This window comes from Symphalangus syndactylus, chromosome 9, assembly GCF_028878055.3.
Source record: "Symphalangus syndactylus isolate Jambi chromosome 9, NHGRI_mSymSyn1-v2.1_pri, whole genome shotgun sequence".
NCBI classification, from domain to species: Eukaryota; Metazoa; Chordata; class Mammalia; order Primates; family Hylobatidae; genus Symphalangus; species Symphalangus syndactylus.
The window spans coordinates 55473548-55590225 of record NC_072431.2 but is presented as its reverse complement, the minus strand read 5'-3'; the positions used below and the strand labels follow the sequence as shown (position 1 = coordinate 55590225).

The window sequence follows — 116678 nt, the reverse complement described above, 5'->3', positions numbered from 1 at the left end:
CAGGGTTTTGCCATGTTGGCCAGGCTGGTCTCAAACTCCTGGCCTCAGGTGATTCACCCGCCTCAGCCTCCGAAAGTGCTGGGATTACAGGCATAAGCCAGACCCTGTCTTAAAAAAAAAATTAGCCAAGCATGGTGGTACACACCTGTAGTCCTAGCTACTCAGGAGGCTGAGGTGGGAGGATTGCCTGAACCCAGGAGTTTGAGGCTGCAGTGAGCTATGATCACATCACTGCACTGCAGCCTGGATGACAGAGCAAGACCGTACCTCTAAAAAGAAATAAAAATTGGCCAGGCACAGTGGCTTACACCTGTAATCCAGCACTTTGGGAGGCTGAGGTGGGTGGATTGCTTGAGCTCAGGAGTTGGTGATCAGCCTGGGGCCACATAGCAAGACCCCAAGTCTTCCAAAGAAACACAAAAATTTAGCTAGGCTTGTGGCACGTGCCTGTAGTTTCAGCTACTTGGGAGGCTGAGATGTGAGGATCAGTTGAGCCCAGGGGGGTGGAGGCTGCAGTGAGCCATGATGGTGCCACCACACTCCAGCCTGGGCAGTAGAGCGAGACCCTGTCTCAAAAATAAACAAACAAATGAATAAGTAAATAAATAAATAAATTTAAAAAAATATAAGGCTGTTTAGAGTTCAGTTCCAATCACTTGCAACTAGTGGGATACTCAGTGCTAGAAACCTCTAAGTAAAGAGGAAACAAGAAGAGGTCTCATATGAAAGTTGCATCTCGGCCGGGCGCGGTGGCTCACGCCTGTAATCCCAGCACTTTGGGAGGCCGAGGCGGGTGGATCATGAGGTCAGGAGATCGAGACCATCCTGGCTAACACGGTGAAACCCCGTCTCTACTAAAAATACAAAAAAAAATTAGCCGGGCGTGTTGGCGGGCGCCTGTAGTCCCAGCTACTCGGGAGGCTGAGGCAGGAGAATAGCGTGAACCCGGGAGGCGGGGCTTGCAGTGAGCCGAGATTGCGCCACTGCACTCCAGCCTGGGGGACAGAGAAAGACTCCGTCTCAAAAAAAAAAAAAAAAAAAGAAAAAATTAGCCAGACATGGTAGCGGGCGCCTGTAATCCCAGCTACTTGGGAGGCTGGGGCAGGAGAATCTCTTGAAGCTGTGAGTTGGAGGTTGCAGTGAGCCAAGATCATACCACTGCACTCCAGCCTGGGCGACAGAGTGAGACTCTGTCTCAAAAAAACAAAAAACAAAAATAAAAACTTTTTTCTTTTTTTTTTTGAGACGGTCTCACTCTGTCACCCTAGACTGGCTCACCGCAACCTCCGCCTCCCAGACTCAAGTGATTCTCCTGCCTCAGCCTCCTGAGTGGCTGGGATTACAGGTGTGCGCCACCACCGCCCAGCTAATTTTTGTATTTGTAGTAGAAACGGGGTTTCACCATGTTGGTCAGGCTGGTCTTGAACTCCTGACCTCAAATGATCCACCTGCCTCGGCCTCCCAAAGTGCTGGGATTACAGGTGTGAGCCACTGCACCCGGCCCATTTAAAATAGAGACCGGGTCTCGCTATGTTTCCCAGACTAGTCTTGAACTCCTGGCCTCAAGTGATCCTCCTGCCTCAGCCTGGTGTGTGTTTCTATTTATAGCAGGGGTTTTTGTAGGAGCCCATGGCGGCCTCTGAAACCATAGGCAGTATGTGGTGTGGTCAGTATCGTTCTGGTCAGTGTGTGAAGGCTTCCTGAGCTGGCTTGGAAGACCCTCTGAGGGCTGGTTTTGCAAGGCCCCGGGGCTTGGATGCCGCTCAGCCCCCTGCAGCTGTGTGGAGATCTGCCCATGGCCGTCTTCTTTGCAGAACCAGCCTCTCCCAGGAGGCCTGGGGCACATTGCCAGGAAGCTGCAGATTTGGGGACTGGGGACGAGGAAGAGACCTATGATGGACTAGAAGGAACTTTCCTTGAGTGACACCCAGTGAGAGCTGGTGTAACCTGGCCACCAGAGGGCCCAGTGAGAGAACTCCTCGCACTAGGTGGGAAAGAGGCTGTCATACCCTGAGGCTGGCGGGATCAGATCCAAATACACCCCGGGAGTCCTCATCCTCAGCTGCCAGGCTGTAGTGCTGGCCCCACATGGAGCCTGAGGGACATGGAGCCTCAGGCATGGAGCCTCAGGGACACTTCCTCTGTCGCTTGGTGGCAAAGCACTGGGCTCCCATGGTCTCCTGTGTCCAGGTGGGGTTTGGGTATCATGTTGTCCTGGACGGGCCTGAAGTCAACCATGAGAGGAGACTCCGCTCCCCATCATCAAGGAAGGGCTGGCCGGGCACGGTGGCTCACGCCTGTAATCCCAGCACTTTCAGAGGCCAAGGTGGGCGGATCACCTGAGGTCAGGCATTCGAGACCAGCCTAGCCAACACGGTGAAACCCTGTCCCTACTGAAAAAACAAAAATTAGCCAGGCGTGGCGGTGCACACCTGTAATCCCAGCTACTCGGAAGGTTGAGGCAGGAGAATTGCTTGAACCCGGGAGGCGGAGGTTGCAGTGAGCAGAGATTGTGACACTGCACTCCAGCCTGGGTGAGAGAGCAAGACTCTGTCTCAAAAAAAAAAAAAAAAAAAAAAGGAAGGGCTGGTTGGAAACCGAATTGGGGGCTGAGACACAATTCCCACCTCCCCATGCACATCTGTTCTGGACCCCACACCTGTGATGGGTGAAAGGGCTGCACATCAAAGGCTGAAGCAGGGAACTTCTAACATCTCCATACCCAATCTGGTTGGGTCAGCCCACAGTACTGACTCCCCAGGGCTCCTGAACCTTGGCAAGCCCCCAATGTATCCCCAGCCCTGCAGGCTGACCCAAGCCCTCTCTTCCGCCCATCAGAGCCCCCAGCCTGACCCACTGTCTTTTCCTTCACCTTCCCTGGAAGCAAAAGTGCATGCTCTTAATGGGGATCACTGGGCTAGCTTAGAGCACAAGAAAGAGGCATCTCTGGGCCCCTGATCTCAGATAAGTGGGTGCTGTGCCCCTAGCCCAGGGCCGCTCACCTTTCTTGCTGATGACTGCAATGACCACGGAGTTCAGAACACAGTGCTCCCGGGACGCCCAAGGACACTCGCTTGTGGCCGGCCCTCTGCTGCTCAGGGCCTTGGCATCAGTTACTGACGCACCCGTAGTGACAGCTGGAGTTTCTAAGGCAAAGTGATCCTCTGGGTAACCTGAGAAGGCCCCAGTTACCAGGTGGACCAGCAGGATGGCTGGATGGCTTGGCCAGGGCCCAAGCCTGCCGGCCCCTTCTGCTTACTCCTGGTGGGGGGTGAGCCACAGCTGGGGCCCGGCCCATCCACGAGGTCCCAGAGCATGGCAGGTAGGTCGAGAGGATTCAGGGGTGTTGCTTTGGGGTGGGGTGTATCACTTGGTTCAGAGGGAACAGTGATGCTGAAGGGGACTGTGAGACCCAAAAGGGTGTGGGAATCCAGTTCCACAGAGAACGCCGCAGTAGGAGCCCGACAGGCTGAGAATATTGGCAGAAGGGGAGACCCAGGATAGCAAAAATGCTTTGGGGGCCAGACGCAGTGGCTCACACCTGTAATCCCAGCGCTTTGGGAGGCTGAGGTGGGAGAATCATTTGAACCCAGGGGTTCAAGACCAGCCTGGGCAACATAGCGAGACCTCATCTCTACAAAAAATAAAAATAAAAATTATCCAAGCGTGGTGCACACTGTAGTCCCAGCACTTTGGGAGGCCAAGGCAGGTGGATCACTTGAGGCCAGGAGTTTGGAAACAGCCTTGGCAACACAGGGAGACTCCTTAACTACAAAAAATATATGTAAAAGTTACAGCTGGGCACGGTGGCTGACGATTGTAATCCCAACACTTTGGGAGGCCGAGGTGGGTGGATTGCTTGAGGCGAGGCATTTTAGACCAGCCTGGCCAACATGGTGAAACCCGGTCGCTACTAAAAATACAAAATTAGCCGGGCATAGTGGCGCATGCCTGTAATCCCAGCTACTAGGGAGTCTGAGGCAGGAGAATCGCTTGAACCCAGGAGGTGGATGTTGTGGTGAGCCAAGATCACACCATTGCACTCCAGCCTGGGCAACAACAATGAAACTCTGTCTCAAAACAAAACAAAACAAACAAAGAAAAGCGAACAAACAAAAAATCAAAGAGCTTTAGGGAAAAACTAAGGAACTCTGAATTTGAAATGAAAAACTAAGAAATTCCAGCAAAATCCCTAGGATTTGCTGATGTTTGAACCTGGGGTGTAAAATGAAGCGAGAAGTCAATGACGCCAGCCCCTCTCATCAGCACCCACACAAGAGTCTCCAGGAACTTTTCCATATCTGCTGACACCCCCAGGAAACCCTGCTGGCCTGGGGCTGGCCTTGAACTCCTGACCTTGTGATCCACCTGCCTCGGCCTCCCAAAGTGCTGGGATTACAAGCATGAGCCACCGCACTCAGCCTTTTTCTTTCTTTTTTTTTTTTCTTTCTGAGACAGGGTCTCACTCTGTCACCCAGTCTGGAGTGCAGTGGCACCATCTCACCTCACTGCAACCTCCACCTCCCAAGTTCAAGCAATTCTAGCGTCTCAGCCTCCCGAGTAGCTGGGATTACAGGTGTGTGCCACCACACCCAGCTGATTTTGTATTTTTAGTAGGGACAGAGTTTCACCATGTTGGCCAGGCTGGTCTCGAACTCCTGGCCTCAAGTGATCTGCCTGCCTCAACCTCCCAAAGTGCTTGGATTACAGGTGTAATCTACTAAAAATACAAAATTAGCCGGGTGTGGTGGTGCATGCCTGTAATCCCAGCTACTTCTCTTGAGGCTGAGGCAGGAGAATCGCTTGAACCCAGGAGGTGGAGGTTGCGGTGAGCCGAGATCACGCCATTGCACTCAAGCCCGGGCAACGAGAGTGAAATTCTGTCTCAAAAAAAAAAAAAAAAAAAAAAAAGAAGAAGAAGAGACATCAGGCCTGGTGCAGTGGCTCATGCCTGTAATCCCAGCACTTTGGGAGGAAGATCGCTTGAGCTCAGGAGTTCAATACCAGTCTGGGCAACATGGCAAAATCTCGTCTCTATGAAAAACACAAAAATTAACTGGGCATGGTGGCATGTGCCTGTAGTCCCAGCTACTTGGGAGACTCAGGTGGGAGGCTCAGGTGGGAGGATCACTTGAGCCCAGGAGGACGAGGCTGCAGTGAGCTGTGATTAGCCACTGCACTCCAGCCTGGGCAACACAGCCAGATCCTGTATCAAAAAAAAAAAAAAGAAGAAGAAGAAGAAGAAGAGAAACAAAAGAGCTCACTTACTGTGTCTTAGGGTGTGCCAAGAAGAGATCATTGAGGACACAGTAAGAAGGCAGCAGTCTACAAACCAGAAAAAGAGCCCTCACCGGGAGCCCAATTGGCCAGCACCTTGCTCATGGCTGTCCTGTCTCCAGAACTGTCAGTGAATAAATTTCTGCTGTTTAAGCCACTCAGTCTGTGGTATTTCGTTATGGCAGTCTGAACTAAAACAAGTGGAGCGGGTAGTGCTATGGTCTGAATGTTTACATCCCCCAAAACTCATAGGTTGAAACATAATCCCCAGGCTGATAATATTCAAAGGTGAGACCTTTGGGAGATATAAATTAGAAGGATTAGTTCCCTTATAAAAGAGGCTTCAGGGAGGCTATTTGTCCTTTCATTATGTGAGGATACCATAGAAGATACCACTTATGAGGAACTGGTCCTCACCAGACACCAAATCTGCCTGCACCTTGATCCTAAACTTCCCAGCCTCCAGGATTGTGAGCCATAAATTTTGATTATTTTTATTTTATTTTATTTTTCTCCGAGACAGAGTCTTGCTCTGTCTCCCAGGCTGGAGTGCAATGGCGCGATCTTGGCTCACTGCAACCTCCGCCTCCCGGGTTCAAGCAATTCTCCTGCCTCAGCCTCCCGAGCAGCTGGGATTACAGGCATGTGCCACTATGCCCAGCTAATTTTTATATTTTTAGTAGAGATGGGGTTTCACCATGTTGGCCAGGCTGATCTTGAACTCCTGACCTCAGGTGATCTGCCTACCTCGGCTTCCCAAAGTGCTGGGATTATAGGCGTGAGCCACTGCACCCAGCCAAATTTTGATTATTTATAAATTACCCAGTTTATGGTATTTTTGTTACAGCAGCCCGAATGGGCTAAGACAAGTGGGTTGTATACTTAACTTGAAGAAGCTGCCAAATCATTTTCCATAATGGTTGTACCATCTTATATTCCCATCAGCAGTATCAGGTAACTCAATTTTTTAGCATCCTGGAGAGACATCAGTGTGTGAATGCAAGAAGATAAAAAGTATGCCAAGTCACCCACGTGACCGCCACTGTTTATGTCAATTACCATCCAGCACAAATTAAGCAGCCTGTTAAGCATGTGGAACTGTGATCTCACATGTATTCTGTTACAACATCAGACTTTTTTTTTTTTTCAGTGAGGATATACTGTGAACTCCCCAGCAGACAGCTTATAATGTAAATGAGATAAGAAAGCACGGCCAGGCACGGTGCCTCACACCTGTAACCTCAGCACTTTGGGAGGCCAAGGTGGGTGGATCACGAGGTCGAGAGATTGAGACCATCCTGCCCAACATGGTGAAACCCCGTCTCTACTAAAAATAGAAAAATTATCTGGGTGTGGTGGTCGGCGCCTGTAATCCCAGCTACTTGGGAGGCTGAGGCAGGAGAATCGCTTGAACCTGGGAGGCGGAGGTTGCAGTGAGCCAAGATCGCGCCATTGCACTCAAGCCTGGCGACAGAGTGAGATTCCATCTCAAACAAAAAAACAAAAAAAAAAATAGAGAAATCTATTACACACACACACACACGCACACACACACACACTAACCTGGAGAGCCTCTTTGGGTAAAGCATTTCTGGAAAACATCCCAGCTGGAGCTCAATTATGGTGACCTGGGCAACATAATGAGACCCATCTCTACAGAAAAACAAAACAAAACAAAAAACAGCAGGGTGTGGTGGTGGCTGTAGCCTCAGCTACTAAGGAGGCTGAGGCGGGAGGATCACTTGAGCCCAGGAGGTTAAGATTGCAGTGAGCTGAGATCACGCCACTGCACTCCAGCCTGGGTGATGGAGTGAGACCCTGTCTCAAAAAAAAAAAAAAAAAAGAGAGAGAGAGAAAAGAGTAGCTCCTCGTGGCCTACTAGAGCGTTGCCTTTTCTCTAAAATAAAATAAAAAGTAAAAAAATAAAGTTAGAACCAGAACTCACCCTCTTCTCTCCACTTTCCAGACCATCACCCTGGTCCAAGCTGCCATCATCCATCTCTTGGAATGCTTCCACCACTTACTCCTTGATCTTCCCTTGCCTCCTGCAGTCTATTGTCAACACAGCACCCAGAAGGAGCTATTAGGAAAGTCAGGCTAGGCGCGGTGGCTCATGCCTGTTATCCCAGTACTTTGGGAGGTGGAGGAGGAGGATCGTTTGTGCGCAGGGTTTGAGATGTGTCTGCAGGCCCCCACCCCCCCAAAAAAAGGAAAATCAGATCCTGTAGTTCCTCTGCTCAAACTTGTTGTTGGTTTTTTGTTTTTATTTCTGTTTTGTTTTGAGGCAGTCTTGCTCTGTCACCCAGGTTGGGGTGCAGTCTTGGTTCACTGCAACCTCCACCTTCTGGGTTCAAGCGATTCTCCTGCCTCAGCCTCTGGAGTAGCTGGGACTACAGGTACCCACCACAATCCCTATTAATTTTTGTATTTTTAGTAGAGACAGGTTTTCACCATGTTGGCCAGGCTGGTCTTGAAGTCCAGACCTCAAGTGATCTGCCCGCCTCGGCCTCCCAAAATGCTGGGATTACAGGCTTGAGCCACTGTGCCCAGCCTCAAACTTGTTTGTGTTTGTTTATTTGTTTGTTGTTGTTTATTTGCTCATTTGTTTTTGTGGAGGAAAAGATCTTGCTCTGCTGCCCAGGCTGGTTTTGAACTCCTGGACTCAAGCAGTCTTCCCACCTCTGCCTCCTTAAGTGTTAGGATTACAGAAGTGAGCTACTGCACCCAGCTCGTATGCTCAAATTGCTCCCCCTCACTTAAGTCCTCACATGGCCTGCAGGACCCCACCCAATCAGGTCCTTGCACCTCTCTGACTTTTCCCCTGCTACAGGACCCCTTGTCCAGTCACTCCTCGCCCAAGCCAAGCATTGAGCTCCCACTCAGGACCTTTGCACAAGCTTTTTCCTCTGCCTGGACCTTTTCTCCCACGTGTCCGCATGCCTCCACTTACCCCCTCCCAGTTTCTGTACAGATGTCTCCTGTTCCATAAGCCTCCCAGTCCTCCTCTGCTCCCCTCCCCTAATTTCAGAGAGGAGAGTGGAGGAGGTGCATCACCATCTGACATGACCCCAGGGGTCCTATGGATTCATCCTGTTTATTGTACTCTCCACCCATGAGAATGCAAACACTAGGAGGGCAGATATTTCTCTTTGTTTTGTTTATTGCTGTATCTGTGGGACCCAGAATAATGTTTGTCGAGTCACAGATGCTCAATAAATGTTTGAGAAATGAATGAAGACATTAATAAAATCTACACTGCAGCCCCATTCCTCTAACAGAAGTACATTCCCCTCCCCAGGCTGCCCTAAGTAATTTTTTTTTTTTTTGTAAAGCGGGGTGTCCCTATGTTGCCTAGGCTGGTCTTGAACTCCTGGGCTGAAGCGATCCTCCTGCCTCAGCTTCCTGAAGTGCTGGGATTATAGGCGTGAGCCATGAAGCCTGACGTTTTTTGTTTTCTCGTTTTTTTTTTTTAAGAGACAGGATCTCTGGTCAGGCGTGGTGGTTCACGCCTGTGATCCCAGCACTTTGGGAGGTTGAGGAGGGTGGACCACCTGAGGTCAGGAGCTCGAGACCAGCCTGGCAAACATGGTGAAATGCCATCTCTACTAAAACACAAAAAATTAGCCAGGCATGGTGGTGGGTGCCAGTAATCCCAGCTACTTGAGAGGCTGAGGCAGGGGAATTGCTTGAACCTGGGAGGTGGTGGTTGCAGTGAGCCGAGATCGTGCCATGGCATTCTAGCCTGGGAGAAAGAGCAAGACTCCGCTAAAAAAAGGGCCAGGCACGGTGGCTCACGCCTGTAATCCCACCACTTTGGGAGGTTGAGGTGGGTGGATCACGAGGTCAAGAGATTGAGACCATCCTGGCCAACACAGTGGAACCCTGTCTCTGCTAAAAAAAAAAATACAAAAATTAGCTGGGCATCGTGGCGCGCACCCGTAGTCCCAACTACTTGGAGGCTGAGGCAGGAGAATCGCTTGAACCGGGGAGGTGGAGGTTGCAGTGAGCTGAAATGGCGCCACTTCATACCAGCCTGGAGACAGAGCAAGATGCCGTCTCAAAAAAAAAAGAGAGACAGTGTCTAGCCGTGTCTCCCAAGCTGGGGTACAGTGGCATAGTCATAGCTCACTGCAGCCTCCAATTCCAAGGCTAAAGGGATCCTCCCACCCCAGCCTCCTGAGCAGCTAGGACTACAGGTGAGCATCATCATGCCGGGTTAATTTATTATTGTTGTTGTTGTTATTATTTTTATAGAGATGAGGAATTGCTGTGTTGCTCAGGTTGGTCTCGAACTCCTGGGCTCAAGTGATCCTCCCACCTCAGCCTCCCAAAGGGCTGGAACTACAGGCATGAGCCACTCCAACCAATCCAGGAATCTTTTTTTTTTTTTTTTTTTTGAGACAGAGTCTCACTCTTTCGCCCAGGCTCAGCTCACTGCAACCTTCGCCTCCCAGGATCAAGCCTCAGCCTCCCCAGTAGCTGGAATTGCAGGTGCCTACCACCACGCCCGGCTAATTTTTGTATTTTTAGTAGAGAGAGGGTTTCACCATATTGGTCAGGCTAGTCTCGAACTCCTGACCTCGTGATCAGCCTGTCTCGGCCTCTCAAAGTGCTGAGATTACAGGTGTGAGCCACCATGCCCGGCCAACCCAGGAGTCTTAAAGAAATCTCCGGCTGGTTGCGGTGGCTCACGCCTTGTAATCCCAGCACTTTGGGAGGCCGAGGCGGGTGGATCACCTGAGGTCGGGAGTTCGAGACCAGCCTGACCAACATGGAGAAACCCTGTCTCTACTAAAAAATACAAAATTAGCCGGGCATGTTGGCACATGCCTGTAATCCCAGCTACTCAGGAGGCTGAGGCAAGAGAATCGCTTGAACCCGGGAGGCGGAGGTTGCAGTGAGCCGAGATTGCAGATTGCACCATTACACTCCAGCCTGGGCAACAAGAGGGAAACTCTATCTCAAACCAAAAAAAAAAAAGAAAAGAAATCTCCAAGACAGGCCCCCATGTGGCACAAGGTAAGCATTATTTTGTGATTATTATTATAATCACTAGTATTATGCTCTTCTGACAACTCAATGATGTTTCCCAATGTTGCAGTTTTTCAAAATAAGCTTTTTGTGCTATAGTCGTTTTAGGGGTACATTCACTTACTGAGGAACATCTTCGTTGCTTCCAGCTTTTAGCAATGAGGAATGACTCTGCTATAAACATTTACATACAGACTTTTGCTTAGACATAAGTTTTCAAATCAGTTGGGTAAACACCTAGGATGATGACTGCCAGATCATATGGTAAGTCTATGTTTAGCTCTGTAAGGGACTGACAAACTGTCTGCAAAGGGGTTGGATCATTTTGCATCCCCACAAGCCACTCCACATCTATAGGCAATGGATATTGTTAGGCTTTCGGGGGGTTGGGCGGGAGGGATTTTAGTCATTCTAATAGGTATGTTGTGGTGTATCTCCTTCATGCTGATTGATTTTTGTTTTTACTTTTTCTCTTTTCCTCTCTTTTTTTTTGAGATGAGGTCTCACTGCATTGTCCAGGCTGGAGTGCAGTGGCTGTATCTTGGGCTCACCGCAACCTCCACCTCCCGGGGTCAAGCAATTCTCCAGCCTCAGCCTCCTGAGTAGCTGGGACTACAGGCACATGCCACCACACCCAGCTAATGTTTGTAGTTTTAGTAGAGATGGGGTTTCGCCATGTTGGCCAGGCTGGTCTCAAATTCCTGACCTCAGGTGATCCACCCCACTAAGCCTCCCACAGTGCTGGGATTACAGGTGTGAGCCACCATGCCTAGCCGTTTTTTCCTCTCTTTATAGAGACAGGGTCTCTCTATGTTGCCCAGGCTGGTTTTGAACTCTTGAGTTCAAGTAATCCTCCTGCCTTGGCCTCCCAAAGTGCTGGGATAGGCCAGGTGTGGTGGCTCACGCCTGTAATCCCAGCACTTTGGGAGGCCAAGGTGGGTGGATCACGAGGTCAGGAGATCAAGACCATCCTGGCTAACATGGTGAAACCTCGTCTGTAGTAAAAATACAAAAAAAATTAGCCGGGCTTGGTGGCGGGCGCCTGTAGTCCCAGCTACTGGGGAGGCTGAGGCAGGAGAATGGCGTGAACCTGGGAGGCAGAGCTTGCAGTGAGCCGAGATCACGCCACTGCACTCCAGCCTGGGCAACAGAGCGAGACTCCATCTCAAAAAAAAAAAAAGTGCTGGGATTACAAGTAGGATGTTTTAATTTGCCTTTTCCTAATGTCAAATGATGTTGAGCATCTTTTGATATCCTTATTTGCTACCTGTATTTCTTCTTTGATGATGTACCTATTCACATATTTTGTCCTTTAGAAAAAATTGTTTTGGCCAGGCACAGTGGCTCACACTTGTAATCCCAGCATTTTGGGAGGCTGAGGCTAGCAGATTGCTTGAGCCCAGGAATTCGAGACCTGTCTGGGCAGCACGGCGAAACCCCATCTCTACAATAAATTAGCGGGGTATGGTGGTGCACACCTGTAATCCCTGCTACTCAGGAGGCTGAGATGGGAGGATCACTTGAGCCCAGGAGGCTGAGACTGCAGTGCGCCATGATCTTGCCACTATATTCCAGCCTGGGTGAAGAGTAAAACCCTGTCTCAGAGAAAAAATAAATAAATAAATAAATAAATATTGTTTTAATTGTTGAGTTTAAAGAGTTTCTGTGTGTGCATTTTGGAAACAAGTTCAAATTCTTTTCTGTTTGTTTTTAGATACAGAGCCTCACTCTGCTGCCCAGGCTGGAGTGCGCCCGGCCTAGAAATAGGACTTTTAAACAGGTAATTAAGTTAAAATGGGGTCATTAGGGTGGATCCGAATCCAATCTGACTGATGTCCTTATAAGAAGAGGAAATTTTGGGGGAGGCCAAGGCAGGAGGGTCGCTTGAGACCAGCCTGGTCAACATAGCGAGACCCTGTCTCTACAAAAAATTTAAAAATTAGCCGGACATGTTGGTGCGTGCCTGTAGTCCCAGCTACTCAGGAAGCTGAGGTGGGAGAATTGCTTGAACCCAGGAAGTGGAGGCTGCAGTGAGCCATGATCATGCCACTGCACTCCAGCCTGGGTGACAGAGAGAGGCTCTGTCTCTAAAAAAACATAAATATATAAAAATAGGAAGAGGAAATTTGGACATGAACATGCACAGAAGGCAGACCATGTGAAGACACAGCATGAAGGCGGCCATCCACAACCAAGGAGTGAGGCCTCAGGAGGAACCATCCCTGCCAAGACCTTGATCTCAGACTTCCGGCCTCCAGAACCACAAGAAAATAAATGTCTGTTGTTGAAGCCATCCAGTCTGTATTTTGTTAAGGTAGCCCCAGCAAATGAATGCACGGCCACAGTGAAATTTTATCAGAATATGGCTAAAGGGCTCTTCATTCTGGATGTGTTGAGAGCCTGGGTAGGGTTTGGCCGAGGACAGCAAAGGAGGGCAGACAGGGAATGAGTGGGAAAACCCAGACATCCGTTTAAAATTGGCTGGCGTCTCGCTCTCTTCCTGCCAAGTCTACCCTGACACATTCAGCCTTTCTGGACTGAGGAGACAGGGTCCAAACAGATGATTTTTTTTTTTTTTTTTTTTGAGTCACAGTCTTGCTCTGTCACTCAGGCTGGAGTGCAGTGGTGTGATGATCATGGCTCACTTCAGCCTCGACCTCCTGGGCTCAAGCCATCCTCCTGCCTCAGCCTCCAGAGCAGCTAGGACCACAGGCACGTACCACCATGCCTGACTGACTTTTTATTACTTCTATAGAAGGGGTCTTGGTATGTTGCTCAGGTTGGTCTCAAACTCCTGGGCTCAAACGATCTTCCCGCCTCCGCCTCCCACAGTGCTGGGATTATAGGAGTGAGCCACCTCACCTGGCCCAAGCAGATTTGTATCTTGCAGTCACACACTCCTATCCAAAGCCTCCGTGTTTCTGCACTATGTCCTCAAAATCTCAGGTGACAAAAGAAAAAGGTCGGGTGACAGCTTGCAAGATTGGGGGTTGGTCCAGATGATTGTCCACCACAGTGACAGAGCTAAAGTTGACCAGTGATGTAACGGCATTTTATTTTTTTCTTTTTTAGACAGAATCTCACTCTCTTGCCCAGGCTGGAGTGCAGTGGCGTGATCTCGGCTCACTGCAACATCTGCCTCCCAGGTTCAAGCGATTCTCCTGCCTCAGCCTCCTGAGTAGCTGGGATTATAGGCGCCCACCACCACACCTAGCTAATTTTTATTTTTAGTAGTGATGGGGTTTCACCATGATTGCCAGGCTGGTCTTGAACTCCTGACCTCAGGTGATCCACCTGCCTCAGCCTTTCAAAGTGCTGGGATTACAGACGTGAGCCACCGCACCTGGCCCCGACTGATTTTTTTTTATTACTTGTAGAGAAGGTTTTGCTATGTTGCTCAGGCTGGTCTCAAACTCCTGGGATCAAGCAATCCTCCCACCTCAGCCTCCCAAAGTGCTGGGATTACAGGTGCCCGCCAACACGCTCAGCTAATTTTTGTATTTTTAGTAGAGATGAGGTTTTGCCACATTGGCCAGGCTGGTCTCAAACTCCTGACCTCAGGTGATCCACCCGCCTCGGCCTCCCAAAGTGCTGGGATTACAGGCGTGAGCCACTGCACCCAGCCAATGTAACAGCATTTTGAAGGCAGGCTTGATGGTTAGCTCTGAGCTATGCCATGGCTTTCACCAACAACCAGCATAGTGTATTAGCACCGTTAATACCACCTACTGTAACAACCTCCAATCTCAGTGGCTTTACATAATGAAGTTGTATCAATGACCACATCAAAGTCCAGTGTGCTGGTCTGTGAGCCCTGGTGTCTGTGGGAGCCTCTCTGAGCCCTGTCACTTCCACCTCACAGTAAGAACAGGCCATGGGTATACCTGGCTTCACCTTGTCTTATGTTTACATCCTCTTCTTCTTGTTTCCCCTTCTAATCTCTTTTTTTTCAGAGTCTTGCTCTGTCGCCCAGGCTGCAGTGCAGTGGGCGATCCCAGGTCATGGCAACCTCTGCCTCCTGGGTTCAAGCAATTCTCCTGCCTCAGCCTCCCAAGTAGCTGAGATTATAGGCATGTGCCACCACGCCCAGCTAATTTTTGTATTTTTAGTAGAGATGGGGTTTCACCATGTTGGTCAGCCTGATCTCGAACTCCCGACCTCAAGTGATCCACCCGTCTAGGCCTCTCAAGGTACTGGGATTACAGGCGTGAGCCACTGTGCCTGGCCACCATTCTAATCTCTTTAAAGTTACGTATGTATGTATTTATTTGAGGCAGGGCTTCGCTCTGTTGCCCAGGCTGGAGTGAAGTGACATGATCATGGTTCACTGCAGCTTCAAATTCCTGGGCTCAAGCGATCTTCCCACCTTAGTCTCCTGAGTGGCTGGGACTCAGGAGTGCACCGTCAAGACTGGCTAGTTTTCATATTTTCTTGTTACCCAGGCTGGACTCAAACTTCTGGCCTTGAGTGATCCTCACACCTTGACCTCCCAAAGTGCTGGGATTACAGGCATGAGCCACTGTGCTCAGCCTCTTTAAAGTTATTTTACCTTGTTTTTGTGAGACTATGTAAGCCATCTCCAGTCCTGCCTAGAATAAGTCAGGCTGATAGAAATCAATGCAGTGAGGCTGGGCGCGGTGGCTCAAGCCTGCAATCCCAGCACTTTGGGAGGCCGAGGCAGGAGGATCACACGGTCAGGAGATCAAGACCATCCTGGCTAACACGGTGAAACCCCGTCTCTACTAAAAATACAAAAAATTAGCCAGGCGTGGTGGCAGGCGCCTGTAGTCCCAGCTACTCGGGAGGCTGAGGCAGGAGAATGGCGTGAACCTGGGAGGTGGAGCTTGCAGTGAGCCGAGATCGCACCACTGCACTCTAGCCTGGGCGACAGAGCAAGACTCCATCTCAAAAAAAAAAAAAAAAGAAATCAATGTAGTGGGCTAGGCACAGTGGCACCTGTAATCCCAGCATTTCGGGATGCTGAGGCGGGAGGATCACTTGAGGCCATAAGTTGGAGACCTGTCTGGGCAACAGAGCAAGATCCTGTCTCTAAAATTTAAAATTAAAATTAAAATGTAAAATTCAAATTTAAACGGATAAATTGGCCAGGCATAGCCAGGCATGGTGGCTCATGCTTGTAATCCCAGCACTTTGGGAAGCTGAGGCTGGTGGATCACTTGAGGTCAGGAGTTTGAGACCAGCCTGGCCAGTGTGGTGAGACCCTGTCTCTAGTAAAAACAAAAAAATTAGCTGGGCATGGTGGTGTGTGCCTGTAATCTCAGCTACTTGGGAGGCTGAGGCATGAGAATTGCTTGAACCCAGGAAGCAGAGATTGCGCCATTGCACTCCAGTCTGGGCGACAGAGCGAGACTCTGTCTCAAAAAAAAAGGAGGGTAGGAGAGACAGGTTTGCTGTCCCATTGGAACGTGGGTCACAGCAGCCACACTAAGTTCAGTTATGGAGATGTAACCACCCAAGGAGTTCACCTTGCCCGCTGCCTAGACAGGGCCGACTTATCAAGACAGGGGAATTGCAATGGAGAAAGAGTAATTTATGCAGAGCCAGCTGTGCGGGAGACTAGAGTTTTATTATTACTCAAATCAGTCTCCCCGAACATTCAGGGATCAGAGTTGGTTTTTTCTTTTTTTTGAGATGGAATCTTGCTCTGTTGCTCAGGCTGGAGTGCAATGGCGCGATCTCGGCTACTGCAACCTCCGCCTCCTGGGTTCAAGCGATTCCCTGCCTCAGCCTCCCGAGTAGCTGGGATTACAGGCACGCGCCACTACACCCAGCTAATTTTTGTATTTTTAGTAGAGACAGGGCTTCACCATGTTGGTCAGGCTGGTCTCAAACTCCTGACCTCATGATCCGCCTGCCTCGGCCTCCCGAAGTGCTGGGATTACAGAGTTTTATTTTATTTTATTTATTTATTTGTTTGTTTGCTTATTTATTTGTCTGAGACAGAGTCTCACTCTGTCGCCCAGGCTGGAGAGCAATGGTGCAATCTCGGCTCACTGCAAGCTCCGCCTCCCGGGCTCATGGCATTCTCCCACCTCAGCCTCCTGAGTAGCTGGGACTACAGGTGCCTGCCACCACGCCCAGCTAATTTTTTGTATTTTTAGTAGAGACGGGGTTTCACCGTGTTAGCCAGGATGGTCTCGATCTCCTGACCTCGTGATCCGCCCCCCTCAGCCTCCCAAAGTGCTGGGATTACAGGCGTGAGCCACAGAGTTTTTACAGATAATTTGGTGGGTAGGGGCTTGTGGGCAGTGCTGACTGGTCAGGTTGGAGATGGAATCATAGGGGGTCAAAGTGAGGTTTTCTTGCTGTCTTCTGTTCCTGGGTGGGATGGCAGAACCTGTGGAGCCAGATTTCTCGTCTGGATGGTGTCAGCTGATCCATCCAGTGCAGGGCCTGCAAAATATCTCAAGCACTGATCTTAGGTTTTATAAAAGTGATGTTACCCCCAGGAGCAATCTGGGGAAGTTCAGACTCTTGGAGCCAGAGGCTGCACAGCCCCTAAACTGTCATTTCTAATCTTGTAGGTAATCTGTTCGTCCTGCAAAGTCAGACTGGTCCCCAGGAAAGAAGAGGGTCTTTTCGGGAAAGGGCTGTTATCAGCTTTGTTTCAGAGTCAAACCATGGACTGAATTCCTTCCCAAAGTTAGTTCAGCCTATGCCCAGGATGAACAAGGACAGCTTAAAATTGGTTAAGTCTGATTTCTTTCACTGTCATAATTTTCTCAGTTATAATTTTGCAGTGATGGTTTCAGAGACACAAAGGAGGATGCATTTGACAACATGACTTTGGGGTCAGCTGTATATGCTCCCCCTTGATGGTATAATCGCCTGACTGGCTCTTCTTTCAGTTACACAGATACAGCCAATTTACTGAGACAATGGTATTGCAGTAGAGAAAGCTTAATTAATGCAAGGCTAGCCACGTGGAAGGACTAGAGTTTATCACTCAAATCAGTCTCCTGGAAAATTCAGAGACTAGGGTTTTGTAAGAATAATTTGGTGGGGAATCCTCATTGTTTGCACTGGGGATGAAATCCTAGGGGGCTGGAGCTATCTTCTTTTTTTTTTTTTTTTTTTGAGACGGAGTCTTGCTGTGTTGCCCAGGCTGGAGTGCAGTGGTGTGATCTCAGCTCACTGCAAGCTCTGCCTCCCGGGTTCATGCCATTCTCCTGCCTCAGCCTCCTGAGTAGCTCGGACTACAGGTGCCCGCCACTACGCCTGGCTAATTTTTTGTATTTTTAGTAGAGACTGGGTTTCACTGTGTTAGCCAGGATGGTCTCCATCTCCTGACCTCATGATCCACCCGCCTTGGCCTCCCAAAGTGCTGGGATTACAGGCGTGAGCCACCGCGCCCGGCCCGGAGCTATCTTCTTGTGCTGGGTTGGTCGCTCGGTAGGATCATGTGACCAGCTGAGCCCTTTTACCAGTTACAGTGGCACCAGTTGGTCCATTACAATACAGGATCTGAAAGATACCTTGAACACCAGTCTTAGGTTTTCCAGTAGTGATGTTATCTATAGGAGCAACTGGGGAGGTTATGAATCTTGTGACCTCTGGAACAATGGCTGGTTATCATTGAAGTTGGCCTCCATTTTAGCAGAGTTCATATTCCTCACATAAGCCTAATCTTTGGTTGTGTATTAGTTTTACAAAGGTGGTTTAATCCATGAACAAGGAAGGGCTAGTTGTTGGGAAGGGGCTTTTATCATTTTTCTAAAGTTAAACTCAGGGCCAGGTGAAGTGGCTCACACCTGTAATCCCAGCACTTTGGGAGGCCAAGGTGGGCAGATCACAAGGTCAGGAGTTCAAGACCAGCCTGGCCAATATGGTGAAACCCCATCTTTACTAAAAATACAAAAAAAAAATTAGCCGGGTGTGGTGGCGCACACCTGTAGTCCCAGCTACTTGGGAGGCTGAGGCAGGAGAATCGCTTGAACCCGGGAGGCAAAGGTTGCAGTGAGCTGAGATCGCCCCACTGACTCCAGCCTGGGCGACGGAGTGAGACTTCGTCTCAAAAAAAAAAATGTTAAACTAATGCTGGGTGCAGTGGCTCACACCTATAATCCCATCACTTTGAGAGGCTGAGGCAGGAGGTTCGCTAGAGCCCAGGAGTTCGAGACCAGCCTGAGCAGCATAGAGGTATCCCATCTCTATAAAAATTTAAAAATATCCATGCATGATGGCACTTCCCTGTAGTCCCAGCTACTCAGGAGGCTGAGGCTGGAGGACTGCTTGAGGCCAAGAGTTGGAGGCTGCAGTAAGCCATGATCTGGCCACTGCAATCCAACTTGGGTAACAAAGTGAGACCCAGTCTTAAAAAAAAAAAAAATTAAAAAAAAAAAAGTTAAACGAAATTCCTCCCATAGTTAACCTGGCCAATATCCAGGAATGAACAAGGGCAGCCTGGAGGTTAAAAGTAGGATGGAGTCAGGTCAGATTTCGCTCACTGTCATATTTGCAAAGGCAGTTTCAGTCTCCACCCACTCTTGGGAGTATCATCAGAGAGTGACACTCAGGGTGAGATATGCCAGCTACTGCAATGAGCAAGCTCACTGTGTCTGTGTGTGCAACAACCACCCAACACTATGTATACCAGATGCCTCTCCCTCTGGTCCTCTTGCTTCCAGCTCGTGTTCAGAAACCCTTCTGACACTGCAGTCTCAGGCAGCATGGCTTCCAAGGCAGCACAGCTTCCAAGGCCTTCCTGCCTCATTCTGGAGGCCTCCATCCAATGACATAGCATCTCTAGCCAGCTCTGCAGAGGAGCTGCCCTGGTGGCTTGCTGGGCCAGAGGAGTTATCAGAACCTGGGGGGCTACAGTGATCACTAGAGCCATTCCCTGGGGACATTTCACAGTCTGTGGGAGGCTCATTCCAGGTTCCTTCCATTGGCCTCACCCTTAGAGCCTCCCTGAGGGACTGCAGTGCACGTCCTCTTTGGCTTCCATGATACCCCCTCTTCCCTGGCTCTCCTCCCACTTCTTTTGCTTTGTTTTGTTTATTTAAAAACATTTTTTTTTTGGCCGGGCGCGGTGGCTCGTGCCTGTAATCCCAGCACTTTGGGAGGCCGAGGCAAGGGGATCACGAGGTCAGGAGATCGAGACCATCCTGGCTAACACGGTGAAACCCCGTCTCTACTAAAAATACAAAAAAATTAGCCAGGCGTGGTGGCGGGCGCCTGTAGTCCCAGCTACTCGGGAGGCTGAGGCAGGAGAATGGCATGAACTTGGGAGGCGGAGTTTGCAGTGAGCCGAGATGGCGCCACTGCACTCCAGCCTGGGCAACAGAGTGAGACTCCGTGTCAAAAAACAAAAACAAAAACAAAAACTTTTTTTTAAAGATGCGAAGTCTTGTCCTATTGCCCAGGCTACAGTGCAGTGGTGCAATAATAGCTCACCACAGACTTGACCTCCTGGGCTCAAGCGATCCTCCCACCTCAGTCTCCTGAGTAGCTGAGACTACAGCTGTGCACCACCACGCCTGGCTAATTTTTAAATTTTTTGTTGAGATGGGGTCTTGCTATATTGTTCAGGCTGGTCTCAAACTTCTGGCCCCAAGCGATCCTCCAGCCTCAGCCTCCTAAAGTGCTGGGATTACAGGCATGACCCAAAGCACCCAGCCTCCTCCTACTCCTGTGGACATCCTGCCTTGGCTTTCTTTGCCAGCTCCTCTTCTTCTGCTGGTCCCAGGAAGTTGGAGAGCCTCAGCCTCTTCTCTCCTTATACGCTCTTGCCCTTCCTAAGGAATTGCATCCATTCTGAGTGACCTTGCACAACTGTAACTGCAGCTTTGTGGCTAAAATTTCCTTCTCCTTCCTTTGCATACACATTCCCTTGAATCTACACCCGGACATGGCTGCCAGGAAGGAATTTTATTAATAGATTTGCCTTTGAGCGTGGTAAATGAAGGACATGCATCAAAAGTTCCTACCATGCCCCAAGCATCTCATGTTCTCACTCTTGCACCTTCATTCATCCTGGGTTGAACTTTTTTTTTTTTTTTTTTTTGAGACGGAGTCTCATTCTGTCACCCAGGCTGGAGTGCAGTGGCTTGATCTCTGCTCACTGCAACCTCTGCCTTCCGGGTTCAAGCGGTGCTCCTGCCTCAGCCTCCTGAGTAGCTGGGATTACAAGCACCCACCACCACACCTGGCTAATGTTTTGTGTTTTTAGTAGAGATGGGGTTTCTCCATGTTGGCCAGGGTGGTCTTGAACTCCAGACCTCAGGTGATACACCCGCCTAGGTCTCCAAAAGTGCTGGGATTACAGGCATGAGCCACTGCACCCGGCACCCGGCCCTGGGTTGAATTTTTTTTTTTTTTTTTTTTTTTGAGACGAAGTCTTGCTCTGTCGCCCAGGCTGGAGTGCAGTGGCACGATCTCGGCTCACTGTAAGCTCCACCTCCCAGGTTCACGCCATTCTCCTGCCTCAGCCTCTTGAGTAGCTGGAACTACAGGCGCCCGCCACCTCGCCCGGCTAATTTTTTTAATGTTTTTAGTAGAGATGGGGTTTCACCGTGTTAGCCAGGATGGTCTCGATCTCCTGACCTTGTGATCCGCCCGCCTTGGCCTCCCAAAGTGTTAGGATTACAGGCATGAGCCACCGCGCCCGGCCCTGGGTTGAATCTTAATTTGAAGAGGCATTTTTGACACATTCCTTGCATCATTCCAGATATCACTTATTAGATGTCCACTGACTGATTGCCTGCCTGGCCAGCATCCATGTACCTTCCCAGTAGGGCCCACACATCCTTCCAGAATCCAGCCCCTCCCCTGAGCAACTCATGTGATTTGGGGGAAACTGATCCTCTGCAGCTTCAGCAGGAGGCCTTGTTTTACCCAAGACAAAGGCCACATTCCATTTTCCTGGTGGCATCATGGTTCAGGGGTGAGTCTATGACCCAAGCCAGCTTAATCACACTGAATGTCAGTACTCCTACTTGGACCTGGAGGGAGACCTCCTCACTCTCCCTTCATTGGATGTGGGTGTGGAAGCATGAAGCCCCAGCTATGGCTGGTGGCCATCCCATCATCAGGAGGAAAGCTGGTCTTCAGATGAAGCCAATCTTCCAGTCAGAGTGAGGGATAAAAATAACACTGGTTCTCCATCATGCCATTGGGCTGCGGGTTCAAGTCATTCCTGAAGCCAGCATCATTTCTGGACATTCCAATGGCAGACACCAAAGATGTCTCTTTTGTTGTGTAATCTAGTTTGAGGGCTGGGCGTGGTGGCTCACACCTGTAATCCCAGCACTTTGGGAGGCTGAGGCAGGTGGATCACCTGAGGTCAGGGGTTCAAGGCTAGTCTGGCCAACACGCTGAAACCCTGTCTTTACTAAAATTACAAAAATTGGCTGAATGTGGTGGCACATGCCTGCAGTCTCAGATACTCAGCAGGCTGAGGCAGGAGAATCACTTGAACCCAGGAGGCAGAGCTTGCAGTGAGCCAAGATCCCACCACTGCACTCAAGACTGGGCAACAGAGCAAGACTGTCTCAAAAAAAAGAAGAAAAAAAAAAGGCACAGGGCAACAATTACAGTAGCAAAGGCAAAGTGGAAATTTCAGTGTAAACTGGGCACCCATATATTATGCTCCAAGCCAGCTAATAGTGACAACTGTGGCCCCACCTACTGGCCACAGGAATTTTTTTTGGGTGATAGCAAGGATGTAGATTTGCTTCTGATATAAGTTATCATTTTCTTTCATTCATTCAGTTGATACATTTTTATTGGGCATCTACTATGAGCTAGGTGCTAAAATAGTTGCTACTGATATAGCAGTAAGCCAACAAAGATCCAGTCCTTTTTTTTTCTTTTCTTTCTTTCTTTTTTTTTTTTTGAGACAGGGTCTTGCTCTATTGCCCAGGCTGAAATGCAGTGGCACAATCATGGTTCACTGCAGTCTCAAATTCCTGGGCTCAAGCAATACTCCTGCCTCAGCCTCCCCAAGTAGCTGAGACTACAGGTGTACACCACCACACCTAACTAATTTAAAACTTTTTTGTAGCAGTGAGGTCTCACTAGGTTGCTCAGCCTTGTCTTAAACTCCTGGCCTCAAGGGATCCGCCCTCCTCAGCCTCCCAAAGTGTTGGGATTACCAGTATAAGCCACCATGCACGGTTCAAAAATACTTTTATGTTCCTTTCCTTCTTCTTAATTTCTCCATGGCAAAATTCCTCATGGCCAATAAATCACTGATTGTAAACAAGCATCATGTGTGATGTGCCTTTTGCAAGCGTAGCTACGAAGCCCTGTATCCCATTTCCAAAGTATAGCATCCATCATTCCCTTGGGGACAAGAGATCGTGGTGTAAAGCTGGTTGATCCTGTCAACTGATCTCACAGCAGGTAAAAAACTGATACTGCAGGTCCAGTTTCAGGAGCTGACAGGAGCGTTTAGCAACACTCCAAAGAGGAATTCTTTGCTCCATACATCACAAGCAATGCAATCCTTTTGATCACACTTGAATTAAATTTTTGGTTTTAAGTTTAGTCTGTTTTCTCCTATGCTATTTATAAAATGCAGGTGTCAAGGTTTGCGCTTGGAGGTTTTAAAGAAGAGGCAAAAAATCAAACATGCCTAGGTTTCAGGAACTGACCAAGTGCTGAGAGATTAACCTTTTTTTTTTTTTTTTTTTTCTGAAACAGGGTCTTGTTTTGTGGTCCAGGCTGGAGTGCAGTGGTGTGATCCTAACTCACTGCAGCCTTGACATCCTGGGCTCAAACAATCCTCCCACCTCAGCCTCCTAAGTAGCTGGGACCACATGTGCATGCCAGCACACCCGGCTAATTTTTAAATTTTTTGTAGAGACAAGGTCTCCATATGTTGCCCAGACTGTTTCCAAACTCCTGGGCTCAAGCCATCCTCCCACCTCGGCCTCCTAAAGTGCTGGAATTATAGGTATGAGCCTTGGTTTTTCAATTCTGGGTCCATAAATTTATGAAGACCTTGGATACAATGTACACAGGAGAAGGCATCCTATTGGTAAGGAGTTTCATAAAAGGAAAAGAAAAAGCATCAAGAAGCTGACATAGGTAAAAAAGAGACAGGAAAAGAGAAGAGCTTTAAGGCCAGTGTTTGGAGATCAGACATTTCCCCTCAAAGGAGGACAGGCCTGGCTCAGGTCTTCAGAGGCATCAGGAATAGACCCTGGCCTCAGCTGATTCAGAGACAGTCAGAGCAAAGGACACCCCACAGGGCCTTCTCAGGGCTATGTTTGGAAGCAGCTCTTGTTACCCCAAGCCTGCCTAGCATCAAACAGCCTTCCCTTTTATCCTCAAGGTTTGTGGTCAAGTATTTGTCACTGCCCCAGGGGGAGGACATTTAGGGCTGTACAGAGCAAGATGTCCTTGTCATCAGGAGCAAGGACATACATGGAGCAGAATCTGACTGATGGGTACACATTGTGCTTTCTGCCCACTTCTGCAGCGGAGGATGCTGGAACTGTTCAGCTAGATCCCAACAGTGTGGGTGGCTGAAAGCAAACTCTGTCCACCACGCAGACATAATCTGAGAGCCCCCTAAGTGTGACTGCCCTGGGCCACCCGGATCCCCCTGCTGGGCTCTGAGCAGGGACATGACTGGGCTCTGTGCAGGCCACAGGGCAGCTTAGTCCCTGTCACAGCCCCAGCGTTATCGCCCCCACCAGGCCCAGGTCGGTCCTCCTGTAAGTCTCCTGGCAATACTGCTCTAAAATTCCACTTCCAGCCCAGTGCAGGGACTCACGCCTGTAATCTCAACACTTTGGGAGGCCGAAGTGGGAGGATCACTTGAGCCCAGGAGTTCGAGATCAGCTTGGGCAACATAGTGAGACACCGTCTCTACAAAAAAAAAAAAATTAGGCGGGTGTGGTGGCATGCACCTGTGGTCCCAGCTACTTGGGAGGCTGGGGCAGGAGGCATTGCTTGAGCCCAGGAGTTGGAGGTTGTAGTGAGCTATGATAGCGCCATTGCACTCCAGCTTGGGCGACAGAGCGAGGCTGTTTCTGAATGAATGAATAAATACATAAGTAAATAAGAAAATAGGTAATACATAAAATAAAATAAAATAAAATAAAATAAAATAAAATCGCACTTCCCAGCGGTTACACCCGGCCACGGAGGTCCCCAGGCTGGCTGCGAGGGCGCCGGGGAGGTCACGGTTACTCCAGCCCCGCAACCCGTGGCGGCCCTCGCACACTTCCGCCGGAAGTCAGCCCCTCCTGGGCGCCGCGCTGATGTCACCAGCCGGCAGGAAGTCTCGTATCGCGCCCGGGAGGCGCCGGAGCCCAGCGGCTGGCGGTAAGGCCGCCTCCGCGGGGCTGTGGGAAGCTTGGGCTGTCCCCGGACCGTCAGTCTCCTCCTCTGACCCTCCCTTCCCCCTTGTGTGTGGGGCTGCCGTCCCACCCCCACCTCGCCCGAGTCCGCAGCGGCCCCGGTGTCCCCTCCGATCCTGCTGCACTCCACGTCCCCCTATCAGGGCTCCAGCCCCCAGGGAAATCTCCGGCCAGGCCCGCCCAGGAGGTGCCTTGGATGGGGGTGGCTTCGGGAGGCCCTAATGGGGAGTGGCGGGGAGAGACCCAAGGCTACCGACTTGGCTTATTTCTTCCCAACTAGCTGTTTCTCACAAAGTCATTATTATTGTATTTTGAGACGGGGTTTCGCTCCTGTTTCCCAGACTGGAGTGCAATGGCGCGATCTCGGCTCACTGCAACCTCCGCCTCCCGGATTCAAGCAATTCTGCCTCAGCCTTCCGGAGTAGCTGGGATTACAGGCATGCGCCATCGTGCCCGCCTAATTTTTTGTATTTAATAGAGACGGATTTCACCATGTTGGTCAGGCTGGTCTCGAACTCCTGACCTCAGGTGTTCCACCCGCTTTGGCCTCCCAAAGTGCTGGGATTACAGGCGTGAGCCACCGCGCCCGACATATTGTTTTTAGAGATGGGGTCCAGCTCTGTGGCCCAGGCTGGAGGGCAGATCACAGCTCACTGCAGCCTCGACCTCCTGAGCTCAAGCCATCCTTCCACCTCAGCCTCCCAAGTAGCTGGGACCACAGGCGCGGGCCACCACACCCCACTGATTTTTAAATTTTTATGTAGAGACGGTGATCTCACTATGTTGCCCAGGCTGGTCTCGAACTCTTAGCCCCAAGCTATCCTCCTGCCTGGGCCTCCCAAAGATTTGGGAGCAGGCCTGAGCAACTTAGTCTGGCCATTTCTCCCAAAGTCTTACCAATTCATGCTGGGGGTGCTGAAAATCCCCTACTTCCAAATCCTTTTCCACAACATATTCTGCCTTTGACTGCTACTCTTGTCTTATTATGTGGGTGTTGAATTGATCTGTCCCTGCAGCCAGATCCAGGCTCCTGGAAGAACCATGTCCGGCAGCTACTGGTCGTGCCAGGCACACACTGCTGCTCAAGAGGAGCTGCTGTTTGAATTATCTGTGAATGTTGGGAAGAAGAATTGCAGAGCTGTCGGCTGAAAATTATCCAACCAAGAGAAATGTAGGCTGGGCATCCTGAGTCACCCTGCGAGAATTGCTGCTGTTTGTTTACTCTCACCTATCATGTCATAAATAGTTTCTTGTTTGGTTATCTCACTTGGCATTCCAGCCCAGAATGTTATCTGCTAAGGTCAAAAGTAACCAGTTCCGGTATCTTTTTTTGTTTGTTTTTGAGACAGGGTCTCATGCTGTCACCCAGGCTTGAACTACTGTGCTCAAGCAATCCTCCCGCCTCAGCCTCCACAGGCACGTGCAACCACACCTTGCTAATTTTTGTATTTTTTGTGGAGATGGGGGGGTCTCGCTTTGTTGCCCAGGCTGGTCTTGAACTCCTGAGTTCAAGTGATCCTCCCACCTCAGCCTTCCAAAGTGCTGGGATTACAGGCATGAGCCACTGCGCCTGGCCCAGAATTTTTATCTTGATGGAGGGAGCTCAGGACCATTTTGGAGGCCCCACTGAGAGGCAGCAGGCCTCTGTTGTGTGTGCCTAAGAATTGGTGAATTCTGTTTTGTTTGTTTTTCTGCTTTTTGCTTTGAGACGTCATTGAAGTCTAGATGAATTCTGTTTTGGTAGCCATTTGAGAGTTGATGTCTGAGAATGTGTGCCATGGAAGAAACCTTTCAGTAGCAGATAGTCACACTCTTTCTGTTCCTTTGTAGCTGCAGGATGGACTTTCTGGTCCTCTTCTTGTTCTACCTGGCTTCGGTGCTGATGGGTCTTGTTCTTATCTGCGTCTGCTCGAAAAGCCATAGCTTGAAAGGCCTGGCCAGGGGAGGAGCACAGGTAAGGATGATCCTTGGATAGCACTAGAATTTGAATACTGTGCTAGTCTAAGAGACTCACCGGTTTTGCTACAGGACAAAAAAGAGATGCCAGGCCAGGTGCAGTGGCTCACACCTGTAATCCCGCTACTCAGGAGGCTGAGGCAGGAGGATCCCTTAAGCCAGGAGTTTGAAGTTGCCGTGAGCTATGATCATGCCACTGCACTCCAGCCTGGCCTACAGAGTGAGACCCTGTCTCAACAACAACAAAAAAGATGCCACTTAACGTCATTGATGGATTTATTTCGTTGATGGCAGTTGTGGGATATTCCACAGCCTCTGTCTGTGTGTGTTTTGTGTTCCTGCTGAAAGTCCTCTTGCAGTGGTGCTTTGAGAGAAGAGGTTGCTGTTTTCCTCTGGATTAGATGCCTGTGATTGGGCATGGATGTGAGCAGCGTCCGCCTGGGGGGCTTGATGGGTGATTCTGGGGGATATATGAGCAGAAAGCTCAGCATCGGCTGGCTCCCCTCCTTCAGGGATCAAAGTGAGCAAAACGGGGCAAGCAGCCTATGGGAAGGCATTGACTTGGGAGGGACCTGGGCCAATGCCCAGTGATCTGGGTATGGATGCTGCAACCTGGGATTGAACCCAGGCTGGGGAAGGAGTGGCCTTCACATTGACATTCCCCGACGCATCACCAATGCTCACCTCTCTTTCCCTGAAGACACTGATAGGTGCCTTCATCAGAATCAGACTAGAAATGGAGTTGGCATGAAAGGAAGACTAGTAGAAAGATTTCCGCTCTTTATTCTCTGCTAAATCACTTCTTTTTTTTTTTTTTTTGAGACGGAGTCTTGCTCTGTCCCCCAGGCTAGAGTGCAGTGGTGCGATCTCGGCTCACTGCAAGCTCCGCCTCCCGGGTTCACGCCATTCTCCTGCCTCAGCCTCCCGAGTAGCTGGGACTACAGGCGCCCGCCAACACGCCCGGCTAATTTTTTTGTATTTTTAGTAGAGACGGGGTTTCACCGTGTTAGCCAGGATGGACTCGATCTCCTGACCTCGTGATCCGCCCGCCTCGGCCTCCCAAAGTGCTGGGATTACAGGCTTGAGCCACCGCGCCCGGCCTCTAAATCACTTCTTTACCCATATAGGGAAACAAAACTTACTATCGCCCAGATTGCCAGCTGTATGTGGAGTATCTGATTTGTTTGGGAATGGAGGAAGTGAGAAATGAAATTGAGTCTTTCTCTTTCCTTTTGTTTCAGATATTTTCCTGTATAATTCCAGAACGTCTTCAGAGAGCCGTGCATGGATTGCTTCATTACCTTTTCCATACGAGGTATTTCTGTTTCAGAGTTTCAATATTCTCCTCTTTTCTGCTGTGATGATTAATTGTTGAGATCCTCTAGCTTCAGGAAGCTCCTTGTGGTCTCCAGCATGGTGAGGGAAAGAAGGCCGGAAAGAATCACGAGTCCTGAGTTGGGAGCCTCTACTCATAGTTAATCTGCCTTTTGAGATGGAGGTTTTAACTTGTCTACTTTTAAAAAGTGATATTTAAAGATTGGGAAAATACCATATTTCTGTTAAATACATGCAGAATGTTTCACATAGTTTTCTATGTAATTCTTACTATTATCTCAAGCCCAAAGGAAGTGGTTGGCAGTTGGTTACTTTCTTTAGTATCATACAATTTCTTCAAGAAGAAACCCCCATGAACAAGCCATGTGCCTGTTTTCTTCCAGAAACCACACCTTCATTGTCCTGCACCTGGTCTTGCAAGGGATGGTTTATACTGAGTACACCTGGGAAGTATTTGGCTACTGTCAGGAGCTGGAGTTCTCCTTGTATTACCTTCTTCTGCCCTATCTGCTGCTAGTTGTAAACCTGTTTTCTTTCACCCTGACTTGTGTAACCAATCCTGGTAAGTTGAGGCTCTTAGCATACAGCATGATGACAGCTCCACTGTCTTACTAATAGTGCTGCAAACAAGGAGAGGCCCCCCCGAGGACTCTGTAAAAGATTTGATGTGTAGCATTTTCATTATCTTGCAGTTTTGAGTGTTTTATAATTTTTTTCTTCTTCTTCGACCCATGGGTTATTTAAAACCGCTTAAAATTTTTAGTTTATCTTTTTAATACTTTCACTTCATTTTGTCATATATAGAGCATGTAATTGGTATGGTACTGCTCCTTTTTTTGTTTTTTAAGATGGAGTCACGCTTTATCGCCCAGGCTGGAGGGCAGTGATGTGATCTCGGCTCGCTGCAACCTCCGCCTCCCGGGTTCAAGTGATTCTCCTGCCTCAGACACCCGAGTAGCTAGGACTACAGGTGTGCGCCACCACACCCAGCCGATTTTTGTATTTTTAGTAGAGATGGGGTTTCACCATGTTGTCCAGGCTGGTCTCGAACTCCTGACCTCGTGATCCGCCCGCCTCAGCCTCCCAAAGTGCTGAGATTACAGGCGTGAGCCACCGCACTGGCAGAATTGTACACTTTAAATGGGTGAATTAGGTGTGTGTGTTATATCTCAATAAAGCTGTTATTAAAAATGAATTGCATGGCTGGGCGTGGTGGGTCACAGCTGTAATCCCAGCCTCTTTGGGAGGCCTAGGTGGGAGGATCACCTGAGGTCCGGAGTTCCAGACCAGCCTGGCCAAAATGGTGAAACCCCATCTGTATTAACAAAAAAAATACAAAAATTAGCCAGGCGTGCGTTAGCACACCTGTAATCCCAGCTACTACTCAGGAGGCTTACGTGGGAGAATCACCTGAACCCGAGAGGCAGAGGTTGCAGTGAGCCAAGATCATGCCACTGCATTCCAGCCTGGATGACAAAGTAAGACTCTGTCTCAAAAATAAAAGAATTACTTAAAATATTAAAGATAGCAGTTTCAGTTGTGCTTTATCAGGACGGATTTTGTGACCATCCAGTCCACTGTATTGCACGAAATTGACATATGTCCTTACTTTTCCCAGGCATTATAACAAAAGCAAATGAATTATTATTTCTTCATGTTTATGAATTTGATGAAGTGATGTTTCCAAAGAACGTGAGGTGCTCTACTTGTGATTTAAGGAAACCAGCTCGATCCAAGCACTGCAGTGAGTTTGGCTCTCGTGACTCGAGCGGCACCTCCAACAGCACATGTGTGGGCTTTGTCTGTGAGGGAATGTTTCCTGAATCCAAAAGCAGAGCCAGTTCACCCCCAGACATGGTGTGGCCACTATTTGTAGAGTTGAGATAATGGTTTCTTTCAGATGAGTGAGGGTCAGGTCTTGTGTTCCTGTGTAGTAGACAGTCCTTATCTCTGGGTATTTACAGCCCTTCCCTCGCCACAAATTGTGGGACATGCTCCCCACAAATTGTTTCTGCGGATGTTGTGTTTGCAGATTTCAGTCCTACAAAGCCTAGTCTTCTGGGGAGGGCCCAAGATTCTAGACCAGTGCTGTCTAACAAAAATAGAATGTGGCTGGGCGCAGCGGCTTATGCCAGGAATTCCAGTACTTTGGGAGGCAGGCAGATCTCTTGAGCCTAGGAGTTCAAGACCAGCCTGGGCACCATGGGGAAACCCCACCTCTACAAAAAATACAAAAGTTGTAGTCCTGGCTACTCAGGAGGCTGAGGCAGGAGGATCACTTGAGCCCAGGAGATTGAGGCTGCAGTAAGCTATGATTAAACCATTGCACTCCAGCCTCAGCAACAGAGCGAGACCCTGTCTCAGAAAAAAAAAAAAGGCCATGAATAGAAAGTTTTTAAAAATGTTTTTCAAAATGTGGCTGTGCTTAGAGACAGTTTTAATCAGGATGTTATTTAACCTAACATATGTAAAATATCATTTTAACATGTAATCAATGTAAAAAATTCTTCATGAGATAGTTTATATTCTTTTTCATACTAAGCCTTTGAAATCTGGTGTGTATTTTACATTTACAGCACATCTTGATTTGGACACTAAATTTTCATGTGGAAATACTTGTGTATTTAGATTTAATAAAATGTACAGTTGAAAAAGTAGGCTCACATGTGCAAGCTATATCCAGATATTCTTAAAAGTTTTCCAATATCTGAATTCGGTACCAAAAAAATAATTTTCCTTTACCATCCATACTGACATAATGATTCATCTTAATCAGAAGAATTGACTTGACTTTAAAGTAGGAACACCAGTTTTAAAACTATGTCTATCCAAGTCAAGTAAATTAACTAACTCTTGTGTTGCCTCCATATTCACACTGAATTCAAAGGAGTATTGTAGTAAAAAAGCAACTGTAAATGTGTCAATATTGACAAAATGTCCTTTCCGTTTTTTGGTTTGTTTTTTGAGATAGGGTCTCACTCCACTACCCAGGCTGGAGTGCTGTGGCATGATCATAGCTCACTGCAGCCTTGACTTCCTGTGCTCAAGTGATCCTCCCGCCTAGCCGCTGAGTAGCTGGGACCACGGGTGCATGCCGCCACCACCTCAGATTTGTCTTGTAGTCAGATTGCAAGTGCTCAATACCCACATTTGGCTAGTGGCTCCTGTACTGGACACCACAGTTCCAAAAGCTTAGTTTGGAACTAAGCAGCTACCATTTTCCTCTGATGACACATCCAGTGGACAGCTTGTGAAAATCTTAGCAGGTATGCGGTGTCCTTGTCTCATCAAGCACCATCCCAGCACATGCCCCCTCGTTTCTGTGCAGGTGTGTGTAACTGGTGCGTGCACCGTTTCGACCATCACTGTGTTTGGGTGAACAACTGCATTGGGGCCTGGAACATCAGGTACTTCCTCATCTACCTCTTGACCTTGACGGCGTCAGCTGCCACCGTCGCCATTGTGAGCACCGCTTTTCTGGTCCACTTGGTGGTGATGTCAGATCTATACCAGGAGACTTACATCGATGATCTTGGACACCTCCATGTTATGGACACGGTCTTTCTTATTCAGGTAATTATGCTGTAGGTTTCTGACTTCAAGTTTCAGAATCGCAAAAAGGACATTTATTTTTCCAGTAAAAGCATGAAGTTAGGTGGGGTGTGGTGGCTCACGACTGTAATCCCAGCACTTTGGGAGGCCGAGGTGGGAGGATCGCATGAGGCTAGGAGTTCAGGACCAGCCTGGGCAACACCCAAATGTCCATCAACTGGTGATTGAATAACTGGCCTCCTGTAGAGACCTTGTCTCTACAAAAAATACAAAAATTAACCGGGGCCGGGTGCAGTGGCTCATGCCTGTAATCCTAGCACTTTGAGAAGCTAAGACAAGCAGATTGCCTGAGGTCAGGAGTTTGAGACCAGCCTGGGCAACATGGTGAAATCCCATCTCTACTAAAATACAAAAAATTAGCTGGGTGTGGTGGCACGTGCCCATTGTTCCAGCTACTAGGGAGGCTGAGGCACGAGAATGGCTTGAACCCAGGAGGGAGAGGTTGCAGTGAGCTGAGATTGCACCACTGCACTCCAGCCTGGGTGACAGAGCAAGACCCTGTCTCAGAAACTAACAAACAGACGTGAAGTTTTTCCTTTTTCTAAACTGATATAAAATTCACATATTGGGCCGGGCATGGTGGCTCACAGCTGTAATCCCAGCACTTTGGGAGGCCAAGGTGGGTGGATCACCTGAGGTCAGGAGTTCAAGACCAGCCTGGCCAACGTGGTGAAACCTCGTCTCTACTAAAAATACAAAAAAGTTAGCCAGGCGTGGTGGCCAGCATCTGTAATCCCAGCTACTCGGGAGGCCGAGGCAGGAGAATCACTTGAACCTGGGAGGCGGAGGTTGCAGTGAGCCGAGATCACGCCGTTGCACTCCAACCTGGGCAACAAGAGCGAAAGAGTGAAACTCCGTCTCAAAGAAAAAAAAAATTCACATATCATAAAATTCACCCTTTAAAGTATCCCACAGTGGTATGAGTATATTCACAGACTTGTTCAGCCCTCACTGCTATCTAATTTCAGAACATTCCATCATCCCCAAAAGGAAACACTCCCCATTCCCTCCTCCCCCAGACCCAGGTAATCACTAATCTACTTTCTGTCTTTCGGGATAGGCCTTTTCTGGACACTTCATATAAATGGAATCATGCAATATATGGTCTTTTCCACTGGCTTCTTTCTTGTGGCACAAGGTTTTCAGGGTTAATTCATGTAGCACGAATCTACTTCATTCCTTTTGTTTATTTGGGATGGAGTCTCGCTCTTGTTGCCCAGGCTGGAGTGCAATGGTGTGATCTTGGCTCACTGCAACCTCTGCCTCTCGGGTTCAAGCAATTCTCCTGCCTCAGTCTCCCGTGTAGCTGGGATTACAGGCATGAGCCACCACGCCTGGCTAATTTTTGTAATTTTAGCAGAGAAGGGGTTTTACCATGTTGGCCAGGCTGGTCTCGAACTCCTGACCTCAAGTGATCCACCCACCTCGGCCTCCCAAAGTGCTGGGATTACAGGCATGAGCCCCCGTGCCCGGCCTTACTTCATTCTTTTTTATGGCTGAATAGTATTCCATTGTATGGATAGACTGAATTTTAATTATTTGTTCATCAGTTGATGGACATTTTGGTGTTTTCACTTTTTGGCTATTTTTGAATGATACTGCTGTGAACATTCATGTACAAGTTTTTTGTGTGGACATATGTTTTTATGTTTATAAAACATGTTTTATGTTTATGTTTTTATGTTTTATGTTTTTATTTCTCTTGGGTAAATACCACCTAGAAGTGGAACTGCTGGGTCATATGGTAACTTTTTTTTTTTTTTTTTTTTTTTTTGAGAGAGAGTCTCACTCTGTCACCTAGGCTGGAGTGCAGTGGCGCCATCACAGCTCACTATGACCTGGAACTCCTGGGCTCAAATGCTCCCACCTTGGCCTCCCAAAGTACTGGGATTATAGGTGTGAGCTACCATGACTGGCCCAGAATAACTTTTGATTTGAGGTCTTTGTATAATAATGACAGTTAATCTTTTGTTATACTGGTTTTTTGTTTGTGGATCTTTTGGATCTTGGGAATGGGGTTTTGGGTTTTTTGGTATAGAAAAGTTCAGACATTCTTTATCATCAAATCTCTTTTCTTTGTAACTTCAACAAGAAAGTCTCCTCCATCAGGAGTTTTGTTAAATGTTCTCTTTTCTTGTGACTTTCAAAAATATTAAACTTTCTAAATTCTTCATTTTGCTTATTACAAAAATAACCTACAAAACTTTAAGCAGCACAGTTCCTATGGTCATACACTATTTATGGAGTCAGTTTTGTTTTTACCCTAACAAGATGACAGTGTAATCCTTACATCTTGCCTTTCTCATTAGTCAATATATTAAATCTTTTCACAATCAGTACATAGAAATTGACATCATTTTTAATGGCTCCTTGTTTTCCCATTGTGTGACCATCCCAGAGTTTACCCTTCCTGACGGATGGACAGTTAACTTGTTTCTTGGCCAGGCACAGTGGCTCACGCCTGTAATCCCAACAATTTGGGAAGTCAAGGCGGGAGGATCACTCAAGGCCAGGAGTTTGAAAGCAGCCTGGGCAACATAGCAAGACCCTGTTTCTATTGATTTTTTTATTTTTTTATTTTTTTTGAGATGGAGTCTCACTCTGTCGCCTAGGCTGGAGTGCAGTCGCACAATCTTAGCTCATTGTAACCTTCACCGCCCGGGTTCAAGCAATTCTTCTGCCTCAGCCTCTTGAGTAGCTGGGATTACAGACATGTGCCACCACACCCAGCCAATTTTTGTATTTTTAGTAGAGAAGGGTTTCACCATGTTGGCCAAGCTGGTGTCAAACTCCTGACCTCAAGTGATCTGCCCGCCTCGGCCTCCCAAAATGCTGGGATTATAGGCGTAAGCCATTGTGCCCAGCCCGTTTCTATTTATTAAGAAAAGGAAAAAACTTCGGAAGAGGGGCTGATAAAATCAGTGATGCAATGAATATCCTTGTACATCTATTTTTGGGGTTGTATTGTTTTAAGAAAGACATTGATCTCTTTTGTCCATCTGGATTTTATTTTGATGAATGAAGTCTGCATTTATTTTATAAATAGCTAACTGGAATAGCACATTTCCTAAGTAAACTTTCCCTTTTCCTTCAGTGTGAACACTTCATTCATCCCACAGGAAACTCTTGTATGTACTGGGATTATTCCTGGGCTTCTTCTCAGTGCTGTTTATGTTCAGTTTGTCACATTTGGACACAGGTAGGTGGGCTGAGGAAGCAGCGCTGGTGGCTGTGGCAGGCCCAGGGTTGGCCGGTGTTCACTCTCACGGATGTCACAGTCGAGCTGCCTAAAGCACTACCTTTTCTCTGTCCCTAGTACCTGTTCCTGACTTTTCCACGGATTGTCTTCATGCTGGGCTTTGTTGTGGTCCTGAGCTTCCTCTTGGGTGGCTACCTGTGCTTTGCCCTGTATCTGGCGGCCACCAACCAGACTACTAACGAGTGGTACAGAGGTGACTGGGCCTGGTGCCAGCGTTGTCCCCTTGTGGCCTGGCCTCCGTCAGCAGAGCCCCAAGTCCACCAGAACATTCACTCCCATGGGCTTCGGAGCAACCTTCAAGAGATCTTTCTACCTGCCTTTCCGTGTCATGAGAGGAAGAAACAAGAATGACAAGTTCGTGACTGCCTTTGAGCTGTAGTTCGCGTTTATTTACACATGTGGACCCTCGTTTTCCAAGCATGGCTTGTTTGTTTTGATTTCTGCTGTGCTTATAAATCACTTGCGGTGGGCAAGGGAGAGAGGGGAAAATGGTTGTTGAATGAGGAATCCCCCTTGCTTATCTTCTTTTGAAATTGGGCATCTCTGAAGTCCTGGCGTCAAGGGGATCAAGAGATGACTTCTCAGAGGTTCCAGGTGACGCTGAGACCTTGGTGTCTCTAAACTCGGCATGTGGACAGGAGGGGCTTGCGGCCGTGTGTCTGACTTGTCTGATGTGCGGGAAGGGCTCATTGACTCAGCGCCTGCGCGTTGTGCCTGGCCGTGCTCTCTTTTATGCCCCTCTATTCTCCTCTCTCCCTCAGGGCGTTTTCATCTCAACAACAGAGTGTCCTCACCCAGGCCTGCCTTCCGGCCAGTATGGGCTTATACATCAGGCACATTCCTGCATGTGTGGCCTCCGGTCTGCCCTCCTCTGGCCACATTCAAGTCCTTTCTGACCAGTTTAAAAATTGTGAAAGTGAACTGCCACCTATTTCAGAGGAGAGATGACTGCCAGAAACGAGGTCTTGGTGCGGAAGGTCTTTGGAGTGGGAGGGCTCTCAAGTGCAGGTGGCAGGTGTTCTGCACCTTGCTAGGCCAAGGAGCCCGCAGTTAGAAAGGCCAGGAAGTGGGAGTCAGGGGCAGGGGGCTTTCCAGCCATCTTCCCCCGTAGCCCCCCAGCTGAGAACAGATGGAAACGTGAAGACGGGTAGCTGGGGCGGCCAGGGAACCCAAGTCCGCTGGCCGAAGCCAAAGCCTGGCACCACCCCCCATCCTTGCTGGTGGAAAGCACCGTGAAATCAACCAGCGGCAGGTCTGAACGCGACGCAGAGCCCGCGAGGGAGTCTGGGCAAGGACGGAGCGGGCCTGCACCGGCGGTTGGGCGGGCTCCGGTGGCGGGGTCCACCTGGGACCGCGGCGCGCCCCTCACCGCTCGCGCCGCCAGGGGGCGCCCTCCGAAAAGCGTGCCTAGGCCGCGACCTGCGCTTGGCCCCTGCGGGCCGCCGTCTCCGTGCCCGGCCTTCGGCCGCCGTTCGGCTGCGCGGCGGCGGCTCCTGGCGGCGCCGCAGTCGGACTTTCGGGTGCCTGCTGGCCGGCGGCAGCGGCGATGGCCCCCTGAGCAGGCAGGGAGCAGGCGGCGGCAGGCGGGCAAGCGGGCGGGTGCCGCAGCCCAGGCCCGAGTCGCGCCTCTTTGTTTCCACGGTAGCGGCGCAGCCCCGGGCCCCGGGCGGAAGTGAGACGCTCTCGGCGCGGGGGCCGCGGCGGCCGCACCATGAGCGACATCCGCCACTCGCTGCTGCGCCGCGACGCGCTGAGCGCCGCCAAGGAGGTGTTGTACCACCTGGACATCTACTTCAGCAGCCAGCTGCAGAGTGCGCCGCTGCCCATCGTGGACAAGGGTCCCGTGGAGCTGCTGGAGGAGTTCGTGTTTCAGGTGCCCAAGGAGCGCAGCGCGCAGCCCAAGGTGCGGCCCGAGACGGTCGGGTGCCCGGGCCCCGCAGGCAGGCGGGCGGCCTTTTCCCCAGCGATGCAGGGTTGTGTCAAGCCGCGGGCGCCCCATGTCCAGGAGTCCCGCGCTCGCGCTCGGCCTCGCTCCTGCAGCAGCCCCCAAACCCCTCTCCGGGTCCTGCAGTGTTGCTCAGCTGCCTGTCCAGTCTGCGGGGCGTGTGACAGCCGAGTCTTGGTGTTAAAGGGACAAACTGGCGACTGCCCGCTCCCTAGAGGTCTGTTGGGCTGTTACCGAAAGGCTCATCCTGAGCCCTCCGGGAGGATGTATAATGATCTGTATGGCTTTCTTCTTACATCTTTTTCTTTTCTCTCTCTGCCTTTTTTTTTTTTTTTTTTTTGGTGAGACAAGGTTTCACTATGTTGCCCAGGCTGGGGTGCAGTGGTGCAATCACAGCTCACTACAACCTTGAACTCCTGGGCTCAGGTAATCCTCCCGCCTCATCCTTCTGAGTAGCTGGAACTACAGGCATGCACCACCATGCCCAGCTAATTTCTGAATGTTTTGTAGAGATGCGGCCTCTCTGTGTTACCCAGGCTGGTCTCAAACTCCTGGGCTCAAAATTCTCTCTCCTTGGCCTCCAAAGTGTTGGAATTACAGGCGTGAGCCACAACGCCTGGCCTATATGACTTTTTTCTAAGATTAACAGCAAAGATCTCCCTGAGACCTGAGCTTTACGAAGGGCAAAAAGTTCTACGGGAGCTTTACGAAGGGCAAAAAGTTCTATGGGAAAATACTGTTATTTCCTGTTTTCCTTTTTTTTTTTTTTTTTTTTTTTTGAGATGGAGTCTCACTCTGTCACCAGGCTGGAGTGCAGTGGTGCAATCTCGGCTCGCTGCAACCTCCGCCTCCCGAGTTCAAGCGAGTCTCCTGCCTAAGCCTCCTGAGTAGCTGGGATTACAGCTGCGCGCCACCATGCCCGGCCAATTTTTGTATTTTTAGTAGAGATGGGGTTTCACCATGTTGGCCAGGCTGGTCTCGAACTCTTGACCTCGTGATTCACCCGCCTCGCCCTCCCAAAGTGCTGGGATTACAGGCATGAGCCACCGCGCCCAGTCTATTTCCTGTTTTCTTAATGTATGAGTTAATAAGTACGTTACAGCCACATTTCTTAACGCTTTTCCCGGATTTCTTTTGCAGAGACTGAATTCACTTCAGGAGCTTCAACTTCTTGAAATCATGTGCAATTATTTCCAGGAGCAAACCAAGGACTCTGTTCGGCAGATTATTTTTTCATCCCTTTTCAGCCCTCAAGGGAACAAAGCTGATGACAGCCGGATGAGCTTGTTGGGAAAACTGGTCTCCATGGCAGTGGCTGTGTGTCGAATCCCGGTGTTGGAGTGTGCCGCCTCCTGGCTTCAGGTACTGCTCAGGAGAGACCCTCGGCCGGGTGTGGTGGCTCATGCCTGTAATCCCAGCACTTTGGGAAGCTGAGGTGGACAGATCACTTGAGGTCAGGAGTTCAAGACCAGCCTGACCAACATGGCGAAATCATGTCTCTACTAAAAATACAAAATTAGCCTGGCATGGTGTTGCATACCTGTAACCCCAGCTACTCAGGAGGCTGAGGCAGGAGAATCACATGAACCCAGGAGGCAGAGGTTGCAGTGAACTGAGATGGTGCCATTGCACTCCAGCCTGGGTGACAGAGCAAGACTCCGTCTCAAAAAAAAAAAGAGTCTCCCCTGAGAGTCTCTGAAGAGGAGTTTGCTGTTCGGAATTCTCATTTAATTAGATTTCTGGAGTGTTTTTTGTTTGTTTGTTTAAATTATTTTTTTAGGCTGTGCTTAGTGGTTCACACCTGTAATCCCAGCACTTTGGGAGGCCGATGGGGGGCAGATCACTTGAGGTCAGGAGTTTGAGACCAGCCTGGCCAACATGGTGAAACCCTGTCTCTGCTGAAAATACAGAAATTAGCCAGGTGTGGTAGCATGCGCCTGTGGTCCCAGCTACTAGGGAGGCTGAAGCAGGAGAATCATGTGAACATGGGAGGCAGAGGTTGCTGTGAGCCAAGATTGTGTCATTGCACCCCAGCCTGGGTGACAGAGTGAGACTCAGTCTCAAAAAAAATTTTTTTTTTTTTAATTAGGGTGTGTTTTTTTCTTTTTTTCTTTTTCTTTTTTTTTTTTTTTTGACAGGGTTTCAGTCTGTCACCCAGGCTGGAGTGCAGTGGTGCAATCTTAGCTCACTACAACCTTTGCCTCCTGGGCTCAAGTGATCCTCCTACATCAGCCCCCCAGGTAGCTGGGACCACAGGCACACACCACCATGCCTGGCTAATTTTTGTATTTTTTGTAGAGACAAGGTTTCACCATGTTGCCCAAACTGGTCACGAACTCCTGAAGTCAAGCGATCCTCCTGCCTCAGCCTCCCAAAGTGCTGGGATTATAGGCATGAGCTACTGCGCCTGGCCTAAGAATAGGATTTTAAGAGAAATTTAGCAAGTACTGCTGTAAACAAACATTTTCATCCTGTAGCATTTCACAGACTCCTGAATCTCTTCAATGTGATAGCAGCTGTTAATTTTTACCTGTGGCATCTCACCTGGGATCGTGTAGGGTACAGAAGTTGTCATTTCCTAACCTGAAGGCAGAAATGATGTTTCCTAAGTAAACTGTAAAGCAGGAGCTGGCAGATGTTTTATGTAGAGAGCGAGATAGTGAACTATCTTAGGCTTTGTGCGTCCTGTAGTCTCTTTCACAGCTACTCACCTCTGCCTTTCTAGTGCAAGAACAGCTTTAGGCAGTAGGCAAACGAATAAGCACAATCACATCTCAGTGAAATTTTATTAACAAAAATGGGTGGTGGGACAAATTTGGTCTGTGGGGTGGTTTTTTTTTTTTTTTTTTCTGAGACAGAGTCTTGCTCTGTTGCCCACGCTGGAGTGCAGTGGCATGATCTTGGTTTACTGTACTCTCTGCCTCCCAGGTGTAAGCGATTCTCCTGCCTCAGCCTTCCAAGTAGCTGGGATTACAGGCATGCCCCACCATTCCCAGTTAATTTTGTATTTTTAGTAGAGACGAGTTTCACCATGCTGGCCAGGCTGGTCTCGAACTCCTGACCTCAGGTGATCACCCACCTCGGCCTCTCAAAGTGTTGGGATTACAGATGTGAGCCTCGGGCCCCGTTAACATCTTTTTTTTTTTTGTCTTGGAAGTGGTTCTGCCAGTTCTGGTGGTGGTCACTTGTGTGCATAGTTGCTGGTCTACTCAACTCACGACATCTGTAGTTACGTGGACTGTGTGGCTTCTTTCCAGCGGACGCCCGTGGTTTACTGTGTGAGGTTAGCCAAGGCCCTTGTGGATGACTACTGCTGTTTGGTGCCGGGATCCATTCAGACGCTGAAGCAGATATTCAGTGCCAGCCCAAGATTCTGCTGCCAGTTCATCACCTCCGTTACTGCGCTCTATGATCTGTCGTCAGGTAAACTTTAAACAGATTATTTCTGGGAAAGAAGCTTCAGTCAGTGGCTAGTTTTATTTTCCACTGAATACCCAGGTGAAGTGTCTAGTGAATGCTTTGGCTGTTTTGTCTCTGAAATGTATATTTTTATTTTTATTATTTTTTGAGATGGAGTCTGTTGCCCAGGCAGGAGTGCAGTGGTGTGATCTCAGCTCACTGTAACCTCCCCCTCCCGGGTTCAAGCAGTTCTCCTGCCTCAGCCTCCCGAGTAGCTAGGACTATAGCAGGCATGCACCACTATTCCCGGCTAAGTTTTTTGTGCGTTTTTAGTAGAGATGGGGTTTTACTGTGTTGGCCAGGCCGATCTCAAACCCCTGACCTCAAGTGATCCACCCACCTCGGCCTCCCAAACTGCTGGGATTATAGGCGTGCGCCACCGTGCCCAGCTGAGTTTTTATTTTTTATTTTTTGAGACAGGGTTTCACTGTCACCCTGGCTGGAGTGCAGAGGCGTGATCCCAGCTCACTACAGTCTCTGCCCCCAAGGCTCAAGTGTTTCTCCTGCCTCAGCCTCTCGAGTAGTTGGGACTACAGGTGCCAGCCACCACGCCTGGCTAATTTTTGTATTTTTTGTAGAGACGGGGTTTCGCCGTGTTGTCCAGGTTGGTCTTGAACTCTGAGCTCAAGCAATTCTCCCTCAGCCTCCTGAGTAGTCGGGACCACAGGTTTGTAACACCATGCCTGGCTAATTTTTTATATTTTTTGTAGAGATGGAGTTTCACCATGTTGCCCAGGGTGGTTTTGAACTCCTGGACTCAAGCAGTCCTCCCACCTCGGCCTCCTAAAGTGTCAGCATTACAGGTGTGAGCCATTGCACCCAGCCTGAAATGTGTGTTTTTAATTTAGGCTAAAAGCTAAAGGTATGGGCCACCTGGACATGTGCAGTTTGCTAAGAGGGAACTATTCTTAGTGATATCCATTTGCCTGAGGTGCAATGGTCCAAGTGGCAGGCAGCCCAGAAAGCAAGGTCTGGTGTCTGTGAGATGTGACCCACTCCCTGGACATATGACTTGATTTTTTATCATCCCCATACTTTCTTTAATTTTTTTAACTTTTTTGGATATAGAATCTTGCTCTGTTGCACAGGCTGCTGGAATACGGTGGTGCAGTCATAGGTCACTGTAGCCTCAAAACTCCTAGGCTCAGTCCAGTATTGGTCTCCCACCAGCCTCCTATTTTTAAGCCTTCTTTTTTTATTTCTTTTTTTGAGACAGAGTCTCCCTCTGTTGCCCAGGCTAGAGTGTAGTGGCATGATCTTGGCTCACTGCAACCTCTGCCACCTGGGTTTAAACGATTCTTCTGCCTCAGCCTCCTGAGTAGCTGGGACTACAGGCGGGCACCACCACGCCTGGCTAATTTTTGTATTTTTAGTAGGGATGGGGTTTCACCATATTGGCCAGGCTGGTCTCGAACTCCTGACCTCCTGATCCACCCATCTCGGCCTCCCAAAGTGCCGTGATTACAGGCATGAGCCACCGCGCCCAGCCGAGCCTTCTTTTATCTGTCACCCTTTTTTTTTTTTTGAGACGGAATCTCAGTCTGTTGTCCAGGCTGGAGTGCAGTGGCATGATCTTGGCTCACCACAACCTCTGCCTCCTGGGTTCAAGAGATTCTCTTTCCTCAGCCTCCCAAGTAGCTGGGATTATAGGTGTGTGCCACCATACCTGGCTACTTTTTGTATTTTTAGTAGAGATGGGGTTTCACCATGTTGGCCAGGTTGGTCTTGAACTCCTGACCTCAGATGATCCACCCGGCTCGGTCTCCCAAAGTGCTGAGATTACAGGTGTGAGCCACTGTGCCCAGCCACCTTTTCTCTTGTTGTTAGGCTTTGTAGCTCTCTTGAGAAAGTTTGTGTGGAAACATTGTGAACATGCAAGCGCATGCCATATTCGTACGCTAATTTCTTTTTTCTTGTTGTTTGTTTTTTGAGACGGAGTCTCACTTTGTCACCCAGGCTGAAGTGCAGTGGCACGATCTCGATTCACTGCAAGCTCCGCCTCCCAGGTTCAAGCGATTCTCCTGCCTCAGCCTCCCAAGTAGCTGGGACTACAGGCGCCCGCCACCATGCCCAGCTAATTTTTTGTATTTTTAGTAGAGCCGGGGTTTCACCGTGTTAGCCAGGATGGTCTCGATTTCCTGACCTCGTGATCCACCCACCTTGGCCTCCCAAAAGTGCTGGGATTACAGGCGTGAGGCACCGCGCCAGCCGCATATGCTAATTTCATACTCTCCTTTTCCTAGCAGTTTCCCTGTGGAATGGGAGGCAGGTGTTGGGGAGCAGGGCCACGCTGCTGCAGTGGGATTTCCCCTCTCTCTCCTCCAAAGGCTTCCTAAGAGCTGTTAACAGCTGGGAGCAGTATTCAGGCCTTTCATCTTCCAATAGGAAGGATTTCACTGAACCCGGCTATGGTATCATAGTTGCCTTTTTGGCTTTTTTTTTTTTGAGATGGAGTCTCACTCTGTCACCTAGGCTGGAGTGCAGTGGTGTGATCTCGGTTCATTGCAACCTCCACTTCCCAGGTTTAAGCGAGTCTCCTGCCTCAGCCTCCTGAGTAGCTGGGGCTGTAGGCATGTGCCACCATGCCTGGCTAATTTTTGTATTTTTCGTGGAGTCAGGGTTTCACCCTGTTGGCCAGGCTGGTCTCGAACTCCTGACTTTAAGTGATCTCCCTGCCTCAGCCTCCCAAAGCGCTGGGATTACAGGCATGAGCCACCGCACCCGACCTACTTTTTAAGTCATTGGTTATTCAGGCCAATGAGTACAGAAACTGGCCTTACCATGGCGAAGGGATGAGTTAGCATGTGGAACAGGAAAGAATATTCAGGGAATGCCACTGACACAGCAGAGCAGATCTGAAACAGTGTTTTTCTCTTAAGCCAGTATGCCTGTTGAGATGTTGGTGATTTCTCAAGTCACTGCCACACAGCAGTGGCCCTGGAAGTCACCATCCGAATGGTGATTGAAACCGCTTTTGGGCACTTCTGGTAACAGGAGAGCATTCTTGGGGAGCCTGTGTCTTCAAAGCACAAAAAGGAAGATACCCACATAATGATATACCCCCTTTCCTGGATGGTGCTGAGAACGCGGGACTCTAGAGACCCTAACTGGGATCCTAGAGACTGAGGACTCACGAAGTGCACACGCCGATGTGTATCATGAGGGCACACCTGCACAAGTGCGCACACACACACACACACACATTTTCTACAGGCTGGTAGAGATGCATCAGCTCAGATCTGAGGGGGCAGGGATACACTGGAGAGGTAGGTATGACCTGGCGTTGCCCAGACAGAAACATCTCTGTGGAATCAAGAGGCTGCACACATGGCCAGGCGTGGTGGCTCACTCCTGTAATACCAGCACTTTGGGAGGCCGACGTGGGCGGATCACCTGCAGTCAGGAGTTCGAGACCAGCCTGGCCAACATGGCGAAACCCCGTCTCTACTAAAAATACAAAAATTAGCCAGTGCGGTGGCAGGCGTCTATAGTCCCAGCTACTCGGGATGCTGAGGCAGGAGAATCGCTTGAACCAGAGTTTGCAGTGAGCCGAGATCACACCACTGCACTCCAGTCTGGACGAGGAGCAAGACTCCGTCTCAAAAAAAAAAAAAAGGCACACAGGACAGCACCTGCTCCCCGCTGTAGCCATCGTCTCACCACAGTAGGTGGGCAGGGCGGTTCATACTCCAACAGTTGGCAGGAATCATCTCAGATGGTGGGCACAGCCCCAGAGAGAGGGGGCTGAGGACCCACTCCCGTGCACACAGCCAGCCTAAGGGTATTGCACACCAAGCCCCACACGCACAGTATAGCCTCCTGATTAAAAGCCAGGCTGCTGAAGTCAGATCTGGGCCGTACGCTTTTCGTGTGTGTGTTTGTGTTTTTTTTTTTTTTTTTCCTGAGACAGGATCTCACTCTGTCGCTCAGGCTGTTGTACAGTGGGACAACCACAGCTGACTGCAACCATGACCTCCCAGTATCAAGTGATCCTCCCATCTCAGCCTCCTGAATAGCTGGGAATATAGGTGTGCACCATCACTCCCAGCTAATTTTTAAGAATTTTTGTAGAGACTGGGTCTCACTATGTTTCCAGGGCTGGTTTCGAACTCCTGAACTCAAGTGATCCTCCAGCCTTGGCTTCCCAAAGTGCTGGGATTGCAGGTGTGAGCCTGGGCCACATACTTTTGACGAGTCCTGGGGAAATCACTTGACATGACTGTGCCTCAGTTTCCTTGTCCTTTGTATGAGACTGGTCGCTGGGGTGGAGGGAGGATTAAACGAGTTCATCTGTGTAAAGAATGGAGACCTGTGCCGGGCTCATAGGAAGCCCAGACTAAGTGTCACCATCTGTTCTCTTCTGGGCCACAGAGCCTGCCAGGTTTCAGGGATCACATCTCTGAGGGTTGCTTAGATGAGGGTTCCAGGTTTGGGGTTGGGACAATCCTTGGCAGCAGCCAGATGACTGACAGGACTCTGAGCTGCTCCCTGAAGGCCACCATTGCTGTCACTGCCCCATACAGGAGACACTGAGCACTGGGAGGACACGTACTCAGGAGAGAAGGGGTGACGTGTGGCAGTGTGGGATAGAAAAAGCTTGGAATTTTATCCGAATGAACATGCAGGAGGAAATTTCTCCAAAGCATGATGGAGTTCCAGGGAATTGTAGACTTAAGTATTTCTGCAGCCTCTCCCTTGCTCCAGGGTCCTGGGCACTGGGATGTGACAGTGACTGAGATGAGAGTCCCAGTCCCCCTGGAGTGGATGTTCTAGGAAAGGGGACAGAAAATAGCTAAGCCAGGAGGTGTGATCCGGACCATCAGGTGGGCAGTGCCGTGGGCTCTGGGGTCAGGCTTCCCTCCCTTCACTTCCCGCCCCTGTCCTCGAGGCCAGGAGCGCTCCTGACCTAATGGTCTTTGTTTGCAGATGACCTCATCCCACCTATGGACTTGCTTGAAATGATTGTCACCTGGATTTTTGAGGACCCAAGGTTGATTCTCATCACTTTTTTAAATACTCCGATTGCGGCCAATCTGCCAATAGGATTCTTAGAGCTCACCCCGCTCGTTGGATTGATCCGCTGGTGCGTGAAGGCCCCCCTGGCTTATAAAAGGAAAAAGAAGCCCCCCTTATCCAATGGCCACGTCAGCAACAAGGTCACAAAGGACCCGGGCGTGGGGATGGACAGAGACTCCCACCTCCTGTACTCAAAACTCCACCTCAGCGTCCTGCAGGTCCTCATGACGCTGCAGCTGCACCTGACCGAGAAGAATTTGTATGGGCGCCTGGGGCTGATCCTCTTCGACCACATGGTCCCGCTGGTAGAGGAGATCAACAGGTTGGCGGATGAACTGAACCCCCTCAACGCCTCCCAGGAAATCGAGCTCTCGCTGGACCGGCTGGCACAGGCTCTGCAGGTGGCCATGGCCTCAGGAGCTCTGCTGTGCACGAGAGGTGGGTGCCTCCCGGCCCGGGTCTCCTGGTGCGGTGACACCACCGCCCTGCAGAAGGAAAGAGGGGCTCCTGGACAGACACTGTTTTTGCTTCATTTAGGACTTCTTTTCCTCCTAGCGAACACAGGGGAGGAAGGTGCCCCAGCCGTGCCCCCTGCACTCTGCCCTCCCTGCTCACCCCGTCAGAGTCCTAACATCCCACAGATGGGAGGTCTCAGCGTTGCCCAGGACTGGGGACTCCTCGAGAGCCTAGATAGCTTTCCTTCCGAGGAACCCTTTTTCTTTTTTATTTTATCTTATTTTTATTTATTTATTTATTGCAACGGAGTCTCACACTGTTGTCCAGGCTAGAGTGCAGTGGCTCGGTGCAACCTTCATCTCCTGGGTTTAAGCAGTTATCTTGCCTCAGCCTCCTGAATAGCTGGGACTACAGGCATGTGCCAGTGCCACCACGCCTGGCTAATTTTTGTATGTTTAGTAGAGACAGTTGCACTATGTTGGCCAGGATGGTCACCTGGTGGCCACCTCTGCCATCCAAAGTGCTGGGATTACAGGCATGAGCCACCGTGCCGTTTCTTTTTCTGTGTCCTTTTTTATTTTTATTTCTCTTTCTTTATTTTTATGAGACAGGGTCTCTTGCTCTGTTGCCCAAGCTGGAGTGCAGTGGCACGACCGTAGCTCACCACAGTCGCCAACTCCTGAGCTCAAGCAATCCTCCCCCCTCAGCCACAGAGTAGCTGGGACTACAAGTGTGTACCATCACACCCAGCTAATTTTTTAAAAAGATTTTTGTAGAGTCAGGATCTCACCATCTTGTCCAGGCTGGTTTCAAACTCTTGGGCTCATGTGATCTTCCCGCCTCAGCCTCCCAAAGTGCTAGGATTACCGCTGTGCCTGTCCTTGTCCTTTTTTATTGAGGCATAATTTTTTTTTTTTTTTTTTTTTGAGATGGAGTCTCACTTCTTTGCCCAGGCTGGAGTGCAGTGGTGCGATCTCGGCTCATTGCAACCTCCGCCTCCCGGGTTCTAGTGATTCTACCGCCTCAGCCTCCCAAGTAGCTGGGATTACAGGTATGTGCCAGCACGTCTGGCTAATTTTTGTATTTTTAGTAGAGACGGGGTTTCACCATGTTGGCCAAGATGGTTTCAAACTCCTGACCTCAAGTGATCCGCCCGCCTCAGCCTCCCAGAATGCTAAGATGACAGGCGTGAGCCACTGCTCCTGGCCTTGAGGCATAATTTATACACAATAAAATGATGTGGGTTAAGGGCAGGATCTGATGAGTTTTGACTAATGGTTACTCATGTGACTACTTCCCCGTTGATAACACACAACATTCCCACTGCCTGTGGGTTTTTTGATCTTCGTTTCTTTTGAAGATGAGGTCTTACTCTGTCACCCAGGCTAAAGGGCAGTGGCACAATCATAGCTCACTGCAGCCTCGACCTCCTGGGCTCAAGTGATCCTCCCACCTCAGCCCTCCTGAGTAGCTAAGGCGTGTATCACCACACCTGGCTAATTTTTTTTTTTTTTTTTTTTTTTTTTTGAGGCGGAGTCTCGCTCTGTCACCCAGGCTGGAGTTCAGTGGCGTGATCTCAGCTCCCTGCAAGCCCCGCCTCCCGAGTTCACGCCATTCTGCCTCAGCCTCCCGAGTAGCTGGGACTGCAGGCGCCTGCCACCAAGCCCGGCTAATTTTTTGTATTTTTAGTAGAGACGGGGTTTCACCATGTTAGCCAGGATGGTCTCGATCTCCTTACCTCGTGATCCACCCTCCTCGGCCTCCCAAAGTGCTGGGATTACAGGCGTGAGCCACTGTGCCCAGCCCACACCTGGCTAATTTTTAAATTTTTTTGTAAAAATGAAGTCTCGGTATGTTGCCCAGGCTGGTCTCAAACTCCTGGGCTCAAGCGATCCTCCCACCTTGGCCTCCCAAAGTGCCGGCATTACAGGCAGGAGCCACTGTGCCAGCCTCATGGCCTGTTTTGAGGTTCCTTCATTCTCCTGCATTTTAGTGCTTGGACTCTTCCTGGAGAATGATATGGTGCTAATGACATGCTTGGGTTTGCTTTTTAACAACTGACTCACTCAAAAGGTTGCTTTTGGTGCCAGGGGATGGCCGTGGGTTTCCCATCTTACTGCTGCTCTCTGATTGCCTTGGGTGCCTGATTGCCCAGGGACAGCCCGGCCTCTGGGCTTTCTCCAGCCATCTGACAAATTGCCAGCAGGGCCGCCTCCTTTCCTAAGTGCCATCTTTTGTTTGCGGATGGGTTTTTTAAAGCAAAAATTGAAGACAAAGAGAACTCAGATTCTATTTTTTTTTTTTTTTCTGAGACGCGGTCTCACTCTGTCGCCCAGGCTAGAGTGTGGTGCCGCAATCTCGGCTCACTGCCACCTCGCACTCCTGGGTTCTAGCAGTTCTCCTGCCTCAGCCTCCCAGGTTGCTGGGATTACAGGCATGCGCCACCACGCCCGGCTAATTTTGTATTTTTAGTAGAGATGGGGTTTCTCCATGTTGGTCAGGCTGGTCTCGAACTCCCGACCTCAGGTGATCTGCACGTCTCGGCCTCCCAAAGTGCTGGGATTACAGGCGTGAGCCACCGCGCCCGTCTAGAACTCAGTTTCTAAATGACGCTAGGGAAATGTAGTATGAGGCGCTCTTGCTGTCTTGCTAGCATCCTTGCAAAGAACATCAGTGTGTATTTCACCGTGTTATCTCCAGTATGTTCGTTAATCTTATATCTCCTTAATTGCAGATGACCTGAGAACCTTGTGCTCCAGGCTGCCCCATAATAAGTAAGTATCCTCAAGACTCCTAGCTGGGCCAGCTTGCTGGAGCAGGGTGGAGGGAGGCAAGACAGGGCGAATCCCTTTGTCCTGGGTTCTTTGGGGAGAGCCCAGTAAGGACATGAGGATAAGTGGAGCATCAGATAACGCACATGAACAGAACTCAAGTAGAAAGTAAACCTGAAAAACGGTCATCTTGCTGGGAGTCCGTGAAAGAGGCCAGTTCCCAGCCGGGCGCGGTGGCTCACGCCTGTAATCCCGGCACTTTGGGAGGCTGAGGCGGGCGGATCATAAGGTCAGGAGATCGAGACCATGGTGAAACCCCGTCTCTACTAAAAATACAAAAAATTAGCCGGGCGTGGTGGTGGGCGCCTATAGTCCCAGCTACTCGGAGAGGCTGAGGCAGGAGAATGGCGGGAACCCGGGAGGTGGAGCTTGCAGTGAGCCGAGATCGCGCCACTGCACTCCAGCCTGGGTGACAGAGCAAGACTCCGTCTCAAAAAAAAAAAAAAAAAAAAAAAAAAGGCCAGTCCCTGTATCACGGAAAGCTCCCAAGTGAAGGTGCACCTGTTGAGTGGTGGCTATGGTGCAGGGGGCCCTCTGTTGGTGGCACTGTGAACTGCACAGCCCTTTGGGAAGTCTCGCAGAGCCACAGCCCTAGAGCACTGTATGTTTGTTAGGCTAGCTGCCAGCGCTTGGCCATCAGGCAGCACGGACCTGGGTTCTGGGCGTGGCCCTGTCTGGGATTGGCTGTGACACTTGGGAAGTCTCTTGACCTGTCTCTATGCCTCAGCTTACCCCCTTGTAAAATGGGGGTGATACTGTTCCCTGACTCACAGGGTGGTAGTGAGGATGAGACCCAGTGGTGTTTGTGAATTTCTCATCCTACTCCTTGCCACGTGGAGACCTCCACAAACGCAGTCATCAGGTGAAAAGTGGAAACTGGTCAGATTCTGGAGAGAATCCAGGCCTTGCCACTTCCAAAAGTCCATATGTCCTTGGGCAGCTTCCCTGCCTTCTGCCTGAAGTCCTCGTGTGTAAAATCAAGAAAGCCATGGGACCTGCCTCATGTCCCTCTTGCCTACCCCAGCTTCTCACCGTAAGGTTTTTGTGAGGATTAAATGAGTAAAAACAGGCCAGGGCTGGGGCGCGGTGGCTCACGCCTGTAATCCCAGCACTTTGGGAAGCTGAGGCAGGTGGATCACCTGAGGTCAGGAGTTCGGGACCAGCCTGGTCAACATGGTGAAACCCCGTCTCTACTTAAAATACAAAAATTAGCCAGGCGTGGTGGTGCGTACCTGTAATCCCGGCTACTCGGGAGGCTGAGGCAGGAGAATCGCTTGAACCCGGAAGGTGGAGGTTGCAGTGAGCTAAGAGCGTGGCACTGCAATCCAGCTTGGGCAACAGAGTAAAACTGTCAAAAATAAAAAATAAAAATAAAAAGGCCAGATGTGGTGGCTCATACCTGTAATCCCAGCACTTTGGGAGAACGAGGCAGGTGGATCACTTGTCAGTTTGAGACCAGCCTGGCCAACGTGGTGAAACCCCATCTCTACTAAAAATACAAAATAAGCCAGGCGTGGTGGCATGCACCTGTAATCACAGCTACTTGGGAGGCTGAGGCTGGAGAACCACTTGAATCTAGGAGGCGGAGGTTGCAGTGAGCTGAGGTCGTGCCACTGCACTCTGTCCTGGGTGACAGAGCCAGACTCTGTCTCACAAAAACAAAAAGGCTGGGCATGGTGGCTCACAACTGTAATCCCAGCACTTAGGGAGGCCAAGGTGGGCGGATCACCTGAGGTCAGGAGTTTGAGTCCAGCTTGGCCAACATGGTGAAACCCCATCTCTACTAAAAATACAAAAGTTAGCCAGGCATGGTGGCGGGCACCTGTAATCCCAGCTACTTGGGAGGCTGAGGCAGGACAATTGCTTGAACTCAGGAAGCAGAGGTTGCAGTGAGCCAAGACTGCACCATTGCATTCCAGCCTGGGCAATAAGAGCAAAACTCCGTTTCAAAAAAAAAAACTGGCCAAATATGGTGGGTGGCATGCATCTGTAATCCCAGCTATTCGGGCGGCTGAGACAAGGATTGTTTGAGCCCAGGAGTTTGAGGCTGCACTGAGTTGTGATCGTGACTGAACTACCTGGGCAACAGAGCAAGACCCTGTCTCTTAAAAAAAAAAAGAAAAAAGTGAAAACACAGAATGCACTTAAACTAGTACTTGGCCTGTAGTGAATATCTAGTAAGTGTCAGCTGCTTTTTTTCTTTTTGAGACAGTCTTGCTTTGTTGCAGAGGCTGGAGTGCAGTGGCACTATCTTGGCTCACTGCAAGCCTCCGTGTCCTGGGCTCAAGCCATCCTCCCACCTCACCCTCCCAAGTAGCTGGAACTACAGGTGTGCACCACCACAGCAGGCTGATTTTTGTATGCACAAAAATGTTTCATACCAATGCAGTTACTAACTAGCAAAGAACTGGAAACAACCTGTCTTACAGTGTGGTGATACTTAGTAAATGAGTTGTGATACATCAGGAGGATGGAACATTATGCGTCTGCTACAAATAGTAACTGACTGCTGGGGAGGAAATGTTGATAGTGGAAAGCAGAACTCCTGTGCACATGGACAGGGTTTATAGAAATGACAAAGTGAGCTTGGTGGGGTTAGTAATGTTCTTCCTTCGGAGCCCTCACACTGGTCTTTAGCAAGGAGAAGCAGGCTTCCAGGGCAGATGTTGGCCAGCAGTGTGGACAGAGGGGCAGTGAGTGGCTCGGCAGCCCTGGGGGTGCACACAGACTCGGCCTGGCCCACTGGCTCTGTCAGATCCAGCGGCAGAGCACTGTGCAGGGCTCGCAGGCTGAGACAGAAACATGTATAACTTGAGTCCAGGGTTCAGCCGGATGCTGGTCCACAGCCTGCAGAGGAACTGCATCCTTGTGTGGGGTTTGGGGACTCCCATCCATGCCACACTCACTCTGCCAGGTTCTGCAAGGGAGGAGCCCTGGCAGGTGTCTGGATGGGTACAAAGCCTGAGGGGATGGAAGGGAACAGTCTCTGGGATGAGACTGTTCTGCCTGAGGTGTTACAACAGCAGCACAGACAGATCAGAGGGCCACCTCTCCCAGGGGCCCACACTCTTCCTCTCCTCTTTTTCCTTTTCTCTTTGTTTTTTTTGGTTTTGTTTTTTTGAGATACTGTCTCATTGTGTCACCCAGGCTAGAGTGCAGTGGTCTGATATCAGCTCACTGCAACCTCCGCATCCTGGATTCAAGCGATTGTCCTGCCTCAACCTCCTGAGTAGCTGGGACTACAGGTGCCTGCCACCACGCCTAATTTTTGAATTTTTAGTAGAGACAGGGTTTCGCCATGTTGGCCAGGCTGGTCTCGAACTCCTGACCTCAAGTGATCTGCCTGTCTCGGCCTCCCAAAGTGCTGGGATTACAGGCGTCAGCCACTGTGCCTGGCCTCTTTTTCCTTTTTTTTTGGTCTGGGTTCTAGAAGTTTCCACAGCATCGAAGGACGTTGTTGATATCAGCTGGCACCTTTCCCCTCCTGCAGGAATCCCTTTGTGGTAGTTCCCTTCTTTGTCCACCGCTTTTATTTAACATTTTAGTGTTTTTTTCAGGGAATTAAAAAGCAGGATACAAATCCTGTGTATCATCCAAGTCTTATAACTAGGGGTCCACGTTAGAGCCCCCCGGAACTTCTCAGCAGTCCCCTGCTGGTTCTGCTCCGGAGCCTCTGACTCCATCCCTTCCAAGGAGCTGGTGGCCGCCTCTGCTGACGCAGATTTGGGGAGCCCTGACCTCCCGGGGCAGGCCTGGCACTGCTGTTGGGGAAGGACAGGGAGTCGCCTGGAATACTTCTTACATTTCTTTTCTTTTTTTTTTTTTTTTTTTTTTTTTTTTGAGACAGAGTCTTACTCTGTCACCTAGGCTGGAGTGCAGTGGTGTGATCTCGGCTCACTGCAACCTCCGCCTCCCAGGTTCAAGCGATTCTCCTGCCTCAGCTTCCCGGATAGCTGGGATTACAGACACCTGCCACCATGCCTAGCTAATTTTTGTATTTTTAGTAGAGACGAGTTTTCACCATGTTGGCCAGGCTGATCTCGAACCGCTGACCTCAGGTGATCTGCCTGCCTCAGCATCCAAAAGTGCTGGGATTACAGGTGTGAGCCACCACGCCTGGCCTACCTCTTAGATTTCTGACAGTCTCTGTGTTCATCGTGTTTCCAAATAGACTGGAAATTTCTTGAAGTGCTTTCTGTCTTTGGCAGGGTGTGTACAGGTTCAAATCATCACATGACCGAAATTTGGCCTCTGCAGTACCTCCTCCTTGGGTTCCTTAATCTCTTGCTAAATTCCTTACCCAGGGTTATTTAATAGTAGTAACAAAGAAAAGGGGCTCAGAAGAGCTTTGGGCACCGAATGCACCAGCCCTCCACGTACCCTCTGTTTACTGCCTGAGCCTCTCCTGGGGGCCCTGGGCCCAAGCCTTTGTACTGGGGAGCTTGGGGGTTCAGTCTGTGACAGACCAGCCCCTTGATGGAGCACGGGGAAGTAGGCAGAGAGCAGGCAGGGCTGTGGCTGGGAAAACGGGCTGTTGTGGGACCCAGTTAGGATAATATGCAGGGACAGAGCCTTGGCCGAGTGACGGGTTGTGAGTAGAACCCGGCAGGCTGGCCTTTGTGTTAGGAGAGAGCAGTGCAGGCGCTGCAGACACAGGACCCAGCTGGAGCAGGATCCTGGGGCAGGTCAGGAGAGGGGTGGGCAGAGCCCGTCTGTCTGCAGCAGAAGCTTCCGAAGGGGGAAGCAAGGGGAAGGCAGGGTAGGGAGGCGGCCTGGGACCTGAAGCTGGGAAGGGCCCCGAAGCTGGGAAGGGCCCCAGAGGGCCTTTTTTTTTTTTTTCTTTGAGACAGGGTCTCACACTGTCTCCCAGGCTGGAGTGCAGTGGCACAGTTACGGCTCATGGCTCACTGCAGCCTTGAACTGAACTCAATCAATCCTCCTGCTTCAGCCTCCTGAGTAGCTGGGACTAAAGATGTGCACCACCACGCCCAGCTAATTTTTAGTTTATTTTCTGTAGAGATAGGGTCTCACTGTATTGTTCTGTCTGGTCTTGAACTCCCGGCCTCAAGCAGTCGGCCTCCAAACGTGCTGGTATTACAGGCGTGAGCCACTAGACCCGGCCAAGAGAGGTTCTGATTGGGGAGAACCCATGGGGAGTTGGTCGTTTCCGGCTGACACAGGGCGGGGCAGGCCTCGCCTCGGCTGGGGGAGCTGGGGGTGATGAGCCAAGCCAGGGAGTTCTGGGGGGTTGGGGGATCATCCTGGGGAGGGCGTGGTTAGAAGGCAAGGGCCGTGAGAAACTCTTTGAGGAGTGTGGGAAGGGACCCGGTGTTGGAAAGCCACGTTGAATTTGCTGGGAGGAGGATTCCAGGAAGTGGGGGCCGTGGTGTGCTGTACCACCAGGACGGGAGGTCCAGGCCTCCGGGGCCCGGAGGCCTTGGTGGGAGCGCGGTGGGGGATGGGGAGACCGTGCGTGCCGCTGTTCTCGGAGCCCCGGTGCTGGGTGCTGGGCGGGGTGGGTGCCCAAGGGGAGAGGGGGTCCTGAAGCTGAGGCTGCGCGGGGCGGGATGGGAGGTGGGTGGGTCCCGGAGGTCTGTAAGGGCTGGGTCCAGGCCTGGGCCGTCCCCGAAGGGGCCGCACCGGACTCATTCTGAATTTCAGGACTCTGAATTTCGGGGTCGTTTGCAAGGCCAGCTTCCTGGGGCTTCTGCTTGGAATTCAGGTAGGGCGCGGTCATTCTCGGCTCTGAGGAGACTGTGGCCAGCTGTTCTGTGTGTCCCAGCGCAGCAGAGAGCCGCAGAGGCTGACGTGGAGGCCACCTGTGTGGGCTGCGCGCCCGGGAGTGCTGCGGCTGGAGCTCCGTGGGCCACAGGCCCTGTGCAGGGCCCGCTCCCACGCATCCTCGCCTGTGAGGTCCTGGCTCTGCCACTGCTGCTCCGCGTCCACCGCCTGGACCCTCGGGTGGTCCGTGCCTGTGTCGGTGCCTCTCCCGGGCGGGGTGCGGGGGGACGGGGTCAGCCTGCCGTGCGCACCTGCGGAGTCCCTGGAGCCCGCCCGCGCTGACGCTTCTCCTTGTGTTCGCAGCCTCCTCCAGCTGGTGATCTCGGGTCCCGTGCAGCAGTCACCTCACGCCGCGCTGCCCCCGGGGTTCTACCCCCACATCCACACGCCCCCGCTGGGCTACGGGGCCGTCCCGGCCCACCCCGCCGCCCACCCCGCCCTGCCCACGCACCCCGGGCACACCTTCATCTCGGGCGTGACGTTTCCCTTCAGGCCCATCCGCTAGGCTGGCCCGCGTGTGCCTTCTGCGCCCTCGCTGGACGAAGCCTTCCGAGAAGGAAGGGGTGGCCAGACCCCCAGAAGAGAACCTCGGGGAAGGGGCCGGGCAGCCCCTCCCCGCCGGCAGAACCGTCTCGGTGTCACGGAGTCCAGGTGCTTCCCACCCGGTCGCATTCTTTGACGTCCAGATTGGATGGTGAAGGGAAGAGTCCAGCCTCTGCCGAGAGCCTGCTGCGTGCGTTTTCAAAACATGCCGATCCCGGGAGCCTCTGTTCTCTACGCATTTCAGACATACAGCCTGTGTGGCGAGGAGTGTGACGGGAGGAGCCACAGGTGCAAGCCCGTGTGTCTGGCCTCTTTCCTCGTGAAGACGATGTGTCCCCGCCAGAAAAAGTGGGCTCCTTCTGCAGCCCCGTGAGCTGAGCCCAGGCTGCGTAGTGACCACAAGCTTATGTGCAGCACTGCTCAGGGAAGCTGTCAGGAATTCCCCTCACCTCGGAAAGGAACTTCTCAGTTTTATTGGGGGTGTCTAAATTTTCCTTTCATATGTTCAAATAAATTTTTCTAAACAGTCATGTAGACTTTATGGAATGTATTTTTAACAGCTTCATAAATGTTGATTCCAACTGCAGGTATTTTCTTCCCAATCTCTTTTTTTTTTTTTTTTTTTTTTTTTTAAGACAGAGTCTCACTCTATCGCCCAGGGTGGAGTGCAGTGGCATGATCTCGGCTCACTGCGACCTCCGCCTCCCGGGTTTAATCGATTGTGGCGCCTCAGCCTCCGAGTAGCTGGGACTACAGGTGCACGCCACAACGCCTGGCTAATGTTTTGTATTTTTTTAGAGATGGGATCTTGCTAGATTGCCCAGGCTGGTTTTGAACATTTGAGCTCAAGCGATCCGCCCACCTTGGCCTCTCAAAGTGCTGGGATTACAGGCGTAAGCCACTGCACCTGGCCTCCTTCTCAATCTCTTATGATCGTCGTAGTTTTTAGTCATTTCTTTTGACAGAAACAGCTTGGACACCCATGTCCCCAGCTGAGCCTGGCAGCTGAGGTCAGTGGCATAAAGTGCTCCAGGTCTTTTTTTTTTTTTTTTTTTAAGACAGGGTTTCACTCTGTCGCCCAGGCTGGAGTGCAGTGATGTGATCTCAGCTCACTGCAACCTCCGCCTCCCAGGTTCAAGTGATTCTCCTGCCTCAGCCTCCCAAGTAGCTGGGATTACAGGCGCCCACCACCACGCCTGGCTAATTTTTGTATTTTTAGTAGAGACAGGATTTCACCATGTTGGCCAGGCTGGTCTCGAACTCCTGACCTCAGGTGATCCACCAGCCTCAACCTCCCAAAGTGTTGGGATTACAGGCGTGAGCCACTGCACCCAGGCTGCTTCAGGTCTGTTTGCTTTGGGTCACATTTCTTCCCTCAGGTACAAAACACAGCCATCGGGGATCTTTTTCCTACTGAAAAGGGAAGGTGTCTGCTTGGAGTCCTCCCTTAACTGACTTCAGGAGGAAGGAAAGATCAGGAACCATGTCACTGGCTCTCCTAGCCTGAAGTGAGAGATGGAAACAGCAAACATAGAGCATTAAAAGATGGGGCTTACCTTGCAGGGATGAAATTTAACCTCCTGGGGCCAGGCGCAGTGGCTCATGCTTGTAATCCCAGCACTTTGGGAGGCCAAGGTGGGCAGATCGCTTGCGGCCAGGAGTTGGAGACCAGCCTGAGCAACATGATGATTTCCGTCTCTACTAAAAATACAAAAATTAGCTGGACGTGGTGGTGTGCGCCTGTTAAATCCCAGCTACTCGGGAGGCTAGGGCAGGAGAATCGCTTGAACCCAGGAGGCGGAGGCTGCAGTGAGCCAAGGTTGTGCCACTGTATGCCAGCCTAGGTGACAGTGAAATTCTGTTTCAAAAAAAAGAAAATTGGCTGGGCGTGGTGGCTCATGCCTGTCATCTCAGCACTGTGGAGGGCCGAGGTGGGCAGATCATCTGAGGTCAGGACCAGCCTGGCCAACATGGTGAAACCCCGTCTCTACTGAAAATACAAAAATTAGCCAGGTGTGATGATGTGTACCTGTAATCCCAGCTACTCAGGAGGCTGAGGCAGGAGAATCACTTGAACCCCAATTGCTTGTTGTTTTGACACAGAGTCTCACTCTGTCACCAGGCTGGTATGCAGTAGTGTCATCTTGGCTCACTGCAACCTCCACCTCCTGGGTTCAAGTGATTCTCCTGCCTCAGCCTACCAAGTAGCTGGGACTATAGGCACCTGCCACCACGTCCAGCTAATTTTTGTATTTTCAGTAGAGACAGGGTTTCACTATGTTGGCCAGGATGGTCTCGATCTCTTGACCTTGTGATCCACCCACCTCGGCCTCCCAAAGTGCTGGGATTACAGGCGTGAGCCACCGTGCCCGGCTGAGTATTTTCATGCAACACACTTCCCTGTCCTGGAACGGTTGATGGCATTTATTGGGTGTTTGACCTGAAGAGCGACAATCGACATTTACCCACTAGGCCACTGCCAATGCATGCTTTCCGTTTTTTAAAATTGTATTATTTTTATTTTCCTTTTTGTTGTATTCAGAGAATGCAAGCATTTCTAGGGAAGGACTCTTGAGAACGTGCTCCATTAAAATGAAGGGCAGCGTCATCGATGCTCACTGCAGCATTAATCTCGGTGTTTCTCCCTAGTCTGCTGCTCCTCCCCAGAACAGAATCCAAACCTTTTCCATCATCTCCAGGAGGAGACAAACTTCCTGCAGCCCCACAGCTGCTGTCCGGGAGCAGCTCTAAGTCTGTCTTATTCCAGTCCCTTTCAAGGCACCTGCTCCTGGCCCACCAGCTTTTCTTCTCAGGCGCAAAGGATCAAGAATCAAAATGGCACTGGACTTCTCTACTAGCAACTCTGGAAGCTAGAAGACAATGAAACTGTTTGTTAATTGCACCACGGCACTCCAGCCTAGGAGACAGAGTGAGACTGTCTCGGAAAAAAGAAAAAAAATGCCTTTAACATTCTGAGGGGAAACAATTGCCAATCTATAATCTATAGCTGGGACAGGGCTGGGTGCAGTGGCTCACACCTGTGATCCCAGCACTTTGGGAGGCCGAGGCAGGCGGATCATGGGGTCAGGAGTTCAAGACCAGGCTGGTCAATGTGGCAAAATCCCATCTCCACTAAAAATACAAAAATTAGCTGGGTGTGGTGGCAGGCACCTGTAATCCCAGCTATTCAGGAGGGTGAGGCAGGAGAATCACTTGAACCTGGGAGGTGGAGGTTGCAGTGAGCTGAGATGGCACCACTGCACTCCAGCCTGGGCAACACAGCAAGACTCTGTCTCAAAAAAAAAAAAAAAATCTGAGACAGGAAGATCACTTGAACCCAGGAGTTCAAGGCTGCAGTGAGCCATGATGGCACGACTGCACTCCAGCCTGGGTAACAGAGCAAGACCCTGACTCAAAAAATAAGAAATAGACAGACATAGTGTGAGAACAGGGATTAGTATGAGGATAACAAAGGCAAATCCTGGAAGGATGGCGGTGGAGGGGGGGTCCCAGGTTGACAGTGGGCAGCAGCTCCGACAGCAGCCTGCCCAGTGTGGTCCCGCGGGGAGGAAGCCCCTGAAGAAATGCCCCCAGGAAACAAGTGAAGCAAAAACCTTCCTGACCAGATTGACTAGGTGGAAAGTTGAGCTGGGAGGTATTTATAGCTCCAGAGGAGGATGTGGGAAGGCTTACTAAAAGATTCTAGCTGGGGCCGGGCATGCTGGCTTATGCCTGTAATCCCCGCACTTTGGGAGGCCGAGGCAGGTGGATCACTTGAGGTCAGGAGTTCGAGACCAGCCTGGCCAACATGATGATACTCCGTCTCTACTAAAAATACAAAAATTAGCCATGTGTGGTGGCTTGCGCCTGTAATCCCAGCTACTCAGGAGGCTGAGACAGGAGAATCGCTTGAACCCAGGAGGTGGCGGTTGTGGTGAGCCGAGATCAAGCCATTGCACTCCCGCCTGGGAAACGAGTGAAACTCCATCTAAAAAAAAAAAGAAAAAAAAAAGAGAGAGATTCTAGCCCGGGCCGGGCATGCTGGTTTATGCCTGTAATCCAAGCACTTTGGGAGGCTGAGGCGGGTGGATGACTTGAGGTCAGGTGTTCGAGACCAGCCTGGCCAACATGGTGAAACCCCGTCTCTACTAAAAATACAAAAATTAGTGAGGCATGGTGGCACACGCCTGTAGTTCCCAGCTACTCGGGAGGCTAAGGGAGGAGAGTCACTTGAGCCTGGGAGGCAGAGGTTGCAGTGAGCTGAGATCATGCCACTGCACTCCAGCCTGGGTGACAGAGCAAGACTCCATCTCTAAATAAATAAAATAGCTGGGTGCAGTGGCTCATGCCTGTTAATCCTAGCACTTTGGGAGGCTGAGGTAGGAGGATTGCTTGAGGCCAGGAGTTCAAGACAAGGCTGGGCAACATAGGGAGACCTCGTCTCAACAAAAAAATAAATCAGCCAGGTGTGGTGGTGCATCCCTGTAGTCCTAGCTACTTGGGAGGCTGAGGTGGGAGGATCACCTGAGCCTGGGAAGTTGAGGCTGCAGTGAGCTGTGATTGTGCCATTGCACTGTATCCTGGGCAATGGGAGTGAGACCCTGTCTCAAAAACAAACAACAAAAAGCTCAGTGGGAGGAACTGTGTGTGGACTGGGTGGGACCCCTCTCTGGTGGCACAGGTGAGCAACGAGCCTGGGGGAGGGAAGCAGAGCCTGCAAGGTGTCAGAGAAGGGGCCAAGAGGAAGGTGAACCAAGGTGTTTCTCCCTGGACAGCATGGCAGAAGTGTCCAGTGCTGCCCAGAGGCCAAACATGATGAGGGTTTAGTGACGTGGACGTTGCCAGTGACGTCACGGGGAGTTGTCTGGCTGCGGTGAGGCCAGGTCAGAGAGGAGAAGGAGGGATGGGCAGATGGGGATATGGCAAAGGAAGGTTGGCTGTCAAGGTCAGGAGAGAGAAGTGGGTAGCTCTTTTATATTTTACAGACAGCGTCTTTGTGTTTTTTTTTTTTTTTTGAGACAGAGTCTCACACTGTCACCAGGCTGGAGTGTAGTGGCGAGTGGCGTGATCTCGGCTCACTGCAACCTCTGCCTCCTGGGTTCAAGTGATTTTCCTGCCTCAGCCTCCTGAGTAGCTGGGACTACAGGCATGCGCCACCACGCCCAACTATATATATATATATAGTGTGTGTGTGTGTATGTGTGTGTGTATTTTTATTAGAGACAGGGTTTCAGCATGTTGGCCAGGATGGTCTCTATCTCTTGACCTCATGATCCGCCCACCTTAGCCTCCCAAAATGCTAGGATTACAGGCATGAGCCACTGCGCCCGGCCAGCAGACAGCCTTGCTCTGTCGCCAAGGCTGGAGTGCAGTGGCATGATCATGCCTCACTGCAGCCTCCAAAGCCAGGGCTCACACGATTCTCCTGCCTTGGCCTCCCAAAGTGCTGGGATTACAAGCATAAGCCACTGCGCCTGGCCAGGGTAACATGTTTTTAAGATGGGAGAGCCCTGAGGATGTGTAAATCCTGTCAGAAAGAAGCCAGCGGAGGGAGAGGATAAAGACCTGAGGAGGGAGGGGCTCCTCAGGGCATGAGGTCTTGCAGGAAGCTAGAAGAGGCAGGTCCACACCTGCTCTGATCTTAAACTCCTGCCCATATCCTCCTCACCCTATCTGCTTGTCCTTATCCTGCCTAGCAGGCTGCCATCTCCACTTCGCAGATGCAAGGCAGTCATTTGCCTGCAGTTACCTGGCTGCAAAAGGTCCCATGACCCTAGATGACTCTGTCTCCAAAGCCAGGTTCTTCCTGCACTTTTTCTAGCCTGGGGCAGAAGCCACCAGAGTGCAGGCTTTTCAGGCAAGGGCCAGAGAGGAAGCCTCAAACTCCAGTGCCTGTGGGGGCCAGAGAGATTCCAAAAACAGGACAAGGTGGCCACCTGTGCCACAGCAGTGTGAGCCCAGGGACAGGAGGAAGGGAGGGGGCTGTGCACCCTGAGGGCTCTTGTCCCCCGCCAGGAGGGCATTCCTGCTGCACCCCAGGAGCACCTCCCAGATTCAAGTGATTCTCCTGCCTCAGCCTCTGGAGTAGCTAGGGTTACAGGCATGTGCCACCATGCTCAGCCAATTTTGTATCTTTAGTAGAGATGGGGTTTCTCCATGTTGGCCAGGCTGGTCTCCAACTCCCGACCTCAGGTGATCCGCCTACCTCGGCCTCCCAAAGTGCTGGGATTACAGGCGTGAGCCACCACACCAAGCACGTTTGCTTGTTTTTAGATGGAGACATGGTCTTGCTCTATCACCCAGGCTGGGGTGCAGTGGCGCGATCATAGTTCACTGCAGCCTCGACCTCCTCCCGGGCTCAAGTGATCCACCCACCTTGGCCTCCAAAGTAGTTGGGATTACAGGCTACTTTTTAGTAGCCCAACTAATTTTTTAAAAACCTCTTTTGTAGAGATGCGGTCTTGCTATGTTGACTAGGCTGGTGTCAAACTACCAGCCTCAAGTGATCCTCCCGAAGTGCTGGGTTTACAGGCGTGAAGTACCATGCCCTGCCCCCAGGTCTTTGGGTTTTTCTGAAGAATTTGAGCATCCCAATTTGAATTTGAATTCTCCAGGTTAGAGAGGTTTGTGCACCAAGAACAGGAAAGTTAGGTGGTGGAACATTAAGACGGGGTCAGGGAAGGCCTCCCTTGGAGAAGACCCCTGACCCAGGCAGGAATCCACTTGCCAAGTAGGGAAAGAGGAGAGGAGAGGGTGAGGGAGGTGGGAGGCCTGACCACCAGCCTTGTGGTCAGCGAAAGGCCGCAGGGGCGCTGGGAGGGAGGATTCCAGCTCTGCCAGTTCTCCACGGTGGCCTCATTTGATCTATGCGGGTCACAGTCCCTGATCGGGGGAGGGAGGCACACACTCCCTACTGGCCTGCCGTCCCCAGCCCAGGGGTCCAGGAGGAGGGCTCCACGGTGCGGACCCGGGTGGCCTCTCCAGGGCCTGCTCGGGCCGGGCCCGGATGGCGCCTACTCCCTCTCCGAGTGCCATTGAATTAAGTGCTAATTAGCCACAATTTGCACCCCGGCAGGGGCGCCCCGAGGCCACGCCTGCCCTGTAGGGGGTGGCAGGGATCGGGCTGGGTACCCCCCACCCAGACACCCAGGCAGTGACAGTCGCCAACCCGTGGCGCGAGGACACGCGCAGCAGGGATGCGGCACAGCGCGCTCTGCGCTCGGCACCGGCCAGCCCGGGACGCCCCAGGGGCCGCCGCATCGTGTCCCCCGGGCCGGGTGAGTGGCCGGGCCGGGAAGGGTTAAGCCCACCGAGCTGCGGATGCCTAGAGCGGCGGCGGCGGCGGCGGCGGCGGCGGGGGCCGGGGCGCGGGGGCGCGGCGGGCGGGCAGGGGCGGGGGACAGGATGCGGATGCCGGGGGGGACTTCCTGTGCCGGCCCCCGCGCCCCCGCCCCCGGCCCGGCCAGCGGCCCGCACGGACGCACTCCCGGGCGGGCGGGCGAGCCCAGGGGGACCCGGCCCTGCCGCGGCGCCCGCCCCGCCCCCGCCCCGGCCCCCGCGCGGCCCGGCCCAGGCCGCCCGCAGGCTCCGGGCACCTGTAGCCCCCGAGGCCCCGCGTCGTCTGGCCGCCGCCGACCCCAGGCGGGGCCACCCCGTGGTGCCGACCCCGGGCGCCGGCCTGGATCCCGCTGCCCGCGATGGTCCCGGGGGGCCGGCCCTGAGCCCCGCGCGGGATTCGGGGCGCTGCCTCCCGCCCCGGCCCCCGCCGGAGAGTCTCCACCAACTTCTGCTCGGCCGCTCCTCTCGGCCCCTTCCCTTGGCCCAGGGCGACCTCGGCAGCCCAGACGGCGTGGACCCTCCGGAGTGCCCAGAAAGCCCCCGGGGTGGCCCTGCGCCTCCCGGTTCTTTCTGGATGGAGGCGCCTCCGGAAGGAGCCGGCTGCACGCCGTGGCCTTCACCTCGCAGCCTCTGCTGACCACACCTCCCTAGCGCAGAGGCTGCCCCGGGCGCAGGAAATGCTCCACCAGGTGAGGCCCAGGGGGTCGCTGGCGCTGGGCAACCGGGGACGCGTCGCTTGAGAGAGTTTGGACTGGATGGCACGAGTCGGCCTGTTTAGGGGAGAGGGGCCAGCTCTGCACGGGCCAGGGTGGACTCTCAGGAGCGCCTGGGCACAGGGCCAGGCCGTGGATGACAGTGCTCTGGACACCTGCCTTGCCCAGGAGCTGGGGTGGCAGCTGACACACGTGGCCTGCTGGTGGCCTTCTCAGAGCAGGCCAGGAAGGCAATAGAATGGAAGGGCGCCAGGCGCAGTGGCTCACTCTTATAATCCCAACACTTTAGGAGGCCGAGGCAGGAGGATCGCCTGAGGCCAGGAGTTCGAGACCAGCCTTGGGCAACATCGTCTACAATATAAAAAAACATAAAAATTAGCTGGGGGTGATGGCACGCACCTGTAGCCCCAGCTACTCGGGAGGCGGAGGCAGAAGAATCCCTTGAACCGGGGAGACGGAGGTTGCAGTGAGTCCAGATCGCACCACTGCACTCCAGCCTGGGCGACAGAGTGAGAATCCGTATCAAGAAAAAAAAAACATATTAAAAAAAAAAAAGGAGGCAGGGAGGATGTTGATGGACAGTCTCTCTTTGGCCCCAGAGCTCCCCGCCCTGAATGTCCCTTTGGTGACTCTAGCTTTCCTCCCTTGTGAAGGGCTGATACCCACAGTTGTATCTCAGTGGGGCTACCCCACTCTCCATCCCCCTGTGAAAAGTCAGGAGAGGCAGCCCTGCCTCTGTGCAGGTGACAGCCTCTGGTGCTGTCTGCCACCTCCCCAGCCCTGAGCCTCCAGGCCACCGGCACCCTCCGTTCCCCACTGTGGTCTGGACAGTCTTGTAGTTGCAGCAGGTGTGGAGCTGACTGCTCTGGGTGGCCCGAGGCAGAGGTGTAGGGCCTTTGGGGGCCTGTGGCACCTGGCGGGGGGCTCAAAGCACTCCAGCCCGTCTAAACCGCTTCCTTCCTTTCAGCACAGCCGACTCCCGGGAATTGGGGTCTGACCGTCAGGATGGAAGTGGGGTCAGCCACCGAGACCTTCGTGCTGGAACTTCGATGTCTTGAGGATGGGGGCCCAGGGCCTGACACCCTCTCAGGTGAGGGCCTCGGGGGATCCCTTGACAGAGCCCCATGCCTGCCTGCTGTGGCAGAGAGAGGCTCAAGGGTGGCGGGCAGCCCGCACAGACTCACACCAGCCAACCTCAGCTGCACTGAGTAACACCACCAGCTCTGCCTTGAGATTTCCTAAGGTGGCTGTGTCAGGCAGGCTGAGGCCAGACTGATGAGGGGCTCCCTGCTCCCCAAATGGGTGCTGACTGGACTTACACTCACACGTGCTGCTGGCTGGAACTCATTGCTGTGTTTCCTGGCAGCCAGAGGGCCTCCACCATCCTCCCACCTCGCCCCAGCTCCTGAGTCAATCTCCACTCAATTTCCCGGATCCGATTCGGGTACTGATAGGCTCTCTTCCTCTGCCCCTCCTGTCCCAGATGTTGGCTCCATGGCTTCTTCTCCCCTGTGGCCTCGTAACCTTTTCCACTTTACCTTGACCTCTGCTTGCATCTGTTTTTCTCTACCTGATGCCCAGGGGCAGATGTGGTACTGCAGAACCTTCCAAGACCTCTTCCTCTGGGACCCACTCTGGGCAAACCTTTTCTGGTAGCCACACTCATGAGAGCCAGTTTCCATTCTGTGCTTTAAGGGTGCTGAGTGAGGGCCTGGGGCAGGGCGGGACAGAGCTTGAAAAGGACCAAGGGAATTGGAGGGGTGGGATGGGGATGTGTGGAGTCAAGAAGGACCCTTCTGACCGGGCATGGTGGCTCATTCCTGTAATCCCAGCACTTTGGGAGGCCGAGGCGGACAGATCACTTGAGGCCAGGAGTTTGAGACCAGCCTGGCCAACATGGTGAAACACCGTCTCTACTACAAATACAAAAATTAGCTGGGTGTGGTGGGCACCTGTAATCTCAGCTACTCGGGAGGCTGAGGCAGAAGAATCACTTGAACCCAGGAGGCAGAGGTTGCAGTGAGCCAGGATCATGCCACTGCACTTCAGCCTTGGTGTCAGAGTGAGAGTCTGTCTCAAAAGAAGAAAAAGAAGAAAGGAAGACCCTTCTGACTTGTAAATTTGGCTGACAAAACTTTGGGAAGGTATACACGTCAGACAACATTGAACTAGATGTTCACTAAAATGCCTTTGTTCAAAATGCTGAGGTCAGGCACAATGGTTCACACCTGTAATCCCAGCACTTTGGGAGACCGAGGCAGGTGGATCGCTTGAGCTCAGGAGTTCGAGACCAGCCTGTGAAACATGGCAAAACCCCATCTCTACAAAAAGTTTAAAAAATGATGCCGCATAGCTACAACTATCTGATCTTTGACAAACCTGACAAAAACAAGAAATGGGGAAAGGATTCCCTATTTAATAAATGGTGCTGGGAAAACTGGCTAGCCATATGTAGAAAGCTGCAACTGGATCCCTTCCTTACACCTTATACAAAAATTAATTCAAGATGGATTAAAGACTTATATGTTAGACCTAAAACCATTAAAATCCTACAAGAAAACCTAGGCAATACCATTCAGGACACAGGCGTGGGCAAGGACTTCATGTCTAAAACACCAAAAGCAATGGCAACAAAAGCCAAAATCGACAAATGGGATCTCATTAAACTAAAGAGCTTCTGCACAGCAAAAGAAACTATCATCAGAGTGAACAGACAACCTACACAATGGGAGAAAATTTTTGCAACCTACTCATCTGACAAAGGGCTAATATCCAGAATCTACAATGAACTCAAACAAATTTACAAGAAAAAAACAAACAACCCCATCAAAAAGTGGGCAGAGGACATGAACAGACACTTCTCAAAAGAAGACATTTATGCAGCCAAAAAACACATGAAGAAATGCTCCTCATCACTGGCCATCAGAGAAATGCAAATCAAAACCACAGTGAGATACCATCTCACACCAGTTAGAATGGCCATCATTAAAAAATCTGGAAACAACAGGTGCTGGAGAGGATGTGGAGAAATAGGAACACTTTTACACTGTTGGTGGGACTGTAAACTAGTTCAACCATTGTGGAAGTCAGTGTGGCGATTCCTCAGGGATCTCGAACTAGAAATACCATTTGACCCAGCCATCCCATTACTGGGTATATACCCAAAGGACTATAAATCATGCTGCTATAAAGACACATGCACACGTATGTTTATTGCGGCACTATTCACAATAGCAAAGAGTTGGAACCAACCCAAATGTCCAACAACGATAGACTGGATTAAGAAAATGTGGCACATATACACCATGGAATACTATGCAGCCATAAAAAATGATGAGTTCGTGTCCTTTGTAGGGACATGGATGAAACTGGAAAACATCATTCTCAGTAAACTATCGCAAGGACAAAAAACCAAACACCGCATGTTCTCACTCATAGGTGGGAATTGAACAATGAGAACTCATGGACACAGGAAGGGGAACATCACACTCCGGGGACTGTTGTGGGGTGGGGGGAGGGGGGAGGGACAGCATTAGGAGATACACCTAATGCTAAATGACGAGTTAATGGGTGCAGGAAATCAACATGGCACATGGATACATATGTAACAAATCTGCACATTGTGCACATGTACCCTAAAACCCTAAAGTATAATAAAAAAAAAAAAAAATTAGCTAGGCGTGGTGGTGTGTACCTGTAGTCCCAGCCACTTGGGAGGCTGAGATGGGAGGATCGCTTGAGCTTGAGAGGTTGAGGCTACAGTGAGCTGAGATTGTGCCACTACACTCCAGCCTGGGTGACAAGAGTGAAATCCTGTCTAAAACAAACAAACAAACAAAAACTGAAATTGCTGCCCCAGGGAGTCAGAGTGGCCTGTGGTCAAGACTGTGCCAGAAAAGAGGAGACTCACACAGAGGCACAATCTGTCTCATTCCTCCCAGAAGGGGTATGAGAAAGGAGTGTCCATGAGACATTGAACTTGCTGGGGGGACAGTTTTCACCCTGTCTTCTCCTACCATGTGCTTCCCCCCAGCCGATGTAAGTGTCTATGAAAAGCACACTCACGGATCTATTAGCCTAACCAAAGGTTATTAGGAATATTTTACTAGAGGAAATTATATGCATACAGATCTCCCTTGGTGGATTTTTTTGTTTTTTTTTTTTTGAGACAGAGTCTCGCTCTGTTGCCCAGGCTGGATTGCGGTGGCTAAATCTTGACTTGCTGCAACCTCCACCTCCTGGGTTCAAGCAGTTCTCCTGCCGCAGCCTCCCAATTAGCTGGGACTATAGGTGCATGCCACCATGCCCAGCTAATTTTTGTATTTTTAGTAGAGACAGGGTTTCACCATGTCCCTTTTTTTTTTTTTTTTTTTTTTTTTTTTGATAAGGAGTCTTGCTCTGTCGCTGGGCTGGAGTGCGGTGGTGTGATCTCAGCTCACTGCAAACTCTGCCTTTCAGGTTCAAGTGATTCCCCAGCCTCAGCCTCCCGAGTAGCTGGGACTACAGGTGCACACCACCACGCCTGGCTAATTTTTTGTATTTTAGTAGGGATGGCTTTCGTCATGTTGGCCAGGATGGTCTCGATCTCCTGACCTTGTGATCCATCCGCCTCGGCCTCCCAAAGTGCTGGGATTATAGGCGTGAGCCACTGCGCCCGGCCATCCCTTGATTTTATTAAATCAATATATTCCTGGAAAAGTGGCCAGAAAGCAAACTTTTATAAATCAAAGCATTGTCTTCCATTACAAAATGGAAAACATATGATGTTATAGGGAGAAGAGATGTTGAAATCAGATTTGGGAACGGAGAAAGCCTCCTCAAGTCACACGTAGAAAGAAGGATTGGGATTTTCCAGTAGCACAATAGTAATACTCAAAACGAGAATTTCATGGTGTACAAGGTGCGGAAAGAGAAGCGTAGTAACGGAGTGGTGCTGTTTTTGTAGGGCCTCCCAGGTTTATGCCTCCCAAAGTGTTGGGATTACAGGCATGAGCCACTGCGCCCAGCCAAGTTAGTCCTTTGTATCCTGAATGACGATCTCAAACAGTCCCAGTCTCCTTGGTATTTTTTTGTTACTTTGCAAACCAATCCTAACCTTCAGAGAGAGGGAATTTTCAAGCACCTACCAGGTTCCAGGTACTATGCCAGGGCTCTCCTTGTTGTACTGTTTAAGCAGATGGTGTGGGTATCACTGATCTATTTTATAGACAGGACTGTGAGCCTGCAGGAGGTTGTACACCTGCCGACTGGTAGAGTTAGGTTCTGAACTGAGGACTTCCCGCCTGAAACCTAGTGGTCTCTCTGACACTTTGGTGATTTTTGGAAACTATTTGTGGTAACACCTCCAGGCAGCTTTATATAAATTCTTTATTATTTACAGAGAAGGAGAATTTCATTTATTTAAGGTGTGGCTGTAACTGAGGTTGGAGTTCATCATGGGGTTGATGGCTTGGCCGTTGGGAGAGCCGGTTCTGTGGTTTCTACTGGAGGGTGATTAAGCACAATAGATTTCTCAGGATGGTCAGGGAGCCCCCAGCACCCCTGCTAGTGCCAGTGCCAAGATCAGAGCATGGAGCCTGTGTAAAGGGAAGCTCCAAGGAGGGATCAGGGAGCTGGGGTCCAGAGGGAGGTCACCAGCATTCCCTTGGCCACCTACCTTCCTTCCTTCCCTTCTTCCCTTCCTTCTCTCTCTTTCTCTCTCTGTATCTCTCTCTCTCTCTTTTGAGATGGACTCTCCCTCTGTCGCCCAGGCTGGAGCACAGTGGTATGATCTCAGCTCACTGCATCCTCCACCTCCTGAGTTCAAGTGATTCTCCTGCCTCAGCCTCCTGAGTAGCTGGGACTACAGGCACCCGACACCACACCCGGCTAATTTTTTGTATTTTTAGTAGAGACGGGCTTTCGCTATGTTGCCCAGGCTGGTTTCGAACTCCTGAGCTCAGGCAATCTGCCCACCTCAGCCTCTCAAAGTGCTGGGATTACAGGCGTGAGCCACGGTGCCCGGCCACCTGGGCACATTTCCAAGCCACTCCCGGCCCCTGCAGTATTTCAGTTTCTGCTGGGCTGCTATTGTTACTTGATCTAGCACTTTTGGGCTCCTGCTAAGAGCATGTTAGTGTATCTTTGAGGGCAGGGTGAGGGGCAAGTCCTGGGGTTTGGACCAGAGAGCTTCCTGTAGATCTTTCTCTCTTGGCTTCCTGCCATTTCTTCCACAGGTGGCAGCGGTGGGAGCGAGAGTCAGGAGGAGGAAGAGCCTCAGGAGGGGAGCAGCAGTCCACAGCGGCCAGCAGTCTCGGCCCCAGTGGGGGCCAGTGAAATCACTGAGGAAACCCGGCCGGGACAACGGGAGTTGCAACTGCAGCAGTTAGAACAGCAGCCCGAGCTGCAGCAACAGCCGCAGCCACACCTAGAACTGCAACAGCAGCCGCAGCAAGATGGGCAACAACAGCTATCTCAACTACAACAGGAAAAACACCAATCCATGCACCATCAGGAACTGAAACCAGAACTGCAGCTAATGCACCAGCAGCAACAGTTACAGCCACAGCAAGTGCAAGAGCAACAGCTGTTGCAGCAGCAGGAACAGCTACAGCAGCAAGTGCAAGAGCAACAGCTGTTACAGCAACAGCAGGAACAGTTACAACAGCAGCAGCTGCTACAACAGCAGGAACAATTACAGCAGCAACAGTTTCAACAGCAGCAGGAACAGTTACAGCAGCAGCAGCTACTGTTGCTGCAGCAGCAGGAACAGTTACAGCAGCAACTGTTGCAGCAGCAGCAGGCACAGTTACAACAGCAGCTGCTGGAACAGCAGCAGGCACAGTTACAGCAGCAGTTACTGCTGCAGCAGCAGGAACAGTTACAGCAGCAGCAGCAACAGCAGCTGTTGCAACAGCAGCAGGAACAATTGCAACAGCAACAACTGCGGCCTCCTCCCCTGGAGCCCGAGGAGGAGGAAGAGGTGGAGCTGGAGCTCATGCCGGTGGACCTGGGGTCAGAGCAGGAGCTGGAGCAGCAGCGGCAGGAGTTGGAGCGGCAGCAGGAGCTGGAACGGCAGCAGGAGCAGCGGCAGCTGCAGCTCAAACTGCAGGAGGAGCTGCAGCAGCTGGAGCAACAGCTGGAGCAGCAGCAGCAGCTGGAGCAGCAGGAGGTGCAGCTGGAGCTGACCCCGGTGGAGCTAGGCGCCCAGCAGCAGGAGTTGCAGCTGGAGCTGACCCCAGTGCAGCCGGAGCTGCAGCTGGAACTGGTGCCAGCTGCAGGGGGCGGCGGAGCAGCGGTCCCCGGGGCTCCGGCCGCGGTCGTGGTGGCTCCCCCGGGCTACGTGGTGGTGCAGGAGCTCATGGTGCTGCCCGCTGTGGCAGCACCGGCCGTGGTGGCCATCCCGGGCCCGGCAGGCAGCGCGGCGTTGACCCCTGCACGGCAGCGGCGGCGACGGCGCGCTCGGGACCGACCGACCATCTGCGGGGAGTGCGGCAAGGGCTTCAGCCGCAGCACGGACCTGGTGCGCCACCAGGCCACGCACACGGGTGAGCGGCCACACCGCTGCGGCGAGTGCGGCAAGGGCTTCTCGCAGCACTCGAATCTGGTGACGCACCAACGCATCCACACGGGCGAGAAACCCTACGCCTGCTCCTACTGCGCCAAGCGCTTCAGCGAGAGCTCGGCGCTCGTGCAGCACCAGCGCACGCACACCGGGGAGCGACCCTACGCCTGCGGGGACTGTGGCAAGCGCTTCAGCGTCTCCTCCAACCTGCTGCGCCACCGGCGCACGCACTCGGGCGAGCGGCCCTACGTGTGCGAGGACTGCGGCGAGCGCTTCCGACACAAGGTGCAGATACGCCGCCACGAGCGCCAGCTGCATGGCGCGGGCCGCTCCAGGGGCCTCGGCCTGCTGCGCGCCTCGCGGCCCGCGGCCCTCGGTGGCCCAGCCCGCGCGGAGCAGGCCGCTACGGCCACTGCGCCCGCAGACAAGGCGCTGTGAGGGCCGTGATCGGGGCTGCCTGGCTGGGAGGGGACCCCCCACCCGCCTCCACCTGAAAAGCTCCTTGACCCGGGTTCATGGGCGCTGGAGGCATCCTGGAATATCCCTGGAGTAAAAGGCTTCCACCATCATCATCATCATCTCCCGGATTCCCTGAGAAAATACCAGGTTCACAGATTCACCGCTAGAAAAAACCATCCGCCAGAAGAGAAGTGGGCTGGGGCTGAAACAGCACCCGGGACACGTTTGTCTGCCCTTTGAGGGGTCTGCCAAAAATTTTCCCTCCGGGCAAACTGGACTTACTACGAACGCGGAAAAACTCCCAGTGGCGAGACGATTAACGACACTGGCCGAGGACTGGACACCCACCAGGGAATCAGACGTGGTAAGACACACATGGAAAAGCTTCGATCCTGGTGAAAATGATCCCAAGGAGAAATTCAGGGAGGAAGCAAACTTGTTTGCACTATGTAGAAACTGACTAAGGCATCGAATCGTCCTCAGAGGCATTTGCCTTGAAAATACTTTCCAAGATGAAAATTTATCAGGGTGGGTATAATTCTGATGAAAACACCTGTGTTCATCAACACAGGGTCAGAGCGCCCACGGGGTCAATGTGCAAATCCAAGCCAGGAAGTCCTGCTCCGGGTGGAAGGTAAAACCTTCCCTTCAGGGAACCAGGGGCTCCGGCGGGCATTGGAGGCAGGTTCTTGGCCTCTGCTGCCATGTCCCCCAGTCCCCCCAGCCCGCATTAATGTCCTCTGGAATAAGAGCCTGTGGCTGAAGCAGAGGGCCTTCTGGGAGAGCTCTCCAAGGTATGGAAGGAGGGTCCCCCAGAAGGAGCTCCAGGGTAGCCCCACTGTGGCCCCCCTGGGCTCCACCAGCTTCATGCTTCTCAGATGCTACCCAGGGGCCGGCACAGGGAGACCGGGGCAGATTTCTCCTGCACCAGGCTATGGAGGTTTGGAGGGCTGCCTGAGCAGACCCTGTGCCATGGCTGGGGCTGGGGAAAGAATATCTGAGAAAAGGTTTGGGAGCAGTGCTCTTTACTACGTTTACCAAATCGTCTGGGGCAGGGGCCGTGAGCCGCAGCAGTTGCTGGTGCCTTGTGGGAAGGTGGGGCAGGGAGGAGGCTGCCCACCACCTCTGCCCCCAGTCACTTCCTGCTTGACCTGACTCTTCACATGTGGCTGCTTAATTCCTGCCCCCTCCCCCCAGCTGCTTCTCCTTTACTAACACACCTGCTACATTTTACACATGTGTTGGTAAGTGAGAAACAGAAATGAAAAATAAATTAAAATGCAGAAATACAATGTCCTTGTCTTGGTGTTTTCACCTCTGGATTTTGTGTCTTCCATAGGGCTTCCTTTCTTTTCTTTCTTTTTTCCTTCCCTTCCCTTCCTTTCCCCTGTCCCCCTTTTTCCCTTTCTTTCCTCTTTCCCCTTCCGTTCCTTTACTTTCTTCTTTCTCTTTCTTTTCTTTCTTTCTTTTTTAATGTTGCCTGGGCTGGTCTCAAACTCCCAGGCTCAAGCAATCCTTCCACCTCAGCCTCCCAAACTGCAGGGAGTACAGGTGTGAGCCACTGTGCCTGGCCAAAGATTCATTCCTTTCTTTCTTTCTTTTTTTGAGAGAGGGTCTTGCTCTATTGCCCAGGCTAGAGTGCAGTGGTTTGATCACTGCAGCCTCAAACTCCCGGGCTCGAGCAATTCTCCTACCTCAGCCTCCTGAGTAGCCTGAGTAGCTGGGACTACAGATGCATGCCACAGTGTCTGGCTAATTTTTTTTTTTTTTTTTTTGAGATGGAGTCTCACACTGTTGCCCAGGCTGGAGTGCAGTAGCATGATCTCTGCTCACTGCAACTTCCGCCTCCCGGGTTCAAGCGATTCTCCTGCCTCAGCCTCCTGAGTAGCTGAGATTACAGGCGCCTGCTACCACGTCTGGCTAATTTTTTGTATTTTTAGTAGAGATGAGGTTTCACCATGTTGGCCAGGCTGGTCTTGAACTCCTGACCTTGTGATCCACCCGCCTCGGCCTCCCAAAGTCCTGGGATTACAGGTGTGAGCCCCTGCACCTGGCCATGTCTGGCTAAGTTTTAATTTTGTTTTTAGAGAGGGGGTCTCACTGTGTCGCCCAGGCTGTTGGGGTTCATTTCAAGGAAAATGTTCCTGGTTGCTCTTGAGCAAGGAGCTTACTGTTCAGGCCCATTACCCAATCCTCCTCACCCAGACCAGCCTTCCAGCCTAAGGCCCTTGGCTGGGTAATGGACTTACTCAGTGAGAACCTCATGGGAGGGTCAGGGACCAGAGGGTGGATGCTTGAGAAGGCCAGCTTTGGGACCTAGTAAGGACAACCTTTGTATCAATTCAGCCCAACTTGGCAGTGGCTCACACCTATAATCCCAGCACTTTGGGAGTCTGAGGTGGGGGGATCACTAGAGGTCAGGAGTTTGAGACCAGCCTGGGCAACATAACAAGACCCCATCTCTACTAAAAATAATACCACTGCACTCCAGTCTGGGAGACAGCGAGACCCTTTCCCCCTCCACCCCCCAAAAATTCAGGCCAGCTGCAGCCTGGAGTGATGGTGCTGAGTTCGCCCTGCTGCACAGCCACTTGGAGGAGCATCGTGAGGCCTGGAGTCTCCTCCCAGCCCTGAGAGTCTTGATTCATTCATTCATTCATTCATTCATTCATTCATTCATTTAGAGACACTAGTCTCTCTGTGTTGACCAGGCTGGAGTGCACTGGCACGTTCTTGGCTCACTGCAACCTCTGCCTCCTGGGTTAAAGTGATTCTCGTGCCTCAGCCTCCCGAGTAGCTGGGATTACAGGCATGCACCATCATGCCCAGCTAATTTTTGTATTATTTTTAGTAGAGACGGCTTTTGCCATGTTGGCCAGGCTGGTGTCGAACTCCTGACCTCAAGTAATCCGTCAGCCTCCCAAAGTGCTGGGATTACAGGCGTGAGCCACTGCACCCAGCCTTGCTGGATGGAGCCCCTTGATGCACCTGAGAATTACCTTCCCCAGGATGGCCCTGAACGCATTAAGACAGGCATGGGAGGAGAGTGCAGCCTGAGCTCTCCTGTTTTTGTTCAGGGCAGCTCCGAGGTGTGACTCACACTCGAGTTTGCCTGTGGGATCCAATCAAAGCATCCCTTGCATATGTATATATAAACAGGGTCTTGCTCTGTTGCCCAGGCTAGAGTACAATGGCATGATCACGGCTCACTGCAGCCTCGATCTCCTGGGCTCTAGCAATCCTCCTGCCTCAGCCTCCTGAGTAGCTGGGACTACAGGTGTGCCACTACACCTGGCTAATTTTTTTTTTTTTTTTTTTTTTTGAGATGGAGTCTCGCTCTGTCGCCCAGGCTGGAGTGCAGTGGTGCAATCTCGGCTCACTGCAACCTCCGCCTCTGAGGTTCGTGATTCTCCTGCCTCAGCCTCCTGAGTAGCTGGGATTACAGGCAGGCGCCACTGCACCCAGCCAATTTTTGTATTTTTAGTAGAGATGGGGTTTTCACCATGTTGCCCAGGCTGGCCTTGAACTCCTGACCTCAGGTGATCCACCCGCCTTGGCCTCCCAAAGTGCTGGGGTTACAGGCGTGAGCCACCATGCCCAGCCACACCTGGCTAATTTTTAAAATTTTTTTGTAGACATGGGGGTCTCACTATGTTGCCCAGGTTGGTCTTGAACTCCTGGAATCAAGCAGTCCTCCTGCCTTGGCCTCCCAAAGCACTGGGATTAGAGGCGTGAACCACCATGCCCGGCCTCACAGGATTTTGCTGGGGGCTGCATCTCTCCTTGGTTTCCTCTCCTTCCTTGACCTGCTTCTTTTACTCCAGCACCCTCTGGGAGCATGGCCTTAATGTGTCACTCACTCAGAAATCCGTGTGTGGAGGTCTGCTGCCCAGCAGCCTGCCCTGAGACCCATGGTGTAGTTCTGGAAAGTGGAGTCTGGGCTGGGGCCACTCCCCCATCAGGTGGCAATAGGGACCTGTTTGTGGGGGGTGAGTGCTGGTTACCTTTGGCTGCCTTTTTTTTTTTTTTCAAGACAGGGTCTCACTCTGTTGCCCAGGCTGGAGTGCAGCTACAATCATAGCTCACTGCAGCCTCCAACTTCCTGGCTCGAGGGATCCTCCCATGTCAGCCTCCCAAGCAGCTCAGACTACAGACACACACCACCATGCCTGGTTTATTTTTATTATTTTTTGTAGAGACGGGGTCTCGTCATGTTGTCCAGGCTGATCTCAAACTCCTGGGCTCAAGCAGTTCTCCCACCTCAGCCTCCCAAAGTGCTCAGATTACAGGTGCTGGGATTACACAGACTAGGAACCGCCCCTGGGCTGATGCCCCTTTTTGACATGGTGGGTGGGGTTCGAGATACAATAAGTTCTGCCAATCACCTGCCTCCCCACGGGGCACCTGGTGGGCTGGAAACATGAGGAACATCAGACAAAGGAACCCAATCCCACTTCATCAAAAACTCAAAACAAGCCAGTGCAGTGGCTCATGCCTGTAATCCCAACACTTTGAGAGGGTGAGGTGGGAGGATCACTTGAGGTCAGGAGTTGGAGACCAGCCTGGCCAACATGGCAAAATCCCATCTCTACTAAAAATACAAAAATTAGCTGAGTGTGGTGGCGGGCACCTGTAATCCCAGCTACTCGGGAGGCTGAGGCAGGAGAATTGCTTGAACCTGGGAGGCAGAGATTGCAGTGAGCCGAGATCGCGCCACTGCACTCCAGCCTGGATGACAGAGCAAGACTCCATCTCAAAAACAAACAGAGACAATAGGGAAAAGAGACCTCAGTATAGAACTGGGTTCAATTCTGGCCGGGCGCAGTGGCTTACGCCTGTAATCCCAGCACTTTATGAGGCCGAGGTAGGCAGATAACGAGGTCAGGAGATCGAGACCATCCTGGCCAACATGGTGAAACTCCGTCTCTACTAAAATACAAAAATAATTAGCCACGCGTGGTGGTGCATGCGTGTAGTCCCAGCTGCTTGGGAGGCTGAGGCAGGGGAATTGCTTGAACCCCAGAGGCAGAGGCTGTAGTGAGCCGAGATCGCGCCACTGCACTCCTGCCTGGCGACAGAGCAAGACTCCGTCTCAAAACAAATGAAACAAAACCCTGAAAACAGAGAATGCCCCCCACACCTCCCCCATGAAGGGCTCCTGGCCTTCTGCAAACAGGAGGCGGCCTAGGGAAAGAGGGAGGATGAGCGGGCCTATGTCAGCAGCTGGTCCACCTGCCACCCTGCTGCTTATGTGAGCAGGAGGAAAGAGGAGAGGTGATTGGCAGCCTGCCCCAGGGACATGGCCTGCCTGGGCCTGTGCACCCCGAGACAGCAGGAACCAGCAAGAACAAGAAAAACAGATACCCACATGGACGTTGCTGCTCGGCCCAGCCAGCCACTGGCCTGTTAGTGGGCAGCTTTCCCTCCCTGGAGGGCACTGGAGGTGGCTAACAGAGGTGGGCGGGAGCACCAGAAAGGCAGCCCCTCACTTTCGCCTCAGCTTGAGCTCCTGCACTGTGCCGCTGGCTATCATGGCAGCTAGGGCCTTCAGCTCATGGCATCAGGCCTGGAGTAGGGCAAGGCCCCCCTACAAGTGCCAACCATGAGGTGCAGCGTGAGAGTCACAGACCAGGAATCGAGGGATGACAGAAAGAGGAGTTCCCTGGCCTGCATGGGGACAGGTGGTATTTCAGCCCAGCCTGAAAGGTGGCCAGAGAGGGGTGTGCAGTGGTGGTAGGGGACATGTCTTGAGCAAGAGCCTGAGGTGGGAGCTGGGGGCAAATCCAGGAGCCTGAGTGGTCCTGTGGCTGGAACTTCTTGCCCCCATGGGGAGTCCATGGTGGCTATGAAAGGCGTCAGGCGGTGGGGAAGGTTATGACTTGCCAAGGTGGATGGGGGTGTGGCATGTGGTCCCGATGGACAGCAGGAAGCCATCCAAAGGCTGTTTAAGGGAACCAGGTGAGAGATGACAAGACTTCAAGGTGACAGAGTTAAGCTCTGGTAACTGGAATTTTTTCTTTTTTTTTTTTTTGAGACGGGGTCTTACTCTGTCGCCCAGGCTGGAATGCAGTGGTGCAATCATAGCTCACTGTAGCCTTGAACTTGGGCTCAAGCTCAAGTGATCTTCCTGTCTCTGCCTCCTGAGTAGCTGGGACTACAGGTGTGCACCACCATGCCCAGCTAATTTATTTTTATTTTTAAATTTATTTTATTTATTTGGTTTTTTTTGAGACAGTTTCGCTCTTATTGCCCAGGCTGGAGTGCAATGGTGCAATCTCAGCTCACTGCAATCTCCGCCTCCTGGGTTCAAGCGACTCTCCTGCCTCAGCCTCCCGAGTAGCTGGGATTAAAGGCGCCCACCACCACACCCAGCTCATTTTGCATTTTTAGTAGAGATGGGATTTCTCCATGTTGGTCAGGCTGGTCTTGAACTCCCGACCTCAGGTGATCCACCCACCTCAGCCTCCCAAAGTACTGGGATTACAGGCGTGAGCCACTGAGCCCGACCTCTAATTTTTTTTTTTTTTTTTTTTTGAGACGGAGTCTCACTCTGTTGCCCGGGCTGGAGTGCAGTGGCGTGATCTCGGCTCACTGCAAGTTCTGCCTCCCGGGTTCACGCCATTCTCCTGCCTCAGCCTCCCGAGTAGCTGGGACTACAGGCATCCACCACCACGCCCAGCTAATTTTTTGTATTTTTAGTAGAGACGCGGTTTCACTGTGTTAGCCAGGATGGTCTCGATCTCCTGACCTCGTGATCTGCCCGCCTCGGCCTCCCAAAGTGCTGGGATTACAGGCATGAGCCACCACGCCCGGCCCCAACCTCTGATTTTTGAATTTTTTGTAGAGGCGAGATCTTGCTATGTTGCCCAGGCTGGTCTCAAACTCCTGGGCTCAATCAATCCTCTCGCCTCAGCACCCTACGAAGTGCTGGGATTACAGGCATGAGGCACTGCCCAATAATTCCCAGTAAATGGGAATGATTGTTCAGCAGAAAACTGATCCCTTTGGGAAAGTTAATGTGGGGAGAATGTGGCCTGGCTTTGTGGTCCTTGACACCACCGTGAAAGACCAGGTCGCCCTCTGCCCATTGCCCTTCCAGAAGATGCTTGTCCTCCCTGCCCCAGCTCCGAGTCCACCACAGTCTCCCACTCAGGCAGCTGCAAGGCATGCTGGGAGTGAGTGGCCACTGGGGCTGGGGGCTGTCAGGGACGGAAAGGAGCAGATTCTTCCCTCCTGGCACCCACAAAAGTGTGTCCATCAGACAGGGCTAGATCAAGTCCAGGTCCCCACAATGGAATGGGAAGGAGCAGGCAGCGGTGGGGTCTCAACTGCCGATGAGGAGGCACGCAGGGCTGCAAACACAGTCTTTCTATTTCCTTGACCGGACTTCAGCCTCCCCGGAGCCTCTTCTCCACTCAGCCTTGATCTTTGAGTGTCTGTGTCCGTCTCTGCATTGCCCAGCTGTAGCAAAAATCCTGTCAAGTCAGTTTAGCCAGAATCTCCACCCTTGGTATCTGATCAAATCCCTCCTCTCCCATCACCTGCCAGGTGCCATCTGATCGCTCTTGCCTGCCTTCAGCCAGGATCCTGGGAGTCAGTTCAACCAGAACCTCCCACTCCTTCGTATTTTTCCACCCACCCACTTCCCTCCAACCTGCTCCTAGGCTGGGAGTCTCCACTTGTCCCTGTTGTATTCAGAATTGAGCCCAGTTCTATACTGAGGTCTCTTTTCCCTATTGCAATAGTTCCTGAATAAAATCTGTTTTTTACCGTTTTAACTACTGTCCAGCTTTGTTTTCTTTTTCTTTTTTTTTTTTGAGACAGGGTCTCACTCTGTCACTCAGGCTAGAGTGCAGTGGCACCATCATAGCTCACTGCAGCCTCAGCCTTCTGGGCTCAAGTGATCTTCCTGCCTCAGCCTCCCGAGTAGCTGGGACTACAGGCTCACAACACCACACCTGGCTAATTTTTTCTACTTTTTGTAGTGATGAGGTCTCACTATGTTGCTCAGGCTGTTCTCAAACTCCTGGGCTCAAGTGATCCTCCCACCTTGGCTTCCCAAAGTGCTGGGATTATAGGAGTAATATGGTTTGGATCTGTGTCCCCACCCAAATCTCATGTTCAATTGTTATTTATTTATTTGTGGAGATTGAGTCTCCCTCTGTCACCCAGGCTGGAGTGCAATGGTGCGATCTCAGCTCACTGCAACCTCTACCTCCTGGGTTCAAGAGATTCTCCTGCCTCAGCCTCCTGAGTAGCTGGGATTATAGGCACTCGCCACCACTCCTAGCTAATTTTTGTATTTTTAGTAGAGACGGGGTTTCACCAGGTTGGCCAGGCTGGACTCAAACTCCTGACCTCAGGTGATCCACCCACTTTGGCCTCCCAAAGTGCTGGGATTACAGGCCTGAGCCACCATGCCCGGCCTCTCAAGTTCAACTGTAATCCCCAGTGTTAGAGGTGGGGCCTGGTGGGAGGTGATTGGATCATGGGGGCAATTTCTCATGGTTTGACACCATTCCCCTTGGAGCTGTCACCACGAGAGTGAGTTCTTGTGAGATCTAGTCGTTTACAAGTGTGTGGCACCCCTCCTTTCTCTCTCATTCCTCCTGCTGCCACCATTTGAAGTGCTGGCTCCCCCTTCACCTTTTGCCATGATTGTACGTTTCCTGAGGCTTCCCCAGCCATGCTTCCTGTATAGGCTGCAGAGACATGAGCCAGTGAAACCTCTTTTCTTAAATTACCTCGTCTCTGGCAGTTCTTCATAGCAATAGGAGAACTGACTAAAACAAAACATGAGCCACTGCTCCCAGCCTCACGTGTGGTTTTTATAGTAGCACTACTGCCTTCAGCCCACTCCAGGCACATAGAGGCTCAGTGGGGGCATCCATCAGCATCCTTCTGTGCCAGGCTCTCTGCCAGCCCCTGGTGTGAGAGCCCAGGAGGAGCCCAAGAGGGCTTCCTGTAGGAAGAGACAGCTGAGGAAGTCCCGAGAGCCGAGTGAAGGGGAGCTCTGCCCAGTCAATGTTCAGTCCCTGCAGGTGGGTCTGTGCAGATACAGGGCAGGCCCAAAGCCCATGTACTTGAACGGAGATGCTCTCGGCCTCACAGAATTCCAAATGCCCCAAATGCCTGGTAACTTTCCACATACCCTGTGCCCCTGCCAGTGAGACACACGAAGGCTGAAGCACAGAACAAGCTTCACGCCAATCACTGGGTGGGCTGGCATCCTCCTCACTGCCAGCACCCACCACAGAGGATGGGCAGGAGCCAGGCAGACAACACCCCAGGAACTGTTTCATGAGTATGCTTGGGTATTTCACCAGCCCCAACCCCACCAACAGCTCATAGATGACTGACATGGAATTGTACTAGTGCAAAAAGGGTATGATTTACTTTTTTTTTTTTTTTTTTTGAGACGGAGTCTCGCTCTGTCACCCATACTGGAGTGCAGGGGCGTGATCTCGGCTCACTGCAACCTCCGCCTCCCGGGTTCAAGCGATTCTCCCGCCTCAGCCTCCTGAGTAGCTGGGATTACAGGCACCCACCACCACGCCCGGCTAAATTTTTGTATTTTTTTTTTTTAGTGGAGACGGGGTTTCACCATGTTGGTCAGGCTGGTCTTCAACTCCTGACCTCAGGTGATCTGCCGGCCTTGGCCTCCCAAAGTGCTGGGATTCCAGGCGTGAGCCACTGCACCCAGCTAATTTTTAAAAATGTTGTGTAGCGACAGGGTCTTGCTATGTTGCCTAGGCTGCTCTCAAACTCCTGGCCTTAAGCTATCCTCCTGCCTCAGTCTTCCAAAGTGCTGGGACTACAGGCATGAGCCAATCCTGGCCTGCTTTTTAATTACTTCCTTCTTCCAATGAGTCTAGGGAAATCTATCAAGACTGAGTTCAGTAGTGAGTGACAAGAAGGTCCAACTAAACTACAGTTTATGAAAACCAATTGTCCTCAGGTCAGAGGCATCCTCAGGTGGCCCAGGCCTGGTCTAGCATCTCCCCAAGGCCAAGGACACTAAGTCCCACCAGCTTCCTTCCTCTCCTCTCCGTCTCCTCAGCCCCTCAGCAGCGCTGTTGGAGCAAGAAGCAAAAATCACTGGTAGGGCCCGGCGAGGTGGCTCACGCCTTTTGCTTTCCTAAAAAGTTAAGGGAAAGGAAGAAAGGAAGGAAGGGAAAGAAAGAAGGAAAGAAAGGAAAGGAAAAGGAAAATTATCTGTGGACGAGGGAGAGGAAGAAATTGAGTCTTGGGTTAGGTATCAGGTGAGGACAGGCCAAGAGGAGATCTGAGGAGATGCTGGGATTATTCGGGGTCCCTGCCTGACAGGGTAGAGGGATCTAAGTCCAGGATGGAGCTGCTGACTCTGTTATACACCCTCCTCCTCTGGGATCCCTTGCTGTCCACATTACAGGTGGTTTTGGGCAACGGGCAGCACTGGGAAGTGACGGTGCAGGAGGGCAGGGTTGGGGTACTCTCTCTTCGCCACACTGTCCCTCCATAATCACAGTGCCCACAGTGTCCCCATCTTTATATCTCCACCTCCCTCCAGGCTTGACAACATCCTGCCCTTTCGTGCTCCTGCAGGGCTAAGCGTGGCAAAGGCCTGGTGCCTTCACATTCCAGCTGCTTCCCTTTACCTGGTGTATTAGTCCATTTTCATGCTGCTGTAAAGAACTACCCAAGACTGGGAAACTTATAAAGGAAAGAGGTTTAACTCACAGTGGCTCACGCCTGTAATCCCAGCACTTTGGGAGGCCAAGGTGGGCGGATCACAAGATCAGGAGTTTGAGACCAGCCTGACCAACATGGTGAAACCCCATCTCAACTAAAAATACAAAAATTAGCCAGGTGTGGTAGTGCACACCTGTAATCCCAGCTACTTGGGAGGCTGAGGCAGGAGAATCACTTGAACCTGGCAGGTGGACGTTGCAGTGAGCAGAGACTGTGCCACTGCACTCCAGCCTGGGCAACAGAGCATGAGACTCCATCTCAAAAAAAACAAAAACAAAAACAAAAACAAACCACCACCACCACCAAAAACTGACTCACAGTTCCGCATGACTGGGGAGGCCTCAGGAAACTTACAATCATGGTGGAAGGGGAAGCAAACACTTCCTTCTTCACATGATGGCAGGAAGGAGAAGTGTGGAGCAAAGGAGAAAAGCCCCTTACAAAACCATCAGATCTCATGAGAATTCACTAACATGAGAACAGCATGAGGCGAACTGCCCCCATGATTTAATTACCTCCCATTGGGTCCCTTCCACAACATGTGGGGATCATGAGAACTACAATTGAAGACGAGATTTCAGTGGGGACACAACCAAACCACATCACCTGGCGACACTGCTTTTGGTCAATTGTTAGTTGTCCTACAGTCAGAGACCTTCCTGGGAACTGCCTGGGGGCAACTGCACCTTCCTACTGAACCTGACGGATCAGGTAGGGTGGGGAAGGGTCTAATCTAGGGATCGGGGGTTCTAAAAGATACCCACAGGAGAGTCAGGCAGTGTCATTCAGATGTGGGCCTGGAGGAAGGGGACAGGGAGTGGTGGGCACTGAGGACCATGGCCACGCTCAGTCCCACCCACAGAAGCTGGTTACTTCTCAGGCCCTACTGGCTGGTGCCCTGCAAACCAGGGGCCTTGTGTTGCCAGAACTTCTGATTTTTCAAATTTTATTTATTATTGGAGACGGGGTTTCAATCTGTTGCCCAGGCTGCAGTGGAGTGGTGCAATCATAGCTCACTGCAGCCTCGACCTCCTGGGCTCAAGCAATCCTCCTACCTTGTTTTCCCAAAGTGCTGGGATTACACGTGTGACCCGCCTCGGCCCCCCAGAGTGCTTAATTTATAGGTGTGAGACCCCGCATTAGAACCTGATTTTTCAATTTTATTTTTTAAACAATAACGGGACTCCTTATTTTAAAATGTTATTATATTAACTTTAAGACATTTTAAAACACCAAGAGCCAAGCGACATCACTGTGAGGGTCTGATTCAAGGGGTTGGGGCTGCACCCCTCTGTGGGACTAAGGTTTGAGTCCTCCTCTACCTTATTATTATCATTTTGAGACAGTCTCACCTTGTTGCCCAGGCTGGAGTGCAGTGGTGTCATCTCGGCTCACTGCAACCTCTGCCTCCCGGCTTCAAACGATTCTCCTGCCTCAGCCTCCCGAGCAGCTGGGACTACAGGGGCGCGCTACCACGGCCGGCTAATTTTTGTATTTTTAGTAGAGATAGGGTTTCACCCACCATGTTAGCCAGGCTAGTGTCAAACTCCTGACCTCGTGATCCGCCCGCCAAGGCCTCCCAAAGTGCTAGGATTACAGACACCGCGCCTGGCCGAGTCCTCCTCTATCTCTTGCCCAGTCAGGCCTGGGGTCCCCACAGAAAAGCACCAAGAACAATGGTGCAGGCGGGCTGGGAGCTGGGGAAGGGGCCTGGGCCACACCATTCCAGCAGAAGACAGACCCTGGACTCCACCAATGCCAGAGCTCATCCTGACACCCCAGCTGCACCTCTTGGGAGCAGGTGCAGACAGGCTTGTGGGTGGGGGTCTGGGGGTGGCCGCTGAGCGCACTGAACCCTCCCTGGGTTCCTGGGGTCGCCTGTCACTTCTGCCCCCACACTGGCCATCCCCTCTGCCTGGACATCGCTTCCCTGCCCGTGACCCCATGTCCCTCCAAGTGCGGACTCCACAACCCCAGTCTCCTCCTGCACTCAACCGCCACAGCCCACCCATAAGACGTTCACCCCGCCCGTCCCTTCTCCCTCTCCACCCACAAGACGTTCACCCCGCGCGGGCCCTGGGATCTGGTGGAGGCGTGGACACCTGGCCCCCTTCCCACCACAGGGGTCGCCTTCTCCCTCCACCGTCCTGGGGTCCCGGGCAGGCCCCGTGGACGGGCGGAGGGGGCCCAGCGCGGGGCCTGGTCCTCAGCGGGCGCCCCGATGAACGAGGCCGGGCTGGGGTTCGGGGAAGGCGGTGGTGGCAGCGGCGGGACCTCAGGGTCACCTCCGAGACCTGGCCGGGGTCTCCAGGAGCAGGGCCAGGTTGTGGGCGCCCCACGAGTGTCGAGGGCGCTCCTGTCCCCTGCCCGCACGCCCCGTCCCCGCCCCGGCCCGAGAAACAGCGAGACAAACCCCCGCAACCGGCGCTTCACCGCTCCGCGCCGCTGCCCCCGCGTGACCGGAAGTTCCTCCCCCCGCGGGCGCGGGCGGGGCGGGGCCGGCCGGCGGTACTTCCGGTGCCCACGCGCCGCCGTCGCGCAGCTCCCGGGCCGTCACTTTGTGTAGCGCGGGGCCCGCCGCCGGCCAGCAGGCCCCGGCCCCGGTGTCCGGCCCGCGGCTCGGCCAGCCCGGCCCGCGCGGTGAGTGGATCTCGCGGGGCCGGTGGGCGGCGGCGCGGGCGGCAGGTGCGGGCGGGCCGGGCTTGCGCTCGGGGGCGGCGGCGGCGGCGGGGCCGGGCTGGCCCTCGACGCCCGGCGCGGGGAGGCCGCGGGGAGGCGGCGGGGCCGGGGCCTGCGGGGTCAGAGCGGAACGCGGGTCGGGCCTTCCGCGGCAGTGCCCCCGCCTCCCGGACCTCCGTCCGGGCCTGCGCGTTGCCGACCCCTGGGGCCGGTCCAGGCAGGAGGCGGAGGGGGCAGGCCCGGGAGGCCACGCGTGACACCTCGGGGTGCCCGCCCACGCCTTCTCGGCCGTAGCGGCAGGGGCTGGGCCGCGGCCGCCTCCAGGACACACCCATCCAGGAGGGGCTGTCACCGTCTAGGTCTCTGCAGGAGGAGGAGGCTCCGGACGCCCCCTGGGGGGCGGGAGGCGCTCGGCCCGTCGCCCCAGGAGCCCGCTTTGTGACCTTGGGGGCCTTGTCTGGGCTTTCCCTCATCTGCAGAAGGAGCCCTGGTGGGCTGCTGGGCTGTCTTCTGCTGCCGGCAGGTGGGTAGGGACACCCATCCCTGGGATTGGATGGGGTCTGGGCTGTCCCGCGTGGCAGCAGAGGTAGGAAAGGGGCTGGGCTTTGGTCGAGGACCCGATGGGCAAGAGGAAGTGCAGGTACCAGGAGGATCAGGTCCCCAGCTCTGCTTATGTGGGGAGACCTTGGTGCTTGGTTTGGTTCAACAAGTGTGGGCAGTTCTGGGGAGCCGGGTGGGGTGGTGAGAGGGCTGCCCTGGGGAACCTGAGATGGCCCCCGTGGAAATAACCTGCACCAGGAGCAAACCCAGGAAAGTAGGGGGATCCAGAATCCGAGGACAGACAGTGAGGGCTGTGGTGATCGGGGAAGGAGGTCCTCCAGGAGGGCATGAAGACCTGAAGGGCTCTGAGGGCAGCGGGGGCCACCCAGAGGGAATGAAGGGGGCTCGACACAAGCACACCCCCACATCTCCCACTCTTGGAGTTGGGTTTCCCTGGCTTTGGAGCTTTTGTGAAGAGTTTCTATCAACTTTCAAGCTTTGCCTCTTCTTCCTGTCCTTGTCTCGCCGCCTTCTCCTCTTGGAAGATACCTTGTCACCTCCCATTCTAAATGTTGGCTGCAGCACCGTATCCTAGAGTGAAGGGCCCTAGTAGAAATGAGGGTTTGGGGCCAGGTGAGGTGGCTCACGCCTGTAATCCCAGCACTTTGGGAGGCCGAGGCAGGTGGATCACCTGAGGTCGGGAGTTTGAGAAATGAGGGTTTGGGATGACGTTGGTAAAGCCCCCTGTGGCCTCTGGTTTGGGATTGATGCTGATGAGGCCCCTTGTGGCCTCTGACCCAGAGTTGGATGCCAAGGGAGAAGTGAGCAGTGTTTACAGTGGACTGGCAGGCTGGCAAGAAGAAGGAAAGAGTGCAGGCCTGGGGGAGGCAGAGAGAACCCAGGGCGAGTTGCTGGAATCTAAACTCTGCCCGGACCACTGAGGTCCCTTTTTCAAACCATTCTGTTCTGAATCTCGGGTTGGGGACGATGTCTGGCTGTGCTTCTGACCTCTGTAGGAGCTGGTCCTCCACCTTCTCTGGTCATCCGTGGGTGGACTTCTTGGGAGAAAGAACTCAGTGTCCTCTTCGGAGGCAGAGACTCTCCACTGCTTCCGGGGTGAGTTCCAATTCGAAGAGTCCCCCCAACCGCCCACCTCCAGCAGTGGTCAGCCTGTTCTGGAACAGGACAGTAGGGCCAAAATGCTGAGTTTTAAAAATCCTGTGTCCATCACATTGGCTCACGACTTTGGACATTCTTTTAGTAAGTATTTGAATGCTTCTTAAGTGCTGGTGTGAGGGATATTCAGACATGAGCAAAGGGAGCTTCTGCCGCCCAGGAGCTGGCCGTACTCAGGGAGAGAGATGATAAGACAGTCTCATAAGTGTATTTTTAAGATGTGGTGAGTGCTGTGAGGGAAGAATTACAGGGAACTGTGTCACCCACTGGGGCCCAGGGGGCTGCCTCAGAAGACCACCCTGGAAAAGGGGAATAGAGTTCCGGGGATGGGGAATAGCATACACACGGCCTGAGATGAGATGAACATGCAGCCACTTTATTCCAAAGCTGTGAAGTGTTCTTCTGTTGTGTCCTCATATATGGCAGCCTGGCTCTGGGAGTTTAAAGTTGCTGCTTCAGGTGGTGGCCAGGCAGGAGACAGCTCTACTGAGCTTGGCATGGCACCTAGGCCCAGCCTGAATCTGCAGCCTGAGGCTTGAAAGAGAAAAGCCCTCCTCTGGGCCTCAAGTGGGTGGCGGTTGGGAAACCATTGCTGAGTGTACCCAGCGCCCTGAGTGCTGGGCAAGGCCGCGTCCTCCTGGAGGTGGCTAGCATAACACACAGCACATGCATTTCAACACTTTGGGCATCTTCACATGCCAAAGAGCTGGGGACACTGAGAAGGCCGGCTTCTGGGAGAGGCTGGAGGTTGGGGTGACGCTCCCAGGCATAGTTCTGTGACTTGAGTCTTTGGGGGTCAGTGATTCTGAAACTAGAAAGGGGGCTGGAGCCAGTCAGGGGGCACATGTGACCTTTGGGACAGAGGTGGCTTCTGGATGCCTGTGTGTCCCAGCCCTTGACTTGGGTAGGCCTGTGTGAATGCTCAGAGCTTCCTGGCTATTAAAGTGTGGATTTTAAAGCAACTGCTCAAAGCAGTTCAGGAAATGAGTACACGCCACTGCTATGGTTTGGGTGTTTGTCTAGGTGTCGGGCTGTTCTCGCATTGCTGTAAAGAAATACCTGAGACTGGGTCATTTATAAAGAAGAGGTGAGATTGGCACATGATTCTGCAGACTATACAGGAAGCATGGTGCTGGCATCTGCCTGGCTTCTAGGGGGCCTCAGGAAGCCTTTAATCATGGTGGACGGTGAGGGGGAGTAGGTATGTCACATGGCGAAAACAGGAACAAGCAAGAGAGAGTGACTGGGGAAGCGCCACACACTGTTAAAGACGACCAGATGTCCTGTGAACTCATTACTCACTGTCTCCAAGGGGATGGCCCAAGATTCAGGAGGGACCCACCCCCATGATCCAGTCACCTCGCACCAGGCCCCGCCTCCAGCATTGGGGATTACGGTTCAGCGTGAGATCTGGGTGGGGACAAACATCCAGGCTCCATCAGTCCCCTTCCAGTCTCACACTGAAGCGTGATGTCCAGTGTTGGAGGTGGGCCTGGTGGGAGGGGATTGGCTCATGGGGGCGGATCCCTCATGAATGGTCTAGCACCATCCCCTTGGTGATAAGGGAGTTCTCAGCTCACAAGAGATCTGGTTGTTTTAAAAGAGTGTGGGGCTTCCTCCCTCTCTCTTGCTGCCCCTTTGCCTCCCTCCATGAGTGGCAGCTTCCTGAGGCCCTCCCCAGAAACAGATGCTGGCGCCATGTTGGTGCAGCCCGTTGAACTGTGAGTGAATGAAACCCTTTTTCTTTACCACTTACTCAGCCTCAGGTATTCCTTCACAGCAATGCAGAAATGGCCTAACACAGCTGCCTAATTGATAGAGAAGTGATAGGTTACAGAGGGAGAGCGTTCTCCTGTGTCCATAAGAACACCAGGTGTGGTGGTCTGGACTGTTCTTGTGAAGGTCACTCAGTCTTGTTTTAGGAGTTCTGTGGCAGACACTGTCCACTGCTTGAGCTGGATGAGCTAGGGTGGGCCCAGTGCTCTGTGTGGCCAAGTGGCCTGACATTCCAGGATGCTTCTGGGGCTCATGGCCTCACCCCCTGGATTCTGGGCTTGGCTCGCTTTGGAAATGGCCCTGTTCAGGCCAGAGACACTGATGGTGTGTCCTGAGTGATGGGCCCGGTCTCAGGTTTACACCCAGAAAGGAGCCACACAAATGGACTTACCAGCGCTGTGACTCTGCTGTGCCCTTGGGACCCCCCAGGGGCTGGTGAAGGACACGCAGTGGGGAGAGGCGAGGCGTCCCAGGGCCAGCAGCTCCCATCCTGCTGTGTCCATGGCCCTGGACCCTGGACCCTGTGTTAGTGTGGCTGCCTCTCCCCTGAGTTTCTGGGCTGAGCTGTCACTGATGTCAGTGAGAGAGTAGGACCCTGTAGCCTCTGGGGCTTTGGTAAGTCAGCCCTTAAGAGTCTCTGATCCCCAAACTTGAAATGTCACAGGCATTTCCTGTCCTCCTGATGGTCTGGCGATGAGCCGTGCATCCACCATGCACTGCACTTTTCACAGAGTGAGGGCTGAGGGCACATGAGGGTGATGCTGGCTCACAGCCCCCACTCCCCCATGTCCTGCAGGAAGGAGCCTGACCTGCCAGCTTCCTGGCACCTGTCTCTCCTCCCAGCCCTGTTGTGCCTTCCAAGTGCCTGCATCCTGTCTGTGCTGAGACCTCTTGACGTTCCGTGCTGGCCTGGTTCATGTGTGTTGAGGACCAGGTAAGCGTCTCTGTCCTGTGTGTCAGGTGGGCTTTTCCTTCTGGCTAAACATGGGCCACCCTCGGGCTGTGTGATGCTTCCTTGTGGATAAAGACTGGGAGAAATGCCTGATTTACTCCAGGAAAGGGCAGCAGTTCACACCAGGCACGTAGTTCTTGGTGAAAAGGAGCTGAGACTGGCATCCCAGGGGTCACGCGGAGGGGCTCTTGGGGCAGCCTTTCTGGGTATAGAATGTCTTGGTGGTGCGGGGTAAGATCGTGGGAAGGCCTGGTCCTCCCTCATCTCCATTGCCTTCAACTACATAATAGGAGGAGTAAATCCTGCTCCCCGCGCCCCTGCCAGGCTGCGGGAGACGCTGTGAGTGGACCGTGTCGTGTGCTGAGAGCAGCCCGTCACTGGCGTCCATCTGCATTTCAGGCCACGCGGAGGCTCGCTCCCAGGGAGGATGGCGGCGCTCCACACGGCTCCCGACTCCCCAGCTGCCCAGCTGGAGCGGGCAGAGGACGGGTCAGAGTGCGACCCTGACCAGGAGGAAGAGGAGGAGGAGGAGGAAAAGGGGGAAGAGGTGCAGGAGGTGGAAGAAGAGGAGGAGGAGATAGTGGTGGAAGAGGAGGAGGAGGGTGTGGCAGAGGTAGTGAAGGATGCACAGGTGGAGGAGGTGGCCGAGGTGGAGGTGGAGGCGGACATGGAGGAGGAGGATGTGAAGGAGGTGCTGGCAGAGGAGCAGTGTCCGGCGTTGGGGACCCAGGAGCGACCTAGCCGTGGTGGTGATGCCAAGTCCCCAGTTCTTCAGGAAAAGGGTAAGAAAAGCAGCCAGCCTTGGGGAGGAGATGAAGGGGGCTGAGGTGGGCCAGGCCAGGAGGGGTCTTGGGCTGACAGGGTGGAGCTGAAGCCCGGCTTTGCAATGAGGGTGTTGCCAGGGTTCCTGGCCCTGCAGGCTGGGGGCTCAGGGCAGCTGGTCCTAAGAGATCTCTCCCTACAGGCCTGCAGGCCTCCCGGGCTCCAGCCACTCCTAGGGATGAGGACCTGGAGGAGGAGGAAGAGGAGGAGGAGGATGAGGACGAGGATGATTTGCTGATGGCTGGGTCTCAGGTGAGCCGCCCTCTCCGTTTGGGGCTTGGGTAACCCAGGCAGGGTTTCCCCCGGGGCCTCGGCACCTGCTGTTTGGAGGCGTCTGTTGGCAGCGGCCATGGCACTGGAGTCCCCAGACTGGGCCCAGGCCCTGAGGTGGGAGGGGCCACAGGAAGCGGCTGGGTGTCCAGCCCCAAGCCCGGGGGTGTGGTCCTGCTCTCCTGGGCGTTGGGTTGTCCTGATTGCTTTGGCTGCCACCCACTCAATGGCACTGTGCACAGCGACTTCAGAGGCCTGGCTCTCCCCCAAGGCTGGCCGCTCCCCTCACCTGGAGTGCCTGTCACATGTCCAGGGTCTGGGTTCCTGCTGCCCAGTCAGGTCAGGCACCAGTGCCCACGCTCAGTTTAGTTGCTGCTGCTTGTCCACTCGGGAGTGGGCCCTCCATGGCTGATGTGGCCATTGCACTGGCTTGAGCCAGACTGCATGAAGAGGGGGACTGGGGGCGGGGCTCCTTGTCTGCCGGCCTCTGCTTGAGCCACAGCTCTGCCCTATGAGCTGGGTCGTTCACCGTCTTTGAGCTTGAGTCCCCATTCTCTGGCTGGGATCTGGTCCTTGCTTTCCAGGGCTGTGGCAAGGCCTGAAAGCCCTCAGTGCCATCTGGGCATCTGTGTCCCCTGACACCCATGCTGGAGGGCCTCAGTGGCCTCAATCTTCCGTGACTCTTTGTAAGGGGCTCCCTCAGCCTCTCACCTGAGGTTCTGTTTCCCCAGGGGCTGGTGACGTTTGAAGATGTGGCTGTGTACTTCTCCCTGGAGGAGTGGGAAAGGCTGGAAGCAGACCAGCGGGGCCTCTACCAGGAAGTCATGCAGGAGAACTATGGGATTCTCGTGTCCTTGGGTAAGGACGGGACCTTTTGTCCCCAAGAGGCAGCCTGGTGTGATGGCTGCCAGGGGTTTAGCTGTCTGACAGGGGGGCTTTTCAAATCCCAGGGTCTTTCCAAAGGTGGATGCTGGGCCCAGCCCACCTCCCAGGGAAGCCCTAGGACCCCATGGCCTCTGGGTGGGGCGGGGGATGTCACTGGCCAGGCAGCAGCCTGAGCCAGGTGACACATCTGTGGAGGCAGTCTGGCTCTGGTGTCTGCAGCATGGCCCCTGAAGCCTCCGGGGGTGAGGAGGAAGGAGAGGGAGGAGGAGGGTTGTGGGCATCTTGCAGGTGAAGGTGTTGTGAGGGCTTGATGGGAGGAGAGCAGGGGAGGACAGGGGAAGGTTCAGAGGGAAGGGACCGCCTGGACCCTCCGGAGCAGGGAGGGTTGGGGAGGGCTGGTGCTGGGAAGATGGAGGTGGAGGGGCACTGAGCGGTGGCGCAGCATGGGCTGTAGGGCAGCGGAGGGCCCATGGGAGCCGCCTGCAGCCGTTGTCTGTTCTCCTGGCAGGATACCCAATTCCCAAGCCCGATCTGATCTTCCGGCTGGAACAAGGGGAAGAACCTTGGGTCCCAGATAGCCCCCGACCTGAGGAAGGAGACATCGTCACTGGCGTCTACACAGGTGAGCGCGGATGGAATTTCGTGGTTTGTGCCGATAGCTTCTCGGAGCTGTTGTCAAACTTTGGCCTTCACTGCGCTCTCTGCAGACCTGGTACCTGGTGCCTCTGACTGCGCCTCTGCCTTTGCTGCCTGGCTCCTAGTGGTTCAAGTTCCAGAGAGGTCCGAGGGCTGTAAGGTCCTTAGAGAACCTGGAGGCTCCTCTTGGGAACCTTTAAAAATGATCCCCTGCCCCGCGTTGGAACCTGTGAATTTCTTTGCATGTGAGAGGCCAGCTGTCAGGTGGTCGGCTGAGCCAGGGCAGGCCCTGGAGCCCAGCACGCCATCGCGGAGGCCTTTCTGATGGCACAGCACTAGCCGGTCCTCCTGCTTCTCTGCCCACTTGGCCATGTCTGGGAAAAGGCTCCCCACAGTCTCCCTTGCTCTCCCTGGAGCACTATGGGCAGGACTCTGACTGGGGTGGGCAGTTTGGGGGCATTCTGGAGAGGAGGTTTTGGACTGATGGGTGCAGAAGGCGTTCAGGGTGGTGAATTTCCCTGGAAGCCTCAGGCCCAGCTCTGGCTATGCTCCTTCAACTCTAAGGCCCCCTTTATTCATCTGAAGAAATTGAACTCAACTCAGGTTCCCACTGGGGGACGCCACATTGTCAGTTGTGTGGAGGTCCTTTGTGGTGTCTGAGGGGCTCCTAGCATCAGAGAGCTCTGCAGAGGCCCCTGCCCCACAGGTGTCTGGTTTGGGGCTAGGTGATGCCAGTCAGGAGGGGCAATGGGTAGATTTGGAGCACCTCACAGATGTGTTTTCAAATGAAAATACAAGCTGGGTGTGGTGGCTCACGCCTATAATCCCAGCACTTTGGGAGGCTGAGGTGGACAGATCACTCGAGGTCAGGAGTTCGTGACCAGACTGACCAACATGGCAAAACCTCGTCTCTACTAGAAATACAAAAATTAGCTGGGCGTGGTGGTGTGTGCCTGTAGTCCCAGCTACTTGGGAGGCCGTGGCAGGAGAATGGCTTGAACCCGGGAGGCAGAGGTTGTAGTGAGCCGAGATTGCACCACTGCACTCCAGCCTGGGTGACAAAGTGAGACTCTGTCTCAAAAATTAAAAAAGAAATAAAAAAAAAAATAGGCTAGGCGTGGTGTCTCATGCCTGTAATCCCAGCACTTTGGGAGGCCAAGGTGGGCAGATCACGAGGTCAGGAGTTCAAGACCAGTCTGCGCAATATGGTGAAACCCCATCTCTACTGAAAATACAAAAATTAGCTTGGCGTGGTGGTGTGTGCCTGTAGTCCCAACTACTTGGGAGGCTGAGGCAGAAGAATCACTTGAACCCGGGAGATTGCGCCACTGCATTGCAGCCTGGGCGACAGAGTGAGACGCCATCTCAAAACAAACAAATGAAAACCATCAGATCTCGTGAGAACTCCCTCACTATCACGAGAACAGCATAGGGGAAACGGCCCCCATGATCTGATCACCTCCCACCAGGTCCCTCCCTTGACAAGACACATGGGGATTACAATTGGAGATAAGGTTTGGGTGGGGACACAGAGCTGAACTATCACTGAGGCCTGCCAGTCCCTCCTCTGTGTCATTGTAGGAGGCCCTTCCTGCTGCCATTCTCCAGACACTCGGAGACCCTCTTGGAATATTCCCCAGGCTTCAGTCAGGAGGGCTCTGGTTGGCAAGAAAGATCACTGCTGCCCCCAGGACGAGTCTGGGATGTGGGTGACACTCTCAGGAAGAGAAGGGGACACAGGCCTGCGGGGCCCGTCCCTCAGCGTGTGGTCTACTTGTGCTCCTGTTCTCTGTGCCTCTTGGAGGGTTAGGGGTAGAGCCTTGTGCAGGCTTGAGCCTGAGTGGTTCCCTTTCAGTCCAGGCGACAGTACCCTTGTGGCCTGTGCACCTGGCTGGGGTTTGAGAGCTACCTGAGGGGCTGGCTGGGCTAGTGCCTCCTGCGTCCCCTGTGGATGGTCGTCGTGTTGAGGCTGGCAGGCCTGGGATGCCCCCGGCCCTGAGTGAGTGTGTAAAGTCAGCCTCTGAAATGTGATCCATAGCCTGTGTACTGAGTGGCTACCCTCCCCTGATGCTCCCCGCCTCCCCCAGTGCTCCCTGCCTCCCCTGCATTCATTTCTGGTCGGCTGAGCTGGTTGAGATCGCTGGGGCAGGACAGAGGCTGACTGTGCCCAGGCTGACAGTTTGTTTCTAGACTGGAGTCTTGCAAGAGCCAAGTATGTCCCTCTCTTGGGCTCCTTGATCAGTTGGGCCACATATGACATCTGGGCTCTGGCACTGCTCTCATCAGGACCCACCCCTCCTGAGGGCTGCTGAAGCCCCCACCTGCGCTTCAGCCCTGCTCCAGCCCCTCCCCTGCCCTGCCTTTTTCCTTACCTGGCTTAGATCCCTGCCCTGGTTGAACCCTGTTTTCTGCCGGCTCTGGTCTGCACTAGAGCAAGAATGTGCCTGGAGAAAATTGTGGCTGTGGGTGCCTGCAGGCCTCACGTGGCTGCCAGTGGCCTTGGCCTGGTGGGCTAGCCCTGTACTTGTGGGGCTGCCTTTCTACCCTCCGAGATGGACCCCCTCAGCCACTGCAGACTGGCCCTTCTGAGGTCACCTGCCCCAGTGAGGGGCAGGCCCAGTGCCTGTCCTCAGAGGAGGCCCCTCCTTACAGACCTGGCAGCCTGGCCAGGGCCATGCAGCTGGTTCAGATGCTAGTGCAGAAGCTGTGCCCGAGAGCCCCGCCTCCCCCAAGCACCAATGTGTGGGGCCAGTGCCACCCTCATCTCCCTGACAGTTTGCAGAAGGGAGTGCTGCTAATGCCTATGAACTTGGGTGTGTCACCCTTGTCCACCTCCTCCCTTTGCGACTGTCCCCTGTGAGGGAAGATCTCCCTAAGGCCATCTGGAGTTTGTGTCTGGATGGAGAAAGTTGCACTGGCCGAGTGATGGGAGGGAGCAGGTGTTGGTTTCACTTGGAACTGACTTCCACAGCCTGCACTCCAGGCCAGTCCCCAGCGGATGGGTTGTCAGAGGGAGAGAAGCGGCGCTGTTCAGTCAGCCCACTCCGGGGACTCACCATGGGGCCCAGGTCAGGTTGGGCCTGGAGAGCAGGTTCCAGACTCCGAGATGGGCAGAGGTTGCCCAGGGGTGGGAGTTGTAGGTGGTGGTGGCCTGGGCCATGGGTGATGTGTGTGGGCTACACTGAGCAGCATCCCTGGGTGATGTGAGATGTGTGTGGGGTCCCATGACAGGTTGGGACCGTGTCTTCTGGGTCAGGCATGTGGCTGTGGGGCCACTGTCTTCCCCACAGCTGCTGTGATTAGTGTCCTACATAAGACCCCCACCCTGTGCACAGGGCAGGGCACTTACCAGATGTGTTCCAGGGGCTGTGCTGCTGGGGACATTGGTTGGCCCCTGGGATTACCACTGCCTCTCACACAGTTAAATCAGGGCCTGGGGACAGAAGCTGGAGAGCCTGCAGTTGTGTTGGTGGGATTCTGGGTAAATGCCCAGCTTTGGTGATGCCGATGACCACCCTCCCAGGTGTAGGGACCTTTGTGCATCCAGGGCCTCCCTGAGGGCCTTGGCACTGCACCAGCCACTGGTGAGCAGGAGGGCACTAGTGTGGGCTGGAGGGTGCCCCGCCCCTCCTGTCCAGTCCAAGAGGCAGCCTGCCCCCGGGGCACAGGGCTGGCCAGGCGCCTATCTAGGATTAGGGACTGTGGCCCAGCCTCAAGAGGAAAGGCCTTGGTGGGGATCTGTGGCCACCAGGGCCTGATGGCAGGAAAGGAGTATCACCTGACATTTGGGGGACAACTTGAGCGATGACTAACAGAAAGCATGGGATGGACAGCAGGGGGCCTTGGCATCTGCAGGGACCTGTGGTGGCAGCAGCGCCACCTGACCCCGGGAGCAGTGGAGGTGCTTCTGCAGCCGCATCGCAGGTGTTTACAGATGTGCATTTCATCCTTGCAACAGTCCCACCAAGTGGATTGTAGGTGCTGTTATCAACCCATTTTACAGATGGGGAAACTCAGATTTAAGGCCTTGCCCAAGGTCCCATGGCCAGTGCGTCATGGGAGTGGAATTCACACACAGGTAGAGCCTGGACCCCCCAGCTGCCTTTTGAAGTGAAGCCAAGGGAGAGATGGTGTAGCATCCCGGCCTGGCCCCTGCCGTCCTGGTGGAACTGAGCAGATGTGGGGCTTCAGCCTGCAGGAGAGTTGCTGTGGGCACAGTGGAGTAGTGAGCCCTTGAGGAACATCTCAGCATTCAGGTTTGAAGGAGAAGCCTCTAAAGACGCCACTTATGCTAAGGAGCAGCTGTGCCTGGTGCTGGCGCCTGTGGAGGGAGTGGGGGGAGATCGTTCCTGTGACAGCCCCAGCACCAGCCCTGAGGCCTTTGATTCATTCCCTTGGCACCCAACCTGCTGTGGTGGTCTCCCTCTCCATCAGCCCCTGTCACCTGCCGCTGGATGGGGGGGTCTTAGTGTTCCCAGTTCAGGACACGGACTGTGAAGATTCTTGTGGCCACACTCTGGAAGCTTCTCCCTCCCTAGACAGCTGACTTTGAGCCTCTGATCAGCCTCTGCTTTTTATCACTGAGCCCTTGTGGTCCCTCTTCCGGAAGCCTAGCTGAATGTTGCTAGGTCAGAGTCCTTAGGCCTAAATGTGAGGTGCAGGGGAGAGGGACCATCAGCCCCAGGTTCTCCTCTCCTCCGCTGTCCCCTGGTTTCTGGAGGAAGCAGGTGTGTTGGGTACCCTGGGCTGCTGTTGCATGGTTCCTGCCCCAGTGCCCTCCAGCTGTTGAGAAACATGCACCAGCCCCTCCTAGTCAGCCTCCTGTCGCCCCGGCTTGGGTCTGATGAGTTGAGCTGTGATGAGGCCTCACTTAGATCTGGAAAAGGGCTTTGGATCTGAGAGCCAGCAAACGCCCTCAGGGCCTTGTCCCTAGAGCCCTGTTGGCTGAACACCCTCACTCAAGGATGTTCCCATCCACTTCGACAGAGCCTGGCCTAGGGCAGGCTGGTCTCCCTCTGGGACCCTTCCCAGGGGCCCTGCTACTTCCTGGGACCTCCCATCAGAGTGCAGCCAGCTCAGACTTCCCAGGGACTTGGATGCCCTTCCCCTCCTGCCCTTGGTGTCAGTGGTGGCCTGTCACCGTGCCATATGCTGGAGTGTGGCCCACCCTTGTCCCAGTTGTTGGGACAGGTGGCCATGCCAGCTCCAGAGCTGGTGGGGGGTGCCCTCTCTACAGAGCCCACTGGGATGGGGGCTCCCTGCCTACCTCCCCACGTGAGAGGATTCCCTGCTGTGCTCAGGATCAAGGGAGAGGTGATGAGAGGAGCCTCCCAGCTCTGGGCAGCTGAGTCTTCCGTGGGCAAGGCCGCACTTGGCCTGGGAGTCCAGTTCTTTGAGGCTTATTATCCAATAAATGCTCGCTGAGTCTTGGCTGTTTCCTGAGGTACCGATGCACCCCGCTACAAAATCATAGTTGTTCCTAGGCTTGAACCTTCACCGTTTGGAGGGGTCTCTAAACCCAAGACCTGCATCAGAGCCTGAGGGTCAGATCCTTTCGAGCTCTCTGCCAGCCTCCCTACCCTGTAGGGTTGCGGCGTAGGGCTGGGGTGCAGCAGCCTTCCCGGACCTGGGGAGTGTTGCTGCCAGTCGGGGAAGGGTGGCCACTGATGGGGACGGGGCTTTTCTTTGCTGCTTTGTGCACGGAGTGGCTGTGGGTGGCAGTTCGAGGTAGACTCAACTTAGTGACAAGAACCTTTTTATTTTAAGCTTACGTTTACTATGATAGTAAACCAAGAAAGTATCATGAGATGTGAAAGATGAAGTAACCCGTTTTCTGACCCTTTTCTATGATGCCTGTTTTTTCACAGTGAAGCCAGGTCTGTGTTTTCCTGCGGCTCTAGGTCCCCATATGGAATGCATGTGGGACAAGACAGTGTCAAGGCCATGCAGCCTGGCGGGGGCCAGCGTGCGACAATGAGGGGCCACCTGAGGCCTACTGGGACCTCCTGGGCTCCGACTTTCCCTCTAGGGCAGCACTCAGTGGTCCAGGCTTATCCAGCTAGGTGACAGCTGAAATGGGCCAGTGCCTTGGCAGGGGACCCAGCTAGGGTGAGGAGGAGATTCCCACACCAGCTGTGGGAGCTGGAACCTTCCAGATGCTGAGACTGTGGGGTGGACACCAGGCAGGGTCCATGAAGGTGCCTTGGAGCATCTGGGGCTGCAGGCCAGGTGTCATCCCTGTGTTCCCTGTGACTTAGTGCCTGCTTCATTAGACACCAGTTCCCTCTTGGGTGTGTCACCGTGTGTTAGGTGTATAAGCAATCAACAGGAGCACCACTGAGCCAGCTCTATCTACATGTTGTTCGCTGCCTGCACAGACGCCTCGGAGGGCCGAAGGAAGAGGGCAGGGGTGCAGCTTGGTGGGAGAGGGGCAGAATGGGGGAAGCTGAGCAAAGCTTAGAGCTGACAGGCGGGGCGTGGTGGCTCACACCTGTAATCCCAGCACTTTGGAAGGCCGAAGCAGGTGGATCACCTGAGGTCAGGAGTTCGAGACCAGCTTGGTCAACATGGTGAAACCCCATTTCTATTAAAAATACAAAAAAGGTGGCCAGGCGCGGTGACTCACGCCTGTAATCCCAGCACTTTGGGAGGCTGAGGCGGGCAGATCACAAGGTCAGGAGTTCAAGACCAGCCTGGCCAATATGGTGAAACCCTGTCTCTACCAAAAATATAAAAATTAGCTGGGCGTGGTGGTGGGCGCCTGTAGTCCCAGCTACTCGGGAGGCTGAGGCAGGAGAATCACTTGAACCTGGGAGGTGGAGGTTGCAGTGAGCCTAGACCATGCGACTGCACTCCAGCCTGGGCAACAGAGCAAGACTCCGTCTCAAAAAACAAAAAAAACGGCCGGGCACGGTGGCTCACCCCCGTAATCCCAGCACTTTGGGAGGCCTAGGCGGGCGGATCACCTGAGGTCAGGAGTTTGAGACCAGCCTGGCCAACATTGAGAAACCCCGTCTCTACTAAAATAATAATAATCATCATCATCATCATCATCATCTGGGCGTGGTGGCGCATGCCTGTAATCCCAGCTACTCGGGAGACTGAGGCAGGAGAATTGCTCGAACCCGGGAGGTGGAGGTTGTGGTGGGCCGAGATTCCGCAATTGCACTCCAGCCTGGGCAACAAGAGCTCAATTCCGTCTCAAAAAACAAAACAAAATTTAAAAAAAGGCTGGGCACGGTGGGTCACGCCTGTAATCCCAGCACTTTGGGAGGCCGAGGCAGGCAGATCACCTGAGGTCAGGAGTTCGAGACCAGCCTGGCCAACATGGCAAAACCCCGTCTCTACTAAAAATACAAAAATTAGCCAGCTGCGGTGGTTTGCGCCTGTAATCCCAGCTACTAGGGAGACTGAGGCAGAAGAATTGCTTGAACCTGGGAGGTGGAGGTTGCAGTGAGCTTTTAAAAAAAAAAAAGCCTGGCGTGGTGGCCTGAGCCCATAATCCCAGCTACTTGGGAGGCTGAGGTGGGAGAATTGCTTGAACCCAGGAGGCAGAGGTTGCAGTAAGCCAAGATCGAGCCACTGCACTCCAGCCTGGGTGACAGAGCGAGACTCCCATCTCAAAACAAAAACAAAAACAAAAAAAAAAACCAACAAAAAGCTTAGAGCTGACAAAGGCAGGTCTTCTGTGGACAGGGCTGCCAGCTGAGCTGTCTTCCAGGAAGACCAGGTAGGCGGAGTTCTCCAGGAGCTTTGGGGAAAACTGCCCCAGCGTCTCCACCTGGTTTTCTCAGCACAGGATCCCTGCTTGGGTTTAACCTTCGGTCGCACCCCTTCCTAGAGTTTGCCCCGTTCCTCAGCAGGTGGCAAGCCCTGGAGGGAGCCGGCTGTCTGGAAGAGATGTTGGACGGGAGCCCTGGCTTTCCTGGGAGGGGCAGTTTCATGTGCTGAGTGTCCCCAGATTCCTAGCTGTGGGCGGCGGCTTTCCTGCCCTGCGGCTGTTCAGGACTGGCAGTGGGACACGGGCAACCGCTCACTTGGTGAAAGGAGGTGCCCCGTCCGACTGAAGGAAGGTCCTGCTGGTGGCGTCTCGGAAGCCCTGATTTCTCGGGACAGGAACCTGCCAGAGGCTCCTGTCAAGTTCACTTACCTCTCTCTTCTGGCCTGCCTTTGTCGCCTTCAGGAGCCTGGTTCTGGACGGACGACATAGAGGACCACGAGGAGGAAGACGACGAAGACTTCCTGGCAGAGGTGGCCGAGGAGGAGAACGAGCCCCCAGGGCTCTGGTCGGCGGCCTACGGCGTGGGGGACGTGCCTGGGACATGGGGGCCCGACGACTCGGATTCGGCGCAGACTCCAGAGGGTTGGGGGCCCGACCCAGGCGGCCTGGGGGTCCTGGCTGACGGCTCTGAAGCGAAGCCTTTCCTGCCCGGCCGGGAGCCGGGTGCGAACCTGCTGTCGCCCTGGGCGTTCCCCGCCGCAGTGGCCCCGCCAGCCGGGCGGCCGGAGACCACGTGCGACGTGTGCGGCAAGGTCTTCCCGCACCGCTCGCGGCTGGCCAAGCACCAGCGCTACCACGCGGCCGTCAAGCCCTTCGGCTGCGAGGAGTGCGGCAAGGGCTTCGTGTATCGCTCGCACTTGGCCATCCACCAGCGCACGCACACCGGCGAGAAGCCCTTCCCGTGCCCGGACTGCGGCAAGCGCTTCGTCTATAAGTCGCACCTGGTTACGCACCGACGCATCCATACTGGCGAGCGGCCCTACCGCTGCGCCTTCTGCGGCGCGGGCTTCGGGCGCCGCTCCTACCTGGTCACGCATCAGCGCACGCACACGGGCGAGCGGCCCTACCCGTGTCCGCACTGCGGCCGCAGCTTCAGCCAGAGCTCGGCGCTGGCACGGCACCAGGCGGTGCACACGGCCGACCGACCGCACTGCTGCCCCGACTGCGGCCAGGCCTTCCGTCTGCGCGCCGACTTTCAGCGCCACCGACGCGGCGGGGGCTGCGCGGAGCCGGGTGGTGACGGCCCCCGGCGGGAGCCCGGCGAGACGGCGGCCGCCGCGGGGCCCGAGGACACTGACCCTGGGCCAGAGGGGCCGGAGGGACCTGAAATTGGCGAGGCGGACGGAGAGGCGGAGGCCGCGGCCGAGGAGAGAGAGGAGGCGGCAGTGGCGGCGCCCACCCCCAGCGGCAAGGCGGACCCCGCGCCGGACCGGCGTTTCCTGGAGCTGGGCAACGGCCTGGGGGAGGGCGAAGGCCCCTCCTCCCACCCGCTGGGCTTCCACTTCCCCGTGCACCCCAAGTCCTGGCTGCACCCGGACAGCTTCCCGATCCTGGGCCTGCCCGACTTCCGAGAGCGGCTGCCGGTCGACGGGCGCCCGCTCCCGGCGCCCCTGGGGGGCCCGCTCTCCCTGGTGGAGGGCACCGGGCTGGCCTGCGACCCTTTCGGCGGCGGCGGGGCCGCGGGCGGCGGAGGCGGCCTGCGCGCGTTCGGGCCCGCCATCGGGGGTCTGCTGGCGGAGCCAGCGCCGGCCGCGCTGGCGGAGGAGGAGAGCCCGTGGATCTGCTCGGACTGCGGCAAGACGTTTGGGCGCCGGGCCGCGCTGGCCAAGCACCAGCGCTACCACGCGGGCGAGCGGCCGCACCGCTGCGCCGACTGCGGCAAGAGCTTCGTGTACGGCTCGCACCTGGCGCGCCACCGGCGCACGCACACCGGCGAGCGGCCCTTCCCGTGCCCCGAGTGCGGCGCGCGCTTCGCCCGCGGCTCGCACTTGGCGGCGCACGTGCGCGGCCACACCGGCGAGAAGCCGTTCGTGTGCGGCGTGTGCGGCGCGGGGTTCAGCCGTCGCGCGCACCTGACGGCGCACGGGCGCGCGCACACCGGGGAGCGGCCCTACGCGTGCGGAGAGTGCGGCCGGCGCTTCGGACAGAGCGCGGCGTTGACGCGGCACCAGTGGGCTCACGCCGAGGAGAAGCCGCACCGCTGCCCCGACTGCGGCAAGGGCTTCGGCCACAGCTCAGACTTCAAGCGGCATCGGCGCACGCACACGGGCGAGAAGCCCTTCCGCTGCGCCGACTGCGGCCGCGGCTTCGCGCAGCGCTCCAACCTGGCCAAGCACCGGCGCGGCCACACGGGCGAACGCCCCTTCCCGTGCCCTGAGTGCGGCAAGCGCTTTTCGCAGCGCTCGGTGCTGGTCACGCACCAGCGCACACATACGGGCGAGCGGCCCTACGCCTGCGCCAACTGTGGCCGCCGCTTCTCGCAGAGCTCGCATTTGCTCACCCACATGAAGACGCACCGCGGAGCCACCGCAGCGCCGGGCTCGGGTTCGGCCCCAGCCCCGGCGCCCAAGCCCGAGGCGGCCGCCAAGGGGCCGTCCAGCGCCGGCCCGGGGGAGCGCGGCAGCGCCCTGCTGGAGTTCGCGGGCGGCACAAGCTTCGGCTCCGAGCACCAGGCCGCGTTCGCCGGGCCCTCGGGCACCTACCGGGAGGGCGTCCTGTGAGGGGCCGGGGGCCGACGGCAGCACAGCCTGCAGGGCCACCGGCCCCTCCCCTGGACGGCCGGCCCCCCGCTCCTCGGGCCCCGGGAGGCTGAGGGTCCTAGTCCTGGGTGCGGTGCCTTCCCTCAGCCCCCGCTCTGCGGCCCCGGGTCTCCTGCCCGCCGGGTCCGTGAGCTCAGCCGGAGACGTGGGGGAGCTCTGGGGAGAAGAGCAGCGCGGAGGCAGCGAGGCCGGGACGTCACCCCCACGGAGACTGCGATATCCCCTGGGTGGGCCCGGGCTGTGAAGCAGGGCGGTAGTTGGCGGGCGATGCTATTTATTTCACTCGGATTCCGACTTGGGTGGCCTGGGGCGCAAGGGACTTGTGCGTTTGCAACCAGGTGTGGCGGCGAGGGAGGGGAAAGCCCTTGCGCCACGGGAGGGTGGGCCGGGCCACCCAGGTGGGCCAGCGGGATGCCTGGGAGGCCGGTGGGTTTGTTTGGCTGACCACTTTTTCCCATTCCTCAGTGGGAGACTTGGGGCCTCCCGGTCATCCGAGTCTGTCCCGAAGGTTTAACTGCGCGCGGCGAGGGGAGGCCTTGTAGGTTTCCAAAGGGCAGAGCTCCAGTGGGAAAACTTGAAACTTGTCGTCTGCGGATATTTATTTCCACCTCTTGTATGGCCTGAAGAATCTAGGAGGAGAAAAAGCCAGATACCAAACTTACGGCCAGGCAGACGGGTCGCGGGTGTTGACAGGGTCCTGAGGGAGTTTGAAGCCTTATTCTCGCGCCGCCTTCTCTCCTCTCCCCACACGTGCACCGAGGTCACCTCGGCGCCCGCCGCACCGGTTCGGTTTTGGTCTCTGCTTGTCCTCTCAGTCCTTTGATACTTTCGCCTCCCTCAGCCGGAGGTGGCAGACATCTACGGGCGCCCAAGGCCCTCACAGCCCTGAGCCCCAGCTTTCACTTCCCTGGGCTGCCCTTCTCCGGGAGCAGGCAGACGCCCCGTTCTCGGAGCCTAACGCTCACTTAGAGCGACTGAAGTTGGTCGAAGGATCTTTCCCCACATCCCATAGTCAGGGCCCTAGGACACCCGCAGGTCCTTTTAACTCTGCTTCTGTCATTACACTAGAACAAGTAGTGTTTCTGTTTAGAGTCCCATTTCACAAATTGGTTAGTGGAGGCACCCGTGGCCTGGCAGCTTGCACAGTGGCTGTCCACCTCAGGGGGCGGGTGTGGACCTGAGCTGTGGCTCAGTGACAAACCAGGCACCCAACTATGCAAGGCCCCTGCCTGGTGGGCGTCCCACCCTCCGGACTGGGCCCATGGAAGCCACTGGGCAGGCAGCTGGGGTGTAGTTTATGTGAAGCCCCCTTCCCCTCACGCTTTTGGGGTCACTGTGAATGGGGCCAGGAAACGGATTTTTGGTGCAGCTGCATTCCCTTATAGACCTAGTTCCCTCCACGTTAGTGTAGACATGGCCTTGGGGGCTGAGCGCAGCAGCCAGGCTGCCGGGGCTGGGGGCGGGTAGGAGGCATGGTAGTTGGTGGGTGGGAAGAGGGCCTGGGTGGTGGCGGTCAGTTAGCCTGGCTGGGTGAGGTTGCAGGGCGGGGTGGTGAGGAGAGTAGGGGTCCCAGGGAGGCATCGGGGTGCTGGGTAATGGCCTCGGCCCTGGGTTTCTCCTCTCCCTGCGGGACAGGAGCCTCAGAAAGGGCCAAGGGCAGGTGGGCTTGGGGGGCTGTGGGAATCTCAGCTCTAGCCCCGTATGGCCAGGATCTGCTGTCCCCGTCTCTCCTGGGCCCCAGCAGCTGTCCTGCAGCCGTCGGCAGGAGGGCCTGGCTTTAATAAAGACTGGACAAACTGAGCTTCTGACTGGACTCCATGCTGTCGCCACTCCTCGGAACCTGTCGGGGAGGCTCTGCGCGGCCTCAGGTCCAACTTGTTTCTGCAAACATTTTTTAAAAGATTTTTAAGAAATTAGAATGGGTCCTAGGATGGCCCATGAGGAGTTGGCCCCAGGCCAGTGTGGCCCCGTGCTGCCCATCCCCACCGTCTTCCTTGGTGGCCCCCACGCTGCCCCATACTTGATGTAGTGCAAACACCTATCTTGGGGCATTACTGTTTGTGAAGATGTTGGCCAGGCTTCCAGAGGCCAGAGCGAGGGGCCAGGTACCCTTCGTGGTGGTCCAAACACATTCCCAGTCCTTTCCTCAGAGGCCCCAGCACCATGTGGCTCATCCAGGGCTCTCCTGCTCCAGTACCAGGGCAAGGTGCACATCCCCAGGGCCCCAAAATGCCTTCCTTAAAGCTGATTGGTTGATTTCTTTATTCTTATCACATGGTAGCCCACGATCAGATCTGACTCTCCTGTCCTTTCTCTGTGGGTCTGAAAAATAAGAACTGCTGTAATCAAATGTGATCTGGAGGCATCAGAACAGAGCAATCTAATGCTGCTTTTCTTGCCCAGGCTGGAGTGCAGGGCACGATCTTGGCTCACTGCAACCTCTGCCTCCCAGGTTCAAGCTATTCTCCTGCCTCAGACTGCCAAGTAGCTGGGATTACAGGCATGTGCCACCATGCCCGGCTAGTTTTTTTGTATTTTTAGTAGAGATGGGATTTCAGCATATTGGCCAGGCTGGTCTGGAGCTCCTGATCTTGTGATCCGCCTGCCTTGGGCTTCCAAAGTGCTGGGATTACAGGTGTGAGCCACCGCGCCCGGCCACAGCAACCTAATATTTCAATAGAAAAAAAAAAAAAAAGCCGGGCATGGTGGTATGCATCTGTAGTCCCATCTACTTGGGAGGCTGAGGTGGGAGGATCGCCTGAGACCAGAAATTCAAGGCCAGCCTGGGCAACGTATTGAGACTCCATGTCTGAAACAGACTTTTGAGTGGCAGACAAATACAAAGACCTAGTTAAAAAATGGAGCCCCTTGAGGATCTTACAGTCTATTCAGAAAAGTTAAATGAGGCTGGGTGCGATGGCTCATGCCTGTAATCCCAGCACTATGGGAGGCCAAGGCAAATCCCTTGAGCTCAGATGGATTCCTTGAGCTCAGGAGTTTGAGGCCAGCTGGGACAACATGGCAAAACTCTGTCTCTATAAAAAATACAAAAACTAGCTGGGTGTGGTGGCATACATCTGTAGTCCCAGCTACTCTGGAGGCTGAAGTGGGAGGACTGCTTGAGCCTGGGAGGCAGAGGCTGCAGTGAGCTATGATCTCTCCATTGCGCTCCAGCCTGGGTGACAGAACAAGACCCTATCTCACCAAAAAAAAAAAAAGATTTCCTGATAGAACTTACAGTTGACTGTCCAGCCAAATACTTAAAAAAAAAGTTTATAGGGAGAAAAATACCCTCCCTCCCCATCCAATGGTCATAGGAAAAAAAGTAGACACCCTTTATTGCCAAGGAGGAATTAAACCCTAGTGATCTGTGAAATGTGAGTCACGAAAGGTGGCACTTAGAGGGTCCCTCAGCCCTGAGAGTCACTTTCCCCTCCACCTACCTTTGCTATTTCCTTTCTCTCTTGCCGGTTTCCCCAACCTCCTTCCTTTTCTGATTCCTTTTATCCTGATCTTTTCACTTAATCTCGTCCAACATTTCCTTCTATGTCCCTTTTTTTTTCTCTAATTGGCTACATATGGAACAAAGTATTTTGAATTACTGGGTTATATCTATTAAATAAAGCTTTATGATCTTTGCTCTTTTTTTTTTTCCTGATTATAAAAATACATGCTAGGACCAGGCACGGTAGTTTACGCCTGTAATCCCAGCACTATGGGAGGCTAAGGCGGGTGGATCCCTTGAGCCCTGGAGTTCGAGACCAGCCTGGGCAACATGATGAAATCGCTACAAAAAAATTTTAAAAATTAGCTGAGTGTGGTGGCATGCACCTGTGGTCCCAGCTACTTGGAAGGCTGAGGCTGCAGTGAGCCAAGATCCCACCACTGCACTCCAGCCGGGGCAACAGAGTGAGATGCTGTTTCAAAAACAAAAGTGAATTCTCTAACTCAGTGATTTTGAACACTTCTGACTCATGATCCACAGTGAGAAACCCATTTTCCATCATTGAACCTGAGTGTGCATATGTGCATACACACAGTGCACCAACACTTAAACCTTTACTGCATTTTAAAATTCCACCTCTTTAAATCTATTTCATTATTTCAATTCATGATGAGTCAGGATCTGCAGTGTGAAAGCCACGGTTTGAATCCTTCTAAGCTGTAGCTCATCACACCTGCCCTTCTGAGCAGGACCTGCCCCCAGCTCCAGGAAGGGGGCTTGCCCAGTGTTCAGCAAAGACAGAGGCCAGGGTGGGACGCGTATCAGGAAACGCTTTGGTGCAGAAGCACCTCTGTCTGAGCTACCTGCATTTAAGGAGGTGCTGGCCATGAAGAGACATGGGACAGCTCTTGGTAAAGTGGGGGAGTGAGGCAGCCAGGACAGTGCACCTTCCTGCGGGCCCAGAGCTCCTTTTCTCTCCAGGGACTGGGTATTGAGGTCGCTGCTGCTTTTGGGAACCCAGGAACTCAGGGCTCTTTCCTTGTCTCCCCTTGTCCTCCTCCCTGCCCTGTCCCCTCTCAGAGAGGGAGAGAGTCCGGGATAGATAACAATGGCCGCTAACACGTGTGTCCCAGACTCTGTCTTGAGAGCTTTATGTGAATTAATTCCATTTAGTTCTCACAATATTATTGTCATTCCTGTTTTGCTGATGAAGAAACCGAGGCATAGAGAGGTTCAGTCATCTGTCCAAGGTTTGCATGACATGTGACCCCAGCATGCTTAAGGGCATTTCCGAAGGTGCTCTAGAGGTAGCCATGCAAAGACCAGGCTACTGCAAGCATGATGGTCGCATACAAGAGCCTGTGCAGCCAGGCTGTGTTGCTGCAGGCGTGTAGTGGGGTGGAAGCTGTCTATTGTCTGTTTCAGTTCTGCCTGCTGTGTTACAAATGACACCTCCTCCCAAAACATACACACACTTGGTGGTTTACTATCACAGCCGTTTGGCAATGTGCAAGGATTCTAGGGATCAGGAATGCAGGTGGCCACAGCAGGGCTGGCTTGCTTTCCCCTGTTCCTTCACTTCTGGGACCTTAGCAGGGAAGGGACTTAGCAGTTGGAATCATGCACCTGTAATTGGGCTGCAATAACTTGGCAATTAGGTCTGTCAGCTGGCATGCACACAGCCGCCCTCCTGTGTGGTGTGGCTTCCTCAGCATGCTTGGATTTCTTCTATGGTGGCCCTGATATCTGAGCATGTCCCACATACGAGGCAGAAGCTGTATGGCCTCGGGCCGTGTGCGGTGGCTCACACCTATAATCCCAGCACTTTGGGAGGCTGAGATGGGCAGATCACTTAAGGTCAGGAGTTCAAGACCAGCCTGGCCAAAATGGTGAAACCCTGTCTCTACTAAAAATACAAAAATTAGCCGGGCGTGGTGGCACACGCCCGTAGTTCCAGCTACTGAGGAGGCTGAGACAGGAGAATTGCTTGAACCCAGGAGGTGGAGGTTGCAGTGAGCCAAGATCACACCACTGCACTCCTGCCTGGGCTACAGAGTGAGACTCTCTCTCAAAAAAAAAAATAATAATAATAATTAAAAAAAGCTGTATGGCCTCATCTGAGAAGTTGTGCACTACCATATCCACCATAATCTACTGACTGGAGCTCATTCAAAGGGTGGGACACAGACCCCAATTCTCGATGGTAAAAATGTCACAAAACTTCACGGTCATTATTATTATTTTTTTAAGTACAAATAGTTTTATATTCAGCCCCTGGAGAGCTATCACATGTTTGAAAAGTTAAAACACGAACCAAAGGGTCTAGTTTTACAAACACAGCAGTGAGGCCAGGTGTGAGTTTTTATAATCCCAGCACTTTGGGAGGCAGAGGTGAGAGGACTCCTTGAGCCCAGGAGTTCAAGACCAGCCTAAGCAATATAGCAAGACCCTGTCTCTACAAAAATATACACGACATTAGCCAGGAGTGGTGGCATGTGTCTGTGATCCCAGCTACTTGGGAGGCTGAGGTGGGAGGCTCGCTTGAGCCTAGAAGAGGGAAGTTGTAGTGAGCTGAGATCGCGCTGCTGTATTCCATCCTGGGTGACAGAGCGGGATCCCATCTCAAAACAGAACAAAAAAAACCCACTATGATTGGGTGAAATTCTACCCATGTAATAGAGTTATCCAAATTAGTAACAAAGTATAAAATGAAAGGAGGTTCCCTTAGAAGTTTGAAATTCTTCTGCAGACAGTTCTGTCTTCTTTATTCAAGAGGTTTGTAGTCATTTTCAGAATTCACTCCAGAGCCAACTTTTAAATTTAAATATCAGCAAACCAGGCTGGTTGTGGTGGCTAATGCCTGTAATCCCAACCCTTTGGGAGGCTAAGGTGGGCAGATCGTTTGAGCCCAGGAGTTTGAGACCAGCCTGGGCAACATAGTGAGACTCTGTCTCTACTAAAGATACCAAAATTAGCCAGGCGTGGTGGCATACCCCTGTAATCCCAGCTACTTGGGAGGCTGAGGCACGAAAATCGCTTGAACCTGGGAGGTGGGGCTGCAATGAGTCAAGATCGAACCACTGCACTCCAGCTTGGGCGACAGAACGAGACTCTGTCTTGAAAAAAAAAATAGTATCTTCCTTCTTTCCAGTGTAGACTAAAAAAATTTAGCATCTTCCTACTCTGCTGTGATTATTTCACATTTCATGCCTGTATCAACATATCTCATGTACCCCATAAATATATATGCCTACTATGTACCCACAAAAATTAAAAATAAAAAACAGTATCTTCCAAGATTCATGAAGATGTTGCCTGTGTAAAATCAGAACGGGATGGTGGGAAAAAGAGAAATCAGAGAACAAGAAAAAATTTGGAAATTAAACATAATGGCCCAAAAGAAAAAGAAAGAACAGAAGGTAAAGTTTATCTCTTAAAATACAGAGCAAAAAAGAGGAAGAGGCAGAAATAATGATACAGAGGATTAATACAAGAATCTCCACACTCAGGTAATAGGAATTCAATCAGGAGGGAGGAACAGAACATGTCTGTCACCCAGGCTGGGGTGCAATGGCACAATCATAGCTCACTGCAGCCTCGACTTCCTGGGCCCAAGCCATCCTCCTGCCTCATCCTCCTGAGTAGCTGGGACTATAGGCATGCGCCACCAACCCTGGCTAATTTTTGTATCTTTTGTAGAGATGGGGTTTCATTCACTATGTTGCCCAGGCTGGTCTCAAACTCCTGGGCTCAACAATCCTCCCACCTCAGCCTCCCAAAGTGCTGGGATTACAGGCATGAGCCACCACGCCTGGCCAGGTCCACCCTACTCTTAACTAATTACATCTGTAATGACCTTATTCCCAAATAAGGCCACATTCTGATACACTGAGATGGGAGTTAGGATTCTGACAAATCTTTTTTTCTGTTTGCCGGGGGGTAGGGTGGGGGGACGGGCTGCTGGGGGGCACAATCAACCCGTAATACAAGAGAAAGAAGCAAACGGGCCAAGAGACAGAACTAAACGCCGTCCTGATGTTGCTGCTTGGGCCCCTAGATCTGGCTGTGTCTGAAGCTAGCAAGAGCCATCCTGTTTTAAAGTTACTTAAAGACAACAGATTTACTTTTTTGGCTTAAGCTGATTTCAGTTGGGTTTCTGTATTTGCAGCAGAAAAGGCCCTCAATGGCAAAGCATCCTTCACAGTGTAGCCTAAGTATCTGTTTCTCAGGTCTTCTCTGTTCCCTTAATCTAATTTAGATTTCTCTGTTCTATGTTTCTTTTTTTTGAGATGGTGTCTCGCACTATTGCCCAGGCTGGAGTCCAGTGGCATGATCTCGGCTCACTGCAAACTCCACCTCCCAGATTCAAGCGATTCTCCTGCTTCAGCCTCCCGAGTAGCTGGGATTACAGGCACCCACCACCATGCCCAGCTAATTTTTGTATTTTTAGTAGAGTTAGTAGAAACGGGATTTCACCATGTTGGCCAGGATGGTCTTGAACTCCTGACCTCAAGCAATCCACCTGTCTCTGCCTCTCAAAGTGCTGGGATTACAGGCGTGAGCCACTGTGCCCAGCCCTTTTTTTTTTTTGAGACAGAGTCTCATTCTCTCCCCCACGCTGGAGTATAGCAGTGCGATCTCGGCTCACTGCAGCCTTCACCTCCTGGGATAAGGTGATTCTCCTATCTCAGCCTCCTGAGTAGCTGGGACTACAGGTGTGCACTACCACACCAGCTAATTTTTGTACTTTTTGTAGAGACTGGGTTTCACCATGTTGCCCAGGCTGGTTTTGAACTCCTGGGCTCAAGCTATCCGCCTGCCTCGGCCTCCCAATCCCTGTTCTGTTCTTTCATAGTCCCCTGTGGGCTCTTTTATAGTTCTTAGCTTTGGTTATTACATTATTATGTGTTATTGATTGAATGACTGTTTCCTCCAAGAGACAGTGTGATCCAACAAGGAAGGTTTTTTTTTGTTATTCTTTCTCCCCATGGACCAGCACAGTGCCTAGTAAAAAAAAATAATTATCTGCATAATAAACATGTTTGAATGAATGGGTCATTGACTTGAGAAAGGTGAAGTCTAGACCTAGAGATATCAGGTTTGGGGTGGTCCCCAGCTAACGACAATTCCTTGCTGAGCTGCAGAGCCTCAACCTGCCCCAACCTTTTTTTTGAGATGGAGTCTTGCTGTGTCGCTCAGGCTGGAATGCAATGCCACGATCTCAGCTCACTGGAACCTCTGCCTCTTGGATTCAAGCGATTCTCCTGCTTCAGCCTCCCCAGTAGCTGGGATTACAGGCATGCGCCACCACACTCAGACTAATTTTTGTATTTTTAGTAGAGACGAGGTTTCACCATGTTGGCCAGGCTGGTCTCAAACTCCTGACCTCAGGTGATCCACCAGCCTCGGCCTTCCAAAGTGCTGGGATTACAGGTGTGAGCCACTGCCTGTATGGGAGGGGATGTGGAGGTGGGGGTGAAGGGGGAGGGGGTGGCAATGTAGAGGTGGGGGGGTGAAGGGGATGGGGAGAGGATGTGGAGGTGGGGGATGAAGGGGAGGGGGAGAGGATGTGGAGGTGGGGGATGAAGGGGAGGGGGAGGGGATGTGGAGTGGGAGGTGAAGGGGAGGGGGAGGGGATGTGGAGGTGGGAGGTGAAGGAGGAGGGGAGCAGGAAGAGATGTAGAGGTTGGGGGTGAAGGGGAGGGGGAGAGGATGTGGAGGTGGGGGGGTGAAGGGAAGAGGGAGAGGGAACGGATGTGGAGGTGGGAAGTGAAGGGGGAGGGGTTGTGGAAGTGGAGGAGAAGGTATGCCAGGCGATGGGAGGTCGGCGGGGGCGGGGCCCGCACAGTCCCAGCCCCCATGTGGGCGGAGCCTTCTTCCCGGGCCTATGTCGCGGCAGAGGCTGGCGGGCTTTGTGCGCAGGCGCTTGTGCCCTCGCGGGGCTGCCCGTGCGCTTCGCCTGTGGGGTCGTGCTGGGGCAGCGGGTGAGATTGGGGGTTGCAGAGCGGGCGCGGGGCGCGTCCGGACAGTCGCAGCCCCGGGCCCCTGGGACCGCCTTCCCCGCGGGAGCTTGGGCTCTGCGCCTGGGTGGTGGGGGTCGGTGGGGTGTCCGCCCGCAGCAGGGGTTGCCGGGGCCGCATCCGGGTTTCCTCGACTGGATGCGGCTGCGGTGCGCTGTCGGCCCGGCGGGTGCGGCGGGTGCGGCGGGTGCGGGGTCACGGGTGTCGCGCGCCGCCCTGGGCCCTCCTCTGCGGTGCCTCGCGTGGGGCCCGTGCCAGGGCCCGCTGAGTTGGGGCAGCTCGTGGGCCGCCTGGCTCTCGCCTGGAGCCTCCGGGCGCTGCATCCCGTGGCTTCTGGGAACCGTGCGCGCTCACAGGCGGACTTGGGCCTCGAGCAAGGTTCCTGCTAAATTGAGTTGTCCCCTAGGCCCTGCTGGACAGAGCGGCTCCACTGCGTTGACAAGGAGGGGGCTCAGGGACAAATCTCAACGGGAAGACAATCCCTCCTACGAAGGGAAGCCCATCAGGGCTTCAGAGACAGGGCAGAGAGTCGCTAAGAGGAGCGTGTGGTCCGGAGGGCCCAGGCTTAGGGGAAGCCCTGAAAGACCTCGCAGAGGAAAGGAGTTGGGCAGAGGGTGATAGCAGGGTCCAGACTGGTCTCAAATTCCAAGCCTCAAGTGATCCTCTTGCCTTGGCCTCCCGGGGTGCTGGAGTTATGGGCATGAGCCACTTTGCCTGGCCTACTCAATTCTGTTTTAAATGTTTCTGCGTTTGTGAAGTGGGACAAAAATTGTTAAAGCAATGGGAAACATTGCAGGTTTAAGGTCCACTAAATCATGTTGGAGTCAAAAAGGGATGCGGGGATGTTTCCCTCCTTTCCTTCTGCAGGGTCAAGGTTACCCAGCGGACGTGTGGGGGTTTTTAGGAGAATTAGGCGGGTGCAGAGCCTGCCAGATCGCTCATTCTGTTTCATACCCCCTTCTTCCAGGTATGCTATTCGAAGAACAGGTTTCCATGCTCTCAGAGGAGCATCAGAAAATGAACAAACCCCAGGTGAGTTTCTTTTTTAGATTCTTTTTCATTTTCCAGAGGATTTGCTGGCTTTTATAAAATTCGTTTATTCAGATGGACATTTGAAAAGCTACTTCAGGATAAATGAGGAGTGAGAGGCAGCTGAGCAGTAGGCAGAGGTGGCTGCGGATCCCTGTGGTCATGTGATCCTACAATCGTCAAAGGAGAGTGGCAGATTTGTCTCTTTTTTGGACATGGAGTCTTGCTTTGTTGCCCAGGCTGGAATGCAGTGGCGTGATCTTGGCTCACTGCAACCTTCACCTCTGGGGTTCAACCAAATCTCATGCCTCGGTCTCCCGAATAGCTGAGACTGCAGGTGCTCACCACCACACCTGGCTAATTTTTGTATTTTTTATAGAGACGGTTTCACCATGTTGGCCAGCCTGGTCTTGAGCCCCTGACCTCAAGCAATCCTCCTGCCTGGGCCTCCCAAAGTGCTGGGATTACAGGCATGAGCCACTGCGCCCGGCCTTGATTTGTCTTTTATCTTCCTAATCTGCACTTCATTTTCACTGGCCACCAGAAGAAACGAACTAGTTACTCTTGGGACAGAAAGATTTCCTGGAGTCTGAAAGAATGTCTGAACATCTTCATGGAGCAAAGAACCTTTCAGTGAACCTCCCTGTTGCCTGTAATTTTTCTTTGTTGGAAGTAGGGGGTAGAACTCAGGTTTTATTGGGGGGACCAGAGCAATATGGGCTCAATAGAGACTTTTTGGAACATCTGTTTTGATCTAAGGACAAAACCTAAAAGCATTTGGAGAAATGAAAGAAATGGACTGCCTGTATTTGAAATAACTTTTCCTTACACTCTACAGATAGGACAGCAGATGGTTCAAAGTCAAACCTTTTTTTTTTTTTTTTGAGACGGAGTCTCACTCTGTTGTCCAGGCTAGAGTGCAATGGTGTGATCTCGGCTCACTGCAACCTCTGCCTCCTGGGTTCCACTGATTCTCCTGCCTCAGCATCCTCAGTAGCTAGAATTACAGGTGTGTGTCACCACAGCAGGCTTTTTTTTTTTTTTTTTTTTTGAGACAGAGTCTTGCTCTGTCGCCCAGGCTGGAGTGCAGTGGCATGATCTTGGCTCATTGCAAGCTCCACCTCCTGGATTCACACCATTCTCCTGCCTCGGCCTCCCAAGTAGCTGGGACTACAGGTGTCCACCACCACACCAGCTAATTTTTTGTATTTTTAGTAGAGATGGGACTACAGGTGCCCACCACCACACCAGCTAGTTTTTTGTATTTTTAGTCTTGACCTCCTGACCTCGTGATCTGCCTGGCTCAGCCTCTCAAAGTGCTGGGATTACAGGCATGAGCCACTGTGCCCAGCCAATTTTTGTATTTTTAATAGAGATGAGGTTTCATCATGTTGGCCAGGCTGGTCTCAAACTCCTGACCTCAAGTGATCTGCCTGTCTCAGCCTCCCAAAGTGCTGGGATTATAGGCGTGAGCCACTGTGTCTGGCCTAAAGTCATATTCTTTGGTGAATGTTTCTGCGCTATCCATTCTCTTTGTTTGCTTGTGGTAAAATATACATAACATCAAATTTGCCGTTTTCACTCTTAACGGTACAATTCAGTGGCATTAACTATATTCACAGTTGTGCAATCATCACCGTGTCTATTTCCAAAAGGTTTTCATCACTCTAAACGAAAACTGTGTCTCCATTAAGCAACAACTCCCATTTCTCCCTCCCCTCAGCCCCTGGTAACATGTACTTTCTGCTTCTGTGAAGTTCCCTATTCTAGGTATTTTATATAAGTGCAAACATGAAGTATTTGTCCTTTTGTGTCTGGCTTATTTCACTGAACATGACGTTTACAGGGTTCATTCATGCTGTGGCCTGGGTCAGAGCTGCATTCCTTTTGGTGGCTGAATAATATTCCATTGTGTGGATCGACCACATTTTCTTTACCTCTTCATTTGCAGATGGACATTTAGGCTGTTTCCACATTTTCATTGTTGTAAATAATGCTGCTGTGAGCATTGGGGTACAGGTATCTGTTCATTCCTTCGTATTTTAGTCTGCTTTGTGTATACTCTTGCCACTTCCCCGCCACCTGCCCAGGACGTCCTGATAAAGCCTAACCGCAGCCTCCTTGCAGTTCAGTCCAATGTATGTTTTTCTGACCTGGCCTTCCTAGAACATTCTGCTGCATTGGCATTGAACTACATTCACCTTCTAGAAAGGCCCCTCTCCCTGGTGTGTTGTGACATGCTTCTTGTGGCTTTATTCCTGCTGCTCAGATTTCTTGGTGCCCCTCATTGTGTCTTCCTCCTGCTCATTCTCATGGCTTATGTCCAGATGTCCATCCTTTACTCCCTCATCTTTTTACTCTGCCAGTCTTTCCCGAGTATTTCATGCCCTCTGTAGTGGTAGGGACGGGGGGCGGGCAGGGAAATTCTGGGCAGAAGAGGGCGGGTCCCTGGCGAGGGCCCTACCCTCAAGCCGAAAAACCTGACACTGTGGTTGAAAGTGAGAACTGGCCGGGTGTGGTGGCTCACGCCTGTAATCTCAGCGCTTTGGGAGGCCAAGGTGGGTGGATCACGAGGTCAGGAGATCGAGACTATCCTGGCTAACACGGTGAAACCCCATCTCTACAAAAAATACAAAAAATTAGCCGGGTGCGGTGGTGGGCGCCTGTAATCCCAGCTACTTGGGAGGCCGAGGCAGGAGAATGGTGTGAATCTGGGAGGCGGAGCTTGCAGTGAGCCAAGATAGCACCACTGCAGTCCGGCCTGGGCAAAAGAGTGAGACTCTGTCTCAGAAAAAAAAAAAAAAAGTGAGAACTTACATCCCTGTTTTCCCGCTCGAATGTTGCCTTTTCCCAAACCACCTGTGGCCCACCCTGCCCTCCCCATCCTGTGCCCATAAAAACCCCAGGTTTTGTCTGTAGAAGCCCTTTGTATTTCCATATAAATTTTAGGGCTGGGTGTGGTGGCTCACGCCTGTAATCCCAGCACTTTGGGAGGCTGAGGTGGGCACATCACCTGAGGTCTTAGCCTGGCCAACATGGTGAAACCCCATGTCTACTAAAAATACAAAAATTAGCCAGGCATAGTGGCACGTGCCTGTAATCCCAGCTACTAGAGAGGCTGAGGCAGGAGAGTCGCTTGAATCCGGGAGGCAGAGGTTGTGGTGAGCTGAGATTGTGCCACTGTACTCCATCCCGGGCAACAAGAGTGAAACTCTGTATCAAAAAAAAAAAAAAAGAAAAGAAAAAATTAGAACCAGCTTGTATATATCTACGAAGAAAAATTTGGGATTAAGGTTGGAATTGAACTTGTAAGATCAGTTGGGGGATAATGGACCTCTTTAACAGTATTCATTCATGAACCCAGTATATTTCTTTTTTTTTTTTTTTTTTGGAGACAGAGTCTCGCTCTGTCACCCAGGCTGGAGTGCAGTGGCGCGATCTCGGCTCACTGCAAGCTCCGCCTCCCGGGTTCACGCCATTCTCCTGCCTCAGCCTCCCAAGTAGCTGGGACTACAGGCGCCCGCCGACACGCCCGGCTAATTTTTTGTATTTTTAGTAGAGACGGGGTTTCACCGTGTTAGCCAGGATGGTCTCGATCTCCTGACCTCGTGATCCGCCCGCCTCGGCCTCCCAAAGTGCTGGGATTACAGGCTTGAACCACCGTGCCCGGCCAAACCCAGTATATTTCTACATCTATTTAAGTCTAGCTTATTTCAGGATTGTTTTGTAGTTTACAAGGCACAGGTCTGGCACATCTCAAATGTATCCGTGTTTCATTTTTTTTGATACTCTTGTAAATGGTATTGAATTTTAATTTATGAGTGTTCATTGCTAGTATGTAGAAATACCAAATTTTGTATGTTTATACTACAAAATTATCCTGCAACCTTATTAAACTCACTAGTTCTAGTAGCTTTCTTGTAGGTTCTGCAAGATTTTCTACATGGACAATTCTATCATGTCATTTACAAATAGTTTTACTTCTTCTCTAATCTGTGTGACTTTTTGTTGTTTTATTGCATTGACTAAAACCGCCCATACAATGTTGAATAGAAATGAGATGGGACATCTTTGCCTTTCTTATTTTAATTTTAGGAGGACAGCACTAAGTCTTTCATCATTACTGTGATGGCAGCTGTTGGAGGTTGAGAAAATTCCCTTTTATTCTTAAACTGTTGAAAGTTCTTTTTTTAAAATCAGGAATCAGTGTTTTGTCAAATCCTTTTCTGCATCTATTGATAAAATTATGTGGTTTTCCTTATCTATTTGTTAGTATCATAAATTATGTTCG

The 116678-nt window shown here is 52.8% G+C and overlaps 4 protein-coding genes and 1 long non-coding RNA gene across 26 annotated transcripts in view; all 5 read left to right on the top strand.

Moving 5' to 3' along the window:
* The first annotated feature begins 24518 nt into the window (after positions 1-24518).
* On the top strand, positions 24519-35310 carry ZDHHC4 (zinc finger DHHC-type palmitoyltransferase 4). 10 transcript variants are annotated; one of them, XM_063646190.1, is made up of 8 exons: positions 24519-24606; positions 25658-25812; positions 27839-27912; positions 28316-28494; positions 29551-29676; positions 31261-31505; positions 34639-34743; positions 34861-35220. In XM_063646190.1, the coding sequence occupies exons 2-8, from the start codon at positions 25756-25758 to the stop codon at positions 35152-35154; spliced, it is 1080 nt and encodes a 359-aa protein (XP_063502260.1). In that variant the 5' UTR covers positions 24519-24606; positions 25658-25755; the 3' UTR covers positions 35155-35220. The 10 variants fall into 10 exon arrangements, with proteins under 10 accessions (XP_063502260.1, XP_055148262.1, XP_055148260.1 ...); XM_063646191.1 differs by having other exon boundaries at positions 24555-24828; XM_063646188.1 differs by lacking the exon at positions 24519-24606 and adding an exon at positions 26472-26595 and having other exon boundaries at positions 25672-25812.
* Positions 35311-35448: 138 nt separating this feature from the next.
* On the top strand, positions 35449-55364 carry INTS15 (integrator complex subunit 15). 7 transcript variants are annotated; one of them, XM_055292284.2, is made up of 7 exons: positions 35449-36706; positions 37946-38110; positions 40006-40171; positions 45134-45197; positions 45432-45661; positions 48414-48453; positions 54595-55364. In XM_055292284.2, the coding sequence occupies exons 1-7, from the start codon at positions 36515-36517 to the stop codon at positions 54794-54796; spliced, it is 1059 nt and encodes a 352-aa protein (XP_055148259.1). In that variant the 5' UTR covers positions 35449-36514; the 3' UTR covers positions 54797-55364. The 7 variants fall into 7 exon arrangements, with proteins under 7 accessions (XP_055148259.1, XP_055148256.1, XP_055148255.1 ...); XM_055292281.2 differs by adding an exon at positions 54298-54474 and having other exon boundaries at positions 37889-38110; positions 45134-45661; XM_055292280.2 differs by adding an exon at positions 54298-54486 and having other exon boundaries at positions 37889-38110; positions 45134-45661.
* A 7079-nt stretch (positions 55365-62443) lies between these two features.
* ZNF853 (zinc finger protein 853) lies at positions 62444-72179 on the top strand. Of its 3 annotated transcripts, none has more exons than XM_055292274.2 (4): positions 62444-62861; positions 63858-63975; positions 64252-64329; positions 69101-72179. In XM_055292274.2, exons 1-4 carry the CDS (start codon positions 62850-62852, stop codon positions 70864-70866), a joined length of 1974 nt encoding a protein of 657 aa, XP_055148249.1. In that variant the 5' UTR covers positions 62444-62849; the 3' UTR covers positions 70867-72179. The 3 variants fall into 3 exon arrangements, with proteins under 3 accessions (XP_055148249.1, XP_055148250.1, XP_055148251.1); XM_055292275.2 differs by having other exon boundaries at positions 62447-62861; positions 63853-63975; XM_055292276.2 differs by lacking the exon at positions 64252-64329 and having other exon boundaries at positions 62456-62861.
* An 11931-nt stretch (positions 72180-84110) lies between these two features.
* ZNF316 (zinc finger protein 316) lies at positions 84111-105531 on the top strand. Of its 5 annotated transcripts, none has more exons than XM_055292269.2 (9): positions 84111-84258; positions 84657-84820; positions 85854-85953; positions 88586-88723; positions 89141-89523; positions 89706-89815; positions 90565-90691; positions 91227-91340; positions 99537-105531. In XM_055292269.2, exons 5-9 carry the CDS (start codon positions 89169-89171, stop codon positions 101852-101854), a joined length of 3024 nt encoding a protein of 1007 aa, XP_055148244.1. In that variant the 5' UTR covers positions 84111-84258; positions 84657-84820; positions 85854-85953; positions 88586-88723; positions 89141-89168; the 3' UTR covers positions 101855-105531. The 5 variants fall into 5 exon arrangements, with proteins under 5 accessions (XP_055148244.1, XP_063502194.1, XP_055148246.1 ...); XM_063646124.1 differs by having other exon boundaries at positions 85334-85953; XM_055292271.2 differs by lacking the exon at positions 84657-84820.
* A 5617-nt stretch (positions 105532-111148) lies between these two features.
* Positions 111149-116678, top strand: part of LOC134737508 (uncharacterized) — a 7515-nt gene continuing 1985 nt past the window's right edge. Inside the window, exons 1-2 of the long non-coding RNA XR_010122524.1 lie at positions 111149-111322; positions 112326-112390. This is a non-coding gene — a long non-coding RNA (uncharacterized lncRNA). The remainder of the gene's footprint in view (positions 111323-112325; positions 112391-116678) is intronic.

Bases quoted from the DNA above. Each gene is read 5' to 3' on its own strand.
- ZDHHC4 (XM_063646188.1), top strand. From the start codon at position 26,479: ATGGACTTTCTGGTCCTCTTCTTGTTCTACCTGGCTTCGGTGCTGATG. The intron at 26,596-27,838 runs GTAAGGATGATC...CTTTTGTTTCAG, and splicing joins TGGCCAGGGGAGGAGCACAG to ATATTTTCCTGTATAATTCC. The intron at 28,495-29,550 runs GTAAGTTGAGGC...TACTTTTCCCAG, and splicing joins GACTTGTGTAACCAATCCTG to GCATTATAACAAAAGCAAAT.
- INTS15 (XM_055292279.2), top strand. From the start codon at position 36,515: ATGAGCGACATCCGCCACTCGCTGCTGCGCCGCGACGCGCTGAGCGCC. The intron at 36,707-37,888 runs GTGCGGCCCGAG...TTTCTTTTGCAG, and splicing joins AGCGCAGCGCGCAGCCCAAG to AGACTGAATTCACTTCAGGA. The intron at 38,111-40,005 runs GTACTGCTCAGG...GCTTCTTTCCAG, and splicing joins GTGCCGCCTCCTGGCTTCAG to CGGACGCCCGTGGTTTACTG.
- ZNF853 (XM_055292274.2), top strand. The intron at 63,976-64,251 runs GTGAGGGCCTCG...GTTTCCTGGCAG, and splicing joins AGGGCCTGACACCCTCTCAG to CCAGAGGGCCTCCACCATCC. The intron at 64,330-69,100 runs GTACTGATAGGC...TTTCTTCCACAG, and splicing joins ATTTCCCGGATCCGATTCGG to GTGGCAGCGGTGGGAGCGAG.
- ZNF316 (XM_055292272.2), top strand. From the start codon at position 89,169: ATGGCGGCGCTCCACACGGCTCCCGACTCCCCAGCTGCCCAGCTGGAG. The intron at 90,692-91,226 runs GTAAGGACGGGA...TTCTCCTGGCAG, and splicing joins TGGGATTCTCGTGTCCTTGG to GATACCCAATTCCCAAGCCC. The intron at 91,341-99,536 runs GTGAGCGCGGAT...TGTCGCCTTCAG, and splicing joins CGTCACTGGCGTCTACACAG to GAGCCTGGTTCTGGACGGAC.